Source organism: Anabrus simplex, chromosome 4 (assembly GCF_040414725.1).
Source record: "Anabrus simplex isolate iqAnaSimp1 chromosome 4, ASM4041472v1, whole genome shotgun sequence".
Taxonomy (NCBI): Eukaryota; Metazoa; Arthropoda; class Insecta; order Orthoptera; family Tettigoniidae; genus Anabrus; species Anabrus simplex.
In genome coordinates this window covers 407,192,186-407,336,364 of record NC_090268.1, presented here as the reverse complement: position 1 = coordinate 407,336,364, position 144,179 = coordinate 407,192,186, and the positions used below count along the sequence as shown (strand labels likewise).

Below are 144,179 nucleotides of genomic sequence, written 5' to 3'. Positions count from 1 at the left end.
GTACAGTATTTCACGGGCGAAATATTTAACAGTCGTGTTCTTATTGATTATTGTCGCTCTTCGTATTCAAATATTGGCATTGTTGGCTACAGTCGTGAGCAAAGGGTGTATTGTATCGAGAAAATATAAATAAAATCAGCTGATTCTTGTATTCGTATCATTTGTAGTTCTGAGTTGGCAGTTAAAGTATCCGTAATTTATATTTCAGACCCTCGAACCTTAAGTAGTTATGAGCCTTTAGCTAATAATCAAGTTCCTACATGCCAATAATTGCAATTCAAGTCCCTGGCGTAGTTTAGACAGAAATACTTTTGAAAAATTATTGTAAACAATCTTGAATTTTTCAGCATTTAGGGATTTTTTATTCTCCGTCCCGCGGAGTAGGGAAAATAATAGTAATCTACCATCTGTAATAATCACATAACCACATTTCAATTGAGAATTATAGTGTACATACGGTATATTAGATAGTATGATGCCTGTTCTATTCGCGTTTATTTTTGTGCAAACGGCAGGTTTAATTTCTATTACAGCGTAGTAGGAAAAAGTAGTACTAATATTAATTTGTCCACGTGTTTAACATTGTTTAACTTGCTAATATCTAACTTTAGGCCTAATTGAAATTTTCATTTCTATTTGAGCTTAGTAATAACCTATTGTAATCAGGATGCATCTGTACGTAGTTTAAAAGTTATTGTAGTGCAGTAACTTATTGGAAATTAGAGTGCCTATTCTATTATTTTCAGTAGTTTTGCGAATTTCGAACTTAAATTGTAAGTTCCTTTCTGTTTGTCCTTGGTAATAACCAACTGTAATTAGAATTCGTCTGAACGTAGTTTAAAATTATTGTAGTGTATTGCAGTATCTGAACATAGTCTGAACGTAGTTTTAAATTATTGTAGTGCATTATAGTATCTTATTAGAAAATAGTGTGTTTATCCTATTACTGTGAAGTATTTGTGTATGATAGTATCTGTGTTATATGTGAAACTCTCTTACTAGATTTCTGTTGTAATTAGGATAGACTTAATTGCAGTTAAGAATTGTGTAATTCTTGTGTATTATTCTCGGTTTCCATTATATAACAGAAAATTTCGTCATGTTAGGGTGTTGTAGGAATAAAAAATCGTACAATTAAGTAGTAGTGTAGTAGCCTATATTACTTATTGTCGTGTGATCTCCGTGAACTACCCTAGACAATATTTATTTCCTTTCATTGTTATTTTGCACAGAATAAGTGATCATATTTTTCCTTTTCTTTCCATTATTCAATAAAGAATGGCTAAACAGTGAAAGCGTAGGAACTGTGGGTGTAGCCAGGCATTAAGGAGTATGAAGGAGGAGCGAGAGTTTGAGGGAGATAATCAGGATTCTCTCAGAGGATAGGAAGGAATGTAGGCCTCCCTCAAACAATGTACAGGATAGAGTAGGTGTAAAAGAGCGATGGGAAGGAAAGGGGGAATTGTAGAAGACAGGCGGCCTAATGTTTAAAGGGGAAGGAGATTGCAGGCTAAGGGTTCCATTCAGGATCAGAATTCAGGACGGGTGACTGAGAAATCGGTACGAGTCACTGCAGGTAGAAGAACCGTGGGAAAATTAGGAAGGGGACTTCTGTTGAGAAAGGTGGAAGTAGAAGGGGAAAAGGTAGGAAAGGTAAATGTGGAGTAGTGGGTAGGAGAAGATAGGTGTACTGTAAAGAAAGGAATAGAATTAACTAATTTAATAGATATATACTTACCAGATACTGTAATAGGAGTTGAATCATTGCTGAGAAATGATATAATGGATGCAGAAATTTACTCACGGAAGTGGAGCGTGTATCGTAGAGATAGGATAGGAATGGTAGGAGGGGGAGTAGTCATTCTGGTGAAAGAAGAATTTGTAAGCTATGAAAAATTTAATGACAAACATGAACTTTTAGGTGTAAGGCTCATCTCTAAAGATAATAGGCAACTTGTTGTCTTTGGAGTGTACAGACCGGGAAAGAGTAGCGCAGACGGTCATTCAGAACTATTTGATAAGATAATCAGCTATGTGGGAAACGATAAGGAAAGGAACGTGATCATAGCGGGTGATCTCAGTTTACCAAATGTCAATTGGGAGGGTAATGCGAACGACAGGAAGCATGATCAACAAATGGCAATTAAGTTAATATGGGAGGGGCATCTAATTCAGAAAGCGATGGATCCAACTAGAAGGAAGAATATTGTAATGGTTATAGCGTCCGCCATTCCAACTTGCTACGGGCCGGGGTTGTCACCGTATTCGGCCCACCCCCTTACTCTCGACCGCGCCAATCACGAGCAATACTTCAGTGCTAGGCCGGCCCTCTCGCCTCCGTCTGCCGTCCCACAACAGAGGACTATGGAAATTACTCGAAGATTAATCTGGAGTCTTCCATCTCGCGAGGTTCCTGGATACATCTAGCATCCGGACTGTTCTAGCAGAGTCGCCGTAGGTATATAAGAGAGGAATTACTTGCCTGAGTTAGTGAGAGTGAGAGTGAGATTGAGTTTGCTGGTGTGAGTTAGCGAAGAGTGCAGCCTGGGCTGAGGTGTCAGTCTGATGGAGTATCTGTGTGTTAGGGCCGAGAACTCGTTCCTGTTTCCCTGACGTCGTGTGTGTGATTCTCTTGGGGCCGGCTGCTGGAGAAGAACCTTGGGTGTTCTGGAGCAGCGCGAAGGGAACACTGGGTGCCGAAGTGTGTAGACTGCGAACGGAGTTCGACGGATTGAGTGCAGCGGATACTATCCCGAGCTGCGAGACTGACGATTAGGCTGTGGTCCGTGACAGCGTTAACGATTATGATTGAGTGAGTGCAGTGAAAATTATCGAAGACTCTCTGTGTGTAGACGGAACATGAGATACAAAGAGAGAGCGCGCGAACCGTGTAAGTGTGTACCCATGTACTTGTGTAAGTTGCAAACTCGGAAATCGTGAGTAAGTGTAAATGGTAATTGTAGTGCTTAGTTAATAAATCTTAGAAATAGGACGCTACCAGCTTCTGTACTCATTTATTTACGCCGCTAACACGTTACAACCGGCGTCAGAAGTGGGATGGACAAGTGTGATAAACTAGTGGATAACCCCTTACGTTAAAAATGGTGTCAGACTCGAGTACCTGGTAGCGTATTTTGTAGTCGACAGAAATTTCTACTAGTGAAATGAATTCCGAACAGTTCCAGATTTTTCTAAGCAAGTTTAGTGAGCTTGAACATAAAATCTTATCTACCTATGGTGAACTCGTTAGTGAACTGAGATCTGAACGGACATCTAACCCGGACCAACTGAAAACAGTCTTAAGTGAACGGAAGAGCGAGCAGGCAAGGGTGAAGACGAAGTGCGCTCTCTCGAAACCGAGATTGACAATGACGACGTGAAGGACGACATCGAACTGGACGAGAAGCGGTCCGAAGAGATACTCACGGTTGTGGAGTCCGGAGTTCGAGGACCAGAGGTGGAAATGAGTGCCCTGTGTGCGAAAACTATGGCTGTGGCGACGCGAATGAACCCTGCTAGCAGCGATGGCGGCTCTACCATCGTGAAGTTGGAAATCCCCGGGACGACGGGAGTACTTCCAAGAGAACATGACAGACCCGGTTCGAGACCGGATCGACGTCCAAGAAGAGTGCCGAATATCCGATCGCCGGACTACGTGTACAGAAGACGACAGTACAACGCAGCCCCCGGCCAAGTTCGACCTACGAGGAGGTTGTGGGAGTGCTCGACGTGCGCTGCGGTGTCCAGCAACCGAGAGCCACCTACCGAGTCCAGTTGCAGGAGAGGACTCTGCGCACCGATATAACGCCGCGGGAATTCGACGCCGAGATCGAGCGACCAGGAGACGTGATTATGGACGAGTTACCCCGAGGTGACACCAAGCTCGAGACGGCTGACGCCTGTGATAAACTACGTGGCGCTGAGATCCGTCCAGAGAGGACGATCGACGGGAAACAGTACTACGAAAAGGCTCTGACGATGAGGCAGCGACTGCAACGGCACGGCTGGCAGGACCCCTACTAGGAGAAGGAGCACAAATGGAAGATGAACCGATGACCAACGAACGAGGATGCCACCTGACCAGGCCATTTGTTACGGCACGAAGCAGCGTGCCGGTACGAAGATCAAATTCCGCACCCCGGAAGAAAAGGAAGTTCAGCAGAGCTAAATCTGGGGCGAGCAAACCAGTCCCGGGCATCACACCAGAGGACTACGAAGGCACTAAATCACTGAAAGTAGACGCGGGTGTGGACGAAAGGACAACCACCGAAGTTCCGGCTGCCACGCGAGTTCGTGCTGATCGTTATCAACGGGAACGAGGACAACGTCGACCGGACCCAGCGGATCCCACATGGGAAGGTGGTGGCCAACCAGACAAACCGTATTGCAGAGTTTCGTGGAGCAGCTCGAGACGAGCAGCCTTAAGGAGGGGGCAATGTAATGGTTATGGCGTCCGCCATGCCAACTTGCTATGGGCCGGGGTTGTCACCGTATTTGGCCCACCCCCTTACTCTCGACCGCGCCAATCACGAGCAACACTTAAGTGGTAGGCCGGCCCTCTCGCCTCCGTCTGCGATCCCACAACAGAAGACTATGGAAATTACTCGAAGATTAATCTGGAGTCTTCCATCTCGCGAGGTTTCTGGATACATCTAGCATCCGGACTTTCTAGAAGAGTCGCCGCAGCTATATAAGAGAGGAGTTACTTGCCTGAGTTAGTGAGAGTGAGATTGAGTTTGCTAGTGTGAGAGTGCAGCCTGGGCTGAGGTGTCAGTCTGATGGAGTATCTGTCTGTTGGAGCCGAGAACTCGTTCCTGTTCTGGAGCAGCGCTAAGGGAACACTGGGTGCAACGTGTGCAGACTGCGAACGGAATTCGACGGATTGAATGCTGCGGATACTATCCCGAGGTGCAAGACTGACGATTAGGCTGTTGTCCGTGACAGCGCTAACGATTATGATTGAGTGAGTGCAGTGAAAATAATCGAAGACTCTCTGTGTGTAGATGGAACATGAGATACTAAGAGAGAGCGCGCGAACCGTGTAAGTGTGTATCCGTGTACTTGTGTAAGTTGCAAACTCGGAAATCGTGAGTAAGAGTAAATGTGTAATTGTAGTGCTTATTTAATAAATCTTAGAAATAGGACGCTACCATGTTCTGTACTCATTTATTTACTTATTTACGCCGCCAACACGTTACAATATTCTGGATGTGGTGCTGGTAAAATCAGATGAGCTCTATAGGGAAAGTGAAGTAATTGATGGTATTAGTGATCACGAAGCTGTTTTTGTGGTAGTTAAAATACATATGAAAGAAAAGAAGAGATTAAAATTAGGACTGTTAGGCAGTACCATATGTCTGATAAAACAGTCATGAGGGAGTTTTTAAAAGTCACTATGATCAGTGGAAAACGGTAAATAAAGATGTTAACAGAATCTGGGATGGGTTTAAAGCAATTGTTGAGGAATGTGAAAATAGGTTTGTACCTTTGAAGGGTAAAGGAATGGTAAAGATCCACTATATTATAACAGAGAAGTAAAGAGACTAAAAAGGCGGTGCAGGTTGGAAAGATATAGAGTTAGAAATGGCTGTGGAAGTAAGGAGAAATAGGAGGAACTTTTTAGGAAATTAAATCTAGCAAAGAAGTCAGCTAAGTATAATATGATGGCAAACATAATTGGCGGCCATACAAATTTTAGTGAAGAATGGAAGAGTATGTATAGGTACTATACCCTTTAAGGGCTTAAATGTATGGAGAAATTAAGTAGACATGGGAGGGTTCGATAACGTTCCTGCTTACCTGTCCAGAATGCACCGAGCTATCAGCCGTAGAGCGCGTGTCTGGTCGTGTGGCGAGAGGTTAACTAAAATTAACCTAAAGGTCTAACTGGACAGAAGTTCTTACGTATTACATGCGCAAATGACGAACAACTTACAATTCAAACAATTTAATGAACGAAAGCATAGTCAACTGCTATATCAAAATAAATATCTTACAAATATAATGCACTAGACTGGTGCGAAAATTGCCAAGAAGTGGCTGGATTTACAAATCTTGAGATAGGTGACGGTGTTTCTTTATTTGATGCTTGAGCTCCAAGTGAAGCAATCCTCAGTGTACAACACCCTTGAGTCTATGAAGAAAATTGTAGTGTTAGGATTAGTAACGTTTCGCAGAATAACAAAATTAACCCTAGAAAATTCCCTTGCGTACGGGACATATTTACCACAATACAAAAACATAGAACTAAATTATACCCCTTCAAAAGGCACAGAATTTACTGGGGACGCGGTTCCGCCAACCCAGATGAGTAATTGAACTCACGACCCCCTGGTAATCATACGGTTACCTGACTCTCTAACAACAAGCATCAGCCTCCGCAACTAGCCCAAATCACAGGAAAACATGCAAATCAACCATGCGTGTGTCTCATGCAAGTTCTACAATAACCTAACTATATCTTGTCATATATCCTACGATTAAGCAGTTATCAGATATCCCCTTTATGCTTTTTCTATAAACTATACTTTATTATTCCGTCCCATACTATGTGAACAGATCTTCAAAAATATACAGGTTTTTATTATAAAGGAGATTACACACACAAGCAACAAAAAGCGAAGACACTCGTTCCTACCAAAGAGATCCAAAGAGTACAATTAAAGTTCTGTGATTCACGCTGGTGCTGCCAGATCCTCCCACCTAATTTTCTGAAATGAAAATTACTAAACATAGTGACACCGCCGTCTCGATCCTCCTATACTGCCTGCTCTATGCGAGCCTTTTTGCGACTACGCTGCGACAAAATTTCTCCGCTAGATGGCAGACATAGACGCACAATGTTCCAAACGTATTCTAATGACGACAGCCTACAAAACAGTATGCAGTATGGTCATATGTTCACTGAAGCTCATAAATTACATCAGTAATATTAAATATCGGCAATATTACGTGTATGAAGTCGCAGTTGGCCTCTTCATGCACAATTTAAAGATTTTCCTGGACGAAGGCTTGGAGAGGTACTGCACTTATTGTGTTCTTGCCGACGCAATATCAAATAAGAGATCTTACGAACTTGGTTAGGATAATATCACTAACAGTTTGCTGATGTTCTTTGACCTCACACTGTAACAAAACACATTCTCAAATGTTTTTATTTGCTATTTGTTTTACGTCGCACCGTCACAGATAGGTCTTATGGCGACGATGGGATAGGAAAGGCCTAGGAATTGTGAAGGAAGCGGCCGTAGTCTTTTGTGAAAATGGGAAACCACGGAAAACCATCTTCAGGGCCGCCGCCAGTGGGGTTCGAACCCACTATCTCCCGGATGCAAGCTCACAGCTGCGCGCTCCTAACCACACGGCCAAATCACCCGGTATTCTGAAAGGGAAGACGTCGCAAGTCCTCGTATTACGCTCGTACGTTTGAAGGACTTCGACAGTGAAGCACAGCAGCTTAAACGAACTCCTGCAGAAGCTTCATCAAAGAAACAAAACAGGGTTTTGGGTATCGAACTCCTCCTCTGTCCTGATGCAAAATCAGTTCCATTTAGCGGTGTCGAAGTCCTAGCCAGTGAGATGTTGCTGACACAAATGTCACACTCCATCCTCTCTTCACCAACACGAGCCTAGTACCCTCAAATTAGGTTTCGATTTCCTGTTTCTAGTTTGATTGGAATATTATCGTCTGGATATCTGAGGTTGTCCAAAATGTCTAAACATGAAGACGTTTGTTTTGTGATTGTCCGTCACAATTCTTATCACAAGGAATCCACTATCCTCCACGGCTTTAATCACCTTCTGGAAAAAAATCCGCAGCCTGTTTCCAGTCAGGAATAGAATGAATGAAGCCCCCATCTAGCCGCGAGAATAGGAATTGTGCCGGCTGCCGCCTGTCGCACTCCTCCGGGGCAATGATTAATGGATGACAGGCGAAATAAAATGATATTCGAGAGTGTTGCTGGAATGAAATATGGCAGGGAAAACCGGAGTATCCAGAGAAAAACCTGTCCCGCCTCCGCTTTGTCCAGCACAAATCTCACATGGAGTGCCCGGGATTTGAACCACAGAACCCAGCGGTGAGAGGCCGGCGCGCTGCCGCCTGAGCCGCGGAGGCTGCATCACTTTCTGAAATAAAGTGTAAAGGCGCAGATGCGAGAATAATCTGAGGATATCCGAGTACTTCCTTTATTAGGTCCTTGCCTAGTTAAAGCCGGCAGCCGCTTTTCTCTTAATTCCCTTCTAGACGGTATTTCACAGTGATCTTTTCTGGTTGCGAACCACTTTGTCGAGATTGGCAAAATGTTATACAACAGTTGAATATTTCGGGGAAAGAATCTGAAGTTTCAGTTCTACGAAAAATATACCTTGCACGAACGGAAAGAAACAAGTACCAACACCTTAAAATCACTTTTCAAATATCTGTAAGCATAACATGATTAATTGATTTCACAGTTCTATACAAAATATATCTTGTACGAACGGAAGTGACCAGACACATTTACTCATTGTACGAAATAACTTAGGTTTTCACACACATTCATATACCAATAACACAGTGTAACACCCACACGGACAGCGAAGATTCAAGGTCTGTCTAGACAGACCTTGCGAAGATTGTGCGTCTACTGCTGCACTCTTATGGCGACTTGGAGAAATATTGGTAGTCGCGCCTTCCTGTGTTAAACTAGTGGCATAGAGCAGGCAGTATAAGAGGATCGAGACGGCGGTGCATAGTGACAAGGTATCTTCCTTTTCTGCAAGTCTAAACGATGCGGCGCTTTCACCAGTCTTCCAGATCGAGTAACTTGAGGGTCAATACTAAGACCTGGCGGTATCTAAACGACACTGGTGACTCAGTATGATCACAAGAATCTGAACTAGAAGCCGCAACAGGATACAACACCTCTTCACTATCCTTGTTAGACTGGCCTTCTTCCTCAACGTATGTACAAGATGCCAGAGGCCAAGAATCGTGATGTTGTCTCAACCATGGGGGCCAATCCCACCAATGTGAAGCGACGAGATGCTCAATTGTACATCCTCTAGAAGGGAGATCAGCGGGATCCAAAGGTCCAGGAATGTAGTTCCACTCAACCTCCTGAGTTAATTTTCGTATCTCCTTAACGCGATTCCTGACAACGTCTGGCCACTCTTCTTCTCTTCGGATCCAGGCAAGCACCGTGTTCGAATCACTCCATGCATGAATAGGGGTGTGTGTGCTATGGGTTTTACGTCGCACCGACACAGATAGGTCTTATGGCGACGATGGGATAGGAAAGGCCTAGGAGTTGGAAGGAAGCGGCCGTGGCCTTAATTAAGGTACAGCCCCAGCATTTGCCTGGTGTGAAAATGGGAAACCACGGAAAACCATTTTCAGGGCTGCCGATAGTGGGATTCGAACCTACTATCTCCCGGATGCAAGCTCACAGCCGCGCGCCTCTACGCGCACGGCCAACTCGCGCGGTGCATGAATAGGTTCGGTGGTCCAACCAATGGCATCTCGAACAGAATTCAGCAATCTCGCCCCGATGGTAGCTGCCATCAACTCTAATCGTGGCATCGTAAGTTTCAAGGATGGCGCAACCTTCGACTGAGAAGTCCCAATATTTCGAGGGATGTTTATTTCTTTGAGTAGAGGAACTCGTTGAAGCCAAGCTTTAAAAATATTTTCGTTTTCATCATCTATAGGGTCATCCCTGTCCAATTTCTTCTCCCATAGGTTCTGTAATATCAGATTCAAACTCAAAGTTGCAGGTCCACTAAAGCCAATTGGGTCGAATATTCTCTGTGTCGTAGAGATAACGTTCTTCTCTGTAAGACAGCCCATCAGAGTAGCTTTCTCCCACCAACTGATGTTTAGACTGAGCTTGTCACTCTTACGATCCCATTTCAGTCCTAGTATAGGAGCCGACTCTTCAGAAGAGTCACCTAAGAGCTCCCACCCTCTGAGATTAAATCCTGCTTTAGCCATAACACATGTAGCAAGAGTCGGCAGATATTCAGCCTCTGAACGACTGTCTACACTCATAGCTAAGTTATCGACATAGAATCTGGTCTTCATCTTGTTCAATACTGCACCATCTTCTACAGGATAACTCTCAACACATTTACTGAGATGGTGATCAAGAACTGCGGCTAAGATGAAAGGGCTACAGGTCACCCCGAAAACCACGCGGGAGTGTTTCAATGTCATTAACCTGCTGTCACTGTCCCACCACAGGAACTTGAGATAGTCTCTATCATCAGGATGAATCGCAATCTCTAGAAAGTCTTTCTCTAGGTCCGCTGAGACACCCACGGTTTTCTTTCGAAATCTCATCAAAATGTCGGGTAACAGTTCAGTGAGATTCGGTCCTTGTTCCAAGTATTCATTAAGAGAAGGAAAACCAGCAATTGTTGCAGAGGCGTCAAAGACGGGGCGCACCTTTGTGGTATCGCTGGTCTCTTTTATCACTGGACGATGGGGCAAGTAGTGTCCATTACCATCCTCCTTCGCCTTTTCAAAGTTGTTAAGCTTCAACATTTCACAAAATAATGAATCGTAATCTTCAAATAAATTGTTGAACGGCGCATCTTTCTTGTTGTTCTCACCAGCCGACCCTCTGCCACTTCAAGATTAGAGGGCAATTCTGAAACAAGGGACCACGGAAGTCGAACCTGGTATCGACCGTCCACATATTCAACAGTACTCTTAAAATGTTCCAAAACAGTTAATCGCTTAGCTTTTCGATCTTGCTTCTTAGCTGGGTCACAGATACCAATGGCCTCAAGTTTCCACGGATCAGCAATGTCCCCATCAACAACAGTTGGCATAGTGTAGGTTGTGGCAAGATTGGTACAGCAGCTGGCAATGGGTGTCTTCTTCTCACTGCCCATTAGAGTCCAACCAAATAAAGTTTCAACAGCCACAACACCAGAAGAAAGAATTACTCTGTTGCCTGACCAGATCTTGCCCGCTATATCAGCTCCTATCAGTACAACTATGGGCCCAGGCATGTCTTCAATGAGCTTGAAACCTAATTGTTGAAGCTCTTCCTTCATTTCCGTGCTTGGACTGGCCAACGGGATAAACGAAGCGATGCTGGCTTGGTCCAGTACTGAAAACCTACAGGCGAAGTCTCTATCTAACCCTCGTAGATGAGCTTTATAACATCGGTGCCTCACCAAACCGAGGTTACAGCCTCCAAACAGAGAATGAATCAGACTTTCTTCACCAATGACATTATACTTCATTTCTCTCGCCAAGCTACTTATGATATAGGAGCGTTGTGATCCACTGTCTAATAAAACACGAACCCTTCGCTGCATATCACCATTGTACAGAATAGCAGCGAAGGACTGCAAGAACACTTCATTTGAGACAACAAACATCAAGTTATGATTAGTAGCAAGAAGATTTAATTCCGAAGAAGGACGTGCCACAACGTTTCCCTTTTCTACCTCTGAACTGGCCGTGACTTTGCTATACATCACCAGAATGTGTCGGCCTCTACAAGAACTACACCTCGCCCGACTTCGATTTGCAAGATGGCCCTTCTTGGTGCAGGCGAAACAACAACCAGCCTGAACCAGAACCTTCCTTTTCTCATCAATAGACATGGTCACGGCCTTCTGACAGTCAGTGGTACTGTGTTTGCCTTCACAATATAGGCACTGATTCGTAAGACTGAGATTGGCTAAGTCAGCTGTGGTATCACATAGCTGAGTCTCACAAGAAGAAGAATTTCCTCTATCCATCGGTTGCGAATTAGAAGTACCGAAACGAGTATTAGCAAGGGCCACACGCTCTTCCGCCTGTACTTCTCTCTTGACAAAAGTAATTAAATTATCCATCTGTTGCTCTAAGGTCCTATCACAATCTCCATTGGTACGCTCCCACTGCTTCAACGTTTCTAGTGGCAAACATGACTCGACTAACGGGAAGAGAATGGCAGCGTAATTATCGGATTTTATCTGCAACGATTCTAATACACGTAATTGTGTTTCTAATCTGTCATAAAGTACTGACAGTTTCATGTTCCTATGATCAGTAACTAGTTTTAACAATTCCCTAATGTAATGTTGTACCAAGATATCCTTACGACCGAACCTCTCCTTCAGTGATTGAATCGCTTTCTCATAATTCTCGCCTGAAGGCGGAAAACTTTCTACAATGGACCTGGCCCTAGATTTAGGTACTGTAGCCTGCAACAGGTATTGGAATTTTTCCTCGTTACTAAGTTCCGGGTCGCTATCAATATGGGAAAACTGTGCCCAGAATCTAATCCACAGGGAGATCTCGCCACCGTATCTAGCCAATTCCAACTTCGGTAACCTAAGCCGATTTCTTCCCGAATCACATGACTCGGAAAGAGATCGTGCCACATTTACTTGGGACTTCTTCAGTTCATCAACCTTGCCTTTCAGTGTACAATACTTCTCTTTGTACTCATCAACTGTCTCAAACTCTTGTAAGATTTCCTCGTCGGTACACTCACTTAAATAAAGTAAATCCTGTATATCATTATCGAGGGCCACAATATCGTCATACCTGATCTCAAGTACAGAAAACTTAGAGACAACTTCGTCTACAGCGACTTTCTTACTAATCATTTCTATGACGGCGTTCGTGAATACTGACCTTAAAATTCTACGCTTCTTCAAGGCCGATTTCCAAATGTCTTCTTTTTCCACAGTCGTCATCGCGATGGTCGCAAAATAAAATAAAAACTACTCCGGAAGAATAGACGATATTCAATAACAACCAAACCTGATAGCACAAGCAAGGTTCAGTGAAACATCAACTCCAATACAACAGACAGGTCCTGCCACGGTCGCCAAATGTCATATATCCTACGATTAAGCAGTTATCAGATATCCCCTTTATGCTTTTGCTATAAACTATACTTATTATTCCGTCCCATACTATGTGAACAGATCTTCAAAAATATACAGGTTTTTATTATAAAGGAGATTACACACACACAAGCAACAAAAAAGAAAAAGACACTCGTTCCTATCAAAGAGATCCAAAGAGTACAATTAAAGTTCTGTGATTCACGCTGGTGCTGCCACAATCTTACTATATTCCCCGATGTCTGAGAATAACAAACTTTCCTTTTGATGATACTTACCTTCCAACGATGTACATTATTATGCATAAGGAATACACTGAACTACCTCTAGAAACAATTCTACGTCACTCCTAACTCCCGCATTACCCGTAAAATAGAATTAACTATACAAATGACCCATGCAATAATCCTATGAGAATTACCTGCTTGCCTTAGGGGATTTACTAATGTCATAATTATATTATAAGATAGCTGCCTCTGTGGATCAGCGGTAGAGTGTCGGCCTCCGGATCCCAAGATAGCGGGTTCAAACCCGGCAGAGGTAGTCGGATTTTTGAAGGGCGGAAAAAAGTCCATTCGACACTCCATGTCGTACGATGTTGGCATGTAAAAGATCTCTGGTGACACATTTGGTGTTTACCCGACAAAATTAATTAAATCTCAGCCGTAGACGCCCAAGAGAGTTTCGGTTTACTCGGCCTGCCATCTAGTGGGGGCCTACAGTAAAACGGAACGTCGAAATTGACGAGCAGACAGCCAGATGGCGTCAAATTGAAATGTCTGCACACGGTAGCTGAGGCCATACGATTATTATTATTATTATTATAAGATTGCCTGATGGGCTTATACAACATTAACAATTCAATAGCTTGAGGGGCCTAAGTCGCATCTCACCTATATGAAATACTTGACAAAGAGGCTTAAGTAAATCCTATTTACATGACTAAACAATAACTCTCTCCGAGGTCGTTACTATACCTAACATATGTTAACAATCTTTGTTCACTTAGCTCATTGTAGGCGACCTCTCTGCTTCCTATATCGAGACCTGGCTGCACGATTTTAGCCATACATCTTGAAGATGTCGTCCTGGAACGATCCTCTTGTTCCGATCTCATAGGCAGCTCCATCATGAGGTCGCCTTCCCAAGGTTCAGCTTGAAGTTCTCGTGCATTCCGTCTCGAACTCGTTATGTCACTTACTGGAATGAAATGTTTAGTTATTGATCCGCACAACACCACCGTCACTCCCACTCAGTTTCATAGGCGTAAAATAAATTACTGGCGTTTCATTAAGTTAACATCATTGTCGTGGGAACATACGAAATCACGCACGAATATGTGTGTAGGCCTACTTTAATGGAATATATAATTTGTAGCCTTATCCGTTGAACTACATTGTCACTTCCATTAGCTCAACCCCACCACACATGTGCGTCCCATAAACACCACCTAAATAATTTTAGTTAGTGGCTCTAATCCTGTTCAATCAATCAATCAATCAATCAATACTGATCTGCATTTAGGGCAGTCGCCCAGGTGGCAGATTCCCTATCTGTTGCTTTCCTAGCCCTTTCCGAAATGATTTCAAAGAAATTGGAAATTTATTGAACATCTCCCTTGGTAAGTTATTCCAATCCCTAACTCCCCTTCCTATAAATGAATATTTGCCCCAGTTTGTCTTCTTGAATTCCAACTTTATCTCCATATTGTGATCTTTCCTACTTTTATAAACGCCATTCAAACCTATTCGATACTAATGTCATTCCACGCCATCTCTCCGCTGACAGCTCGGAACATACCACTTAGTCGAGCAGCTCTTCTTCTTTCTCTCAATTCTTCCCAACCCAAACATTGCAACATTTTTGTAACGCTACTCTTTTGTCGGAAATCACCCAGAACAAATCGAGCTGCTTTTCTTTGGATTTTTTCCAGTTCTTGAATCAGGTAATCCTGGTGAGGGTCCCATACACTGGAACCATACTCTAGTTGGGGTCTTACCAGAGACTTATATGCACTCTCCTTTACATCCTTACTACAACCCCTGAACACCCTCATAACCATGTGCAGAGATCGGTACCCTTTATTTACAATCCCATTTATGTGATTACCCCAGTGAAGATCTTTCCTTATATTAACACCTAGATACTTACAATGATCCCCAAAAAGAACTTTCACCCCATCAATGCAGTAATTAAAACTGAGAGGACTTTTCCTATTTGTGAAACTTACAACCTGACTTTTAGCCCCGTTTATCAACATACCATTGTCTGCTGTCCATCTCACAACATTTTCGAGGTCACGTTGCAGTTGCTCACAATCTTGTAACTTATTTATCACTCTATAGAGAATAACATCATCCGCAAAAAGCCTTACCTCCGATTCCACTCCTTTACTCATATCATTTATATATATATAAGAAAACATAAAGGTCCGATAACACTGCCCTGAGGAACTCCCCTCTCAACTATTACAGGGTCAGACAAAGCTTCACCTACTCTAACTCTCTGAGATCTATATTCTAGAAATATAGCAACCCATTCAGTCACTCTTTTGTCTAGTCCAATTGCACTCATTTTTACCAGTAGTCTCCCATGATCCACCCTATCAAATGCTTTAGACATGTCAATCGCGATACAGTCCATTTGACCTCCAGAATCCAAGATATCTGCTATATCTTGCTGGAATCCTACAAGTTGAGCTTCAGTGGAATAACCTTTCCTAAAACCGAATTGCCTTCTATCGAACCAGTTATTAATTTCACAAACATGTCTAATATAATCAGAAAGAATGCCTTCCCAAAGCTTACATACAATGCATGTCAAACTTACTGGCCTGTAATTTTCAGCTTTATGTCTATCACCCTTTCCTTTATACACAGGGGCTACTATAGCAACTCTCCATTCATCTGGTATAGCTCCTCCGACCAAACAATAATCAAATAAGTACTTCAGATATGGTACTATATTCCAACCCATTGTCTTTAGTATATCCCCAGAAATCTGATCAATTCCAGCCGTTTTTCTAGTTTTCAACTTTTGTATCTTATTGTAAATGTCATTGTTATCATATGTAAATTTTATTACTTCTTTGGCCTTAGTCTCTTCCTCTATCTCGACATTATCCTTGTAACCAACAATCTTTAGATACTGCTGACTGAATACTTCCGCCTTTTGAAGATCCTCACATACGCACTCCCCTTGTTCATTAATTATTCCTGGAATGTCCTTCGTGGAACCTGTTTCTGCCTTAAAATACCTATACATACCCTTCCATTTTTCACTAAAATTTGTATGACTGCCAATTATGCTTGCCATCATGTTATCCTTGGCTGCCTTCTTTGCTAGATTCAATTTTCTAGTAAGTTCCTTCAATTTCTCCTTACTTCCACAGCCATTTCTAACTCTATTTCTTTCCAGTCTGCACCTCCTTCTTAGTCTCTTTATATCTCTATTATAATAAGGTGGGTCTTTACCATTCCTTACCACCCTTAAAGGTACAAACCTGTTTTCGCATTCCTCAACTATTTCTTTAAACCCATCCCAGAGTCTGTTTACATTTTTATTTTCCGTTTTCCACCGATCATAGTTACTTTTTAGAAACTGCCTCATACCTGCTTTATCAGCCATATGGTACTGCCTAACAGTCCTACTTTTAAGACCTTCCTTTCTATCGCATTTATTTTGAACTACCACAAAAACAGCTTCATGATCACTAATACCATCTATTACTTCAGTTTCCCTATAGAGCTCATCTGGTTTTATCAGCACCACATCCAGAATATTTTTCCCTCTGGTTGGTTCCATCACTTTCTGAATCAGCTGTCCTTCCCATATTAACTTATTTGCCATTTGTTGGTCATGCTTCCTGTCGTTCGCATTTCCTTCCCAATTTACATCTGGCAAATTCAGATCTCCCGCTACAATCACATTTCTTTCCATGTCGTTTCCCACATAGCTGACTATCCTATCAAATAATTCCGAATCCGCATCAGTGCTACCCTTTCCCAATCTGTACACTCCAAATGTATCAAGTTGCCTATTATCTTTAGAAATGAGCCTTACACCTAGAATTTCATGTGTCTCATCTTTAACTTTTTCGTAGCTTACAAATTCTTCTTTCACCAGAATGAAAACTCCCCCTCCCACCTTTCCTATCCTATCTCTACGATACACACTCCAGTGCCGTGGGAAAATTTCTGCATCCATTATATCATTTCTCAGCCATGATTCAACTCCTATTACAATATCTGGTAAATATATATCTATTAAATTACTTAATTCTATTCCTTTCTTTACAATACTTCTACAGTTCAACACTAACAATTTTATGTCATCCCTACTTGATTTCCAGTTCCCTGTTCCCTTATCACCGCTCCCTAGGCCATCCCGTTTCCCTGAATGTACCTCCCTATTACCCTTCCAAACAAATTTCCTAACTTATACGTACCACTGCGGTTTAAATGAAGGCCATCCGAGCGCAGATCCCTATCTCCTACCCACCCATTAGGATCTAGAAATTTCACTCCCAGTTTCCCACATACCCACTCCATAGTCTCATTTAAATCCCCAATCACCCTCCAGTCAGTATCCCTCCTACACAGTATTCCACTAATAACAATCTCCGCTTTCTTAAACTTCACCCGTGCTGCATTTACCAGATCCCACACATCTCCAAATATTTTGGTACTTATATCAGCTTGCCTTACGTTGTTGGTACCAACATGAAACACTACCACCTTCTCCTTCCCCTCCTCCCTCTCTTCTACTTTCCTCAACATCTGCCTCAACCTAATTCCTGGATAACATTCTACCCTGGTTCCCTTTCCTCCACACACTTTCCCCACGTGTCTAACGATGGAATCCCCCATGACCAGAGCCTCAACCCTACCCACCTCATTTGATCCCCTCCCCTCCTGGTCAGCCCTATCTTTCCTGATAGCTGCAGAAGCTACTTCCTCCTCCCTTTTCTCCTTCCCATGACCCTGTTCCACCTGTCTTTTCCTATCCTCTACTCTACATTTCCCTTTCCTACCTTTTCCCTTCCTCCTACTTCCATGCATCTCAGCAACAGTTCCCTGTCCCTCATCTTCCCTCTGTTGTTCTACCTGGAGTGACTCGTACCGATTTCGCACAGACACCTGTCCTGAATTCTGATCCTGAGTAGAGCCCTTGGCCTGCAATCTCCTTCCCCTTAGAACATTAGACCACCTGTCTTCTACAACTCCTCCCTTTCCTTCCCCTCCCTCTTGTACACCTACTGTAACCTGTACATTTTTTGAGGGAGTCCTGTCTTCCTTCCTGTCTTCTGTGAGAATCCTAATTATCTCCCTCAAACTTTCCAACTCCTCCCTCATACCCCTCAATGCCTCACCACACCCACAATAAGTATACTCGCGCTCCTTAGCCATTCTTTACGGGGAAAAAAATTTTAAATTAAAAAATAAAGTAACTTATTTGCAAAAAAATAAATGAACGGAGGGATATATTGTCTGGGATACTACACAACAATAAGGTAATTAATATACGACTACACTACAATACTACTTAGTCGTGCTCTATTTTTTTTAATCCTACAACTCCTAACAGGGGTTGCCGATTAGCATTATTAATACACTTGTCCACGCCACTTCTGCGAAGAAATCTATACATTCGCCAATGTCTCTGATCGGATACTTGCAGATTCGCGACCGCACAGCGAAAAATCTAAATATAGCCACATATTTAAATAATTATTGAACAGGCTTACAAAACACTTAGCGCGACCATGCTGGAGTAATTAGAGTTTTTGTTCAAACAAAGGTTTATGGCGCGATAATGAAGACAGACAGCCAGACGTACACGCGAGACACACTGACATCGACCTTACTGCAGAGTGAGCAGCCTCCCTCCAAGTCTCCCAGTTCGTATAGGGAGCAAAAAATGAACCGACGCCAGGAGAGTAACCGCGATACACACTTAACTCTGGTATGCAGATGCTTGACTGCTTCCCACGGTGTGCACACTAATGCAGATTTATTGAATTAATTACACGTTATTGGCATTAGACACACCATAATTTTTCTTAAAATTCTAGAGATCATTGCCATCCTTTCATCTCCCCAAATATTCCTCAGGGGGACGAGATATCGCCCGATTCCCGCGACGTGGTAAGCCTGTCTCTTCCCGCTTTAAATTTTGTTAAAGTGGCAGAGTACTACCCCAAATAAAATTCGCACATCTCTGTCCTGCTTCTGACAGATCTTCTATCAAAGATACACACTGCCACACCCTTCAGTTCGGCTTCGCGCCCATATATTTGACATCCTATTACGTAACATTACAATTGCGTCACAAATAGCATATCTGGACATGAACATTACGGTTCAGTACTTTAAGGCAGAAACAGATTCTAAGAAGGATATTCCAGGAATCATTAATGAACAAGGGGAGTGTGTTTGCGACGATCTTCAAAAGGCAGAAGTATTCAGTCAGCAGCATGTACAGATTATTGGTTACAAGGATAATGTCCAGATGGAGGAGGTGACTAATGCTAAAGAAGTATTAAAATTTACCTATGACAAGAATGACACTTAGAGAGTAAGATACAAAAGTTAAAAACTAGAAAAGCAGCTGGAATTGATAAGGTTTCGGGGGATAAACAAAAGCCAACTGGTTGGTATATAGTACCATATCTGATAAATTTATTTGATTAATGTTTGCATGAAAGAGGTATACGGAATGAATGGAGAGTTGCTATAGTAGCCCCTGTGTATAAATCAAAGGGTGATAGACATAAAGCTGAAAATTACAGGCCAGTCAGTTTGACATGTATTGCATGTAACCTTTGGGAAAGCATTCTTTCTGATTATATAAGACATGTTTGCGAATTTAATAACTGGTTTGATAAAATGCAGTCTGGGTTTAGGAAAGGTTATTCCAATGGAGCTCAACTTGTAGGATTCCAGCAAGATATAGCAGATATCCTGGATTCAGGACGTCAATGGACTGAATCGCGATTGACTTATCTAAGGTATTTTTAGGGTAAATCATGGGAGATTACTGACAAAAATTAGTGCAGTTGGACTTGACAAAAGAGTGACTGAATGGGTAGCTACGTTTCTAAAAAAACTGAACTCAGAAAATTAGAGTAGGCGAAGTTTTATCTGTCCCTGTAACAATTAAGAGGGGAATTCCTCAAGGCAGTATTATTGGACCTTTATGTTTTCTTAGGTATTTATATATATAAATTATATGTGTAAAGAAATGGAATCAGAGATAAGGATTTTTGCAAAATGGTGTTATTCTGTATAGAGTAATAAATAAGTTACAAGATTATGAGCAACTGCAAAATGACCCCGATAATGTTGTGAGATGGACATAGGCAATGGTATGATGACAAACGGGGTTAAAAGTCAGGTTGTGAGTTTCGCAAATAGGAAAAGTCCTCTCAGTTTTAATTACTGCGTAGATGGGGTGAAAGTTCCCTTTGGGGATCATTGTAAATACCTAGGTCTTAATAGAAGGAGAGATCTTCATTGGGGTAATCACATAAATATGATTGTAAATAAAGGGTAGAGATCTCTGCACATGGTATGAGGGTATTTTGGAGTTGTTGTAAGTATGTTAGTATCTAAAAGAGAGGGCATATACATTTGTGGTAAGACCTCCAACTAGAGTATGGTTCCATTGTATGGGACCCTCACCAGGATTACTTGATTAAAGAACTGTAAAAATCCAAACAAAAGCAGCTCGATTTGTTATGGGCGATTTCAGACAAAAGAGTAGCGTTACAAAAATGTTGCAAATTTTGGGCTGGGAAGACTTTGGAGAAAGGAGACGAGCTGCTCTATTAAGTGGTATGTTCCAAGCTGTCAGTGAAGAGATGGCGTGGAAGGACGTCAGTAGACGAATAAGTTTGATTGGTGTCTTGAAAAGTAGGAAAGATCACAATATGAAGATAAAGCTGGAATGCAAGAGGACAAATTGGGGTAAATATTCGTTTATAGGAAGGGGAGTTAGGAATTGGAATAACTTACCACAGGAGATGTTCAATAAATTTCCAATTTCTTTGCAATCATTTAAGAAAGGACTAGTAATACAACAGCTAGGAAATCTGCCACCTGGGCGACTGCCCTAAGTGCAGATCAGTAGTAATTGATGAGTGAGTGTAGCAATCTGTATACTTTCCCAAGAATTTCATCAACATGTCCCTTCCAGTGCAAATGATTTTTAAATCTCACACTTAGTATTTGCACATGCCATCTTTTGGGACAATTACCTCGTCCAAAGTATATTTAAATTCAGTTTTTAGCTCCTGTTTGTAAATTTTGTGACAGTCGATTTGCCTCATTTATCCTTCTTAGTTATTCTCTTCAGCCCATTGTTGGATACTGTTAAAGTCTCTCTCAAATTCTGTACAGTCCTCCTTGTTATTCATTTCCCTACGAACAATTATGTCATCTGCATACAATCTTATTTTTGATGTTATACTGTTCTCTAAATTATTTGAATATATTAAGATATGTAGAGAACCGATTACAGTACCCTGTGGATTTCCCTTCCAAATGTTCTCTTCCTGTGATAGGTACATGATTTCCAACTTTGACTTTCTGAACCCTTGAATTTAGAAAATTAGGTATAACCCTTATGTCAGTCCTATTTCCTACAATTGCTTTAATAATATTCCATGTTCCACTCTTACATATCCTTTATAAATCCTATGCATTCCAACTGGCCTCCTGAATCCAACTGATCAGACATGTCCTGCTGGATTCCCATCATTTGTGCCTCACTAGAAGAATACTTTCTAAATCCATACTGGCTTCCCATGAACAAATTTTTATCTTCACATACCCTTCTAATATACTTTGCTATTAAACTCTCCAGTATTTTACAAACTACACTAGTCACGCTGACTGGTCTGTAGTTCTCAGGATTTCTTTTATTACCCATTCCTTTATAACTTTGTATTGTTATGGACTCCTCTCATTCCTTTGGTATTACACCATTATTTATAACATAGTCAAAGATAAATTGAAAATAAGGCACTATGTGCCATCCCATTGTCTTTAATACCTCCCCAGTAATTTGATCAATCTCTGCTGCTCTTCCTTGTTAAAGCTGTTGGATTTCTCTGAAAATATCCTCATTTGCGAATGAGAAGTTTCTTGTTTCCTTATATATCTCTTCCTCTCTATCTTCTGCTTCGGTTTCCAATTCCTGACAATCTTCCACTGAAAATATGAATTCCCTACAAAAAAGATGTGCTTTCTCAATATCTGTTAAAAAGTGCTCTCCCACCATTTTAGGAATTTGTTTCCATTTCCCTCTGTGACCATTACCCTCATAAAGTATGCCATTCATGTAATTCTCTTTTGCTTCCTTTTTCACTCTATTAAGTTCCCTTATTAGCTATTTTCTAGTTACTCCATTTTTCCTACACTCTTTGACTTTCCTGTTTACCATTCTACATTGTCCTTTTAAATATTTTATTTCCCTTGTTTAATAAACGGGGTCTGCGGTCATCTTACCCTTCTTAAAAGTATACATATCTTCTCTCCTTCCCAAATGATTCCTTTAAAATTTGCCCAAAGTGTTTCCACATTACTGCCTTCACTTACCAACAACTGAATTGTGGTTTAAGGTAAGTCCCGAATTCATCAACTTTAGTTTTTCGGTACAATTTCTTGTCTTGTGTGACTCTCTTACTAAGCCTTTTTGGTACCAGTCCTACATCCATTATTACAGCCTTACGATAACTCAACAATTTTCCTTGGTTTAGCCTAGAATACATCTAGTAAGTTATTGAGACGAGTTGGTGCTTGCACTTCTTGTGAAAATCATCCCTCCCAAATTAAATTATTTTCCAGTTTCTGTTCATAGGATTCACTTCGAGTTCAATTCCTTTCAACTTCAGGCAAGTTTAATTTTCCTGAATTATTATCATGCCAGTAATATTGTTTTTATGAATATAGTCTATTATTTTCTCAAATACACTAGTGTCCAAAAGTTAAATATAATCAATGAACGAGGCCATACCGCCTGACAAGAATGTCAGACGGATTGCTGAACAAACGGAAGCTGACTCACACACCATATATCATAAAACTTGTCCAAAAAATGTCAGAAAGGTTCTGATAGCTAAGGTACAATTTCGACAACAACTAACAAAACTTGGCAATTTCTTCCACAACAGAATAAGGTTACCCCTAACGGCCACCACATGCTTCGCAGCGACGTAGGATACTCTTTATCTGATGGCCGGGCATTATTGTCCATTAAGAGGAAATGTGGACCAACCGCACTTCTTAAGAGTCGAGCATGTGGTCTCAGTACCTCATCCCTGTATCTCCGAGCATTAACGGTGTTCCTCGGACCACTTATGAAGATGTGCAGGTCCGTACGGACATTGAACATGATGCCGCTCCAAATCATGACTCCACCACCACCATACTGGTCCCGTTCAACGATGTTCCTGAGGTTGTATCGGCTACCCGCTTCTCTCCAGACTAATGTGCGACGGGAATCGTTCTGCAAACTGAAGCGGGATTCATCTGTGAAGTGCACATGCCTCCATCCATTCATGGACCAGTTTCGAGGTTGACGTCTCCACAGTAAACGGGCAAGACTCTGTGCTGGAGTGAGCGGGACGCACACCGCTGGACGTCGGGCAAACAGCTCTACTGTTCTGAGCCTCCGCTACACAGTTTGCCGGAAAACCGCAACCCCTAAGACGGCTGCAAGCCCCGACGACAATTGTCTTGCAAGTGCACTCCGATTTCGTCGGGCGGTTAAAGCCAGATATCGGTCCTGTTGTGGGGTGGTTACCCTTGGTCGACGTGGTACTGCCCTACGACTAACATCTCCTGTGTGTCAAAATCGGTCTCCAAAGCCTGGAAATGACACTTTTCGGCACATTCAAGGATACGGCGACTTCGGTCTATATCTGGCCTGCTTCCAGTCGGCCGAGTATTCTATCCTGCAAAACGAGGTCCAAATGGCGTCCTTGTTCCATTATGTTGTCACATTCACATCGAGGCTACACTCCACACACTATAACAGGGCAAACATGACTGAGGGAATATGAGGCGCAGGCACTGGCTGTGCTTACCTTGCGGTTACCCCGCTAGTCAAGCAGGGAACACTCCTTTCCTGTACAGAGCGAACACGTAATGTTGGCAGGTGCATATTGTGCCCTACAAAGATCTGGTCGCAATCAAGCAAATGCTGAGAACCGACCACATTCCTTATAAGGGAAAAACTTACTCACCATACGCTGGGTAACCCTGGCACATAGCTTACCTGAATCAAGTAACTCGTCTTCTACAGCACTCGTTATCTCAGTAGTATTAAAACGCGTGGGCAAAATAGGTCAGCGAAGAAATAAATAGAAGAGGAAAGGATAGATCAAGTTAAAACTACCTCAAACAAAATTTAAAAGAAATAAGATACGTGAGTTGCAACCACATCAAAAAGCAAATAACAAAATTTATTACAAATGAGAGATTTGATTCCACATATATAAATTAGCGAAAAATTTATATAACTTTAATTTATATCAAAACAATAATAACGCCCAGAAGTGGGATCCTCGATCCTTGTCAGAGATACGGACGGAAACCCTACATCTTCTTCTGTCGATTTGTTTGCAGTCCGGAGTATGTTACCACTTTACACGTTTGGTACAGACAAATTCTAACCTCCAACTTAACTCTAACCTCAAACAGAAATAAAACAAAAAATGAATCAGAGGGAAATTACTTCGTACACACAAATGGCATTTAATCATTATACCTAATCGTATTATGTTGCATGACTTTAAAGTTATAAACACACGAACTTAACACTAGACATGCAACACCTGATGTGTGACATCCGGGACACAAACACATGACCTTCTGGAAAGCATGCAATACCTTAAATTACAACAGAACATAAGAACAATCTAATCATAAGGCGCAGAATAATATGGGATCTCCAGATGCCTGTAATAAAGATAAAAAACCTTATGCATATTTCACTTTTAAAAGCCGGTGGATAGAAGGTTAAAACTTCGTAATGCGAACAATAACCCCCATTGTCTTCAACACAGTAAAAGGGAAGAGTCTGCCCCAGCCAAAGTGACGTCAGACTACTTTTATTTTTTCTGCTAGACCGAGCCACAGACAAGAGTCGGCCCGCCATCATGAATTCCTTAAGTGATTTACAACCAGCTCGTGAATTGTAACAGGCAAACGACTAGACTCATTCATAAAAATACTAGCCCTGGTGAAGGGACTGAATTACTATGCCTTCACATTAACATAAACGGAAGTGAAACTATCACACTTATTCTTATACCACATGGTGCGAATCCCAGCACCACAATTGATTCATAAACAGAGCTCGACTCAGAGCTTACACGCCCTTATGACCCGTGCATTTTCCTGCATGCACATATACTCATTAACATTGCTGATTACCAGCAATTATATCATATTTCCCCTCATTCTTGTGTTAAAGGCACCAACTTATTCCAGGTTCATCATATTATCATTGGACTATTAAATAAATACTTCCCGCCTGTAATTCATTTTCTACCTGAGTGCATGGTGGTTCAACACTTGTGCTTATCCAGAGATGCATTAAAGGAAATATAGCGATGATCTTATAGCTTTATATCTCTCAACACTTATATCTAAACATGCCTCATGCATTTCTAACTACGCCCTAAGACACAAGCTCTACTTATAAACTTTCTTAGACTGCGCACGTCTTGTGATTGATGAGATAATAACAACCCTTTCTACCAATAAATGATAACCTTAAGTACGTCAAAAATAAGACACAGACGAAGCCGTAATGTAAGGATATAACACGCAAAAACTAAACTACATAACCATGCACGACTTGTCCTGAGCATAACTTATATACAGGTGCTAGAGCGGACAAAGTAATATTTACAAATTAGCCTGAGGGCGTTACATTTCACTGAATGGTGGCGAAGCTACCCTATCCCTGATTCATGCTTATAAGTTAGAATTTGTCTGACCTTCATCTGTGGTTACACTTAGCGGCTCTCCGTGACGGACATGAGTTTAGTGACTCATGTTAGTGCTGGTGGCAGAGTGCAGCGGTTCTGGGTTCGTGCTCGGCGACATCACGATGGTCTTCGTGCTTTGACTGGACCTCGTATCGATGACTAGATGGATTGTGCTAACCAAGCACGCTCGAACTTGATTGCCGTCTCCTCACTGCTTATGGCATCTTGAATGGACGTGATAACCACCGTCAGCGGGTCCTGGATCGTTGTCTCCCTGCGGCGAAAATGTCCCGTTGAGCTGCACGTGCTGCTGGCACCCTGCGTGATGAATCAGCACTGACAGGCGAATTCTTGATGTTAGACCATTGTAAGGAAATGCCACGTTATTATGTATCATTAGTTAGATGCATATATCTCTCTCTTGCATTCTAACGCACTCCCTGTAACAACCTTGCCTATCATTTGAACTCATGTTCGTGAAACAGTACACACGACTTTCATGTACACATAAACTTGTAGTTTGACATAGATTATTTTTAAAGCAATTGTAGTAGTACTGTCACTCGGAGCCCACGCTGACTTAGAACCAGTTAGAACTCTTCGTAGAGTAATAGTGGCAAAGAAAATGTTTCTAACTAAAATCATTTAAATCAGTTCACTGTTCAAAATTCAAATCTACTGTTTACAAGATTACTACTAACTTGTCACTCGGACAAAGAATTCTCTCTAACTGAAAAGCATTAAGATGAAAGTTGTCATCTATCGATGAGCTTCTGACACACGAATTACACCTTACAGGCGGCGTTCCTATAATTCCCACCTCCTCTATATTATCACAAACTAATTTTATTCCTAATACTTCATCCCTTTCATCGGTAAACCATCCATGTGAGCAATAAATTTTCTTCAAAAGAATAAACACCACCCCCTCCCATTTTATCCCCTCGGTCTCTGCGATAGACTGTATAACTTTATGGATATACTTCTCCATTATCCACCCTGTTGAACATAGGTACAGTGATTCTTGCTGGCTGTAGTGACCCGCGCGAACACCCAACCCCACAATGCCCACACTGGCAGCAACCAAACAATTACAGGAATGAAAGAAAAAAGTGGAAACTAATGCCACACTTAAAGAAAAACACAACACAAGGAAACATGCAGTACTTACCGCCGATAGACCAGATGACTACTACTCGTGGAAGGAAGGGAAATAAAACTCTCACTGTATGGATTTAAAATGTCAACAAGAAAGACACGCACAGGTAATTTGAAATAAATATGCATATTTAATAAAATACAAAAAACTCTGGACATCAAGAAAACGGAACATCAACAAGGATTAAAATTAAAATAGAAATTTAATAAAGAAAAATCAACAATCTACCCTACGGATCGATCAGACTACACTTACCAATTGGGACCCAATATTAATTACTTGACTAAGCTAACCTAGCTTCCTTTAATGGATTTCCCAAATAAATAATAACAATCTTTGATGCCTTTGGTTTTGATTAAGGTAAGGTAAGGGTTATTCTGCCCGAAGGCAGGTCCGAACCTCCGCAGAGGTGTTCCTGAGCCGGAGTTTACATGCGGTAGGGCGGCCAGTTCCTTTCCGCTCCTCCATTCCCTTACCCCCCACCAACAGCGCGTGGCAACCCATACAACTCCTGACCACGCCCAATGTTGCTTAAATTCGTAGATCTCACGGGATCCGGTGTTTCAACACGGTTACGGCCGTTGGCTTGGTTTTGATTAAAACTATACAAATCATCTGTTCATGTAATCTAATGCTTGAATTCATATATTAACCGATAATTTTCTTTTCTTGGGAAATACATCAGGTAGGTCTAAAATCTTCTTAAGGTACTCGGCGAGGAGTTCACACAAGGGTTTTCACACGTGCTTACAAAGAGAGAGAAACAAGGAAAATCCCGCAAATAAATCGGGTGAAAACCATAAAAATATTATCCAAGGGTTAAATAGAGGTATAGTGAAATTAACCAAATTGCAATCAAATTATCTGCCGAAAAACCTGGTCAAGCGAGATCAGCAATCAACATTACAGCATCCCACCAGAAACATCAAAATCATTCTCAGCCAACATTCAATACATAACTACCATGGCAACAACAACAATGCACGCTCATTCCTAGGAAGAGTAGAGCCAACCCCAATTAGGGACGCAACAATGCGAATTAGAGATCAAAAATCAGAATAGCAAGATCCCATAGGAGAAAAGAAACCAGGAAAGGAAACAGAATAAAACAGAACTGGAAAATAACCGCAAGGTAAAACCTTATGAATACTGCCTCGCATAGTATCCTTCGATTACCCTAATACAGCCCCTCCAGGAAAGGCATAAGGCATCACCAATTTTTTAAAAAGGAAAAATAATAATATTAATATTACAATTACAATAACATTTTGTTAAGGATTCCAATTTTGAAATGTTCATAACCAGGCAACAATATAAATCCATGGGAACTGATTTCCAACGTTAACATCTAATAATGGTTGAATTATTATTCATGAACTCAAGTCCAGAAAAATTTCGATTTTCTTGCTTCAGGCAAGATTTTCCATGTAACCAATTACACAACACAAGCACTTCGACGAAATCATAATAGGTATGTAGTAGAAAATGTTTTCGGACTTACGGTCTTGACGGTGTAGTTGAAATCTGAAGCCATACCTACGCCGACGAGGCAGAAAAGAAAATGACATTATTTAAAATATATACTACATCGGCGATGTTCCAAAAGTCCGTCCAGAGAAGAAAGGCACTTCAGTAGGGGAATGAATCCCCTAGTATTCACTAGATTAACCAGAATCCGTGTTAGAAACGTGTTTCATACCGAACCGTGAATTAGGCGTCCGTTCGCTCTCCATGTTCACAGCTGCTTCGGTACCAAGAAGTTGGCTAGTCACGCCTGGGGAAGGATGTGCCAAAGAGCTGCGCAATGGGTACAGCTAGGCAAGGAAACTCGATCTACCTCCAGTAGAGTATAGTAGCTGACAGAGACTTACCGACACAACATACCTTCAGGTAGGCGAATAAGTAAGTTTCAAATGAGTAGTAACTCATACTCATATGTAGGAAAAGGAAGCAGTTCATGATACTGAATCACTTTAAAGATGATATAAGTTCACATCTCGCAGGGAGATACCACGAATTCATTTCTACGGAGTTAAGTTTCAATGCGAAAATGTCAATCAAGGAGACTATTTTGTTAGCTCGGTCTCAGTCGTCAGGAATGTTTGCAGACATCTTTTCAGGAATAGCCAATGCTATGTTTTTATCAATATTGGTGAAATATGAGTTAAAAATATCATCTAGGCCTGCTCGTCTCCTCCGTATAACCCACTGCTTGCTTCTTGGTAATATCAATGAATACATAATTGTTAGCCCGACTGGTGACCACGATCGTTAAGTTGTAATAGTTTTCGTGTCTATATGGTTTGCCACCGTCGTTAGCCCGTTCGGATCCTGACGGGGTCGATGACCTAGATGTTAGGACCCTTTAAACAACAAGACTCAGCGAGACCCGTTGGTCGAAAAAATCATGACCAGGATGTTGGCCAGCAGGATAGGGGAAGTAGTGGTATAGAATTGCTAATCACTAGATTGAGTTCCAAAAGACCGGCTTCAATTACTAACATCTCCAGCTTGTTCATATGGAGTGAGGGTATATGACGCTCTTGATGGTGATTTGTCTGTCGGATGGGTGCGTTAAGCCTTGAGCAGCTCGCTTGGTGCTATGCGGCTGGAAAAGGCTATGTACCGGCACTGGGTTTCACCCTCTCCCATCATTTCCATCAGCCAATCGCCATGGCTGCGCTGTGGGATAGTACTGTACCGGGACCTAGGCTGTTCACCTGGCTTCTTTTATACTGAATCTGCAGTATGCGTCAGGGAGTTCAGCTATCACTTCAACGTCTAAAAACTCCGTTAGTCCTTCACCAAATTTCGTAAAACTTGATAGTTATGCAGGTTTTAATACTGTCTACACAGTGATGCAGTTGAAGCGATTGTACCATTGTATATTAAGCTAGTTAGTAACCGCACGAGGAATGGAATGTTCGAGTGACGTAGTTTTTCCTTAACCGACCAGCAGCGAGCTCACACCAAGCAAGACCGATTCCAATCATCAGACCGTAATATAAAAAACATGGCGGCCGAAGTAGCCGGATTGCTGGTATTGGCTAACATGAAAATAGCACGTACATATAATACCAACGGCGGTAATTTAACATTTAAATGCAACATCATAAGGAAAAATCACTTTTTCACATATGAAAACGCTTCGCCAACAAGTACGCACCACATATAATCAACTGGAAGCACACATATTCTACTAGAAAAGAGAACAACACGTTGATTATTTAGAAATTTCAATTAGTCATATAACGTTTTTTCTTAGATTTCACTTCGCTAGATAGATAAAAATACGTGATAAGACTATTCAAATGATATATATAACATCATTTTGAATGTTTAAAAATAAATTAAGGTGCGAAATTCCTCAATGTATTCGCTCTCATTAGAACTATGAAACATATTTTGTTGCCTTAGCTTTCAACTGGTGGAAAACTTCTTATATTTAGCACCCAATGAATGGGAAGTACACCCGAAATAATAATGTTATTGGCTTTACGTCCCACTAACTAATTTTTACGGTTTTCGAAGACGTCGTAGTGCCGGAATTTAGTCCCGCAGGAATTCTTTTACGTGCCAGTAGATCTACCGACACGAGGCTGACGTATTTGATCACCTTCAAATACCACCGAATTGGGCCAGGATCGAACCTGCCCACTTGGGGTCAGAAGGCCAGCGCCTTAACCGTCTGAGCCAATCAGCCCAACTACACCCGAAATGATTATATTAACCCAATGAACGGCCTTGGTAATGCTAACATAATATTGACAAATGGCATATTGAGGACATAATGATGGTAACCTTTGTAATGAAACATTCAGACACTAAAATGCAATAACCGGGCGAGTTGACCATGCGGTTAGGAGCGCGCAGCTGTAAGTACGCATCCCGTACATAGTGGGTTCGAACCCCACTGACGGCAGCCCTGAAGATGGTTTTCCGTGGTTTCCCATTTTCACACCAGGCAAATGCTTGGGCTGTACCTTAATTAAAGCTATGACCGTTTCCTTCCCATTTTTAGGCCGTCCCTGTCCCATCGTCGCCATAAGACCTATCTTTGTCGGTGCGACTTAAAACAAATAGCAAAAATTAATAGACATTTACCCATTAAAGGCCAACGGCCGTAGCCGTGTTGAAACACCGGATCCCGTGGGATCTCCGAAGTTAAGCAACATTGGGGCGTGGTCAAGAGTTGGATGGGTTGCCACGCGCTGTTGGTGGGGGAGTAAGCGAATGGAGGAGTGGAAAGGAACTGGTCACCCTACCGCACGTAAACTCCGGCTCAGGAACACCTCTGCGGAGGTTCGGACCTGCCTTCGGGCAGTATAACCCTTACCTTACCCATTAAAGATATAAGTTCAAAACTCTATTGAGTCTAAAAATTTATATTTTACCTTCCGAGAGAAAACCAACCCTGGAGGGTAAACAGATTAAGAAAGAAAGAAAGAAAGAAAGAAAGAAAGAAAGAAAGAAAGAAAGAAAGAAAGAAAATAGACAAATTTTCTTGGAGAACTAGAGTTCACAAAACGCGACAAATGTGAATATACATATGTGTGTGTGTGTTTATATGTTTTCGTCCTTCAGAGAACGCTTGTCGAGAAAGGCCTTTCATCTACGAACATGGACGAGCTTCAGTTCGGTGTAGTCTGCTTGATAACAGATAACCGTAGCATGAATCGGAAAATGTTGGTAGTGTAAAACCCAGCGTTGAGAACCCAGCTAATCGTTCCAATCCACTATTTCTTCTGTGTAACAGTTTACAGATTGCTCCATCTGTCATACTTACAGGGTTTTTAATGCTCCAAGATCCAGTCAAACATTTCCGCAGGCAAGCACAGATTGTTGTAAAATACACTTGCATCTAAATCACTCGACACTTTGAAGCACATGGACACTGACGGAATATCACAATATCAATCATAATCTGTCTAAATTAATATTTTTTAAGGAACACGAATTTGTTCACCGTTTGGAATTTAAGAAAAGTTTTCCCTAACCTCAGACTTATTCTCAAAATGTGTACACACTACAATTATGTCATCGACTTCAAAATAATCACGATGCATAGTCCTAATCCATTTCTCTCTGAATGTTCTCTTCCTTAGAAAACTTAAGAATAGTTGTATAAGAAGTATTGCCATAGTTAGACTCAAACCTGGTTCACCACACGATCGAAACGAACACTTTCTTACATTCCTGCGTATAACCACAGATTCTAAGTGTCCACTGACTCATATAAATACACTCGTAAACGTATATTCTAAACAGAAACTAACATTATGGTCAAATTTCATGAAATTACACCGACTACATACGATAACAACAAACCAAAACAAAAGCACATTTCCAACATGTCCGGCTAGTCGATTCGCCATCTTTGAACAATCGAGAGTAGCATTAAGGTCTGAGGATTAGAGTCGGTCTTGCACCAAGTACGCTAGCAGCGGTCAGCTCTCCTCGCACGCAGCGCGTAGGCATTTTAAATTCGATATAATTCAAGTACAGGCGCTAGACCAGCGTTCCTGATTCAATATATAAAGCAAATACTGCCTGTTACAGCCATTTTTCTTAAAATTATTGAATATCATTGATATGTGACATTGCATTATTTCACAGTTCGTTTCAAGTGTCCACATAGTGGCACCAGTATGTGTTTAAGTCGTTGCTGCAATTTATCACTCCTTTTTCCCCACCCGCTACTATCCTTGTAACCTATTTGATGGGGTAAGTGACTTCTGGCTGAAGATGGTTTTGAAATGATTCTCCACGCGTCCATTAGTATCGTTGAAATGAGATGATTCCTGCTCCACTTCAGGACTATAAACGGACCTGTATTCACTTCTGCTGGTTTTTCTGCATATCCAACTTATCTAAGAAATAAAGTATCGCTAGGGTTGATATGTATTCCATACAACGAGTTAGAATAATATAGAGGGCGGAAGGGCTACCTGGGTGAATGTAATAAAACGAACGACCATAAAATACCTTGGAATATTCGAAGAGTGCAGCTGCCCATTCTTATCACGGAGCGTAAGTTAATGTGCTCGTCTATGCAGGAGGAAGAGATGAATAGTTGTGGAACGTAAAGTGACATAATATATAAGTAGTTTTTCGTGAAAAATAACCAGAAAATGAATAAATGTTCTCCTATATGCTTCAAAATGGGTTTCTTCTTATTTTTCGAAATAAAATAAATAAAATGTATCTTTTCCAACTTTTGCAACCGTTAGTTAGTGAACGTTCCCTATTCCATTAATTTCTGAGATATTAGATGCCCTAGGGAAGGCAAAGTACTTTACCACTATGGATCTAACTAGTGGGTACCATCACGTGCTATTAAAACCTGAGGATAGAAAGAATACGGCATTCTCTGCCTTAGGTATGCATTACCAGTACAAAAGGATGCCCCTGGGTTTGCGGGACGCCCCGGCAACTTTCACGCGCTTGATGAAGATGGCATAAACAGGGTTAGAAGTATTACATGCCTGGCATATATGAATAATTTGATTGTGTATGCCAGCACTGTACAGGACCATAACCAGAAACTGCGTGATGTTTTACAAAGACTGAGGGAAGTAAATCTCAAATTAGGCCCAGACAAACGTGAATTTCTAAGAATTAAGTGGCTTTCTTAAGTCATGTAATTACTAAGGACGGTGTTCAGCCCGATGACCGGAAGGTTCAGGCAGTAAGAACATTTCCTCAGCCTACCACTACGAAACAGCTGAAAGGATTTCTAGGCCTGTCAGGCTATTATCGTAGATTTATTCCAATCTACATTAAGATAGCGAACCCACTGTACGAGCTACTTAAGAAAGAAGTACCATACGTGTGGACGGAAAGTCAGGAGCACGTTTTTCAAATTTTAAAGAATAAGTTAACAGAGAAACCGATACGCAACACCCAGATTTTGAGAAACCTTTATATTAACGACAAACCCCAGTAACGAGGCGTTGGAAGCTGTGTCATCACAAGGACAGATAGGTAAAAATTTACCAATAGCTTACGCTAGTAGGACCTTAAATAAGCCCAAAAAGGAATTATTCAGTGAAGGAAAAAGAATTACTAGCGATTATTTGGAGTGTGAAGTATTTCAGGCCGTATCTGTTCGGGGGGCATTTCGCGGTGGTAACTGACACGACTCTAACAATTTTTCATGATATTTTCTTTTCGTAAATTGTTTTTCTTCTCAAGAAATATTCTCGGCGATACTCATCTGAAATGAAGAAATCCACAGCTGAATTGAACTCCTAGGGGTAAAAGGTGAACATTTATTATTTTATATTTCATTCTGCTCAATAGCGTATAGGAAGTATAGTGGAGAGGTAAATTTGTGCTGGTTTTAACTCCCGTTAGCAATGCTAGTGAGTGCTGATGTGAGGTGGTTTACCAGCGCTGCAGTTCAAGAAGTAAGTATAAATAACCACCTAATCGATACTTTATTAATGCCTCAGGCAAAATTGAATAAAATTAAAACTTACAGGACATGTTTCGACCAAGAAATATACCACTAAGTGGTCGAAACATGTCCTGTAAGTTTTAATTTTATTCAATTTTGCCTGAGGCATTAATAAAGTATCGATTAGGTGGTTATTTATACTTACTTCTTGATTAAACATCGATACGGTCATGAAATGGACAACTTGTAATAAGCGCTGCAGTTGTCAAAACGCGCACTGGCAGGCGGATACTGTTTCTGAAGAGAACACTATGAGTGAGCAGACTTTGAATTCTTTGTAGACTAGCTCGTTGATGACATAATAAAGATGTTGAATTTCTTCTACATATCGTCAGTGCTGCCAGCTCAACGGATTTTCCTCCAAATTTGGCGGATTTTTAAATGAAACAGCGGATACATTATCCATTTAGTGATCACCTTCCATCACCAGGAGACAGTCCGCCTCCATGGCTAAATCGTTAGCGTGCTGGCCTTTGGTCACAGGGTCCCGGTTTAGTTTCCCGGCAGGGTCGGGAATTATAACCATCATTGGTTAATTTCGCTGGCACGGGGCTGGCTGTATGTGTCGTTATCATCATCATTTCATCCGCGTCACGACGCGCAGGTCGCTTACGGGTGTCAAGTCAAAAGACCTGCACCTGGCGAGCCGAACATGTCCTTGGACACTGCCGGCACTAAAAGCCATACGCCATTCATTTACCAGGGGACAAAATATTATAAAACTTACTACGGTATAGTAGTCTACTTATTCCCGTTGTATCGAACTTATTCTGCATACTACCACTCTTTTTCTAGACCAGCTCTGGCCCACAGCCTCGGTCAGAATTTGTTACAATCGTTACTGTACTCTTGACGAGCCGGGTAGTGTCGTGTTTGATAACGTGTTTCTTTCAACATCAGGCTCCTTTTTTGGTACATCAATATGTCCAAAGAAAAGGTTAGAAAGTATTAAGATATTTCGCAAAGAGTGATTAAATAATTAAACTTTAAAAGACTAGTTGGTTGAGTTTCCTACTTCCCAGTGATCCCTAAAGGCCGGAATCCACTGATTAACATTCAACACCAACATGTTAAATTTAACATGTTACAATTGACATGCATATTGTGATTGTGTCCTCCAATTGACTTTATATGTTAACTTAGAATGTTGAGGTTAACACTTTTAGCATGTTGGCGTGTTTTCCGCTCCAAGTGGAAAACATGTCAAGTCAATTCGTTGTTCGTGAGATGTTGGCACAGCTTCGGCAACTTCCTTTCCTTTCCATGTCAACAGATAGCCAAACGATGCGAACGACGTGCTTCTCGTAAAGTAGGATTATAGTTACAACACTCCGCAACACTCATTCTATTTGTTATAAGCTACAGATAAAGTACTGGTACCTGTACCGATACGCGCACGTGTGTCTTTCTCTCCACTATACTAAAATTTTAGTCATAAATAGAGTTAATAATATAATAGAAAGCCCTTGTTTGTGGGATGTCTCATCAAAGGAATGCAGGGATAAAGCGAAGAAAGCCGACATTTTTCAGGAACTCTAAATTATCTATAATTGTTCCCGCAAGTGCATCGAAAAAACCTAGCGTCCCTCCGCTCCCAGTACAGTCGAGTATTGCAAAAATCAGAAAAGTCGGGGGTGGGAGCGGAAAAAAATCATACTTCAAAGTGGTTTACTTTTGAAGCAATGAGCACGATGAGGGGAGAAAATGTGTCTAATAAAACTGCACTTCTAAATCATAACAAGAAGCAACAATGGCAACAACAAAGGACAAATCCTCTTCATCTGAGTCCATTGTCCTTGTTTGAAAATACCAGACACCACCTAAATATGTTACCTCAAATTGATATGATATATAAACAAAGAAAGTCAAGTTTAACATGTTTATTAAGTGGTGACACGATGTTAAATGAAACAGTGTTCAATGTTTAATATTTAACATGTTGTTGGTGTCACCAGTTAACATTTAACACTTTTAACATTTAACATGTTGTTGCATAGCCGACTACAGTTACAAGCCGCAGTATGTAAATTTGGCAACGTCCACTGGAGGCCGAGGTGAAAGCGCGGGATCTATCCGTGCATGTTGATGTCTAGTGAACTTCGTCTCGTGATTCGTTTAATTTTTCACGGATAGGTTGGAGTATATATAACAAGAAAAGTGGTAGAATAAGCACGCGTAGAGCCTATTATCGTAATAATGTGAAGACTAAGCAGGGCTGAGTAGCTTGGACTTTAGAGCTGGCTTTCTAAGTCCAGTTCAGTCCGGTGGTATTCGAAGATGCTCAAATACGTCAGCCTTGTGTCAGTAGATTTACTGGCACGTTACAGAACTTCTCCGGGACAAAATCCCGGGATCTCGGCGTCTCCTAAAAACCGTAAAAGTAGTCAGTGGGACGTAAAGAGTATTATTATTATTATTATTATTATTATTATTATTATTATTATTATTATTATTATTATTATTATTATTTGCACTAATCTGCCTCTGTGGTGTAGTGGTTAGTGTGATTAGCTGTCACCCTCGGAGACCCGGGTTCGATTCCCGGCTTTGCCACGAAATTTGAAAAGTGGCACGAGGGCTGGAACGGGGTCTACTCAGCCTCGAAAGTGAAAATAACTTTCGAAATAGATTGAAAATTTCCGTATGTGCTGTCCTGCTGTGGGCTGCCAGTATATATTTTGAAAAAGAATGGTACCATGAAACCACAGGACCTCAACCCCTCATATCTGCTTCAGAGCATATAGTGCGGAGAGGAGAATACGATGAACTCCTGTTCTGAAACTGGTGAGTCTTGAGTTAATCTCTTTTGTTAAATGGGTTCGATTCCCACCTCAGCCATCCTGGAAGTGGTTTTCCGTGGTTTCTCACTTCTCCTCCAGGCAAATGCCGGGATGGTACCTAACTTTAGGCCACGGCCGCTTCCTTCCCTCTTCCTTGTCTATCCCTTCCAATACTGCCATCCCCACCAAGGCCCCTGTTCAGCATAGGAGGTGAGGCCGCCTGGGCGAGGTACTGGTCATCCTCCCCAGTTGTTTCCCCCGACCCAGAGTCTGAAGCTCCAGAACACTGCCCTTGAGGCGGTAGAGATGGGATCCCTCGCTGAGTCCGAGGTAAAAGCCAACCCTGGAGGGTAAGCACATTAATAAAGAAGAATTATTTGCACTAAATGGGAGAAGAGTTAGGCCCTACTCAAAAAGTTTCGTTTGGAACTGTGAAAGCAAATTATTTACTGTCAAGAAAGTTTCAAATTGATAACTTAGAAAGAAGGTTTAGTCGGTACGTATAGCTTATAGGTTGTAACTACAATGTTACTACACTTCTAGGGTTGCGGTGGTGGTGGTGAAAATATGGAAAAGCGGGGTTTTACTGTAGCCAATTAAAAATGTCTTATTCCATCAAGACAGATGTTATTGGGCTCAATAGGGAAGTAATAAACAAGTTACATAGACTCACTTTTATCATGTGATATTTTTGGTGGGCATTTTGATATGTCAAGGGTAATATGCTGTACATTTATGGGTATACACTAAGGACAATATTCAAGAAGGATAGGCTGTGACACTTGTTTAGTTCTCCTGCAGAGTAATGAAACAGGTGATTCCTATTTTGAAGAACTTCAGAGAGGTGGGTTAGTGGTGACATCACATTGTGTTGTGTGTGTCTGCAGAACAGTGGTATACGAAGACTACCTGGATTGTGAAAATATAACTAATTTCTGTTCTCTCTATCCTGAGTTGCTTTAGGAAGAGATGACAATCAACAGTTCTGGTTTGAACGACGTCATTGTGGGCGTGACAATAATGGTTGATGATGATGCTTGTTGTTTAAAGGGGCCTAACATCTGAGGTCATCGGCCCGACAATAATGGTGAGATAGGTTGTTTATTGTCTACATTTTCCAATGTCATGTTAAATAAGTGCCGACAGCAGATGAAGAACACGAGTTATGCCAGCAGTGAGGATAAAAACACTAAGCGGAAGAAGCTGTCAACGCTCCACAATAAATGAGCTTGTGAGTACCGTTCTTAAAGTGTTTTGTTTTTATTCATGTAAAATGTGTATTTCTAACTTCAATGAATGCATTTACTGATGTGTGTGTTTCTTAGTACCATTTTACGAAGAATGTGTATTTATCATAATCATCGTGTTGGTCTAAATGTAGTGAATATGGGTGAAGTCATTTAAAATCGTACACGTCCCCTTTTCTCTCGTCCTCCGACTGACAGATAGATACAGCGTTGCCAAGCGTACCTTCCGGCTTTAACTGTATATGATTCTGTGTTGTTAAATGTTAATTAGTGGAGACCGGCCTTTACATGGACTATGCATCTATTGGCAGTGCAATATAAATGGAAATTGACATTATTTCCTTCCGTACTTATCAAAAACACTGAAAATAGTAACGAAAGTGAAAATAACTTTCGAAATAGATTGAAAATTTCCGTATGTGCTGTCCTGCTGTGGGCTGCCAGTATATATTTTGAAAAAGAATGGTACCATGAAACCACAGGACCTCAACCCCTCACATCTGCTTCAGAGCATATAGTGCGGAGAGGAGAATACGATGAACTCCTGTTCTGAAACTGGTGAGTGTTGAGTTAATCTCTTTTGTTAAAACAGCTGGTCCATGCTACTTTGCTTCAATTTGAAATGAGCGGAATTTAGCGCATTTACAGCTAAAATTTATCAGAGAAAAAGTTTTGCGTTGGCGATACTGCACATCCTATATAAACTCCTTGGTTTGGTTTGTGGAATCTGCTCCAAAGAGGATAGATTTGGGATAGATGGTCTGTTCCAGTCTGCCCATTCTGACAGTGTTTCTTAGGTTATGCGTGTGTTAACGTGACGTTTAGAATTCACAGTGTGTGAAATTTGATGTGAGTTGACGTGAAAATGTTTTGCCGCGTATTTATTACGTGGTTTGGTGTATATCTTTTGGGTTGTGTAATTGTTTTCGACATATTTCGAAAAGTATGTTTTGTGATTCGTTGTTTGTAGGTTAGGACTTCCTTATACATATTGAATAATGTCTCGGTAGTGCGAAATTTCGGGAGAACAAAATTTAAATATTTTTAAAATGATTGGTTATATAACTGTAATACGATAAAGGACTTTAACGAAATGTATTAAATTAGCACATTGGGGTTTTAATAATAATCATTCATTCACTATATAAACGAATATTTGCCCCAATTTTTCTTTGGAATTCCAGCTTTATCTTCGTATTATGATCTTTCCTTTGTTTAAATATTGGTCTGTTAATATCATTCCGCGCCATTTCTTCGTTGACAGCTCGGAGCATACCTGTTAGTCGAGCAGCTCGTTTCCTTATTCCTAAGACTTCCCTGCGCCAAGTTTGTAACATTTCCGTGTTATTGTAACACTGAACCTGTGATCGGGAATCACCGAGAACAAATCTTGTTGCTTTCCCTTGTATGTTCTCCAGCTCTCGAATCAAGTACTGTACATTAATCCTAATGAGAGTCCCATACACTGGATTCATATTATACTTGGGATCTGACCAGTGACTTATACACCGTCTCCTTAATATTCTTACTTTAACCCCTAAATACCCACATAATCATATGAAGAGTTCTGTAACCTTTATTTACAATTCCATAATTTCTTAGATATTAACATCCACATAGGCCCTAATCCCCATGAGGAATGTTCACTCGTCAACACACTAATTAAAACTGAGGGGACTTTTCCTCATTGTGAAACATACAACCTGGTGTTACATTCAATTTACCTTCATATCATTGTCTGCTGTCAATCTCACAACATTGTCAAGATCTTTTTGCCATTGTTAATATTCATCTTTATTTTTTTTGTACAATATAACTCCCCACAAAGCCTTATCTGTGATTCTAGTTCTTTAGTCATATCATTATATACTGGTAATAAGAAAACAAAGATCCAATAATAAATCTGTGCAAAACCCCTCTCTTAAAAACTACAGGATCAAATAATACTTCAATTATTGTCACAGTATTGCCTAGTTCAATTAGCCCTCATTTTCGTCAGTAATCTGCCACGATCTACCTTATCAGAATTCCTAGGTAGATAATTAGTGATGCAGTTCATTTTTTTAATGATGAATTAAACACACTGTGTACTTTTAACAAATAGTGGTTATAAGGTCCCTTGAAAGTTATCATCGTTTGCATAGAAGTTCAGGGAATTTATCCTCTCCTTACAATCGATCAAGTGGTACTGAGGGCAATACAAGCCGCAGAGCGTACAGGAACACTGGGTTGAAGCATGATGGTAACCTCGTTGGTGACAAATTCTGTGATGAAAGCCATGCGCTGCAGTCAGCGTGAAGACATGTCGGAGTTCAAAGTTGGACTCTTTCCATACATCTGTGTTCATTGCTGGAGTTTCATAGAAGTCTGGATCTATTGCTGCAAGCTTTTGCTGTCTTCGCTCGATGTGGGCTTCATATGCTGGGGTGGATTCTAGATTATTGCTTATCATTATCTCCCTTATGAAAAAGTCCGTGTCTACCAGTTTGTACACTAACCGTGTCCGAACTGTTCTGTGTAGTCGTAGTGCTCTTTTCAAGTAGGTGGCTTTCACAGCTTCCAGTCTCCCCAGGTTGGCCATAGTGAGGTGCTTCCATATTTTGCTGATGGCATAGCAGGCTATTGGAGCTATCTTAATGTTAAAGAGAATGAGGGCGGATCTTACTGATAGTTTCTCAATGCTTTTTATTTCATATATGGATTTGATCGCTGCGGTGCAACGTTCCTCTATGTGTTTAGTAAACGTCTTCCCAGTTACTTGCAAAGTTAAGCCTAGATAACGGTACGAGTTTACCAGCTCTATTTTGTTATTGCTGCACTCAAAGACATCTTCTGTGGAGATATTTCCTTCTCGCCTAAATTTCATAACTTTTGTTTTGCTGGTATTTATCTCTAGATCATTTCTCAGTGACCATTCGTTTAGCTTATTGAGTCCTTGCTGCAGGGATTTTCTGTTTTTTGATAGCAATATCATGTCATCAGCATACATGACCATTGCAGTATCTTCCAAGGCCACCTCACTGATGACATCGTGAGTCAGCAGAGTAAAAAGCATTGGGCTGAGAGGGTCCCCCTGGAGTACGCCATTAGTCTGGGCTATAAGTCCAGACCGGCCTACTTTATCACTAACTATAAGCCAGTTAGAACTTAGTATATCTTCCAATAAGTGCAATAGTGGATTCCCTGGTCCTAAGATAAAAGATAGTTTCCTAAGTAGAATGGTTCTGTTAACTCCATCGAACGCTTTAGTGTAGTCCACAAAGATAGCGTAGACGAAGCCTCCAGTTATGCTTGTAGCATCCCATATAATGCTAAGTACCCTCTCAATTGCTTGGATTGTTTATCTACCGGCAGTAAATCCATACTGTTCTTCTGGTATGTACATCATGGCTTGTGGTAGGATGCGGTCTAATATTAACTTGAAGGAGCACATTCGAGGGCTATCCCACGATAGGAATCTGGAGAGTCCTTTGGCCCTTTTCCTTTATATAGCATCTGGATAGTAGATTCCCTCCACCTCCTAGGGATTTTCCTCTGTACGATGCATTCATTGAATATTGCTGTCCATATAACTACAGTTAGAGGAACTGATTCTTTTAGAAGCTCGTTTGTGAGGTTGTCCGGACCTGGCGCTTTTCCTTGTTTACATCTTTGAAATATGCAGTTCATTTGACCTCCAGAATCTAAAATATCTTGCTCGAAACCTGTAGGTTGAGCCTTACTGGAATGACCTTTCCTCCACCCGAACTCCCAGTTAGTAATTTTGCAAATGTGTCTAATATCAGAAAGAATGCTTTTCCAGAGCTCGAATGCAGCATATCACAAGCAGACTGACCTGTAATTATCTGCTTTACATTTATCACTCTTTCCTTTGTACTTGAGCTACTATAACAACTCTTCATTCATTTGATGTAGGCTAGTTTCTAAATTCAGCAAGATATCCATAGGTTGTTTACAACGCTTAATGTGTCCGACATCACAAATTGTTTTTATTACATGTAACCAATCTCATGATTAGACCCATATTGATTTTGCTATAATATGCTTACAATATTGTGATTTTTTTATATCCCACCTTTTCAATACATGTGATTTTTTTATATCCCACTTGTAAGCATATCACAAATTGTTACGATAAATTTGCAATGACTGCTGAATAAAGGAACACTGGGTGGTTTCCAGCTAGTGACATGGCGTTTCCCCGTGGGTCGGGGCGGTAGAATAACACCCACGGTATCCCCTGCATTTCATAACAGGCGACTAAAAGGGGCCCCAGGGGCTCTCAACTTTGAAGTGTGGGTTTGTGACCATGGGGCCCTTAGCTGAGTAGATAGCATTGCTTCCACTTACAGTACTTGTGCCAGGCTCTTCACTTTCATCTTCCTATCCGACCTTCCTTGGTCAACTCTTGCTCTTTTCCGACCCCATTGGCAATAGAGCACTCAATCCCTAGGGAATCTTTCATTTTCATGCCCTTCATGGCCCTTGCTTTTCTTTATTGGGCGATACCTACATTTTTCAAAGTGTCAGGTCCCTTCCAGTTTTTCTCTATTATTATTATTATTATTATTATTTATTATTATTATTATTATTATTATTATTATTATTATTATTATTATTATTATTATTATTATTATTATTATTATTATTATTTATTTTCCACGAATTGTGGATAACAATTCAAGAATGGTGAATGGAGAAAGGGCATAGCCCCACATACACGAATGTGTTTCCATCCCCATTTAAAATTACAATATTAAAATGTACAATTATATTCTACACTAGTGTCCAAAAGTTAAGCATAATCACTAAATGAGGCCATACCGCTTGATAGGAATGTCAGACGGATTGCTGAACAAATGGAAGCTGAATCATACACCGTATGTTACACAACTTGTCCAGAAAAAGTGTCAGAAAGGTTCTGATAGCTGCTTTGCTATTGAGAACAACTAACAAAAGTTGGCAATGTCTTCCACAACAAAATATGCTGTTAATATGGTGTACGGTTACCCCTAATGGCCACATATGCTTCGCAGTGAAGCGGCGTGCTATTTATCGGATGGTCCAAGAGCTCTTGTGGCTGTCGATCCCATTCCTCTGAAAGGGCAATGCGAAGGTCTTGGAGGGTCCTTGATGGAGGCGGATGGGATGCAATTTGCCTCCCCAGTGCATCCAAGGCATGTTCTATAGGATTCGGATCCGCAGACCACGTTGGCCAGTCCATGCGATGAATCTTCCCCAGCCAGAAATTCATCCACTAGAGCAGCACGGTGCAGTCGGGCATTTTCGTCCTTTAAGAGGAAATCTGGACCAGTCGCACTTCTTAAGAGTCGAATATGTGGTCTCAGTACCTCATCCCTGTATCTTTGAGCGTTTACCTGGTTCTCTCCAGATTAATGTGCGATGGGAATCATTCGGCAAACTGAAGCGGGATTCATCTGTGAAGATCACATGCCTCCATCCAATCATGGTCCAGTTTCGATGTTGACGGCTCCACGGTGAACTTTGTGCTGGAGTGTGCGGGACGCATACTACTGGACGTCGGGCTAACAGCCCTGCTGTTCTGAGCCTCTGGTACACAGTTTGCTGAGAAACGGCAACCCCTGAGACGGCTACAAGCTCCGCCGACAATTGTCTTGCATTTGCACTTAAATTTTGTCGGGCAGTTAAGGCCAAATATTGGTCTTGCTGTAGGGTGGTTACTCTTGGCTGACCTGGTACTGACCTGTGTTGTAGATGACAATTGTAGATGTTTGGAGGCTGATAATCGCTTACGATACCCGACAGAACCTCTTCTTTCCGGTGTTGCACCGTGACTTCGTCCAGAGCATTCGAGTCACCGCTAATTGTGCTCCCTGTGATTCCATGACAATATTTAAATCTTTGCAGCCTTCCTGATGAAGCCTTGAAATCAGCAGTGATTCTCGTAATTTTAGCTAAATTGCCTTCAGCATTTCACCACTAATTGTTAGAGCTGCATCCCACTTTTGCTGGAACCATGTGAAAAGTGCTTTCTCAAAATCTACACATCTTCCTTCTTGCTGATGGCTGTGCTTTGCTGATTTTGAACCCGGTTTTAAGAACTCATCCAAAATAGCGTTTCTTTTACTGATGACTGAACATAGCATGGTATAAGCAATTCCTTAGTCTGAAGCAATTTCAGTTTTTGTTTTGTGTGGATTAGCATCCACTTCTCATATAAATTTTCATCTAGGGTATAACTTTTCCTTTTTCTGTTCTCCATGGCAAATCAAAAGCAACTGAATGACAAAACTACTGTTCAACAGTAAACACCAGATGGCGGCACCGTGGACATTTTTACTTCTTTGTTGTTCCCACAAAAGAAATTCTCATATTCAAACATATTTACTGTATTTTCTTTTGTTTTCGCACCAAAACCGCCCACTTTGCTTGTAATGTAACTTAATCTTTGGCGGCATTGTGAAGGTCAAAAACGACAAAGATAGAGGAGGAACGAGATAGAGAGCGAAGGGGACTCGCTCGGTTGGCCTTTGTTAAGTCGCCAGTAAGTAAGGGTCAACAATGTCACTCTGCGAAACTCTGTTCTGTTTCAGCACCAAAACCCGACCGCTCTACTTCCACCTACGCCAACAAAGAGGAAACTTTGTCAATACAGTAGTTTCTTTTAAGAAAGCATGTGCTCATTACAATTACGCAAAGCTCAGTTATAAGTGATAAAAATCATTGTTATCCGTATTGAAGATACTGAATGTAGGATGTTAAAAGGTTTGTTTTTTTCACCTATTCAATACATATAAATTTTATAATTTAGGAATTTATTGTAGATTCCACTTGAGACATGTTTCGCCCTTCATTGAGGGCATCATCAGTCAAAATATCACCTCAAGGTAAAAAATCAGGTAACTGGTTAGTAGTAGACATGTACAAATTAATACATATTATTAACAACATACAAAAATTAAGTATGGGAAATAGTTGCACAAAAGTGATGGTTGAACATGTAGGTTTATAGATGAAAGGTCAGCACCAATGCCTAAAATTAACATAGTAGAGTTCTGCAGTGGTGCTCTGGAGAAACAGTTGACGCAATTATATGATAATAAAAAGTTAAAAATATTTACATTATAACAATTAAGGGAGAAAAGGTGGAGTGTTTGGCGTCAATGTTTTTAACCTACAATTGATGTCAAAGGTTGGTAACTATACAGTATTTACATTGTTCTATTGAACAGTTGAGAAAAAGTTTTAAAAAATATTTACATTTAACATTCAGCGTAAATGTTTGTAAATAAAAACTAATGTCAATGGTTGGTAACTATATAGTGATTACATTATCTAATTGAATAGTTGAGAATTTACAATTAAATACACATTTACACAAGAGCAGTTGGTGCGCAAGGATAAAAAAATTTTAGTACCAAGTGCGTCCTGATGTTTTAGAGGTTGGAAGAAGGAAATAGCATTGACATTTCAGAAATATGTAGAGCAGTTTATTTTAGTTAAAAATCACCGGGGGTAGGGAAAATTTCATAGCCGTATGAGGTTTTTTAGGCATCAAACTGAAAGTTTTCCAGTTGCAGCGCCGAGATCGGGATGGAGACTGGTCAGTGTGGCTGGAGATTCATGGGTAATCCGTGCGTTTGAACGGCAACAATGGTGACAATTAGTGGGTAATTGCTAATTAGGAAAAATGTTGCGGGTTGAGACTTCCGCTTAATCTTTTAGTTGACTTCTGTAGCATCGGTTGTGATGTGAAGACATCGGTGTGAAATGCCGGTGAGACAAAATGATATTGTTCCGTGGAATAAAGTAAGGCGGACTACTGGATGAAGTTGTTGTTCTTTACTGGTCTGGTGAGATAGAATAGAGTTGCTTGTGTTGTGGACTGCTGCGGAGAATTAGAATGTATACGGCAACTGCAGAGTCAGAGCGTTAAAGCTGGGGTGAGGCACCTTCTTATTCTGACTGCGAAGAGGAGCCGTAGTGGCACGCCATATTTGTGCCGATGTGCGCTGGGTTCCGGCGAGTTGTTGAAAGTTGTATTGTATGAAGTGGAAGCTATCTGTAATTGAGATGTTAATAGTATTAGTTGGTGTGTAAGAAAGGTTTATGGTAAGTAATGAAGAGTGAATGTTATGTTACGTACTTGTTGTGTCGCTGAGAGGTAATTGTTGATGAGAATTGGTGGACTATGAATGAGGCTTAGTCGGTAATACGCACATACGGTTAGCAATGGCGGCGGGAGGAGTGGAGAGCTTTGGGGGGGAGGGGCATGGGCGGAGTCATGCGCAAAGGTGAGCTGTCAGAATGGAGGAAGGTAGAGTGGAGGGGCGAGCTTGTTGTGTATAGGGAGTGCAGGTTGATGATGTGTTGGTTATAAAAAGAGGGGGGGGGGGGGATAAGGAACCGAAAGTTACGCGGATAATATTGATGCCATTTGTTAATGTGGTGAATGTTATTTGCTTGTGCTGGGTGTTGTACTGTTTTTGAAGGTCGAGTGGTTCTTATTTCTCGTGTTGTATCGGTGGGGTCGTGGTGGAGGGGGAGGTGCTTGGGTGGGAGGACGTGTGGGCTTGCTGTCGTTGTGTGTGGGGGAATTGGTCGGAAAGGGGGAGGTGGGGGGTAGGGGGGTAATTGTCGACATGCTGGGGAGTTAGTTAATGTGGTATTGAGGATTTTAGACACGTTGTTGCCTTGAAAATTTATTTTTTGTAGTAAGGTGGGAATTTGTTCATAAAGGGGGTTTTTTAAATCTATTATCTCGTTGAGGTTTTTATCCTTGTTGAAGTGTTGGTCTAGATAGATGTATAGGTTCTCAAACTCAGTCATTAGTTTGCCTTTTTCGACTTTTTTTAGGATTGTTAAGTCTTGTTCTATTGTGGTGAAGTGGTGGCCAGTGTCCCTCATGTGGGTGCTCATTGCGGAAAATTTATTATGTTTTTGGGCATTGCAGTGTTCTAAATAACGGGTTTGGAAGCTTCGGCCAGTTTGTCCGATGTACGAGGAGTTACATTGTGAACAGGTGAGTCTGTAAATACCTGAGCCCGCGTAGAGGTTTGTTCTTGGGTTGACAGAGTTCTGGTTGAAAAATATGTTCTGGTTCGTGTTCTGCGTTTTGAAGGCAATGTTGATTTCGTGCTTTTTTAGGGGGTTGGCTATCTGGTGGATGACTGGATTAGTGTATGTGAAAGTTGCGTATTTGTGTTTATTGGGTTTTATTGGGGAAAGATTTGTTGTTAATTTTAGTTTTACCTTATTGATGATCTTGTTGATCATGTTGGTGTTGAAGCCATTGAACTTGGCAATATCTGTTATGTAATCAAGTTCTTTTTTCAGATTGGTAGGTGAAAGGGGGATTTTTAAAGCTCTGTATATTAAGCTGTAGTAAGGGGCTTGTTTATGGGAGTTTGGGTGTAAGGAATTATTGTTTATTGTTAGTGGGGTGAAGGAGGGTTTTCTGTGTATTCGAAACTCAAAAGCGTTGTCCATTCGTGTGATGTTGATGTCTAAAAAATTGATGGAGCCGTTGTCCTCATCTTCTTTTGTGAATTTTATGTTGTTGTCTAAAGTGTTTAGGAATGTGAGGATGTTGTCGCTGTTGTTGCACTGTTTATCGATGATTACTAGTGTGTCGTCGACATAGCGGAGCCAAAGATGAATACCATTGATGGAATTTATAATTTTATTGTGTTCTAAGTTGTCCATATAGATGTTCGCTAGAATGCCAGAAATGGTAAATCTTGTTGTTGAACGTGAAGTAATTATTGTTCAATACAAAGGTTAATATTTTAATGAACTCATCAATTTCTATTTTGCTTAGTCCACTGTGTTTGGAGAGGTTGTTTTTTATGATGTTGATGGTTCGAGAACTGGGATGTTCGGAAACATGTTAGTGATGTCAAAGGAACATAGAATGTGGTTTGGTTGCAGTGTAAATTTATTCAGGGTTTGACAGAGGTCAATTGAGTTCTTAATGGGGTATTTGTTGTTGAATTTGTAGTATTTTTTGAGAAAGTAGTGTAGAAATCTTGAAGTTTTGTATGTTGGACTGCCTCTACTGTTGATAATTGGTCGGATGGGGATGTCTTTTTTGTGGGTTTTGGGTAAGGACTTGGCTGTGGGTAAAGTTGGATTCATGTTGACTAGTTTAAAGATTTCTTGGTCATTTAAGAGGAAAGTTGAATTTTTGAGAAGGGTTTTCAAGTTGCGTTGTACTTTTGGTATAGGATCCTTGTTGATGGTGGTGTAGGTTGTATCGGAAAAGAATTCTTCAGTTTTTTTGATGTAGTCCTGTTTGTTCATGAGTACAGTTGTGTTACCTTTGTCGGCTTTTGTTACTATAACGTTATTGGTGTTTATTTTGGTCTTTAAGGCATGGATTTGTTTTGAGAGGGTACTGTTTTTGTTGGATTTTAACTCATTAACTAGGGAGGGCAGTTTCTTTTTTATTTCGTGTCTGATGTCATTTTGTTTCTCTGTGGTGATCTGTTTACTAATGTTGGATTCTACTTCTGCAATAGTGGTGGTTAGGTCATCGATAGTATTGGGGTTAGGCCAATTGTGTTTTAGGCCTCTGTTTAGGACTGTTTACAGACTGTTTACAGACTCACCTGTTCACAATGTAACTCCTCGTACATCGGACAAACTGGCCGAAGCTTCCAAACCCGTTATTTAGAACACTACAATGCCCAAAAACATAATAAATTTTCCGCAATGAGCACCCACATGAGGGACACTGGCCACCACTTCACCACAATAGAACAAGACTTAACAATCCTAAAAAAAGTCGAAAAAGGCAAACTAATGACTGAGTTTGAGAACCTATACATCTATCTAGACCAACACTTCAACAAGGATAAAAACCTCAACGAGATAATAGATTTAAAAAACCCCCTTTATGAACAAATTCCCACCTTACTACAAAAAATAAATTTTCAAGGCAACAACGTGTCTAAAATCCTCAATACCACATTAACTAACTCGCCCAGCACGTCGACAATTACCCCCCTACCCCCCACCTCCCCCTTTCCGACCAATTCCCCCACACACAACGACAGCAAGCCCACACGTCCTCCCACCCAAGCACCTCCCCCTCCACCACGACCCCACCGATACAACACGAGAAATAAGAACCACTCGACCTTCAAAAACAGTACAACACCCAGCACAAGCAAATAACATTCACCACATTAACAAATGGCATCAATATTATCCGTGTAACTTTCGGTTCCTTATCCCCCCCCTCTTTTTATAACCAACACATCATCAACCTGCACTCCCTATACACAACAAGCTCGCCCCTCCACTCTACCTTCCTCCATTCTGACAGCTCACCTTTGCGCATGACTCCGCCCATGCCCCTCCCCCCCAAAGCTCTCCACTCCTCCCGCCGCCATTGCTAACCGTATGTGCGTATTACCGACTAAGCCTCATTCATAGTCCACCAATTCTCATCAACAATTACCTCTCAGCGACACAACAAGTACGTAACATAACATTCACTCTTCATTACTTACCATAAACCTTTCTTACACACCAACTAATACTATTAACATCTCAATTACAGATAGCTTCCACTTCATACAATACAACTTTCAACAACTCGCCGGAACCCAGCGCACATCGGCACAAATATGGCGTGCCACTACGGCTCCTCTTCGCAGTCAGAATAAGAAGATGCCTCACCCCAGCTTTAACGCTCTGACTCTGCAGTTGCCGTATACATTCTAATTCTCCGCAGCAGTCCACAACACAAGCAACTCTATTCTATCTCACCAGACCAGTAAAGAACAACAACTTCATCCCGTAGTCCGCCTTACTTTATTCCACGGAACAATATCATTTTGTCTCACCGGCATTTCACACCGATGTCTTCACATCACAACCGATGCTACAGAAGTCAACTAAAAGATTAAGCGGAAGTCTCAACCCGCAACATTTTTCCTAATTAGCAATTACCCACTAACTGTCACCATTGTTGCCGTTCAAACGCACAGATTACCCATGAATCTCCAGCCACACTGACCAGTCTCCATCCCGATCTCGGCGCTGCAACTGGAAAACTTTCAGTTTGATGCCTAAAAAACCTCATACGGCTATGAAATTTTCCCTACCCCCGGTGATTTTTAACTAAAATAAACTGCTCTACATATTTCTGAAATGTCAATGCTATTTCCTTCTTCCAACCTCTAAAACATCAGGACGCACTTGGTACTAAAATTTTTTTATCCTTGCGCACCAACTGCTCTTGTGTAAATGTGTATTTAATTGTAAATTCTCAACTATTCAATTAGATAATGTAATCACTATATAGTTACCAACCATTGACATTAGTTTTTATTTACAAACATTTACGCTGAATGTTAAATGTAAATATTTTTTAAAACTTTTTCTCAACTGTTCAATAGAACAATGTAAATACTGTATAGTTACCAACCTTTGACATCAATTGTAGGTTAAAAACATTGACGCCAAACACTCCACCTTTTCTCCCTTAATTGTTATAATGTAAATATTTTTAACTTTTTATTATCATATAATTGCGTCAACTGTTTCTCCAGAGCACCACTGCAGAACTCTACTATGTTAATTTTAGGCATTGGTGCTGACCTTTCATCTATAAACCTACATGTTCAACCATCACTTTTGTGCAACTATTTCCCATACTTAATTTTTGTATGTTGTTAATAATATGTATTAATTTGTACATGTCTACTACTAACCAGTTACCTGATTTTTTACCTTGAGGTGATATTTTGACTGATGATGCCCTCAATGAAGGGCGAAACATGTCTCAAGTGGAATCTACAATAAATTCCTAAATTATAAAATTTATATGTATTGAATAGGTGAAAAAAACAAACCTTTTAACATCCTAAGCTCAGTTATTTCGCTGACACTTAATACGTATAACAGCGAATTACGTATAAACAGATTACATGTAAATGAGGTTTAATTAACATGCTTTTAAATTACATTTTGCCGGGACCTAAAGGAAATTGCGCACAGTTACAAATTACACAAAACAGAGTTACGTATAAAGCAGGTCCAACTGTATATACATTCTTTTTACCTCTTTACAAATTTTTCTGCAGGTTCTTTTGTCTGTGGTGAGAGTTCATTCCACAGCTGAGCAGAACGAATAAAGAAGCCACTTTAGTATGATACTGTTCTTGCAAATGGAGGGAAAAGGGACACACCTCGATCTCTTTGAGTGGAACGGTAGTTCAGCTGTAAGTGGTTGAAAGGGTTTATGTGAATGTTACCGGCGAGGGGTTTTCTCAGAAAAGCAATATCTATTTGTTTACAGAGAGGTGTTATGGAGGGGGGGGGGGAAGGGGGGGAGTGACTTGGCTGTATTTAATTGACTATTAATTTGCATGGTACTGTCAGCCATTAAACAAACAAACAAAACAAAAAAAAGTCAAAATATACAGCACTATACGTATAGATTTTTTCATAAAAGTTAATTCACAAAGACATGTCACACAAGAAGGGCTGCAGACAATAAGCACATCATTAAGAAAATGCATCCCTAACAAAACACAATTTGAACAACAACAAAAGACAACGATAACCCCACAAAATATCATAGCATAAAGATTCCCAAGAAAAATAGGGTATTTTTTTCAAAGTTTTCTAAATGGTTAGGAACAACGTTCTACACATTGCTTATTCTTAGATCACACTCTCTCCATGCAATCTTCATACTGTTATTCATTGGTACCTGATTAGTACTACAGTGGAATCTTGTTAGTACATTCCTCAGTAACACATTTTCCTGTTAATCACGTCAAATTATTAAAAAGTCCCGGTCTCAAAGCACTAAATTTTATCTAAATTATTGCTTTAGCACGTTTTCACGCTCCTGTTCACTACGTTCAAATTGTGACGTTCTACATTCAATATTTTGGCCAGTCCTTGTGCATTTGTCAGTCCAGTTGGACATGTAGCCACTGACATGCGCACATGTTAGTGATGTGATGTGTTTTAGAGGTTATCTTCACTTCTAATATCATACAGACATTGGTTTTGCTCATTAAGTACTATTAGTTTGATTTCTGTTCCACTCCAATACTATGAATCTTCCTGTAACTGCCACCAACCTCATTGAGGTGGCGTCAGTGCAGATCGTAACACTTTGGCCAAGGTTAAGTGATTGACTTAGATTGGCATGGTAGCATTCGAGAGCTCAGCTCAGTTTAGCAGCTAGTGTGCTCCCTCTAGTGTCATCTATTCATTCACTGACAATATCTTGCCATATAGTGATGTAGTGTTCTTGGCTATTTTTATCTGGGCATTATTTACGTGTTTGCAATGGAGAAGAAGAAATTGAGGCAAGTAACAAACAGTGAGAAACTACGAGTCCTTCAGGAAGAGGATTGCAGTCCAAATATGGAGCGTTTGAATGTAGAACGGAAGTTAAACCTTCCTCTGTCAACTTTAAATACAATTGTTAGCAAACATAAACTGATTGAAACTGTTTTTGAAGAGGGCGAAAGTCCTAAAAGAAAACGTAATCGCCACAGTCAGTTTCCAAATTAGCTGTTCTAAAGTGGTTTGTGCAAGCGCGAGCTTCAAACTTACCGGTAGACTGTACTGTGGTTCGAGTTTAGGCAACACTTCTTGGACAGAAGATGGGACTTGATGATTTTAAAGTATCTAATGGCTGGATTGACAGATTCAAGGATCGATACAAGCTAGTTTATAGATGTGTGCGAGGCGAAGCTGCTGCCCTGGATAATGACACTGCACTGTGTGAAACTGCTGAAAGATGGAAAACTGCAACTCTTCCTGCAATTTTGAAAGACTATACTCCTGATGATATTTTTAATGCAGATGAAACGGGGCTGTTTATTTCATCTTCTTCCTGATATAACCCTAGGTTTTAAGGGCACAAAGTGGCTTGGTAACAAACTTAAGAAAGATGGGCTTTCAGATTTCCTGTGCTGTAATAAAAGTGGAACCGAGAAGTTGGTACCACTGGTTATGGGAAAAGCATGCAATCTGCAATGTTTTAAGAATGTGCGATCTTTTCCATGCAAGTACATTTCCGACATGAAAGCGTGAAGAACTTCCGCAGTATTTGGACATTTCTTGCGCACAGCGGATACAAGGCTTGGTGTAAGAAACAGGAAAACTGGATTCTTTATTGATCGGTGCCCCGTTCGTCCCCCAAATGTTTCTAATTTGAGAAACATAAAGATAATTTTCCTCCCAGCAAACTACACGAGTAAGCTACAGTCGTTAGACCAAGTCATAATATGGAGCATGAAGCATAAGTATCATAAGAGGCCGGTACAGGGAAGAATGGCTGCAGTGGAATCAACGACAAGAAAAATCACTGTCTTAGATGCCGTGCATTTCTTTAAGGCTGCCTGGGATTCTGTAGAATAAAATGCTATTCAGAACTCTTTCAATGCAGCTGGCTGTTGTTGTGTTCACGCTGCTGACGTCACGCTAGATGGTTTTTCTGAGAGTGAAGAATGGTGCCAAATAGCAGGAGAGGTCACTTTTGAAGCATGCGTCAACTTTGATGACGATGTTCCAGTGTTTGAAACTATGACAATAGATGAAATACTTGAACAGAAGGTGAAAAAAGCATCAGTGCAGGATGAAAGTGATGACGACCCAGATCCTGAGCCAGTTCCCACTGTGTCAAACGTGATTGAGGCAATGGACATAGTGAAGCGATACACGTGTATAGTTTCAAAGTTGATGACAAAGTAAATACTTGATTAAACAGGATGGGCAGTATGTGTACAATTTTAACATTAAAACCAAGAAAGCAATCAACTATACAAATGTATTTCAAACCTATGTAAATATTCATGACCGACTGTGAAGTAAATTAAAATTAAATTAGAATTAAATTCATTTTTACATTGGTATTTATTCCCCCTGTAAGTTACTGACAAACCTATGTTTGTGTTCTGACTGTGGTAGTGCATGTAACTAATTCTAATGGTCAGCAATTTCACGAGCATATCAATGACTCCTTTTAAAATTTACTTTTACACGTTGTAAATACATTATAGCGTTTTAGGTAGCATGTTTCCTCGATTTTGACGTCCAGTTTTTTCAGTCCCTTCAAAAACATACTTCCACTGTATCTATGTCTTTAATGGATACGATTCCCAGGAAGCATAGTGCAGTTGTAGCATTATCTCAGAATACTTTGTTGACACAAAGAGAATTAGCTACTAAATTTGGTGTCATTGTAGGCGCTGTAAATATAATTATTCAGTGGCACAAACAGACTGGCTCAATTTCACTGAACATAAAGGGAAACAGTGGGGGGGAAGAAAAACAACTTCAACTGATAGATGTTTTCTCCTCAGAAGAAGCAGATCAAACCCCAGGCTCACTTCTGGGGACTTGGCTCACAAATTTGGGAAAGAGGAGTAAATCTATTCATTTCTTATGTTCATCGTTGACTTCTGGCTGCTGGACGGAAAATCCACAAACCTGTAAAGAAACACCTTCTAACAGGAGAAATATGCAGGAAATGCCTCTTGGGGGAACATAGTCATAGTTCTTTTATCTGGTGAGAGTTACTTTGAAGTGTGAGGCAGAGGGTTCAATGTCTGCAGTGAGCAAACAATGAGCTATTAACTTCAGCACATTTGCAACAGACCGTAAAATATTCCATGTAGCTGTTTTGGGGGTGTTTAACGTGTGAAGGACTGGAACTCTTAGTACCAGTCAATGGGAAGATGAAATCTGATCCTTACATCAGAATACTGGAAAGGAGAGTTGTTGGTGAGCTGCTTAAGGGTTTCCAGATAGTGACTGAATTTCACAGCAAGATTTGGTTCCTTGCCATACTTCAAAGAAAGTGAAGAAATGTTTTAGTGACAACAGTATTCATGTGTTAGAGTGACCAGGGAACTCCCCTGATAATCTAATAGAAAACATGTGAGCTATTTTGGTAGTTTCTCTAGTTGGAGTGTAGTTTCATCTTGATGGAACTTAAAAATATGTGCTCAAAGCTTGTGGTATCTGTGCCAAATCATGTAAGGGAATTTATAAAACAGAAAAGACATATTAGCTATTAGTAAAGATTAAAGGTATAGATGAGGTGAATAAGAAAGAAAAAAAAAAGTATGTGTCTGCCATGTTCCGATTAATTCATACAGTACTGTATATCCTTCCTCCTCCATGAATGTTTGAATTGTCCTGCTTTTATGGTCGTGTTTATCAAACCTGCAGATCATGTCTCCTGCCCCTATGACATTTGTAGCATTCTCTGTGTAGCTTGTCACTATCTCTACAGTGTCCTCAGTAGATGTTTGGAGTTTTATGTAGAGACCTATTGATGTGTAGACATTGGATTTATATGCTGTGTAAATTACCAGTATAAATATGCAACTGTGCTGCAAAAAGTGGTAAAATATGCATTTAAGTATGCTGCACGTATTTTCATGATATTTAACACATGTATGAAATGCAAACCTAACATTCCTTGCTAGACACATGGTTCACCCAAACCAACACATAAAATCATGGCCATGAATAAAGAACAGAATGAAAAACAAAATCAAAAATCACACTACTTATTATAGGTGTGGTTGTTCCACAAGCACAATTTACCGGGCGAGCTGGCCGTGCGGTTAGGGGCGCATAGCTGTGAGCTTGCATCCGGGAGATAGTGGGTTCGAATCTCACTGTCAGCAACCCTGAAGATGGTTTCCCATTTTCACACCACGCAAATGCTGGGGCTGTACCTTAATTAAGGCCATGGCAGCTTCCTTCCAACTCCTAGCCCTTTCTTATCCCATCGTTGCCATAAGACCTATCTGTGTCGGTGCGACGTAAAGCCACTAGCAAAAAAAAAAATACTAGCACAGACAATCATTGCATACGAAGGTCGATCAAATATAAACTGGTTTTTTGTTCCTGAACATCAACAGTTGGTAGGACTGGCCGCACGCTTCTGCTATGCTTAGGCAGGACCAGTAGGAGAGAGGAGAGCATGCTGTTAGATATTTCCCGCCGTTTTGTCAATAGCACTCACGATGTCAGAGCAACAGGTGCACCCCTCCACTGCGCAGTCCATAGGCCTAATTATAACATTTCTTGCTCGTGAAGGAGTTACAGCGGCAGAAATTTGCCGGAGATTGACTGCACAGTTCAGTGATCAAACATTGTGTCGGATCGTCACCTGCGATGAAACATGGGTCCACCATTACACTCCTGAATCCAAACAAGCCAGTAAGGAGTGATGGAGGAAAGGGGAGGCAGCACCAGTGAAAGCCAAGACTCTACTGTCAGCTGGCAAAGTTCTTGCAACCGGTTTTTTCGATCGGCGAAGCATTTTGCGGATTGATTTTTTGCATGAGCGACGCACAATCAATGCTGCTTACTACTGCGAGCTGACATAAAAAGTTCATGGAAGGATGAGAACGTGTAGAAAATCGGCAACACTATCGCCGTCCTCGGATCAGCATTAGAGACGAAAACATAAGTGTGGTTAAAGACATTATTGATGACGATCGACAGGCGACAGTATCAGAAATTGCAGAACAAGTCAGAATCAGTTATGGGAGCTGTCAAGCAATCATCGCAGACCTACAGTTCCATAAAATGTGTTCCAGATGGGTCCCTCGCTTTTTGACTGAAAATCTGAAGTTGAGATGTTTGGAGGTCTGTCAGAGGCTTACAGCAAGGTTTGCGGAAGAAGGTGATGCATTTTTGAGTCAGATCGTCACCTGCGACAAAACATGGGTCCACCACTACACTTCCAAATCCAAACAAGCCAGTTAGGAGTGGTGGAGGAAAGAGGAGGCAGTACCACTGAAAGCCAAGACTCTACTGTCAGCTGGCAAGATTCTTGCAACAGTTTTTTTATTGATCGGCGAGGCATGTTGCTGATAGTTTTTTTGCTGGAGCGACACAATCAGTGCTGCCTACTACTGTGAGCTGTTGAACAAGGCGATGGTTGCATATCACTGCAAGAGACAATACCAACCGATTCGACAGGTCATCCTCCTCCACGACAATGCGCGGCCCCATACTGCAGCTCTGTCTCCGAGCTACAGAAAATGCACTGGACTACACTGGATCATCCTCCTTATAGCTCGGACTTACCACATTGTGATTTCCATTTGTTTGGACCGCTTAAAGAAGCTCTAGGAGGGCAACGATTTGAAGATGACGAGTGTGGAAGACTTTGTGCGCAACTGGCTGGTGACACGACCCTGTTTTTTTTAATGATGAGTGTGGAAGACTTTGTGCGCAACTGGCTGGTGACACGACCCTGTTTTTTTATGATGAGGGCATCAAAAGGCTTGGAAAAATGCATTTCCAGAGCAGAAAACTATCTGGAAAAATAAATTGTAATTGCTGTGTGTTATTCAATAAATGAATTTAAATAAAGAATAAAATCCTGTTTATATTTGATGCCCTCGTAGTTTGAGGCATATCAATCTATCAGTGTCCACTGTTAAAACAATATGCACACTTCTCCTACATAAGACTCTTAAGTGTTAATCAATACACATGATAAATCAGTTGGTAAGGTTTTAAGAAAACCATGTAAAAACTCACAAACATCAAGAAATGCACTTAAAAACACATTCCTCTTTCATTTTTCACTGCACACCATATTTGTCCTGTTTGTAATTCACTTCGCAGTACACTAAAACTGTCTTCTCCAAGTTCTCGGGTTTCAATTTCTGGCCTTTGTCTGTTAAAACTAGCTTGAATGCGGAGAATAATCTTTCTACATCTACGGGTGTGACAGGACAGTACTTTAATTTTGGAGTGAATGTAGGTGTTACATTGTGTTAGATCCACATTATCAGTACCAGCCAAATATTTGTTTATAGCTATCATGATTTCAAAGCCCAGATTTTCTTTAAGGACATTACATTATTTTGTTTGTAGACTGAGTCTGAGGTTTCCTAGGAAACTTCCATTTCACGCTTCATGTTCTCCATAATGTTCACCGAATCTCCAAGATGCAATCCATGTGTTTCTAGCTTCTTGATTGATTCTGGTATGATTTGGAAGTATATGTTTATAAATGCCAGTTCCCTTTGAACAGTTTCATTGCCGAAAGTGTTCACAGCATTAATTACTTTACATTTTGTTGAAGACTGCTTGTAAAACATGTTAAAAACATGCATAATAAAAGTCAAAAACATGCTCAATAAATCCAAAATTTGAAATGTATGCACTAAACTCAAATATATGCATTATTAAATGTAGTAATTTGTCCAATTTCTCCTTCAAACACACTTCCTCATCTGTTTTGGTGATGTACATATTGGCAATCAAAATAGGCTATGCATTTGCATACAAATCCAATGTATAGTGATGACAATAACCATGGTTTCTTTTGTAAGAATCTTCTTTATTTTTCCTGTGTTGGTTTTGACTGGGCAAAGGTATCTCCCTGCGGTCTTCCTTAACTATTTTTTGAGTTACTCTGAGTGATTTCATGAAGAATGTTTTGATTAAGATGATTACATCTTCTCTGAAGGGGGAGTGTTCTGGAACTAGACGTATTGTGCTTTTCATACCTTCCGTATTCCATAGTGGGATGGTGAATTTGCTTAAGAACTTGTGTTGAGTGGAACTCGCTCTGGTTATTTACTGTGAGAGCAGAGTGATATTTTGAGACCAGAATTCAGGATTGCTTGACTTTTTTTTTTTTTACCTCAAAACTGATTTCTGCTCTTCAGGATTTGTTGTCAGTTTTTTGGCATTCAACATGCCCCTCTATTCTGCCTTCCTTCATGTGCTTGGTGACCTTCGGCTGTTGAGGATTTGTGTAGTTTTCCCATGTATGACCAGGACTTGCATTTATCTGTCCACCTTTTTGAGACAATTATTACGGAGTTACCTCTCCAGATTATTTTTGTCAATCTCTCCTCTTTTTCTTCAGTAGTGCTCAAAGCTTGACACCTTGTGAGGGGTGCAGATTCCGTTCCTCTCTAGCATTCTCCTTGGGAGATTACTTTTATCTTTTTCTGCTGTAAGTATACTATTTTTCTTTTACTGTGTAAAGGTTTTTGTGGATTTCTTATGGGTTCTGGGGATTTGTTGACTGGAGGAACCAAAACTGTTTATTACCATTGGACTGGACAGCTGCCTTAGTTCTTTGTTAATGACAGTATGTATTTCCTTTATTTCCTTCCATTTGTTTTACTGGACTGGCATATTTTGAGATACCTATGATGACATAAAAGATGTTGTACAGAAGTTTTCTGAGTGTATGCTGCAGGACAGAAGAGTGTATAATGAAAATGTAATGTTCTTGGTTAAGAAAACTTGAGAAAGGAACTAAAATGATCTCTTTCGTTTTCCAAATCATTTATAAACCCAAATGGATGAAAAATGTTTTGAATATCGATATGTATTGAAGTAGCCTACAGAACTCCAAATTAATTACTTATGTGTCTGACTAAAAAAATAAGTTGAAGTTTATTAACACTCTGGTTTCACTTCTCGACCTTATGTAACTTAGTTGAATAAACATTTAAGGATGTCACTTGAAACATGACTTGTTTGAGAATGAGTGTATTGTTTAAAAACTAACACTCTCTCAGGCTTTTTATCTTGGGCTATAACCGATATGTGTTATACTGTATTATCATTCATGGTTACATATATTGAAGGAATATTTTTCATTTCAGCTTTGTAATGCCTAAAAAGTTTGCTGGAGAGAACAGCAAAGCTGTTGCTGCTCGAGCTCGTAAAGCAGCTCAGAAAGAGGAGGAGCATGCTAAGAAACAGCAACAACTTGAGGATGAGATGTGGCGAGATGATGACAAGCATATAGTTAAAAAACAACAGAGGAAAGTAAGTATATTGTCCTAGTACCATTGTATATGGTTCTCAGTGATTATCATTGTTTAGACACCAGAAAATTTAGCAGCTATGTATTAAAATGAAAATTAAATTTATTTCACATTAATTGCTACTGGGCATTCAAATACACAAGAAAATCACTGTTCATCACTGTTCAGTGCTTATAAAGAAATTTACTGTTAAAATTAAAGCATCATTATAGCTCGGGACACATCATTGCAGGCCTGAAAGTCAGTCGCCTCACCTCTCCGCTCTCCACCCCTCACCCGGCAATGTTGCCATACTATTACACCGCACCTTCAGTCGCCTACTTTATCTAGCTGCGAGAACGTGCAGTTGCTTGACAGCATTGATCTTATTTAGTTTGTTTTCTACTATATGTAATTCTGATGGTAATAGTGAGAATGTTCCTCATATGCCACTGCTGGGAAGGCCAAGAAAATGACTCTGCAAGAAAGACTTCAATCAACAGTGTAATTAGGTATTGTATATATGTACAGATTTTTCCAGATTTTGAATGAAATTCCTGACATTTTAAGAAGTGCAAATTTCAAGCAAGTTCAAAAGGTGTCTGGATACGCATGAGGAGTAGGTAAAAACGACTTTTCATAACATTAAGAGGGCTATAGATAAGGAAATGAACCCCACTTTAATATGCTGTAGAAGCACTTAAAAAGAGTAAAAATAATAACTGGATTAGATGATTTCTGTAAGGATGTAGTGTGAAAATGTCTTGATTTTTTATCATCATGGAGAGTATCCAATGGCAGAGGAGGTCAGACTCGATTTAGTTTTAGAAAATAACCTTCAGGGTTCAAAGTAGTCTGTTTTACTTATCTTAAAAAGTATGGGTTTTAGGTATAGAAAGTACAATGACGGACAAATGTTTTTGATAGAAAGAAGAGAGATAGCTTGTGCACGTGCAATATTCTTCTGTAAAATGAATTATGTAAAGAATGATGCTCTTGGTAGACTTATATTTAATTTAGATGAAACATTTGTGAACCAAAATCACACCAGGAAAATAATTTGGCAACATTCGTGCGAACAAGGTGGACTAAAGGTGCCAGTGGGAAGAGGAGATAGAATCAACGTACTTCATGTTGAATCAGCTGAAACAGGATTTCTGAAGGAGTGCACATTGGTATTTTGCTCCAAGAAACACTCTCTAAATTTGGATTGTTGTTGTTTGAGTCATCAGTCCATAGACTGGTTTGATACAGGTCTCCATGCCACCCTATCTTGTGGTAACCTTTTTATTTCTACAAAACTACTACATCGTATATTTGCTCTAATCTGCTTGTCATATTCGTACCTTGGTCCACCCCTACCATTCTTAACACCTACACTTCCCTCAAAAACCAGCTGTACGAGACCTGGGTGCCTTAAGATGTGCCCTATCATTCTATCTCTTCTTCTGGTCAAATGTAGCCAAATCGATCTCCTCTCACCAATTCGTTTCATTAACTCTTCATTCTTGATTCTATCTACCCATCTCACCCCCAGCATTCTTCAGTAACACCACATTTAGACAGCTTCTGTTCTTTTTCTTTCTGAGCTAGTTATCGTCCATGTTTCATTTTCATACAATGCCACACTCGAGACAAGTCTTCAAAAACATCTTTCTAATTCTTATATCACTGTTTGAGGTGAACAAATTTCTTTTCTTAAGAAAGACCTTCCTTGCTTGTGTTAGTCTGCATTTTATGTCCTCCTTACTTCTGCCATCATTAGTTATTTTACTACCCAAGTAACAATAGTCATCTACTTCATTTAAGACTTTATTTCTTAATCTGATATTTCCTGCATCACCTGACTTTGTTCGACTGCACTCCATTACTTTTGTTTTGGACTTACTTATTTTCATCTTGTATTCCTTCTCAAAGACTCCATCCATACCATTCAGCAATTTGTCTTGATCTTCTGCAGACTCAGATAAAATAACAGTATCATCGGCAAATCTCAGGGTTTTGATTTCCTCTCCTTGGATTGTGTGAAAAGGAGAGGGGACAAACTACAGCCTTGCCTCACTCCTTTCTGGATTGCTGTCTCTTTTTCAGAGCCCTCGATTCATCACTGCAGACTGATTTTTGTATAGACTGTCGATAATTCTCCTTTATCGGTATCTGATTCCGATCACCTTCAGAATTCCAGACAGCTTGGTCCAATCAACATTATCAAATGTCTTTTCTAGATCTATGAATGCCATGTACGTGGGCTTCTCTATCTTAATTCAATCCTCTAAGATCAGGCGTAAAGTCAGGATTGCTTCACGTTGTAACTGTTCCCTCCTCTTCAAAACACTTGGGGAGATGAAAGTTATTATCTTGGGACACATGAACATCAAATAAACTATTTGTGGCTTGCCCGCAAATTGCCACGCAAATAGAAACAATTAACATTCCATGGTTCCCCATTTCTCTATGTAATGTTTGGGCGCCATGGTTACAGTTTTAAATAAAACTGTAAACCAAAATTTATATTTACTAGCATAGAGACTTATACTTAAATCACAGGGGTAGGATTTTAAATAATTAACCATTAAGTATCGCTTAAGAAAGAAAATTAACGCAATATAAAATACAAAAAAAAAAAAAAAAAAAAGGAGATGAATCGGAAAAGTTTCCTTAAAGCGTGGAGGAATTTATAATTTACTGAATTTACTATTGCTTGCTTTATCTAATTGAAGCTCACCAATTGCAGCTTTCGTTGACGTCATCTGGTTTCCATGGTTACTCGTTCTCTTCTTCTCGATGTAGACTTTGCACCATGGACATCCTTCCTTCCTTCTCTGATATGGTACGGGCTATCTGGACTAGCACTCCCTGCTTGCCTAGTCTTTAAATTAGACATTGGCCCTATACTTGTAAAAACTGATCAGCGTTGATCGTATGAGGAGAAAATTCAGAGATATGAATTTTTCCATATTAGTAGAAATCTCAATCCAACTGAGCTACACTATTTATACGGTACAGACTTGTGCCAAAATTACGTAGACTTGAACTAAACATAGTTCTTCGTCCACAATATTTACTGAAAACAACACAAGCCGTAAGCTTGTTTCGTTTCACGTAGATCCGATAACATTACCCCATCTAAGTACTGTATCGAAGCGACAACCATAACTATGTCGCGGAGCAACCACACACTGTTTCAAAAATCAAATCACGTCGTTCAAAGTAGATGTTCACAGTTGAAGTAGTAGTGATGGAGTTCACGTAGTTAGGTTGTAAGGTCTTAAGGTTGTTAGGTCCCGTTCTCGTGTTGAGAATCAGTATATCTCCGGGCTCCCCCCACTCTTGGTAACAGTTCAATCTCAAAACTCATATACAACGAAGTATCTGATTCGATAGATCGAAGCATCAACTCCCTTTCTCTTCTTCCTCGACAAGTCCAGAAGGCGTGGCGATGATATAGCTGACCAGCTTGCAAGCCTCGCGCACGGGTCGCTGTTTACTAGCCTTGGTCATAAAATAAACCCATGACTCACGCAAAATCCCAAGCTTCAAGAATAACCCTCCGTATACACAAACATGAGATGAGATGAAAACAACTATGTCTCAACATATTGACCGTATTTACAACATAATGAATTCTTATCCTACATAATATAATAATTTAAATAATAAAACTATGTTATTATATATACAATATGATTCCAAAATGCCTTGATTACAAATGATTGACGTTGAATAAATATGTTATTACAAATAATTGCCGATGGCGGATAAACTTGATATCAAATGATATCGCGTAAAATGATATTATATTAAATTAGTAGGGCTGGAGAAGCCTGGACGGTTACATACGCCCTCCTGTTATTTACAGATATAACATATATGAAAATAACACACTACAACAAAATGGCTGATATACACATCATTACATCTGACAAACACTTAATAAGAAAACCATACATAATTAAATCTTGTATCTCACTGTAGAGTGTCTGTTTCAACAATACCAGATAACATTAGTAATAATTCCTGCCGATTTTCTTGCGAAAGTTTGTCAGCAATGCTCATAATATTTACAACAGGTAAATAACACTATCTTTGCATTTCACCATCAAAGTGTTCGGCAGTTTCAGGTTATTATAATATATACACCACACACACACACATGTAATCACACGTGGATTACCTCCCTTAGATGGCCGCAAGCAATTTCTTGTTTTCATTGCAAAAAATATTACTACTTAGAAAATTATTGCATTAATTTCCTTCTGCAGTTGAAAAAAAAAATCCCAAGTTACTCATGGCTTCTACAATGGTGTCAGGTCTAGGTTCACAACCTATACATGAATTCACGTTTTCCAACTCAAGTACATTTAATGTTGTCAAAACAACATCGGGGAGACATTACACTTAATTCGCAGAAATATATCATCTCAGAGAGCGAATATTATAAGTGCCCAACATGACATGATTACCATCTTTCAATCTGTATGCACAAGGACCAACCCGACAATGAATCTGGAATGGACCCTGATACAACAAAAAGAATTTCTTCGTCACCTTCTCTTCACTGGACGAGAACATGGGAACACGTAACAGAACAGAATCTCCTACCTGAAATTCGTCTAACACCTGACGTTTCTGCTGTCTGCTACGCTTCACAGCCGCTTTAATCAAATTCTCTCTCGCTAGTCTGACATATATCTGAGAGTCCCGCTGAGGTTCCTGTGTAATACCTAGTACTTTTGTCAGCTCATTCCTTGGATTGCTGCCAAAATGAACCTCTAATGGGGTGAATTTTGTACTATCATGCTGTACCATATTAATCCATTTCTCAATCAACGCTAAAGAACCAACCCACGCAGTGTGCTTGTCATGAACTAAAGATCGAATCATCCTACCTAATTCCTTCATCGTGCGTTCACACATATTCCCTTGCGGATTCCTAATTGAGGAAAAAACATGTGTGATACCTAACTCTGTCATCACAGCCTTCCACTTCTTCGAGGTAAATTGAGATCCGCTATCAGATAATAACCTACTAGGCGTACCTAATTCCTGAACATACTTGTCACTAATAATCTTACTGCAACTAAGACCTGTCGCTTTACTCAATAAAAGATTGACACACTCACTACTCGAAACTTCAATAATACCATCCTCTAACTTAGCTTCAATTTGATTGTCTACCGCTTTAGCATATTTATGTGGTATCGGATATCTCGGTCCAGCGAATATACTTTTATCCAGCACTGAAAATGAGTGTTCATACACATGTGTTTTGCCAGGTTTCGATGAAAATACTTCTTTGTGTTCTCTCAACACATACAAGAATCGGTCCCTCTGACCTCCTTCCAAATTGCTACTATCTACCGCTTCTCTCAAAGCATCATCGTGGTTCTCCTCTAACCACACTTCACACAACTTAAAATCCGCTCTCTCTTCTTCATCTTTTGAAACCTCATTAACACACCACTTGTTACAAACCTCCACTTTCGTCTGAACTTCGGCATCCCACGTGACTTTAACATCCTCATTATCCCACCTTAAATATACTATCGCCTCATTGTAATTTAACCGAGCTGAGTATAAACTTAGCCAGTCAGATCCCAAGATAACATCAAATATAAGATTCGGAATAACAAGACAGATCTGAATTTTCGACTTCCCGTTAATACAAATAGGTATGGCAACTTGTTTACATATTTGCATGGATCTTTTACCTACAGCAGTGACGATATATGTGGATTTCACAGGCATTTCTTCAATCTCAATATTCTTCTTTCTGTCCTCATACCACTTCAAACTTACACATGATCTTTGACTGCCTGAATCCAATAAAGCCTGATACTGCGCCCTCCATATAACGATCGTAACAACGGGGTTCTCACTTTTACTACCAACTTCGACTTGATTCACTTCAACCTCCCGTAATAACTCATCTCTAACATCGAGATCATAATCCATGTGCGTCATTACACAATTTCTCGCAACATGTTCTGAAGACTGATAATCTGATCTCTCATTACCGTCTACTATCGGTTTAAATTACTGTGTCTCCTTGTATCCTGATTTCGGCTTGTACTTTCCTCTACATTTCGTTCCCTCCGAACATTCCTATTTTGCTGGTGTGACTGATTACCTACAGGTTGTTGTCTCGGTTGAAACTGACCACGGTGATTGTGTTCTTATCTTCTGGGTGGTGGTTGATAGTTTGTGTGCTCTCGTGTACTACTACTACTTCCTAACGCATCAAAACTTGCTAGCAATCTTTCCATTCCCTGAATAGACTCTATCTGTTGCATACAGCTAGCTTCGCGGATTTTGTTGGGAAAATGCCTGAGTAATAATTTCACAATATCTCTCTCCGCTGACATCCCATCTACGTTTTTACAAATCATAACGTGGGCTAAAAAATGTTGTCATAGAAACTCCCTCGTGTGGCCTAAATTTCCCAAAGACAATGCGTTCTCTTTCCCTGCTTTGTATAGCTTCACTCCAAAATTTTTCCGTGAAATATTTCTGGAATTCCACCATACTGGTCATGCTGCTCTTATATACCGCAAACCATGATTTCGTTTCCCCAATAAAAGCTTTACCAATTATCTCTAACGCTTCTTCCCATTCAATGATTCCTTCTTCGATTCGCTTTTCAAACCGTTTCTTAACAGTGTTTAAAAAATCTAAAGGGTTTGTCTGCCTCCCATTGAATTTAGGTAGTTCAGTTTCATATATGAAATTTGTACCATGGCACTGACTTCCTATATTACCTTGCTTTTCTCTGATTTCTTTACGTATTTGTGCCTCCGACCTAGCAATACGTTCATTAATTATTTTCTCTCTAGTTTCTACGTCATTCACCAACATTTCCTTACATATCTTAGCATTAGTCTCTACCTTACCACACAGATCATCGTATTATTGTTGTTGTACTTGTTCTCTAACTTTAGTAACTTCTCCTACTTGTTCCTGCATTTTACGGTTAATTCCTGTGATCTGCTGGTCTACTTCGCTCCTAACTTTACAATTTTCTTTCTCTACCAACTCCATGACTTCGCTTCTATGTTCAGTTAACTTTCTTTCTACCACCTCATGTTGGCTACGTCTCATCTCCTGTTCCGCTAACTGATTCTCAAAAAGTTTCTGCTGCTCTAGTGCTTCATCTAATCTATGATCTAAAGCATCCATCCTAGCATTAACTTCTCTGCTAATTTCGGTTTTAGTCTGTTCTATTTCTCTGCTAATTTCGGTTTTAGTCTGTTCTATTTCTCTGCTAATTTCAGTTTTTGTTCTCTCTACTTCCTTCTTAATTTCATCTATCCCTTTCGTTTGCTCTAATATCCCCTGCATCATCACAAACAGTTGTTGAATATTCTTATCACTATTCGTATTACTTTCTTTCTCGCCCTCCATCCTAGCTACATCAGATTCTGTGCTATTTTCCATGCTCCCACCACTCTCTACCGTTTTATCTACTTCAATGCTTTCATCTACAACATTCCCAGAATTCAGCGGCTCGCCTCCCTTTACTAAGTTTCCGCTATGTAATTTCATGTCCTTTTCACCTTGTGCAGCCATGATTCCCCCAAAATCACACATACAAATTATATGGACACTCACTTAACCCCCACAAACACAGACTCTACTTTACTGCTTTCCTTCCACGAATACTTAATGGTTTTCGAGCCCCACGTTGGGCGCCAAAATGTAACTGTTCCCTCCTCTTCAAAACACTTGGGGAGATGAAAGTTATTATCTTGGGACACATGAACATCAAATAAACTATTTGTGGCTTGCCCGCAAATTGCCACGCAAATAGAAACAATTAACATTCCATGGTTCCCCATTTCTCTATGTAATGTTTGGGCGCCATGGTTACAGTTTTAAATAAAACTGTAAACCAAAATTTATATTTACTAGCGTAGAGACTTATACTTAAATCACAGGGGTAGGATTTTAAATAATTAACCATTAAGTATCGCTTAAGAAAGAAAATTAACGCAATATAAAATACAAATGAATTTATTATACAAAAAATAAAAATGAGATGAATCGGAAAAGTTTCCTTAAAGCGTGGAGGAATTTATAATTTACTGAATTTACTATTGCTTGCTTTATCTAATTGAAGCTCACCAATTGCAGCTTTCGTTGACGTCATCTGGTTTCCGTGGTTACTCGTTCTCTTCTTCACGATGTAGACTTTGCTCCATGGACATCTTTCCTTCCTTCTCTGATATGGTACGGGCTATCTGGACTAGCACTCCCTGCTTGCCTAGTCTTTAAATTAGACATTGGCCCTATACTTGTAAAAACTGATCAGCGTTGATCGTATGAGGAGAAAATTCAGAGATATGAATTTTTCCATATTAGTAGAAATCTCAGTCCAACTGAGCTACACTATTTATACGGTACAGACTTGTGCCAAAATTACGTAGACTTGAACTAAACATAGTTCTTCGTCCACAATATTTACTGAAAATAACACAAGCTGTAAGCTTGTTTCGTTTCACGTAGATCCGATAACATTACCGCATCTAAGTACTGTATCGAAGCGACAACCATAACTATGCAAGTGATAAAAATCATTGTTATCCGTATTGAAGATACTGAATGTAGGATGTTAAAAGGTTTGTTTTTTTCACCTATTCAATACATATAAATTTTATAATTTAGGAATTTATTGTAGATTCCACTTGAGACATGTTTCGCCCTTCATTGAGGGCATCATCAGTCAAAATATCACCTCAAGGTAAAAAATCAAGTAACTGGTTAGTAATAGACGTGTACAAATTAATACATATTACATATTACATAATTCATATTATTAACATACTTAATTTTTGTATGTTGTTAATAATATGTATTAATTTGTACATGTCTACTACTAACCAGTTACTTGATTTTTTACCTTGAGGTGATATTTTGACTGATGATGCCCTCAATGAAGGGCGAAACATGTCTCAAGTGGAATCTACAATAAATTCCTAAATTATAAAATTTATATGTATTGAATAGGTGAAAAAAAACAAACCTTTTAACATCCTACATTCAAAAACCATAACTATGTCGCGGAGCGACCACACACTGTTTCAAAAATCAAATCACGTCGTTCAAAGTAGATGTTCACAGTTGAAGTAGTAGTGATGGAGTTTCACGTAGTTAGGTTGTAAGGTCTTACGGTTGTTAGGTCCCGTTCTCGTGTTGAGAATCAGTATATCTCCGGGCTCCCCCCACTCTTGGTAACAGTTCAATCTCAAAACTCATATACAACGAAGTATCTGATTCGATAGATCGAAGCATCAACTCCCTTTCTCTTCTTCCTCGACAAGTCCAGAAGGCGTGGCGATGATATAGCTGACCAGCTTGCAAGCTTCGCGCACGGATCGCTGTTTACTAGCCTTGGTCATAAAATAAACCCATGACTCACGCAAAATCCCAAGCTTCAAGAATAACCCTCCGTATACACAAACATGAGATGAGATGAAAACAACTGTGTCTCAACATATTGACCGTATTTACAACATAATGAATTCTTATCCTACATAATATAATAATTTAAATAATAAAACTATGTTATTATATATACAATATGATTCCAAAATGCCTTGATATCAAATGATTGACGTTGAATAAATGTTATTACAAATAATTGCCGATGGCGGATAAACTTGATATCAAATGATATCGCGTAAAATGATATTATATTAAATTAGTAGGGCTGGAGAAGCCTGGACGGTTACAACGTGTTCCCACATTTCTTCTGAAGCCAAATTGATCTTCTCCCAACTTATTTTCAACTTGTCTTTCCATTCTTCTATAAATAGTACGTGTTTAAATTTTGCAGGCGTGAGATACTAAACTAATGGTGCGGTAGTTTTCACACTTGTCAGCACCGGCCTTCTTGGGAATAGGTATAACAACATTTTGCCAAAAATCAGATGGCACTTCTCCTGTATCATACATCTTACACACTAAACAGAATAATCTCTCCATGCTGGTTTCTCCTAAGGCAGTCAGTAATTCTGAGGGTATGTCATCAATTCCTACTTAGGTCTCTCAAAGCTCTGTCGAATTCTGACCTAAAAATTGGGTGTCTCATGTCATCAGCATCAACAGGCTCTTCTTGTTCTTGAACACTATAATCTACTTCTTTACCTTGATACAACTGTTGGATATGTTCCTGTCATCTTTCTGACTTGTCTTCTTTCACTAGAAATGATTTTCCATCTGAGGTTTTAATATTTATACACTTACTTTTCCTCTCTCCAAAGGTTTCATTGATTTTTCCTGTATGCAGCATCTATCTTTCCTAGGGTCATACAATCTTCAACATCCTTGCACATCTCTTTCAGCCATTCTTCCTTAGCTGTCCTACACTTTCTGTCTACTTCATTCTTTATTCGCCTGTATTCTTTTCTGCCCTCCTCATTTTTTGCGTTCTTGTATTTTTGTCGTTCGTCAGTCAAGTTTAGTATATCCCGAGTTATCCATTGATTCTTAGTTGATCTTTCCTTCCTTCCTAACATTTCTTCAGCAGCCCTACTGACCTCACTTTTCACGACTGTCCATTCTTCCTCTATTGTGTTTCATTCAGCCTTTTCATTTAGTCCTTGTGCAACATATTCCTTGAAACAATCCCTCACACTCTTTTCTTTCAACTTGTCTAGATCCCATCTCCTTACATTCCTTCCTTTCTTCAATTTCTTCACCTTTAGATGGCATTTCATGACAGCAGGTTGTGGTCAGAGTCCATGTCTGCTCCTGGGAAAGTCTTGCAATCCAACATCTGGTTTTTGAATCTCTGCCTAATCATAATGAAGTCTATTTGATACCTTCCAGTGGCTCCAGATCTCGTCCATGTATACAGTCGTCATTTGTGATGTTTGAACCAAGTGTTAGCCAGGACTAAAATGTAAACAGTGTAGAATTCAACCAGACGGCTTCCTCTTTCATTCCTTTGTCCCAGTCTGAATTCTCCTACTGAATTATCTTCTCTTCCTTGGCCTACCACTGCTTTCCAGTCTCCCATCACAATGAGATTCTAATCACCTTTTACATACTGTATTAAATCTTCTATCTCTTCATATATTCTTTCGATTTCTTCATCATCCGCTGAACTAGTAGGCATATAGACCTGTACTATTGTAGTGGGCATTGGCTTGGTGTCTATCTTGACCACAAGTAATCCTTTCACTATGCTGGTCATAGTAGCTTACCCACTGCCCTATTTTCTTATTCATTATAAACCTTCTCCTGTATTTCCCCTGTTTGATTTTGTGTTGATAATTCTGTAATCGCCTGACCAAAAATCCTGCTCTTCCTGCCAACGTACTTCACTTATACCAACTACATCTAACTTTAGTCTATCCATCTCCCTTTTAAGATTCTCTAACCTACCACAGCGATTCAAACTTCTAACATTTCACGCTCCGACTCGCAGAACATCAGTTTCCTTCTTCCCGATGATTGCCCCCTCTCATGTAGTCCCCACCTGGAGATCCAGTTGGGGGACTATTTTACCTCCAGAATATTACACCCGCGAGGAAGCCATCATCAGTACATCATTTATACAGAGAGAGCTGCATGTCCTCGGGATTTAGTTACGGCTGTAGTTTCCCGTTGCTTTCAGCCATGTTGCAGTATCTAACCGTTCACCACCCTCTAGGTCCCCGGTACGACCTAGGGCTGATGAGGTCAATAACCTTACCCACCAGGGTGAGAGTAGAAGAGAGAGGAAAAAGGACAGAGAGAGAGAGAGACCCTGGTGAGAAGGTTGCTAGCGTGTCCGCCCCAAAATAGGAGTTATAGCGAACACGAGGGAGAAAGATGGGCACAAGAAAAACGACAACAAAGGTCCAAGCCCAATAAACAACAAGAAACCATAGAAATTACCAAAGGATAAAGTTTCCACACTTACCGGAAGCAGCGGAGGAAGACGACTTAAGGCCGTGGAAGCTAATACACAAGAAAATCGGTGACAGTGCTCCACCGAACGTGGCGAATGAAAACCAACACTTGAATACAATTAAAGAACTTTAATTGAAAGGTAAATTGGAGGTAACAAATTAACTCGTTAAGTTGATAAGACCTATGTTTATTTTAAGAAGTAAAACCAAAATCAATAAATAAATTCAACGTAAGGTTGAAAAAGGGGAAAAGTAAATAACAATTAATAAAATTAATCAGACATTACCAGGTATAGTTTAAAAGAAAAATTAATTCATTAGTGATTAACAATTAAGGTAAATAAATATTCTTTAGCAGATAATAAATTATAATATTATGAAAACAACAAATAAAAGAAAAGGATGACCTCCGTACCTAATAAAATGTGATCTGAAAACAACGGAAAACCAATTGACTTCCTTACATAAATACTACCTTGAAAAAAAAATGTGATCGATCACGGATAGTTAATTAATTTTAAAAAATACCATACTCGGTTAACAAGGTTTTCAATTAAATGGATTTTCAACGCGGCCGCTTCTCATGATTACCAAAATTAAAACGTTCAGTTTCCACCAAGGACAGTTTCCAAGACCTATAGAATTTTACGTAGAAATACACAATCACCCGGGGCAAGAAAGGTAACACAACTTTAAAGGGTGGTCAAAATTAATTAATTAATTAATTAACATTTAAAACAGTAAACAATACACTCAGCTCGGTAATATATAATCCAAGATCCACACAGGCTCCATGCGCCAGACTACCTCAAACCCGCCAACAAACCACACAACAACCGTTGTCAAGGTAACCACCAAACAAAAGCAAAGCCTCCAAAAAACAAGGAGGTAAACAGGCAAGAGAAATACTTAATTCACAAACAACCCCAGAAGGGGGAGGGGAGAAGAAAACATACGAAACGAAAGGGAAAACAAAACACAGGAAAGCAAACAGAAACCCGAAGAAAGTTAAGCCCGCTATCTTGGAGACTGTACCTTGGTTCACAAGGAAAGTTACAATTTAAAGTGCCAAAAATCTCATTTTAATTTTAAATTAAATATTCCAATTCAGTTCACTGTGGACCTTCCACATTACTGTGATTAGTTGCCGAAACTGTTTTTCAGATTTTCATAACCGCACACGCTAATAGGTACCAATTTAACGACAAAGTTTAAATCATTCTTATTATTATTATTATTATTATTTTTCCCAGGTTTCCTGAAATCTTCGAAAATATCAAAATCCTCTTCTGGACGACGCTTAAAATGTTTCAAACACTGGTACATACCTTTGGTGATGAAGAAATTGTGAGTAATTCAAACCTGGCCATTGTTAAAGAAGAATGCAGTCACGCGTCCAGTAACAAGACCTCGTTAACCAGTATCCAGGAGAAATATAGTCGAACAAATATGATCAGAGGAAATGGCAGGAGGTCTCCAACTAGTTTTAACGGGGAACATCCCCGTTAATGGAGTTATTACGGCGGTCTGAAGGAAATCCACCACCACATAGCGTAGCACGCAGTCACACACACGCTCATGATGGCTGCCTCAAGCGAACTGGCTCTCGCGTCAGAAGCGAGGAGAAAGCAAGTCTCTTGGTAGCCGGCGGGCGCATGCGCAGTTACGCGCAACCACACGGAGCCAGGACAATGGCGCGCAGCATACACTAGCTTAAAACAGTATATTGGCGAACAGCCGGTTGACACAGATATTCCAGGGCACAAGGCCAGTCCAAAAAGGTTATAAAGGGAGGCTCACACTAATATTGTCTCAGCCCTCCCGCCCCGAAACGACGACAAAATCTCGTGCATATGCCATCAGTGATGTGGTGGTCACACATATACTAAATTTGGGTAAAGAAGTCCAACAGAAACGACCACCAGGACAAACTAGTTTTAGTTAGGAGTTCACATGACCAGGTTAATAGTTTAAGACACAGTTCCATATCACGTTGTTTTTAGAAATAATTGGCGGGGTGCGATCAACATCAGTGTCCAGAAACGTTAACCGAGCACTCAGAAAATCACCAGAATAATGTTTTTCATCAAATAGAGAGCACAATAACCAGAGTTCACCAAATATTCAGGTCCACCCCATATACTTTGGTTCAATGCATCACACGATGATATGGTTTTTGACACATGACGTAGTTCACCTTGAGGTTTGGCAACTCTTACACAAATCACAGATATACTGACCAAAATCAAACGAAAACCACATGATTATTAGTCCACGCATCCGGGTTACTTTCTAAAGCACGGTGGTAAATTAATTTTAATGCACAAATACCTTTACAAGTCTCCTTTGATTTTAAGGAAATGCATGATCTCGTGTTGCAAAAAGGTGACAACAGGGGAATGAAACGCGCCGGAAGACCCGGATGGGGCAAAACCACAAGAAGAGGGAGAAAAAAAAAGGCAAACCAGGAAATTTAAAGTAGGTGAGTATTCAGTTACAGGATCCATAGATCCGCCAACTAACTTCACATTATGCTAGTCACCAATAAACTAGCTGAAGCCCAGAGCTTTCCACTTGGTCCGATTTGACACCGAAGGAAAAGAAGGGTCCATTCAACGACAATTAAGAAATCAATGGGGAACTACATAAAATATACAATGTTACTCTACCACGAAGGACACTTAGCCGTGACACGTAGAGAAACAGTAAACAAGAACACATAGAAACATAGGGTACAAACCAACACTTAATACCAACCAGGACTAAGACAGATATCCCGAATAGATCATGAACCCAACAGAAGGGAAAGCAGTAATATACTCAAGCACAAATCACCCCATGAAAAATATATAAATAAAGGTACAGGACCACTCCCAAGAATAGACAGCTTAGGAACATATGGTTTAGAATAGCAGGAGTTAAACTAAGAGGACACATGAATGACCTATCAAATTACACTTTTAGATACAGGAGTGACACACACACAACCACGGAGTGGCGAACTCGTCAATCGGTCCAAAGGTCAAGAACGAGGGGTTGAGCAAAATACAAACCACACTGGGATCGGCAACTTATCCTAGTTCACCAACAAACACAGGGAAGGACTCAAGCATAGAAAACTAATATTTGAACAGACCAACGGAAAACCATCAGAGAGAAAGGGACGCAGAGACCACTCGAGTTACTGAGAGGTAAGACAGGCAACAGTAGAATCGATGGGCAATCAGGAGACTCCTATAGGTTACCAGATGGAAAAAATCGCGATCAGTCAGTCATCCATGACGGCCACATCACAGTACAGCTACAAGAAATAAATGCACGGGGCAACGTGGTACAGAATAGTAACCACAAACCTAATTCTGCATGAGGAAGAACAAGTCGAAAATCCCAGAGCCAACAGAAAACTAATAATTGCCCACCCGAAGGTGTACCTCCTCGGAGTAGTGGATACAAAACCAACAACCAAATCTACCGTGACACAGAGGTAAATTAAAGGACAAATCACATCCCAACCAAGGTGTCTTGACAGCGAAACAACGTACTCCCAAACACGATTACATAAATAATGACAAGCTAGCAACACGGGTCACTCATAGAGAGATAAAGGATAGCTATCCTCAACATGTGCTCACAGACCACTAAACAAAACAGCACAATACAAAGCAGAAATTACAACAGCAAACCCGGTACAGATTAAGGACTAGGTCCATCCCACAGAAGCACAAAGGAGAAATATCCTCAGGAAGGAAGTCCGACAGTACCACCGAAAACTCCACACGCCAACCGGTAGATAAGGAAAATTACACTACGTTACTAACGGTCCACGTTTCAAAAGAATCCTAACAACTTACAACAACATTACCAAGTTACAACACAGGAGATACAACCACAATGCTGGCAGGAGTGCACAAACCGAACGCCCACAGAAAAATCGGAGACAGATTTTCTACATAACCCCAAAACGACCCCCAAAATCAAAGGTTAGGAAGATAAATTCAGCCCAAAACCCATTACAGGAAAAATAATATAGAGGGTTCACGCATAGAATACCACTTTCAGAACACCCGCAAAGAGTACCCAAAGGAGGAGTGTCAGATCACTCAATCATGGATGAATACAGACACCAGTATCCGGAAAAGAAACACCTTTAAGACACGCGGTCCATGCAGAAGGCAAGCAGGGAACTTTTCCGACACCAATAGATCGTAACACACCACAATCAGAAATCGTACAACACTAAATGGCACAAATAGCAACCCAATCATGACTAAGCACCACACATCCTCAGACACACGCACACAATGAAAGGATGACAAAATGGTAAACACTCAGGCACCGGACACACTCCCTTACATTCCATCCCAAGCACACCATAGCTCAGCAATGATTAAGTCACAAGATGATGGAAGGGTTCAGCGGAAGGAATCCGATGCGGAGCCACAGAAGAAATAAGTCTTTGAAATTACATACTAAACGCCTAGAGAAAACAGAGGGACCAACAAAACACAATTTAAGTTAGATGTCATCAGATTTCCCCAATGGAACTTCGGTAGCGCACCACATAAGCATACGGTTAGATAACGAGGACATCTAACCTAAGGTATTAATACCACCATCACAAGACCAATTAAGGAAAGACAATTTCTAACTACAAGGATCCACGCCGAGAAACCGTAATATAGCAGGGGCACTAAATTAGAATTACCAACACAAGGCACAGAAAGGACCAGATTGACTCGCTCGCCATCCCACAGCATGTGTGCAAAATTCACTAATGATACAGGTCAGTTACCAAAGGTGCATCCATCCAGCGGAAGACGCGGTACAATTTGCCAGATCAACCGGGTTTAATTTGAGAAACATGAACGCGCCTAATTCGTTTTGCTACAGGGTCACTTACCAAAATAGAAACGGGAGACAAGAACTCCAACACAGTCCACGGGCCTTGGTACCTAGGGGCAAGTTTTGCCGAAAACTTATTCACGGCCTTACTCATTGGGTAGCACTTAACATACACCAGATCACCAACATTGAATTTTGACGGTTTCCTACCTTTATCGTACTGCCTTTTAACCTTTTCGTATGACACAGCTAGATTCCTTTTTGCTTCGTTCCAGATCTTTTGAACATCATTAGGCCTAGATAGGTCTGGGAGAAGATCTTCAATACATAGAAGGTTAGACATAGGGGAGTACGGGGTATAGCCAAACATTAAAGACATAGGCGTCTTACCATGGGACTCATGAGTAGCGGAATTAAAAGCATGGGCCAACCAATGCAGACAGGAGTCCCACTTGGACTGGTTGTCATGATGATACGCTATCAACGCAGACTTTAAGTTCCGATTCAACCTCTCTGCATAAGAAGGATTTGGGTAGTAAGGAATAGTGGTGACATGAGAGATGCCCAACTTAAACAGATACCTTTTGAAAGAGTTACTGGTGAAAGAACTAGCGTTGTCAGATACTAAGAACTTGGGTGGGCCAAATGATGCGAAAATGGAATTTAGACAGGAGATAGAGGTACGTGAATTAGTGGACCTGGTGGGGAAGATCCAACAGAACCGGGAGAAGGCATCTATACAGACAAAAATGTGGGTGTTTCCCAAGGAAGATCGGGGGAGGGGACCTACGAAATCGATGAACAGTCGCTCCATGGGGCGCGAAGCTTGTGATGAAGACAATAATCCCACCCGATTATTCAAATTAGGTTTGCTGATGGCGCAAGATTTACAAGATTTGACCATGTTCCTGATATCCCTATCCATTTTCTTCCAAACAAATAATTGCCTGATTTTCAGACGAGTTTTGAAATTTCCTAGATGACCGCCAAGGGGTGAACAGTGGTAATATTTGAAAATGACAGGTATCAGAACCTTTGGAACGACAATTTTGGAATTATGGTCCTTGCGACCCTTACAACAGAGAACACCCTTAGATAAGGAGTAAGGTTTTACTTCGATCCCATTACTGATTGTGTCAATGATCCTTTTCAGATCCGGATCAGATTTTTGATGATCTCCAATTTCTTGATACAGCAACGGGGAATCGGTGAGGATGGCACTAACTCCAACGGTATTGACAGCAAGCTCATCGACACACGGGTTGGCTTCCGCACAAGGATTACCTTCAAACATCCTGCTCAAGCCATCGGCAATGACGTTCTCTGACCCACGAATGTGGCGAACATTGAAATTAAAGGATGAGATCCGTAATGCCCATCTAGTTATCCTACCGGTCCTTTTTGGTCGGTTCAACACCCAAGAAAGAGCCTGATTATCGGTTTCCAGATCAAAGTTGACGTGTTCAATGAATGATTGAAATTTTTCCAGTGCAAACAGTACAGCTAGACACTCTAGTTCATAAATGGAGTACTTAGACTCCAGATCATTGAGGCCCCTGGATACGTAGGCCACCGGCCTACGCCCATCTTCATGTTCTTGTAACAGAACGCCAGCAATAGCACGCCCGGAGGCATCAGTTTGGACAATGAAACGTTTCTCAAAATCAGGAATAGCTAACAAAGGTGCATTAGTCAATGCGACCTTCAGTGAATTGAAAGCTTCCTCCTGGGCTTTACCCCAAGTAAATTTGACATTCTTTCTCCTAAGGTCGTTCAATGGGGCAGCCACTTCAGCAAAGTTAGGGATGAATTTTCTAAAGAAATTGACCATACCAATGAATCGAGCAATGCCCTTGACATCTTTGGGAGGTGGAAAATCCCTAATGGCTTGAGTTCTGGAATGATCAATGGAAACGCCCTCAGAAGAAACTATATGTCCCAAGAAAGACATGCTGGGTCTGGCGAAAGCTACCTTTGATAACTTCACTGTAAGGCCGGCTTTCCTTAACCGTAGCAATACTTCCCTAACGTGCACCATATGTTCCTCGAAGGTATTCGAATAAATTACCAAATCGTCCAGGTAATTAAAGACATAGCTGAACTTTATGTCAGAGAGAATGGAATTTAACAACCTCGACAACACGGCTGCTCCACAACTGAGCACGAACGGAAGCCTGAGGAACTCATACAAGTTCCAGTCGGTGATGAAGGCAGTGAGGGGAATTGATCTCTTTGATAAAGGCACTTGGTAATATGCCTGGTTCAAATCCAGGACAGTGAAAAATTTCGCACCTGAGAACCATCCAAAACAAGTATGAAGGTCGGGTAGAGGAATAGATTGGAGTACAATCTTACTATTTAGGGCCCTATAGTCAATCACAGCACGATAACCACCAGAAGGTTTGGGTACCAAGAACACAGGGGACGCATACGGGGAAGTTGAAGGTCTGATCACTCCGTCTCTCTCCATTTGCTCAATGATTTTCTTTAGTTCCAACATACGGGGTGGGGAAAGGCGATAAGGAGGGTATCGAACAGGCTGCAGGTCAGACAACTCAATATCATACTCGAGTACGTCGGTCAAGCCTAACTTGCTAGTGAACACATCGGGAAATTCCTTGCAAAGATCACGAACTTGACGTGCTTCGCCATCACCTAAATGATTCAGGTCAAGCCGATCAATGTCACTAGACTCATCTGACTCAGGGTAACCCGCACACAAAACTTTAGGCATTTTCAAGGGAACGTTAATCAATTCAAATTTCAGGTCAGGAGAAAATTTAAAAAAGAAATTTCGACACTGAGGATCCAAAACAACACCGGCCCAAGATAGAAAATTGGTACCCAGAATAATGTTACATGATAAATTGGATGTCACCAAGCACTTGATCTTCCAAGTGAAATTCCCAATCCTCAACTTGACCTTCACCGTACCCAAAATATTTAAAAACTGATAATTAGCCGAAACACATCTTAGATTAGTGGGTTTTATTTCCGGAAGTTTACACAAGGATTTCTTTTGACAATACCAGGCATAATTCATCAAGCATACTACGCTTCCAGTATCAAGAAGAGCATCTACGGGTTCATTGTTGACCTCGACAAATGTGCACGTGCCAGAGGAGGGGGCATGAGCAGAAATACTATTGCACATTGGGGGACACACCGGTTTTTTACGAGATTCAGGGTTTACAAACTTAGTATGGGCAGACCTTGCCCTTTCCCTTTCTAGTCATTGAGAACCATTTCTGCCTACCAAGGGGCAATTTCTTTTAACATGCTGTCTAGAGCCACAGGAATAGCAAGCGCCTGGACCACGTTTAACGTCAGGACAGGAGTTTCTAAGATGATTTCGGGACCCACAGTTGTAACATTTACGGGCATTCACTACTTTAGGTGTTGACGGAAGGACGGGACAATTGGTAGTAGTAGGGGGAGGGAAATTCACAGGTCTGGAGGCATCCCCATGTTTGACATCTTCGGCAAAGGAACAGGCCTCTTCCAATTCTTGAAAGGTAGTAGGGCAACGGGTTAAGGAAAGATAGGAGCGATACGCAGGAGATACTCCTTTTAAAATTCTAGAGACCATTTCACTTTCGGGCACAGAAATTCTAAAAACCTTGCAAAAGAATCGCAGATCTAGTACATAAGTTAACAGGTTCTCGTGCAGGAACTGGGTTCGGAAACAGTGTTGGGGCACAAGACTTTGGAGAGCAAGAGAGGGAATAAATTTGGAAAGGACAAGTTCATGAAAGGTGCTAATCGATAAATTTTTAGAGATAGCTTCAGAAATTTCTCTCTTTAGGATCCCTTCACAATGAGGGAAGAGGGCGCGGAAAATCCCCAAATCATCAACTGAGTACACATTACCAGTCTCAGTCAACTCCACCAGAAACCGTAGGAATCGAATACACTCATCGATAGAATTTACAGAAAAGGACTTCACTCCGCGAAAAACTTCCTTTAAACAGTTAGGCGATGATGCCGAATTTAGCTTAGAGACTAAGGTTTCCAGTAAAGGAGCAGTCACACAACACGGACCTTGGGCATGGGACGAGGACGCAATTTGGTGGGAAGGGACATTCAGGGTAGATACAGTAGGATTAAGTCCAGTAGAAATAGAACAATTCTCCATATCTCTGTTAATTAACAGCAAATCTAAATCAGAGGTGATGCCAGAAACCACCGTTAACAATCTAGCACATTCTGACACAAAAACAGAATCAGGCTTAATGGATAATATATCCTGAATTCGGGCCGAGTAGTGGTCAGCTCTGGCCCTCAGCCGGTTTACTTGGGCTTTGGACGGAGGCAATTCAATAAATTCTTCACGAATAATGTTAATTTCGTTAAGATTGTCACAGATTAAGTTAAGGTACTCACCCACTCGACTCCTGTCAATAGAAAATACGTTAATGGGAACCTGGGAGTTGGCTGATAGCAAGGCAGCGCACTCAGCAACAGTACGGGCAGGTTCAAGGCCACGAATGGATAACTTGTACTCCAATTCGGCACGACGCAGGAAGGAGGGGTTCGTAATGGCACGCGCCATGGTAGCAAACATGGAACAAAATAATTTAAAAAATTACACAAGATCCTTGCACTCCCTTTCACAATAGTTATTGACAACAACACTTTTAGTTTCTTAGTTTTTTATTTCCATCCACCAACATTCGCCACAGCACTGCACCAAGCAAGGGTAGGAGGGGAGGAAAGTTAGGCTGCACAAGGCAGAATCAATCAATCAATACTGATCTGCATTTAGGGCAGTCGCCCAGGTGGCAGATTCCCTATCTGTTGCTTTCCTAGCCTTTTCCGAAATGATTTCAAAGAAATTGGAAATTTATTGAACATCTCCCTTGGTAAGTTATTCCAATCCCTAACTCCCCTTCCTATAAATGAATTTTTGCCCCTGTTATTCCTCTTGAATTCCAACTTTATCTTCATATTGTGATCTTTCCTACTTTTATAGACGCCATTCAAACCTATTCGTCTACTAATGTCATTCCAGGCCATCTCTCCGCTGACAGCTCGGAACATACCACTTAGTCGAGCAGCTCTTCTTCTTTCTCTCAATTCTTCCCAACCCAAACATTGCAACATTTTTGTAACGCTACTCTTTTGTCGGAAATCACCCAGAACAAATCGAGCTGCTTTTCTTTGGATTTTTTCCAGTTCTTGAATCAGGTAATCCTGGTGAGGGTCCCATACACTGGAACCATACTCTAGTTGGGGTCTTACCAGAGACTTATATGCACTCTCCTTTACATCCTTACTACAACCCCTAAACACCCTCATAACCACGTGCAGAGATCGGTACCCTTTATTTACAATCCCATTCATGTGATTACCCCAGTGAAGATCTTTCCTTATATTAACACCTAGATACTTACAATGATCCCCAAAAGGAACTTTCACCCCATCAACGCAGTAATTAAAACTGAGAGGACTTTTCCTATTTGTAAAACTCACAACCTGACTTTTAGCCCCATTTATCAACATACCATTGCCTGCTGTCCATCTCACAATATTTTCGAGGTCACGTTGCAGTTGCTCACAATCTTGTAACTTATTTATCACTCTATAGAGAATAACATCATCCGCAAAAAGCCTTAGCTCCGATTCCACTCCTTTACTCATATCATTTATATATATAAGAAAACATAAAGGTCCGATAACACTGCCCTGAGGAACTCCCCTCTCAACTATTACAGGGTCAGACAAAGCTTCACCTACTCTAACTCTCTGAGATCTATTTTCTAGAAATATAGCAACCCATTCAGTCACTCTTTTGTCTAGTCCAATTGCACTCATTTTTACCAGTAGTCTCCCATGATCCACCCTATCAAATGCTTTAGACATGTCAATCGCGATACAGTCCATTTGACCTCCAGAATCCAAGATATCTGCTATATCTTGCTGGAATCCTACAAGTTGAGCTTCAGTGGAATAACCTTTCCTAAAACCGAATTGCCTTCTATCGAACCAGTTATTAATTTCACAAACATGTCTAATATAATCAGAAAGAATGCCTTCCCAAAGCTTACATACAATGCATGTCAAACTTACTGGCCTGTAATTTTCAGCTTTATGTCTATCACCCTTTCCTTTATACACAGGGGCTACTATAGCAACTCTCCATTCATCTGGTATAGCTCCTTCGGCCAAACAATAATCAAATAAGTACTTCAGATATGGTACTATATCCCAACCAATTGTCTTTAGTATATCCCCAGAAATCTGATCAATTCCAGCCGCTTTTCTAGTTTTCAACTTTTGTATCTTATTGTAAATGTCATTGTTATCATACGTAAATTTTATTACTTCTTTGGCCTTAGTCTCTTCCTCTATCTCGACATTATCCTTGTAACCAACAATCTTTACATACTGCTGACTGAATACTTCTACCTTTTGAAGATCCTCACATACACACTCCCCTTGTTCATTAATTATTCCTGGAATGTCCTTCTTGGAACCTGTTTCTGCCTTAAAATACCTATACATACCCTTCCATTTTTCACTAAAATTTGTATGACTGCCAATTATGCTTGCCATCATGTTATCCTTAGCTGCCTTCTTTGCTAGATTCAATTTTCTAGTAAGTTCCTTCAATTTCTCCTTACTTCCACAGCCATTTCTAACTCTATTTCTTTCCAGTCTGCACCTCCTTCTTAGTCTCTTTATTTCTCTATTATAATAAGGTGGGTCTTTACCATTCCTTACCACCCTTAAAGGTACAAACCTGTTTTCGCATTCCTCAACAATTTCTTTAAACCCATCCCAGAGTCTGTTTACATTTTTATTTTACGTTTTCCACCGATCATAGTTACTTTTTAGAAACTGCCTCATACCTGCTTTATCAGCCATATGGTACTGCCTAACAGTCCTACTTTTAAGACCTTCCTTTCTATCACATTTATTTTTAACTACCACAAAAACAGCTTCATGATCACTAATACCATCTATTACTTCAGTTTCCCTATAGAGCTCATCTGGTTTTATCAGCACCACATCCAAAATATTTTTCCCTCTGGTTGGTTCCATCACTTTCTGAATCAGCTGTCCTTCCCATATTAACTTATTTGCCATTTGTTGGTGATGCTTCCTGTCGTTCGCATTTCCTTCCCAATTTACATCTGGCAAATTCAGATCTCCCGCTACAATCACATTTCTTTCCATGTCGTTTCCCACATAGCTGACTATCCTATCAAATAATTCCGAATCCGCATCAGTGCTACCCTTTCCCGATCTGTACACTCCAAATATATCAAGTTGCCTATTATCTTTAGAAATGAGCCTTACGCCTAGAATTTCATGTGTCTCATCTTTAACTTTTTCGTAGCTTACAAATTCTTCTTTCACCAGAATGAAAACTCCCCCTCCCACCTTTCCTATCCTATCTCTACGATACACACTCCAGTGCCGTGAGAAAATTTCTGCATCCATTATATCATTTCTCAGCCATGATTCAACTCCTATTACAATATCTGGTAAATATATATCTATTAAATTACTTAATTCTATTCCTTTCTTTACAATACTTCTACAGTTCAACACTAACAATTTTATGTCATCCCTACTTGATTTCCAGTTCCCTGTTCCCTTATCACCGCTCCCTACGCCATCCCGTTTCCCTGAATGTACCTCCCTATTACCCTTCCAAACAAATTTCCTAACTTATACGTACCACTGCGGTTTAAATGAAGGCCATCCGAGCGCAGATCCCTTTCTCCTACCCACCCATTAGGATCTAGAGAGAGAGATTAGACAGAGATTAGGCAGCAGAGCAACAACAACAACAACAACAGGTCTGCTACCACTCTCACCGGGTTCAGAACAACAGTGGAACAACAAAACAACCACCGCTCTGATACCACTCTAACCGATCACCACCCTCTAGGACCCCGGTACGACCTAGGGATGATGAGGTCAATAACCTTACCCACCAGGGTGAGAGTAGAAGAGAGAGGAAAAAGGACAGAGAGAGAGAGAGAGAGAGAGAGAGAGATAGATAGAGACCCTGGTGAGAAGGTTGCTAGCGTGTCCGCCCCAAAATAGGAGTTATAGCGAACACGAGGGAGGAAGATGGGCACAAGAAAAATGACAACAAAGGTCCAAGCCCAATAAACAACAAGAAACCATAGAAATTACCAAAGGATAAAGTTTCCACACTTACCGGAAGCAGCGGAGGAAGACGACTTAAGGCCGTGGAAGCTAATGCACAAGAAAATCGGTGACAGTGCTCCACCAAACGTGGCGAATGAAAACCAACACTTGAATAAAATTAAAGAACTTTAATTGAAAGGTAAATTGGAGGTAACAAATTAACTCGTTAAGTTGATAAAACCTATGTTTATTTTAAGAAGTAAAACCAAAATCAATAAATAAATTCAACGTAAGGTTGAAAAAGGGGAAAAGTAAATAACAATTAATAAAATTAATCAGACATTACCAGGTATAGTTTAAAAGAAAAATTAATTCATTAGTGATTAACAATTAAGGTAAATAAATATTCTTTAGCAGATAATAAATTATAATATTATGAAAACAACAAATAAAAGAAAAGGATGACCTCCGTACCTAATAAAATGTGATCTGAAAACAACGGAAAACCAATTGACTTCCTTACATAAATACTACCTTGAAAAAAAAATGTGATCCATCACGGATAGTTAATTAATTTAAAAAAATACCATACTCAGTTCACAAGGTTTTCAATTAAAAGGATTTTCAACGCGGCCGCTTCTCATGATTACCAAAATTAAAACGTTCAGTTTCCACCAAGGACAGTTTCCAAGACTTATAGAATTTTACGTAGAAATACACAATCACCCGGGGCAAGAAAGGTAACACAACTTTAAAGGGTGGTCAAAATTAATTAATTAACATTTAAAACAGCAAACGATACACTCAACTCGGTAATATATAATCCAAGATCCACACAGGCTCCATGCGCCAGACTACCTCAAACCCGCCAACAAACCACACAACAACCGTTGTCAAGGTAACCACCAAACAAAAGCAAAGCCTCCAAAAAACAAGGAGGTAAACACGCAAGAGAAATACTTAATTCACAAACAACCCCAGAAGGGGGAGGGGAGAAGAAAACATACGAAACGAAAGGGAAAACAAAACACAGGAAAGCAAACAGAAACCCAAAGAAAGTTAAGCCCGCTATCTTGGAGACTGTACCTTGGTTCACAAGGAAAGTTACAATTTAAAGTGCCAAAAAACTCATTTTAATTTTAAATTAAATATTCCAATTCAGTTCACTGTGGACCTTCCACATTATTGTGATTAGTTGCCGAAACTGTTTTTCAGATTTTCATAACCGCACACGCTAATAGGTACCAATTTAACGAAGAAGTTTAAATCATTCTTCTTCTTCTTCTTATTATTATTATTTTTCCCAGGTTTCCTGAAATCTTCGAAAATATCAAAATCCTCTTCTGGACGACGCTTAAAATGTTTCAAACACTGGTACATACCTTTGGTGATGAAGAAATTGTGAGTAATTCAAACCTGGCCATTGTTAAAGAAGAATGCAGTCACGCGTCCAGTAACAAGACCTCGTTAACAAGTATCCAGGAGAAATATAGTCGAACAAATATGATCAGAGGAAATGGCAGGAGGTCTCCAACTAGTTTTAACGGGGAACATCCCCGTTAATGGAGTTATTACGGCGGTCTGAAGGAAATCCACCACCACATAGCGTAGCACGCAGTCACACACACGCTCATGATGGCGCCTCAAGCGAACTGGCTCTCGCGTCAGAAGCGAGGAGAAAGTAAGTCTCTTGGTAGCCGGCGGGCGCATGCGCAGTTACGCGCAACCACACGGAGCCAGGACAATGGCGCACAGCATACACTAGCTTAAAACGGTATATTGGCGAACAGCCGATTGACACAGATATTCCAGGGCATAAGGCCAGTCCAAAAAGGTTATAAAGGGAGGCTCACACTAATATTGTCTCAAGTATCAACACAGCTAAGCCGTGTTAAGTATTATTACAAGACCACATCAGTCGATCAGATGATCTAGACTGCTGCCCTTGCAACTTCCGAAATGCTGCTACCCCCCCCCCCCCCCTTCAATGAACCATTAATTAGTCTGGTCTCTCGACTGATACCCATCCAATATGGTTGTACCTACGGCTCAGCTACCTGGTTCATTGGGACACGCAAGCCTCCCCACAACGGCAAGATCACATGGTTCACAGGGGAGGAAATTTAGATTATCACACTGGAATGAACACAACTATATTCAATGAGTGGTTCATTGACTTCATAATGTTACTGGAAAAGAAAGCTCCATTATTGTAATGGATAATACAAGTTATCACTCAGTTCATGGAAACAGAATCCCACGTTCAAACTGGAAGAAGGCAGACATTCAAGAGTGACTCAGAAAACATGATGTAACATTCACAGCAGAAAAAACCAGGGATGAGTTGTTAAACCAGAAATCAAGAACACACTGAATATATATGAATCTGACACAATAACACAAGGAATGGGTCATGTGTAGGGAGCGGATTTTTATGTAATTACATATTTTTCTTGCGTAAGTTTTAACGCAAGTTACGAAGTTCATTATTCCTATTGTAGATCCCCAACTGAATCTTATTTCACATAAAAACACATATTTTCACAATTTTTTTTATGTAAATACATATTTTTAAAAATCTATAATAAGCACATAAATCGCCAATATTTGTTGATCAATAAAATTTAAAATTCTTCTGTGTTATAAAACTGCTCATATTTTCATTTTACGATTACGGTATTGTTTTTAACAGTGTATTTAACATAATGAAATCCACTAACCTGTTGTCCGAAACAGTGAAGGAAGTGCGCGCTGTTGAAAATAAATTAGATTCACTCCCGGTTTCACAGATACAGGGACTGTTAAAGGTCAAATATCAATTTGTTCAGGAAAAACAGAGGATTTCAAACAATGTGCCAAATTTCTAATGTATTAGAGGGTGCTCATGTTGGCGAAATTGATGGCGTTATTGTTGGTGACATTCCTCTCTTTAACTATGCTCGTCTGATTTCCTGTGATGTGGAGCAATCGTTTTCGCAGTATAAGGCGTTCTTTAGAGATAATCGGCATGCATTTGTGATGGACAATTTGGAGATGACCTTTGTTGTTCACTGCAATTCTGAGACTACTTCCAGCAACTAATATTCCAGCGTGTGATGGGTGAGTACGAACTGGTACTATTTTTTCAAAGATGATAGGTTGCTTTTGCCATATTTAAGCAAATCATTACCTTTAAAAAATAACCATTCATAATATCTACTCCGGAATATCAAAAATTAATATACCATACAGCACGTTTCCATACACAGACATCATTTTGCCTTAAGGAGCACGTTTGGTAGCACCATATTCTAATACAAAACATTATACTTATTTACTTCTTGAGCGCGAGTAGTTATGTGATATTTAAAGGAAAATAATTTCAATTTTTTATCACATATTTTAAAGTTTTTCAGCACATAAAAAAAAATATTTTTCACATTTTTAGCACATAAAAATCCGCTCCCTAGTCATGAGGTTATTTGTTTCCTCCATACCATGCTCAGTACATCCCAATGGAACTGATCTGAGCGCAAATTATCAAATTCTAGTATATTTGAAAATGCTTGAGAAAGATCACGAAAAAAGAATTGAAATTTCTCCACCTACAGATAGCCCTACAACTTATTCCTCCTCATTTGAAGCTATAGGTGACATCAAGGAGGTTCTTGACACACTTATATCCCCCGCTCCTCCACCTCCTCAGGTGCAAGAGCAAGGAAGAACGCATCATCAATATTACACTAGACACAAGACTGTGAAAGTGACAGGAGTTACTCTTCCAAAGGTAAGCAGACTTAATAAGAATTGACAACTAGGAATTAGTAATATTTTCATCTGCATTAATAATAAGAGCCACATTGTGATAACTGGATTTCTTCATTTCAACAATTACTTATAAATTGTATAATTTTTAATTTATAAATTGATCTTTTTTCATGAATTATTCATAAGGACATATTCTCTATGGAATATTGTACAAGTGTTTTCTTGATGACTGCTTTCACTTGTAGAAATAATTTATATATTTTCTCTTGAGATTTTTGTTCGTTTTAATGTTGTCAATCTTATGATAATTTTAAGGACACTTCCTCTAAAGCATTACTTTGTCAATTTATGTATTTTTCATCTAAACAGTGTTATGTGGCTGAAGATGTTGATAATATACGAAACATGTACCACTTTTAACCATTAAATTGCCTTAGGCAATCATTGTATCGACTAGGTGGAAAATAAATAAATACTTAGTTGTGAATCTATTGAAGTGCGATACGGACCATGAAGCTAATTTTATGTAATTCCCGAGTATACTCGGGTTTTTATTTTATATAAATATATAAAATCTTGAGTATACTCGGGCTTTTATGCTAAGAGGTAAGAGTGGTCATTGGAAAATTCTCTTTACTGATGAAAAGCTTTTCACAGTATGAGGAGCATTTTAGATGCCAAACTTTGTTCATGGGATGGAATTGAAGTTTCAACAGGATTTTGCTCAAGCACACATGGCCAAGACCATTCCAGAATGCTTGCAAGCAGATGTTCCTGATTTAAGTTCTGTTGCTTATTGGGCATCTAGCAGTTCAGATCTCAATCCTTTGGATTAGAATTTGTGTTTAGTGCTTGAAGAAAGGGTTTTGCAAGAAGATACATTCTAATATTGATAGCATAAAGTGAGCTTTGAAGACTGCTTTGGCCGATTTAACATCCTAATATTGATAACCTAAAATGAGCTTTGAAGACTGCTTTGGCCAATTTTCCCATGAACATTGAATATTTGAATAGTATACCTAAAATTACTATTATAAGTACATATACTTTCACACTTAAAAATAGTCTTCTTGCCAGACAAGGGTATAAAGCCGAATAATTATTCAGGGTCCACAATGTCAACAACATTGCAAACTGTAGTTAAAGAAAGCATAACATCATTAATTTTTTTTTTTTTTTGCCTTCACAACCTGGTTTGAAATTACATTTTTGAGAGAACTGTTCATTCAGACCAGACTTGACATGGAAAGTCACAGACACCAAGTAGCTCGTCAGTCTCATCTGCTTGTTTCATTATTATGAGGGTTGGGACAAAAGTCATGGCAACTTTTTTTTTCTTTTTTTTTTCTTGAAAATACCAGTCCGGTTGGAAAATGTGACATATACAGACGAAAGGGCAAGGTGTTAACTACATATGTGGACAATGAATAGCACTGAAATATCGTAACACACTAATTTATTACGGTAGTATACAGGGCAATATGGCCTTCCCGGTGCAAAAGAATGACAACACAGTGCACATAAAGTTGACTTGACAAACCTGGTCCTAAAGACCCTCAAAGTAGTCCCCTGCTACTGACACCACATGCTTCCAGCGATGTGGGAGGCGCTGAATACTATCTACCTCAGCATTTGCCGCACCATGTGTGAATCGGGTCACCTGTTGGCGCACAGCATTAGCAATGTCCTCTCGTGTTGCAAACCGCCTACCACGTAGTGGTTCCTTAATCTTTCGAATGAGATCAAAGTCACAGGGTGAAATGTCGGGAGAGTACGGTGGGTGCTCCAATTCTTCCCATCCCCAACATCGCAGTAGCTGCCCTACACACTCTGCTTTATGTGGTTTTGCATTGTCGTGCAGGATTATTGCACTGTCCGCAAGATCAGGATGTTTCTCCTGAACGCCACGTCGTACCTGTCGCACCAGGAAGTCCCTGAAGTACTGGGCGGTCACTGTTCTGCCATGTGGAACAAAGTGGCAAACAATGACACCCCTAACGTAATACGTGACGATCACCATCAATTTGACTGGGGAAGGATTCTAACGGACCTTCTGCCTCCGTGGTGATCCAGCATGTCGCCACTCCGTGGACTGATGTTTCAGTTCTGGTTTGTATGCCCTGGCCCAAAATTCATCGATGGCGATTATTCGTGACAAGAATTGATCGCCGTCCTGTTGCCAGCGTGCAAGGTGGTCGGAGCATATTGCATAGCACACCCACCTTTGAACTTCCGTCAGTGCATGCGGTACCCACCGCGATGCGATTTTGCGCAGTTGCAGCTCATTACACAATATCCTGTGGACAGTGCGTTTCTCAATGCCACTTGTCCTCTTTAACTCCAGTAGCATCCATCGTCTGTCTTCATCTAGAGGCCGCTCGATGACGGCACGTGCCACGTCGGTCCGCACACTGACAGGTTGTCCCGAACGTTGCTTATCACTGGTTGACACACGTCCTTGCTGAAACTTTCCTACCCACCATGCTACTGTACGGGATGGTAGGGCATTATTCCCAAGGGTTTCCACTAATTCACTGTGACATTCCATCGCATTTCTCCCTTGGAGAATGGCTATTTTGATGTAAGCACGCTGCTCGACATGGGTTACTTCCAACTCGCACGACACTCGCCAACTGACTGATTTCACAGCCCTCGCTGCGCTACTACCATCTATCACAGAGCCATCTGTTGTTCTGCATACACACTATGCCTGCAGAACTTCCATACGACACATATACATTTGTGATCCGTTCACATATCTACAAGAAAAATAATAGCTGCCATTACTTTTGCCCCAATCCTCGTATTTAAGATGGTGTATTTTAGTATGGAAAGCTTGAGGTATTCTGATGCAGATCTTATGATTTGAATCTATTTCTTTCATAGTGGTTAGCTTACTCCTTGCAGAATGAGATATTTTGATAAAAACATGTTTAGCCTATATGCAGTTTGTTGTAAAGGAGTGATCTTAGACAATGATGCATTATAATTTGTTACATAACATTGCCCTTCACAATTCACTACGTCTGGAGGAAGTATATTGTTACATGCCAGCCCTGTGGAAACCTCATTCAGTACTTTCTGGAATGGCCTAGTGAGTTAGCTGGGAGCTCCCACTCTTAGGGCATGGCCAGCCTTCCTGTGCCCACATGCTTTCTGGGTGATGCAGCGAGAATATCCCATCTCTAGTCACATTGTGAATATTATGGTACACATTACCCGAGCTATAAAAAAGAGACACCGAGCTTGGTAGCTGCAGTCGCTTAAGTGCGGCCAGTATCCAGTATTCGGGAGATAGTAGGTTCGAACCCCACTGTCGGCAGCCCTGAAAATGGTTTTCCATAGTTTCCCATTTTCACACCAGGCAAATGCTGGGGCTGTACCTTAATTAAGGCCACGGCTGCTTCCTTCCCACTCCTAGCCCTTTCCTGCCCCATCGTCGCCATAAGACCTATCTGTGTCGGTGCGACGTAAAGCAACTAGCAAAAACAAATAAAAATAAAAAGGAGACTAGCCGCGAAGAGTCAGTTAGTGTTGGAGTCAGACTTGATGTGTTGGGGTTTGGTGGCTGGGCTGAGAGTGACAGCAGTGTCGGCTGTCACTGTTGTCCAGTCGTTGTCTGAATGAGGAGTTGTTGTTGCGTCGAAGTGTTGAGTGAGTAGTTAGACTGGGATGGCTGTTGGCTGCCTTCATTGTCCCACTGGAGTCTAAGTATCATTGCGAATTGAATGGAAGATTGTGTGTGTGTGCGCGCGCGCGCCCCCGAGTGCGCACGCTTCTGTACACTGAGCACTGTTGTAGAGTCAAATGATTTGGGCAGCTATTGTAAGTGTAATTGGAACAATGTTAATGGTTGTTGTAGCGAGGAGTATTGTCCTGCTGGTTAGCACTATTGAACTGTTGCTGTAAAGTTGTCGGTGTTTAGTTGTTCACTGTATTTGAGTGTATGAATTACTGGACTGTCTCTGGAGTCGAAGCAAGGAACAGTCATCATGTGTTGTGTGGCCAGTAGCCCTGTGTTCAAACCTAGCTGTCTGCTCGCAGCGGCTGTACGGGGTGACTGGACTTAAAGAAGTGAAAGTAAGGCGAGCCTGTGAATAGGATTATAGCCCTCTTAAATAATTCCAATGAGCCAGGACTCCATGCTTTGAGAAAAAGGCAATTTTTTTTAAAATTGGGTTATCCTGAGTAATTAAACAGGCAGTGTTTTATTCAAACAGTATTTTTGTACTATTTCGGAAATATGGGTATCCTCAGTCAATTTGCTATTCAATTCTGTTATGACAGAGTCTTCCTATGAAGTATAAATTCTCGGTATGAACAAAACAAAATGTGAGCATGTTTGTCATATAAAAGCAATTCTATAGGTTTGTATAACATTAACATTATTATTTGGGCGTGAAAATTTGGTAGGCTCTTTCTTGAATACTAATCAGTGTACTATGTATAGCCAGGCTGAGTGGCTCAGACGGTTGAGGCGCTGGCCTTCTGACCCCAACTTGGCAGGTTCGATCCTGGCTCAGTCTGGTGGTATTTGAAGGTGCTCAAATACGTCAGCCTCGTGTCGGTAGATTTACTGGCACGTAAAAGAACTCCTGCGGGACAAAATTCTGGCACCTCGGCGTCTCCGAAAACCGTAAAAGAGTAGTTAGTGGGACGTAAAGCAAATAATATTATTATTGTTATTATAATAATAGTACTATGTATATATGAAATTCTTTTGCAGGAAGAGCAAGCCCGCAAGAAACAAATTCTTCTTGAAAAGAAGGCAGAGTCTAAAGCACTGTTAGAACAGGAAATGGTGTCCATCCAACCAACTGCCAAACAACCTCTCTCCAAGATTACACGAGCACAAATAGAGGTAAGACATTGTAATTTAGACTCATCAAGGTGTTGAAAATTATAGGCTGTACTGCATATGTATTTTTTCCCATACAAATAAAATTATAATTTTGTCTGTGCCTCATAGTTCGTGTCTATCAAACTAGTTACACAAAAGACTAAAGTAGGTTCCGATTCATTTTTGTTCGTCTGTCTGTTTATGAAATAGATTTTCTCAAAACTTTGTATTAAGTTTGTGCATAGCCAGGTTGTGCACTAAGCTATTTATTATGTGCATGTAGGCCAATCTTTGACTGTTGAGATTACTGTGAAAGGTAACTGAAAATTAAAAAATAAACATGTTAATGTGTTTCAACCTTCCAAATGGTCCCATATTCTGCTCTGCATGGAAGCTGTAATTTACAGTTATGTGATAAGAATTTAATTCAAGTTACATGTATTTCTTTGCCGCATGAGCCATGAAGAATGGAGCACCGTAGGTCTAATTATAATTCTTTCTGAAGTGATGCAACAGCGGATGGTAGTACTAGTTTCGTGCAATAGCTTGAGGTTGAGAAGGATAGACATAGCACCATGTCATTCCATCCTATGAGGGGTGACATACAATATTTTGAATATTCTTAAGGCAAGAAATAAAGTATCGATTAGGTGGTGTTTTGAATTAATTTGTTTAATAATTTGTTGATTGAATTCATCGATACGGTCATGAAGTGGACAGCTTGCAATATGTCTGTCACCCGATGAGGGGTGACATTATCCTCAACATGTTAAGTGTACTGAGTCCATCTACGTCTTTCAACACTGGGATATTTTTAGTTAAAACATACAGTAGTATCTTTCATTTTTAGTTGGCCCTCATGGAGTCAGCCATATCCATTTTTTTTAAAAATCTTTTTCTGAAATAGGAATTGGTAGTTTTCAGTCTTTGTTCAAAAGCAAAATCGAGAAGTGAGTCTCCCAGATCATCCTCAGTTCATATCCATATTTTCCTGTAACAGTTTCCTCACTGTCTACTCCATGTCTGACTTTACTGTTAAAGTCTCCAGTCACAGAATTCATCTGTGATTTGTGACTGTCTAATGTGTCATCTGAGAGGTTATAGAATGCTTTTAGTCAGGTGTTGTGTCAGTTGGAGCGTATAACTGGATCAGAGTCAAAGATGTACCACTAATTTTAAATTTCATCATAGCAATTCTCTCTGATACCCTTTCAGTTTCGATATTCCCTCCCCTGTTTTGGTGACCAGAAAGCCAACTCCATAGAACCCTTTTGTCTGGTCATTGTGGCAGAAAAGGGATCCATCCTCTCTTTCTAGAATGGGTTCTCCTTATTGTTTCACTTCTGATAAGCCAGTTATGACCTGTTTGATTTTATCAAGTGCTGATTCTCATTCTGTTCCGTAGTTTCCTACTTTTCAAATCAAGGCCACAGTCGCTTCCTTCCTACTCCTAGCCCGTTTCTATCCGAACATCACCGTAAGACCTATCTGTGTTGGTGCGATGTAAAGCAAATTGTAAAAAACACATTCTGTTAATTTTGCTTCTCGTAGAAGAGTTTGTACTTTAAGGGTTGCTATTCTAACTGTTTTAACCATATTTTAACATGGACCCTGGCAGTGAACTGGGTCTTTTTCCTGAATTTTAATACACAACAGGGAAACATAGTACATACCTGATTTTGTATCATATGAAGGTGTCAGCCATCCAAAATGAAAATGTTTATCAGGAAGTACATATCTAAAGTAATTTAATTATACTAGTCTTATGAAAAAATAAAAAGAATGTATAAGAAAAAACTTTTACATTCAAGTTTTACCAATGAGTCTGCTCAAACAATAAAAATGAATTAGTTAATGTGTCTACTTAAGCCACAAAAACACAATTGCATTTGAACCACAAAATTTACCTATTTAGGAATACTGTAGTTTGTTTTGGTACTGTAGCCCTGAAAACATTGGACTATGCACAGTCCCACCTTGCACTCCTTGCACCGTCATCTTTCTTTTCACAGTAGAGGTGAATCATCATCCTGCATCCCTTCATCTAAACGAAAAAATAAACTCAAATTTCTGAAGAGTTGAAGAATATCTGTCATTTGTTTTCGGAGTAAAATAATACAGTTAAAATGAACTTGCACTCGAAAGTGGCATAACAAATAAAAATCTTCCCCAAACTGTCATCTATTTTTGAACCCGCTTCTCCAGATAAAATATCCAGGATATCACTATAATTGAGCCAGCATGAGGACATGTTTGTACGGTAACACAGCTGACAGATTTGGCACGCTCAGCATACGGCATATCGAGTGCTTCGGTAGAGGTCACGGCAAGAAGAAACTACCCTTTTTGTTGTTGCAGTTTGAACTTTCCTATAACTGCTGAATTCTAGTAGACACTAGATAAACTACTACCTCCAAGCAAAGTACGAGAACCGTATGGGATATGTGTAGCTGTTTATAAGCTGGCGCAAAAGTCACGTCCATATGGTATACGGGTGCAGTCCACAACCAGGAAAGCAGTGCACCCATATCCCGTATGAACGTGGTGTTGAAAGTGCTAGTAAACAGTGTCTCGCATAGCTGCAGATTATTTGAAAGTGATTGCAGAATATACGGAAAAATCCATTGTAGTCTAAAGGTAAGTTGTTAAAAACTGATTTAAATGTGTTACATAAGTAATGGAAAGGAAGCCGGGCTGAGTGGCTCAGGCGGTTAAGGCGCTGGCCTTCTAACCCCAACTTGGCAGGTTCGATCCTGGCTCAGTCCGGTGGTATTTGAAGGTGCTCAAATACGACACCCCCGTGTCGGTAGATTTACTGGCACGTAAAAGAACTCCTGCGGGACTAAATTCTGGCACCTCGGTGTCTCCGAAGACCTTAAAAAGTAGTTAGTGGGACGTAAAACAAATAACATTATTATTATTATTAATGGAAAGGAACAAACAAGTGCAAATCAAGCCATATGTAGAAAGACGGGAACATCGAAGGGGATACATAAACAGGCCAGTGTGAGAAGAGGGAGAGTTAAAATGCAGACATTAAAAAAGATAAGGGCATCTTCATGCAGGGCCATCTTCAAATCTCACTTCTTCTACATAAGTTTCTTCTCAGTCTGCTGGCAAGCTCATTTCTGCTTTCCAGCTTCATCAGGAGGGTCTGTCTTGACAGATTTTTATTTTTGATGCAGGAAGTACAGGATAAATACTCAAAAATATACTTTCATAAGTATAGGGAGAAAGGAAAAACAAGGTAGCTTTCAGAACTGTATTGGCTCATAGGTCATAGGGTGATGTGTAAAAGTCTAAGTTCCAAAGACCAAACCCCCACATCACTTAACGCTCTTGAAAGGGCCTTGGCCTGCCCTGCGACTGCTGCTCGGCCCGAAGGCCTGCAGATTACGAGGGGTCGTGTGGTCAGCACGACGCATCCTCTCGGCTGTTATTCTGGGCTTTCGAGACCAGGGCCGCCATCTCACCGTCAGATAGCTCCTCAGTTCTAATCACATAGGCTGAGTGGACCTCAAACCAGCCCTCAGGTCGAGAGAAAAATCCCTGACTTGGTCAGGAATCAAACCCAGGGCCTCTGGGTGAGAGGCATTCATGCTACCCCTACACCATAGGGGCCAGCCTCAGAGTTCACATGAAAAAAACTAACTAAAGTGGGATTTTTCATGTTACAATAATTGAAATTAATAGGAGTCCTCCTATTCAATAGAAAGACATTTATTAATGTGAATTAATCACATGTCATTCACATAAGGTACTAGTTTCGGCACTAAACTTCTGCCATCATCAGCCAACGAGTCAAATCAGGCAAACACAATGTAACTTTAAAACAAACTGTAACACCTGCATAGATGAATATTAAATAAAATATGGTACTTGATGATATTGCACTTCAGTATAAAATCCTTTTAAAATGATGATGACTCCGTTGTTGTATACACACGGTGGTGTGTCCAGCTTGTATATATCTTAGTTCTTTGATCTTGTTAAAATTATGCTGCAGAGTTTAATGTCATGTGAAATTAACACTTATAGTTGATCTGTGGTTTGGTTCCGAATAATAAACGTGCATGTGATGAACTTGGTTAGACCCAAGGAATTAATTCACACTTCAAAATGGAGTTTTAGAACCTGGAGAAGAAATTAAAAGCCAAATTAAGCAAAAGATAGGAAGGAAAGACTAAAAAGAAATGTCTAGAAATGACGAGAAACAGAGACAAACTCGCCTTGAGCAGCCTGTTTGATCAGCGGACAGAGCTGGACTGATGGATGCAATCATGAGGTTAAGTGGCGGAGCATAATTATGAAAGTGTTATCACTATGGCTTGGAAGTTGAAGACCTATAAAAAGCCCTAAAAAATCTAAAAAAGGACCTAAAGACTGGCAAAATGGATGTAAAAATGTGATCCAAATTAATTCATAATTTTAGTTTTAATGACGTACAGTATTTAACCCTGTGTTTTCGACCGGGTTCAGAGATAAATGTTTATAGTTCTTAACGAGTAGGCCACTAGCTTCCATCCCCTCAGCACCTTACATTGGACTCGTCCACTATCAGTGTGCGTAAACAATTCACCCCTCATGCTCCTCAGTTTCAGCCTAAGTACATTGCTTGACGGAGCCGGTCTAAAAATCCTGGTGCAACCGCTGGCCAGTGACTTTGCTTTTTACTATCTGGAACATTACTCGAATTAATTTGTATATTATTTCAAGCATGCGAAAGGTAACTTTAACATTCCAAGGCATAATTATTTGAAACAACTAAATCAACAGCTATGCATGAGATATTTTGCAAGAATGGTATTCAAACTCTCCCAACGGTGCTAAAAAAAAAAAGGAACATTCGCTATATGTTAGGATTGTCTGAAGAAGAGCAGCCCTCTGCAGCTCTACAAGAACTAGAAGGGCCTGGAAGATGCAGCTACTGCAACAGGAGAAAAAAAAAAAAAAATGCCACGGTGCAGTACGGAAAGTCAAGAATCTAGTGATGACGCAGAATGAACGTCAATCGTTTAACATCCGATTTTTCTATTGTCAAAATACTTTTGAACATTATTTAAAAGTTTGTGCAAAATTATTTACTAGTGCTGTAACATTAAAAATAGTTTTTGCTTAATTTGTGCTATTTTTTCATGACCCGGTCTAAAACACCATTACAGGGTTCTTTTTATGCGCCCTCTCCAGGGTTAATAAAAGAATATAATGTTTAAAAAGGCAAAATCCTGCTGGTATGCAACGTACAGTGCAGAAATATATGAGTGAAATAGGTACTTCTTCCTTCAGTCATATATATTTTTAGACTAACATACTATAATTAAAATAGTAACTCCATGTTTGTTTGAACTTGCAGAATTTAGAAAAAAACTGGGGTTTTTTTTCACCTAGAATGAATTAAGCAAACCCACAAAGGACATCCCAGAGAAAAAAAATTGAAGTATAACTGGAATCTTATTTGGCTTGACCACACTAGGGTTACAGAAATTAGAATGCGGAAACCTTACCTCAGTTGGTTGTGCAGTGTATCACGATAATCATCTCCACTTCTTACATGTAAAACATTGTCGGTTTTCAGACAGTACCTTGCAAAACATCCAGAAACTTCTCTCCACTTGAAGCAAGTGAGATCTTCCTCTTCAAAAACACTCACATCAAAATTTTCCCCTTTTAATATTTGACTTTTCTTGCACATGATTTGATACCTCTGGTTTTTTCAAGCACTAGTTTCTTTCTTTCATTTCATTTTCTCTCTTGTCAGATATGGTTTAAATATATGTATTTACTGGAGAAATAATATTAAAGAGGTAATGGATGAACTAATGATGATTTGAATCGAGAATGGGCAGTAAAAATGTAGTTGAAAGTAGGTTAAGTTGCAAAAAAAGGCATTGTGACCTCAAAATGCTAAAAAAAGGACAAATCTCTCCCCCGCCCCTCTTTCCTAAATGACCCAGAATGAACATGTATTATGTTGGTCCTCGTCTTCAGACACTCGAGAAAAGAAAGGATTTTTGCTCAACTTCTGAGCCCTAGTTATTACAGTTGCATTTTGTGGTAAGGGTGCTAAATGGCAGTAGTGCCATGGCAAAGGTTATCTATCAATAGGGGTGCCAAATTTTTGCAACGTGATATTATGCAAAATGCTTATAAAGGCTTTTACTTTTGCATTTTTCAATTTTTACGGGCTTTAAATCACTTTTTTGTGTATTTTGAAAATGGTATAAAATGCAAAATTTACTCCAAAATGTTATATTAATGCTGAACCAATGGTTTTTTTTTTTCAAATAAAGATTTGTTTTTTATTATTCATCCAGAATGTTAAACGAGGAGTTGGTGCATCCTTGGAGTGTCTTCAAATACTGTTGGCTGTTAAGTTCAGATACCCAGAGTATACCCAGGCAGCTTTGCAGTGCATGTAGGGTCCTACCAAGATTGTAGATACCAAAAAATGTTTCAGTAAATACAGTTTAATTTTAAGTGGTAGCAGAACATGAATGATAGAATAGTGTTCGGGTATGTTCTATGCTTTTTTTCTGCTGTAGCACTGTTTATGAACATGGCGTAAGTTAGTTTTGTGTGCTAGATTAAACCCGGTCCAATTCACTGCAGATTCTGATAGAACACACTACACAGTATGTCTCTGCAAAAAAAATCATCAATAAAAGTCTTATTTTTTTAATGTAGTAACAAACTGCATAGAGGGATTCTGCATTACAATCTATAACTATTCCTGACTCCGTGCTAAACAGAACTTCAAGGGATGACTGGGTTGGGTTTGAGAAACTGCATGCCTGTCTATTCACAAAAATAACAGGACATGAACAATTGGCCAAGCTATTGTGTATACAGGGTGTTTAACATGACCCTCCCTCATCCCCTTCAACACCTAAAACTTGTTGGACTGAGCCCATGTTTACAAAATAAGTGACTGTGTTAGTTATGAGCCTTAAACGCTAGCCCTCCCCAGCAAAGGCAGAATGGTTTTCTTATAAAAATATATATTCCAGTTATATGCACTTGGTAACCAATACATTCACATTCAGTTTTGGGTTGATTAAAATATCATGTTTGAAGCCTGTAATCCTACTTCATTGAAGTTTTTAAATGTTTTCCTTATTGTGCAGTATATTTTTGTATATCATAAGGAGATATCTGACCGGGCGAGTTGGCCGTGCTGTTAGAGGTGCGCGGCTGTGAGCTTGCATCCGGGAGATAGTGGGTTAGACTCTCACTATCGGCAGCCCTGAAGATGGTTTTCTGTGGTTTCCCATTTTCACACCAGGCAAATGCTGGGGCTGTACCTTAATTCAGGCCACAGCCGCTTCCTTCCAACTCCTAGCCCGTTTCTATCCCATCGTCCCCATAAGACCTATCTGTGTCGGTGCAACATAGGAGATATCTGGTTTTATTTATTTATTTATTTATTTATTTATTTATTTATTTATTACCGGGCAAGTTGGCCATACGGTTAGAGGTGCGGGGCTGTGAGCTTGCATCCGGGAGATAGTGGGTTCGAATCATAATGTTGGTAGCTCTGAAGATGGTTTTCCACGGTTTCCCATTTTCACACCAGGCAAATGCTGGGGCTGTACCTTAATTAAACCCATGGCTGCTTGCTTCCAACTCCTAGGACTTTCCTATCCCATCGTCATCATGAGACCTATCTGTGTCGGTGCGATGTAAAGCCACTAGCAAAAAAAAAAAATTATTCATTCATTACTACCTCCAAACAAGGGACGAGAACCATATGGGATACATGTAGCTGTTTATAAACAAGCACAAAAGTCGCGCCCGTATGGTATATGAGTGCAGTCCATTTTTTGTAAAAAAAAATATAACTAAAAACAGACTTCTTAAATAGTGACAAAAATGTAATATTCTTTAACTCAATTGGCAGTTTATGTGATGCTGCGGCAGAATATGCTGTACTTTTTATTCCATACCTTGAAGAGGATACATGGCCAATGTATATCTGATCTATTGACCTAGTTCGGTAGTTATGAACAGGGCCCGGATTTTGTTGACCTAAAAATGCTAAAAAAAATTACCTTCAAATTATCAAATAATGTCCTAAAAACGAACAAAAAACTAAAAATCCCAAGTATTTTTTGTTTGAAACTAAATTATATACGTTTCTAGATATGAACAATATTGATAATTGATATTTTCTCTAATTTTTACCTACCAATATGCCAGTTCTTTGTTTCAGAATCTCGGTTTTCCTTAGAAACAAAATGTACCGGCATGAAGATCTTCTGACACCAGGTACTCCATAAAGAGAAATGATCTGAACAGGAAATCAACGTTCCTATAAAGATAATCGTAATCTCTGTCGGTTGCAGATTTACCCGTAAAGCTATATATAATGCAATATTATGTAGGTTTTAATATTTACCTCAGACCGTGTTGCAGTGGATAACTTAACCGTCTGTAGATTCTTGAAGGTAAAAGAACGTAGATTGTCAGCCAAAACGTTCTTGCACATCGAAAAGCTTCTTTCAACGTCCACAGATGCGAGGGGTGCGTACTTGAAGTGCCCTAAATCACTTGGTGACAGCTGTTCTTCAATATCCACTACACTGAAATCTTCCCCAGCAACTACCCGGACGACTGAGCACAAAACCTTGTATCCCGTGTTTTTGTCAAAAACAGATTTTAGTTTCTGAAATACTGACTCGCCAACTTCACCATGCACATTTTCCAAACTCTCATGCGTTGCTCTCACCAAAGCTGTCGCTTGTTCGATTGTCACACCTCTCTCCTGAAGTCGTGTAATAGCTGACGGTAGGGAGCTAAAATTTGCCTTAATGTATGCCAACTTACCCTGCATATCGTCAGCTGAAAACATCTCTTGGGCGATTTCGATAGCCCTGGCGTCTTGGGCTTCTAGAGAGTTTATCACTCGCTTCCCTGCTAAAAGTTGTCGCTGTAGTACTCGCATGCATTGATCCACATACCCCAACGTGTGACTACGGGCTGCGGAGGTAGTGGGATATCGGGAGCTTAGTGACTTAAAGAGTTTCCTGTACGATGGCACCTTGATAAATACCTTTTTTTACCTGTGACACAAGTCTATCAATGTCAGGAAAATTCTCCCCGACATCTTCTGCCACTCGTGGAAAACATGAGCTAGACAAGTTACATGCACCATTCTTGAATAAAAAGCTTTGATAGCTTTACCAGCTTGAACTATGTAAGGCGCGGCATCAGTCATGAAAAGTAAAACGTCATCGTACCTCACACTGTCAGGCCACAGCAGAACCATAGCCCTGTCAAACATTCGACATATTGTAGAATGATTGTCAGATTCCAGGACTTCAGAAGTTAGCAAAAATATATCTCCGGGATTATCTATTTCCAGGGTTCCTACAATTACATTAGCTACGTAACGACCTTCAACATCAGTAGTTTCGTCTGAGACAAAAATCTTTTTTCCGCTTGTTCTTTCCCGTATTCTCTGAAGTGTTTTTTCAAAGCAGAGCGGTATGTAATTTTTCCTTAGCATAGATTCATCCGGAATGGAATGACCTGTATACCGTGCTAGGAACTGCCTTAATTTAGGAATAGTTAGTTTATGAAGAGGAATATTTGCTGTGACAAAAACCTCACACTGTTCATTAAAAACAACTGAGGTTGTACCTCTGCTTGATGATGCGTTTTGCATGAGTAACTGTTGAGTACTTTTCTTTCTGCTGATATTCTGAATACCGCACACATCGACGTGCTGTTGAACAGTGAATCTTTTTGCTGCTGCCACTTTCACTTCACACACTTTACAGAATATTATTTCACCATCGGTAGAAAAGGTATCCTCCCCGAATTCAGAAACAATTTGTCTCAAATGACCTGCCTTGTATGGTTTTACCTTTGGCATTTTAACACGCACTCAAAATGGTTACACACAACTGACACCTACAAACTTTACAAATAAAACTGACCTGAAGGAACAAGGAAATAGAGTACACTGGCAGAATTACCTCACTGCTGACGTCACACTGTGAACACACTTTTCTGGTGAACTGATAAAGGCTTAGCCCTAGTCTGAAGGTCACCCAAGAATAGCTTAGCTCTCACCTCCCGTTAAGACACAAAGGTGAGGGATGTACAAAGCTACGCACTCAGCTCACAACTGAGTGCAGAAACTTTCGAAGATGAACCTTCACATAATCCTTCAAGTACGTCAAGATATAGGAACTGGTTGGTCGATGATGTAAAACGTAGATTCTTATTTAAAAATAACCAATAAGAAAAATAAAATAATTGAATATGACAAAATAATGACGCAAAAAACGAAAAAAATACCTACAAATCAAATACTTCAAAAAATGAGGAGAAAATGACCTAATAAATACAATTTCTGTAATCTGGGGGCCATAAACAGGATTTGTATATAACTTAGCAACTTCTATGACGCACCAATTAAAAGATATGTTACTGAAATCCTGGCCTTGGTTATGAATACCTTTCCTGTACCTAATTTCTGTGTTTTAAGGAGATTATACCATTTTTGAATTTGTACATGTGCTTCAGAGTATGTCTTATGCATCCTGACACGTAAGATGTTTGTGTCCCTGTATATCTCAATCGAACGTTTCATAAAGTTATTTTTATAAGTTAATCTTACGGCCCTTTTTAAAAATATAAGTATTTCAAGATCATTTATTTCTTCTCTATTGCACGGACCCCAAATTACTTGTGAGTGAATAAGCGAGAAATAAAGGCTTCTTAAGCTGCTGTGTAGTTAATGTTATGTCCTGTAATCTTTTCATCACTCCTATAATAGCAGTGATCTTGGCTTCTGTATGGGATGTTCTTTCCAGCATAAAGTTGTGTTCAGAATAAGACCTAAGTATGTAAATATACTGACTCTTTCCACAATTTGAGTGTTCATTTTTACTCTGTTTAAAGAGATTGTTGTATAAGCTGGCTTGTTGAAAAACATACATTTGGTTTTAGAAGTACTTGAAATGAAATTGTTTTCAGCAACCCATTGTAGGAAAGTATCTAAATCTCATTGTATGTGCTCTTCAGTGTCATCTTCATAGAAAAGGAAATCTGCAAATAACAGCAATTTACCAATATAGTGCCAGTTTTCTTACATTGTCTGTGACTTTTGCAGGAGGAAAATGAAAAACGAAGACTAGCCGCTGTGAAAAGCAAACCTGAAGTTGAAACTCATCTTTCTAAGCCTCTAGAGGAGAATATCAACAGGGTGATGGTGGATGGAGAGGAGGCTCGGACTGTAGAGGAAGCCATTGCTGTTCTCAGGTGAGTGAAATGGTGTCCATCTATGACACCTGCGCTACCACATTAATTTGTATTTGTAAGTCATCTGATGAACATTTGCATTTGGTCAAATGCGTTGAATCCAGAGAACAGAGGGTTGATTATGACTTCCACACTGTTGTTGATGTGGTGATTTCTGTAGTAAATGGTACAGCTACCCATGCAGGTTATGTAATTATAGGAAAACCTCAAAACTCACAGCATACCTATAATGAAGCACACTTTAAGTGATAAAGACCGAGTAGTTTGTTATTGTTTTCCATACTTAGAAGAACTTGTAGAGATACTCTATTCCTCTTAATGCCAAGTTTTCAAATAGTGGAAGCCATTATCTAAAAGATGGCAGTAGTTTTACCTGTAACATCCTAAGTGCTCCGTATTTTCTTGTTGTTTATAGCCATTAAATGTGTCACATATGAAAGTAACGAGGTGATCTTCAGTGATGGGGTGGTCAGTGAGTGTTCCAATAGTTTGACTCTCCACAAGAATTTACTAATTGTCAATTGTAAAATATCGTGTTTAACATGGTGTGCCAGTGAAAATGTGCACATGATCGCAGGTAATGGCAGTGCACTTCAAGTGAGATGCAGGGTTGCCATACCTCCCTCCTCAACAACATTTCAGCTCTTTTTCCTGACCATAGCCGTTTGTTGAGAAAGGTCCTTGCATAAGACCTGCATGAAAATCTGCAGCTGATTACAAAAAAATTAAACATGGCTTGTTGTCTTGGCAGTGCTGGAAGTGTTGTCTCTCGGTTCTTTGAAGTGCCAAACATAGGAAATAATGTAAACAACTCTGTAATAGTAATGACTTGGTTACCAGTGTACAGGCTTCCCGAAATGTCCCCATCCTGTCGTTTAATGCCCGTAGTATAAAGTAATGTAGGAGACAACAGGAGATAAAGAGGATCTCTGGCCAGTATCTGTCAGCCGTGAGTGAGATGTGGCTGTGCAGTGCTACTTATGACAGTGGAAAATTTCCCCAACCATACGTGTCTTCAGAACCTGGACGTCTGGAAGTGGTGTTCTCCTGGCTATAAGACCGGAACTACAACCAGTCTGACTAGGATACTTGGAGACTGACAGTGAAGATTTATGGATGGAGGTGACATGTAGGGGCAACAAATTCTTTATAGGTAGCATATACTGGGCATCAAAATCCAAACCCTGTATAAACGAAGGATTGCTGGAATCTCTAAGACGAGTGTAATTTATTCAGTACAAGTACAGTGTCATCTACCTCACAGAGGACTTTAACCCGGATATCATATGGACATTTGATTCTGCTCCAATTCCTGGAAATCCATTGGCAGACACATTTCTAACAGCATTCTATGAACTCTTTCTAGAACAGCTTATTCTAGAAGCAACTCATCTCACCAAAATATCTTGCTTCATGTAAGGCCTATTTCTCACCAATCATACCTCCTCAATAACCAAGGTTGAAGCCATACCCAGCTTCAGTGTTCATCGACCCATTCAAGCGACTCTAGCTACCTGTCAAACATAAATCCAGCTCTCAATATAATTTCAAGAGAGCTGACTGGAAATCCCTCTCCACCTTACTACTGAACCACCTATCCACTCGAACCTCCTTATCAACCTGTAATGTAGGCTCTTTGTGGCTTACCTGGAAAAATCCCTTTTTCTGGTGCGTTGACCAAATTGTACCGAAATGCACTTTAAAAAGAGAGAAGGAAGTTCAGTGGATAAAGAATTAACTCTTGAAGTTAATAAGGAAATGGAAAGAATCTGTACAATAAGTGGAAACAATGCCTAAAATAACAAGTGTGGGAAAAGTACAAAGCTGTATAGAAAGACACTAAGAATAGAATCCGGGAGGCTCATAGTGAGTACATTCACAAGGCTTGTTCTGATACCAAAGAACTGTGGAAACTACTATAAAGAAACCGTGGCAGCTCTGCACCAAGCTCTTTTCAGGCTAATCGGAAATCCATCTCCATGCCCACAGACATTGCCTCACCCTTCAGTGACAAATTAAAGAGAATTTCTCCCAGGTACAGTCAGCTGGGGATATATATATATATACAGGGTGGCCCACTTAAACCTTTGACCGCAGATATATCTGGAACAACAAGAGGTATTGGAAAATGACTTTCACGGGCATGAAAGCAGGGAAGGGGCTAATGAAAGTTAATACTATGAGCCAGTCAAAAACGTAGGAAAATAGTATTTTCAACATCAACTTACGTTTTTTTAAATGGACATCCTGTATTATTTCGTGCGCAATCGTTAACATGAAATATTACATAAGTAATGGCGTTTGTTTCATCGCAATAGGTCAATTGCATCCTGAGATATTGCATTGTGAAGTTGACGCTTGAGATAGATGAAACGCGCAGCAGTTGCACATCCCGAGATTCCAGCACGAACCTCACGGTCCTCTTACTCGCGATATGATTGCCGTACTGCAGTGCGACAGGTGTTGTACTTAATGCTATTTGCACTGTTATCAAGAGGGATGAAAATAAGAGAATTTTGTTACAGTAACTTTGCTGTACGAATTATGTACATCCTGAAGTAGTACAATACAGAGTACTGCACTGTGCTGTGTAGGTAAATAAAACACGCAAGAGAGAAACCTTTATTTACATATCCTTTTGCTGTGGCAGGAAACCCTTCTCTTATTTTCATCCCTCTTGATAACAGTGCAAATAGCATTAAGTACAGCACCTGTCGCATCGTAGTACGGCAATCATATCGTGAGTAAGAGGACCGTGAGGTTCGCGCTTAACTCTCGGGATGTGCAACTGCTGGGCGTTTCGTTTATCTCAACTTCACGTTGCAATATCTTGGGATGTAATTGACCTATTGCAATGAAACAAACGCCATTATTTATGTGATTTTTCATGTTAATGATTGCGCACAAAATAATAAAGGGGTCTATTTAAAAAAACATAAGTTGATGTTGAAAGTACTATTTTCCTAAGTTTTTGACTGGCTCATATTTACTTTAATTAGCCCCTTCCCTGCCTTCATGCCCGTGAGAGTCATTTTTCAATATCTCTTGTTGTTCCAGATATATCTGCGGTGAAAGGTTTAAGTGGGCCACCCTGTATATATAGCCAACACACCCATACTGCTGTACCTCTCGCCAGCCTGTACTTCTTGGAAGCTGAGGTACTAGCAAGTTTCAAGAAGATTTGATCCCATGCGGCCAGCCCTGATAAAGTACCCAGCCGTATACTCTGTGACTGTGTTGAGTCAGTAGCGCTATTTCTCTACGAACTGTTCACCCTGTTGCTTTACTATGGATCACTTCCTCAAGATTGGAAGTGCACTGATGTAGTTCTGATTTTCAAGAAGGGGACAAATCGCTCATTGACAACTATCACCCACTTTCTTCTCGCATCCCAAGTATATAAATGTATGGAACGACTGGTAGCCTCTAATATATGGGAATACTTCCAAGAAGGTAATCTACTAAGTGAAAGCCAGCACAGAGGAAGATCCTGCAATACTTTATTAACAAAGGTTATTGATGAGTGGCAGTTCTTCTTGCAGAAATCTAAGATTGTTCTGGTGGACTGCATGGCTTTGGACTGGGCTAAAGCTTTTGATCAAATCCTTTTGTTAAAATTAAGACATATGAATATTAGGGAAAGTGTACTGGCATGGCTGTGGCCATTTCTCGAGGGTCGAACTCAGCGTGTTGTGTTTGATGAAACTCGATCTTCGGCCGTTAAAGTAACCTCAGGAATATGCCAAGGCACTCCCTTGGGACCTTTATTATTTAATGCATTTATCTCTGATTTACCTTAGTCATGGTGCAATAAGCTGATGACTTAGTAATATAAGTACAGGGACATACAATGTGCAGATGATTGTCTGAGGTTACAGTTGGACTGAAAATGAGATTGCGTATGGCTTTTAGTGCCGAGAGTGTCCGAGGACATGTTTGGCTTGCAAAGTGCAGGTCTTTTGAATTGACGCCCGTAGGTAACCTGTACGCCGTGATGAGGATGAAATGATGATGATCATGATGACACATATATCCAGCCCCCATGCCAGCTAAATTAACCAATGATGGTTAAAATTCCCTACCCTGCCGGGAATCAAACCCGGGACTCCTGTGACCAAAGGCCAGCACGGTAAACCTTTAGCCATGGAGCCGGACAACAGTCGGAATTGGACACTAGCGGTGTGGTGTTACCTTACTGGTCTAAACATTAATGCTGATAAATGTAAATACAGTACATAGATTAAGTAGATCTGTATAAAATTAGTAATGTACATACTGAGCAAGTTAAAATCATACAGTTGCTAGGAATAACCATTTCTGACAAACTAAAATCTTTCAGATCTTTTTTAACTACCATAACCTGTAAATAGTGTGTTTTAGTTTTGCTGATTATTTCAACAGGTCAGGGGGCACTACATGTAGGGGGCCTGTGCTTTTCCCCTCCCCTTTCATAGACTCTGTAAAGGCCAGTTTAAGTGGGTCAAACGGTTGAGGCGCTGGCCTTCTGACCCCAAGTTGGCAGTTTCGATACTGGCTCAGTCCGGTGGTATTCAAAGATGCTCAAATACGTCAGCCTCATGTCAGTAGATTTGCTGGCACGTAAAAGAACTCCTACAGGACTAAATTCCGGCATCTCGGCATCTCCGAAAAAATCGTAAAGGTAGTTAGTGGGACGTAAAGCCAATATTATTATTATTATTATTATTATTATTATCGTTATACTGTACAAGGCAGATAATTCTAACTCTTGTCTTGAACCATGCTATAATGATGCAGGTTCCAGGGTTCCAGTCTAGAAGGTTTTTTGGTGCCTCTCTTGTCAGTAACAATCCCACTCTGTCTTGATGGTCATCATCCTCCTTTTCTGTATATATCAGTGTTTTACCATCTCTCAGCTGGTATTTGTCAGATCGTGTTTTAACAGTTTCTAGGGACCCCTTATTTTTGCAGATGAGCTGTAATATGTCATAAATTTTAATAATTTTACATTTCATGTTTCACTCAGTCCAAGTGGACAATTTCCTTTGTTACTTTGGAATCTCTCTCCTCCAACTCACCACCACCACCTCACATTGTCCTTACGTACCCTGTGAGTGGGGGCGGTAGAATAACACCCATATATTCTGTGCCTGTCGTAAGATGCGGCTAATAAGGGCGCCAGGGGCTCTGAACTTGGGAGCTTGGGTTGGCGTTGCTTCCACTCACTTGTGCCAGGCTCCTCACTTTCATCCATCCTATCCGTCCTCCTTTGGTAAACTCTTGTTCTTTTCTGGCCCTGGTGGTGTTACGTTACGAGGCCTAGAGTCTTTCATTTTCATGCCCTTTGTGGCCCTTTTCTTCCTTTGGCCGATACCTTCATTTTTCTAAGTGTTGGATCCCTTCCATTATTCTCTCTGATTAGTGTTGTATAGAGGATGGTTGCCTAGTTGTACTTCCTCTTAAAACAATCACCACAACCACCACCTTTTTCTCTCTGATTGGTGTTGTATAAAGGATGGTTGCCCAGTTGTACTTTCTCTTAAAACAATAATTATCACCACCTCCCAAAAAGCACTTCATGTCTGTGTTTTCATCCCAAAAGTTGTTGTTGAGATATTCATCTGGTTTGCTTCTGTATGTTTGTCTGTAATGTTTCATTCTCAGGTATGTAAGTTATTAGACCACATCACCCAAAGAGGCTGCCTCTTAAAACATCTAGGCTTGCCACAGGCGCTCTCCTACTTTGAAATATTGACCATCTCCCACAACATAGACGAGGGGTTGACATGTAGGTCTTTACTAGTTTTTCTTAAGTTGATATATGTGCACTGGGGAGTTGGCCTTGTTCCTTAACCTGTCAAGCGGTACATTTCTTTCGAGGAGCTACTAACACAGTGGCACATTTTCCATAAGGTACTGGGAAGTAACATATAGTGTGATACTCTTGTGTAGTATAGTACTGTTATCAGGTTCAAAAGTACAGAATATGTATTAAGCTGTCAAAAATGATCATAGTACAAAGGGCAAGGCGTCTGGCTCACTGAGGAAAGCAACGGGAACTTACCGTGAGATACTTTTAATTGGTCAGGTACTTTCATCAGGTTTAAAAACCAGTCGCACTTTCAAGCTGTTAACATGATTACAGTGCCAAGGGCAAGGAAAGATAATCTGGCTTAGTGAGGAAAGCAACAGGAAACCTACAATAACATACTGTTGTGTAGTCAAGTATTTTATCAGATTTTAAGAATACGCACTTATTATCAACTTACCAAAAATGATTGCAGTTCCAAGGAAGCTTCCGTAGTACAGTTCAGTCAGGGCATTACATTACTAACTCCTCTTCAAATAACATAATTACTAACAGGATAAAAGAAATTGTCTTAGGTATTATGATCACAACCCTTATTCTCTGCTTTACAATACTCTATTCGTATTCATCAATCTTGAAACACTGCTTCCACTTCTGTAAAAATAGTCCTCAGAAGTCCACAACTGTGTGGTAGCGCTGGTAGCAAGGTGCGGCGCACAGGGCTACTTTGCAATCTTCGCACTCATACCTAAATTCTCGTCTCTGTCCCATTCGGTAACACACTACACACCGCCGAGTAGGGTTTTCGTTGCGTGCTGTTGCATCAATGTATGAGGGATAGTGAGGGGCATTGATTTCTTGTTGGGGGAGGCGTCTTCGAAGGTCTGCCTGGCTGCAGTCTTTCATGCTTATTGTATTTTAATATGATTTTCTCAATAAGTCTCATCTGGAATTCTAATTGGGTATCCTGACCTCCTGACTTCTTGTTCAACAAGTAGGCATTTAGGCAGCATAGGTCCAACATATGGCGGAAGTGCTTCTGGTAGTACTTCGATAGCTCATGAGATACGCATCACTCAGGTCAACTCTGCCGATCTGACAGTTGTAGTCAATAGCTAACTTTGGTTTTGTTGTTTCTTTCCCTCTCTCCCTACATGACACCATGGTATCGTCATGCGTAGTGCTTATGAGGCACACATCCTTTTTATCCTTCCACTTCATTATCATGAGTTTCCTGTTATAAACTGCCACTTTTTCTCCCTTCCTGAGTGTGCTGTTTTTTTATTTCTGACAGAAGGCCCTGTCGATTTTGTTGCAACGTACCCATTGCATCTGTCTCCTTATCACACAGCTTGTTGTACAAATCTGGGCTCGAGAACCAGTTGTCCATTGTTACGCGATACCCTTTGTTTAGAAGTGGTGTCATGAGTTGCAAAACAACTTTCAAACCATATGGTTCATTTTTCAGAGACGCGTCGAACTGGGTGTCTTTTCCTATATACACCAAGAAATTCCACACGTAACCAGGCTTAGATTCACACAGTTCAAATGATTTGATACCGAATCGTGAGTACTTAGACGGTATGAAAACTTTCCACGACAAACGTCCCTTCCACAACATAAGAGACTCATCTACGGACACATCGCTTTCAGGTGTGTACACACTTCGGAATCTGCTGTTCAAGTGGTCCAGAATAGGTTTTAGTTTGTAGAGTTTCTTCGGACCACATTTGGCTTCACCGTATGCTTCGTTATCGAGAAAGTGTAAGAATTTGAGAAGGAGATGAAATCTTCTTTCAGAGAACGGGCTCAAAAATATTGGGTCTCTAATATCTGTCTACGAGAAAAGTACCTCTTGTTGTCAGATCGCTAATGAATGCCTTGCAAGAGGAAGAATGCAAATAGTCATAATTTCATCTTTATTTGTGTCAGTCCACTGATTCACTCTAGAATATAGTTTCAAGGTTGGTGTGCATTCTAAGAACTGTTCAGCATACCAGTTGGCTTTCCCACTTATTAGTTCCGCTAATTCAGGCGTGGTAAACAATTTAAAATATTCTAGCGGATTATTTACGTCTTCAATTTGTACATTCAGTCCAGGTGCCCGTAAATGTAAATCTCGGCCGTTCAGATTCTGTCTTCGTCCATACATCAAGCAGAATATCACCGCTAGTACTACCGTCACGTTCACTTTCCACTTATTAGTTCCGCTAATTCAGGCGTGGTAAACAATTTAAAATATTCTAGCGGATTATTTACGTCTTCAATTTGTACATTCAGTCCAGGTGCCCGTAAATGTAAATCTCGGCCGTTCAGATTCTGTCTTCGTCCATACATCAAGCAGAATATCACTGCTAGTACTACCGTCACGTTCACTTGAGTCGCTTTCACCATTGCACTCACTATGTCCTGACATTTCAACATTAGTCTCACTATCAGATGACACGTCACTCTCCGAATTGTCACAGTGTAATAAATCAAACAGTTCTTCTCGCAGAAGTTTCCGATCTCCGCTCGCACCTGCCATAATGCGCTACCTACCACTTTCAGCAGCCTGGCGGCTGGTACTGGCTGGCCGCCAGCTGCGCGTGGAACAAAAGCATTTCGCCCAATCACGTGGTTTTAGGAGAGTGCTGATGCTGTAGACAAAGCTCGAAACTAACATGCATAAAGGAAAGCGATCTCGGATCATACGACGGAATAAGTCGTCATACCCATCGCCGAAAGACATTTACAGTGTGATGACGAAATATTCCGTCATGGCCACTTAGGAAGCCATGCGGCTATGACGATTTATTCCGTCATTACCACTTGAAAGGTCGCTTCCTTCTCACTCCTAGGCCTTTCCTATCCCATCATCACCGTAAGACCTATTTGTATCGGTGCGACGTAAAGCAAGTTGTAAAGAACAATGTGGTGTGTTTACATATCAGAGATTGTTTTTCATGAAATGCTATTTAACCATAACTATACCCAATTTGTATTTCATAGTGAAGATGTCTTGTCTATATTTGTCTGACGTACCTGAACAGTTTCAATTCATTTCTTCTGCAGTTAGCGGTTATCAGGTAGGATGTATATTTATCAAGAAGACTGTAAATTTCAGTAGAATTTATATTGGCTTTATATCCCCCTAACTACTGTTACATTTTTCGGTGACTTAAATTTCAAGTATGTAATCCAAGTAAACAGCAGGGATCTCAATAAATTATTTTTCATATGAAAGCCTATGCCTTAATGCTAATACTCTTTAGATTGATGTCTTCACTGACAAGATTAATAGGCATTATAACCCCCTGTGGGTAAGGGACGCATACGAAGAATACACCCACGGTATCCCCTGCCTGTCGTAAGAGGCGACTAAAAGGAGCGACCAAGGGGTGATCAAATTAGAACCATGATACTACTTGTAATTAGTACCACCACGCAGGGAACACCATGGGTCGCTTTTACTTGCACGTAGTACCACTATCTTAGATACACAATAGGTTTATGATTAGTAGCAACAGTGTGTGCTCAGGATGCATTTTACAGTACCTGTGATTCATACCCCTATATGCGCGACACCATGGTTCTGCCTTGCCTGGGTGAGGAACACCACAGGATAGTGGGAGTCCCTGTGGTTAATTCACTTATGTGAAGAACACCATAGGTTTGCGTTGCATGTAAATAGCGACACAGTGTGGAAAACATCATATGTCTGTGTTACATGTGCGCATTACATTACCTGTGAGTAGTACCATAATGTGTGGAATACCGCGAGTCTATGCTATTTTTGATTAGTACCGCAACATGACAAATACCTTGCTTCTACTTTCCTAGCGATAAGTACCATTATGAGGGGCCGATGACCTGGATTTTGGACCCATTTAGACTACATGTCTGTGTTTTCATCCAAAAAGTTGGATGTGGCAGAAGTAATGGAGCAGAAAAACTGGAAGGACAAAAAGGAGTGGAGGAGGCTTGTTAACCACACCTGGGCGACTGGAGTGGGACAATGATGATGATGATGATGATGATTTAGACTACAAGCATCATCGATTCAGTATTGTGCTTTAGAAGCAGTCCCTTGGTCAGTAATACTATTGTTTAACACTAGTTTCTGGGACTGTGGGGCATTGTGGGTCGGATCCACGTCCTCACGTTTCAAATTCTGGTCAGTGGAAGATTATGGATTTTTAATTTGTCCTTACATTTCGGCTCATTTCATGCCATTAGGGGCCGATGACCTAGATGTTAGGCCCCTTTAAACAACAAGCATCATCATCATCAATAGACATATCTTTTGGGTATTTTGTGAAACTTAAACGTTCCTACAGTTTGCCTCATTTACATGGCAGAAACCTAAAAGAGATTATGTCTACTAATCTTTTTCTGCTCAAGCTTTTGACAATTTAAGCAAATGTCTGAACACCACTGTTTTAGAAGTATTTTGTAACTTGTTTCATGATAAAATATCAACTTTTCAAGATGTTTAATTGAATATTATTTTATTTGCAGTGTGAAATCTTCTGATGTGGACAAACATCCTGAGAAGCGCTTGAAAGCTGCTTTCACAGCATTTGAAGAAGCAAATCTTCCACGTATTAAAAGCGAGAACCCGACTTTGAGGTTGTCACAGTTAAAACAGATTCTTCGTAAAGAATGGATGAGATCTCCTGACAATCCATTGAATCAGAGACTGTCGTCTTAAACCTGGGTCCTTGCTTGGTATTTCACGTGAATTGCTGACTTGTGACTGTAACCGAATATATTTTTATCCTTCAGTGTGAGATGAACTTCCATTCCTCTTATTGTAAATAGAAAGTGTTTAATATGAAATTATGGTGCTTTTCATTTACCATGCAGATATTTACTCTGAGAACAGTATTATATTTTTCTTTCTAGTAATACCAACCCCCTTCCTATGTGGTCTCCCCACCCCCACCAACACACTTTTTTATGCAAGAAATGATTTCTATAATAAATTTTTTAACTTTACACCTACATCACAATATGTAATCAGTTTTTCTTAATATGAATTTTATGTTGCATCTTTCAACAAATTTGGTAAATTTTTGCTCAGATTGAGATGACTGTCAGGTTGTCTCCTGAATTGAGCTCCATTACAGATAATAATTCTGTCATTTAACACAGGTTAAAAGTTAATTGATCTGTGTTTCTAACATCTATTAGGTTAGGATGATTGATATTGCCTCTTTTTACTAATGTGAAGCATGTAGTGTGTTTGGGGAGAAGAGACTTTCTGCTGTTCTTTTCAAATGGTTGTTGCATGGCAGGTGTGGGCTGGGAGGGAACAGAAAACTGTACTTCCAAAATTTGGGAGCCATTTATATGGCTCAAATGCTGCTAACTTGCAAGAAGGTTTCAGTGAAAGCGCAAGACGTTAAGCACACTATAATTGAATTCTTAGCCGGGATGAGTGGCTCAGACAGTTGAGGTGTTGGCCTTCTGACCCCAGCTTGGCAGGTTTGATCCTGGCTCAGTCCGGTGGTATTTGAAAGTGCTCAAATATGTAAGCCTCGTGTCTGTAGATGTACATAAAATAACTCCTGTGGGACTAATTTCCGGAACCTTGGTATCTCTGAAAATTGTAAAAATATTTAATGGGTCATAATAACCAATAACCTTGTTATTGTATTCTTAATCCTCTCTCTCTGAAGTCAATGTAAGTTTATTACCGACTCTTGTTTTCTAGCTGCAGTAAGTTGCTCTAATGGAAGAGCGCTGGCCTTCTGCATTCAACTTGGCAGGTTCGATTCTTGCTCAGTCCGGTGGTATTAAAAGGTGCTCAAATTCATCAGCGTTGTGTCGGTAGATTTACTGGCACATTAAAGAACTCCTGGGAGACATGATTCTGGCACATCAGCATCTCCGAAAACCATAAAAGTAGTTAGTTGAACGTAAAATCAATAGCATTATTATTATATTTTGTTTTCTGGAATTAATTGTTTACTTTTACTGCCCTTTTTACTCCGTCCTTTTTAAAAAACAGAATATTATTTTTATTGTGGCATTTGTTCATTTGTTTTTCTTTTCATACAGATTACTACTGTATTATTTCTTCCATGTAGTATGAGCATGCGTGCAAACACACACCTGTTTTACACAATAGCTTTAAAAACAGCAAAGAATATTTTACAGTTTGTCAAGAATCACCATAACTACCAATACACATTAAATTAGCCATCAAGCCTTGAATGTATTTTGTTACACTGGGATATTTCAATCTAACATACAATTTATGGGATGAAACCTGTGTGTTTTATTATCTCTCACAGTACAGTAATCTCAACTTTATGGCTATAAATGTACAAAATGTTGCTATAGATTGTACATAAAGGATGTTATTTGATTATCATATTGTTACATCTTTGTTTTTTATAAAATCCTTTATTACTTTACCCTTACTTAATGTTGATTTAATTTTACATGTTTTTTTTTTTTTTTTTTTTTTTTTTTAAATCTTGGTTTTCCATATAAACCTAGCAGACTTTTTCTATTTTGCACCAAATGTAGGGATGGGAATTCTTGCTCAATGAGTCTCAAGACAGACAGTCGAAATCTTGAAAATCTCTTAAACCTCTCTCGTTAAAATGAATATTAGTGCATTCTTTGTATGTGCATGTGCGAATCACAACGTGCTGTACCAGTTACACTCTTGAGGCGTGGGACTCGGGCTGTTTTAAAGAACCGTATTAGGGTATATGTTAATTTGTCACAACGCAGGTGGAACATCGTTTTAGAATTCCATGCCTTCAGAGTACTGTATATTTGATCTTCTTTGTTAATGTTAACTACTTGTTTGCAAAGGAAAAATGGAACAGAACAAAATCCAGTTTAGGAACTCTTCAGAAACAAACCTAATATTTTTAGCAGTTAAAAATTGAGTGGGAAAATTAGTTTGTTCCATGCAACCATGAAAATATTCACCTGATGATGATGATGATGATGCACACCTGCTATAGAGCCAAGGTCATGTGTGTTGCCAAGAACGCTGAAGTGAAGATTACAACAATTTGGCTGTACTGTTTACAGTAAAATACCAGTATAACAAAATTTTGGGGATTCTGAAATTAATTTGTTATACTGAAATAAGTCAATTCTTAAGAACTCGCCTAGTATTATATCTGTTATTGTTATTTTTAGGGGTGGAACTATGAGATTGTCGTGACACAGGCTTTGCCACGACGAGAATGATAAATAATCAGATTGACTTCCTCCGAGCGGTAATGAGGGATTGTTCAATGGGCCTGGGAGATTTGCTACGTGTGAAGAGACGAAGTCCTCTATTTCCCAAAACCTTCCTTTATTAGCAGACTGATGAGTATGTATAATTATATACAGTATTTACAATCTCCTTCCTAGCTTCCAATGACGCTGACATAGAAGACTTGGCGTGGTCGAAGTATTGAAGTGAATACTCTAAGTCCACACTTGGACCTTATTATTATTATCGGAGACCTGACTGACAGGGCTTCCGCCCGCACTTCTAGCCGACTTGTTCCAAAAAGCCTCGATCAGGGTGTGTACTCCTGTTTTATACCTTCACTAACTTTCGCCTCCCTTCGAGAAGGCCATCGAAGTTTCCATCCTATGGAGAATGTCCTCAGACACACGAAAACGGAATTGCCTCTTCCGTTCACTCGCTACCCACCTTTTCTGAAGATATACTACGCACCTTTAGCAGGGTGCAGCTTATGATTCACCTACTTCGACCAAGCCTTACTTCTAATTACACAACTTGTGGCTCACAGCTTTTGGTGTGCCTTCAACTCTTAAATCTTGTATGATTCTTAAATTACTTATATCAGCATTATAATTATGATTCCTTGGCCTTGTTGCCATTACATAGTCATTACTATTAACTTATAATTTCCCTTATAATATTAACGTATATCTCAGCGACACCATTCCTCCTACGTCCCGGTCATGGGTTCGATCCTCGGAAGAATGAGTCCTGAGCTCCAATCTGGGGCTGACACGACACTTCCCCCCTTTGGGGAAAAATGAATGCAATACCTCTGCATTCATTTTTTACTCTTACTCTTACATCCTGTTAGAGTCTCCATGCTCTTGTTCGTGGGTGCGCTGTGCCAAGTTATCTCTGATACTTGCTCTACCTGTAGTAGGGCGTTCGTGTAACTCTAATCCCGACAGCGATCCTGAGTGGCTGAGGGCCCTTTCAGCCAGTCGAGGATGCTGAAAATGGACAGTAATGTCCTCATCAGAGACCTTAGCTCTGTGGTCATTAGCGATCACATTCTGAAAAATACATAAGTTGGGACAGCGCTCTCTACTATCTTCTATGCATTTACTTAAAGGTCTACACCTTCTACAGCAACCACAACAGTAACAACAACAGCAACAGACTATTATAAGTACTGCAAACAAAATAATACCAGTTACAATTTGATATACACTTGTATACTGTTGGGTCATTTGCATTTTAAATTCCTTTTCTTTCTGCATTACCAGTGCTTCTACATCTTCAGTCTTATGACTGGCTAACCTTAGGTCGCTTATATGATTCAGTAAGCTTCCTACTGTAACCCTATTTAATTCTGGTACATCCTCTAATTTGATCTCACTGTCTAATTGTTCACAACAATCATATATTAACATTACTTCTGGCACTAAGTCTTTCCTTGTTGTCGTATTCACTGAACCTGCACTCTGAATTTTACTTGTGGGACTGTAAACTGTACACAAGTCTGTGAATTGTATTATTCCCACACCATTTAAACTTATATCACTGGTAATATCCTGACAAACACTGGTGACCTTAGTTTCATGAGGCGATACAAAAATATACATGTTATCATCAATAGGTATCCATAAGAGTTCATAAATCGACATCACACTTTTCTTGCAGTCTTCTGGAATAAAGCTAACACCAGTTAACAACTTGACAATACAACTACCCTTTGACATTACATTATTAATAGGAAAAATTGCCTTGCATAATCTCTGTCCATTGTCAGTCCACTTGCATTGTTTCACTTGTTCATCACTTAATTCTACATATGTCTGTCTTTCTTGATCAACTAATACATACTGTTTTTCATTAGATATATACACAAAATGGTTTGGATTACTCTTCATGGGAGAGGGGAAAGGTATACAATGGTACAAATTGTACTTTATTTTGTTAGTAAGAGGGGTGCGTAAAATATACACCAAGGTATCTCGAGTTATATATACACTCACTGATGATATTTTTAGAATCAAGTACCCATAAGTGACTTGCAAATCATATGGCAGATCATAACCCTTAGGGAAATCTCTTTGGGCCTTCTTATATGCCCTTACTAGATCATCGGGACTTAACACTTGGACACTCACCGTGCCTGTCTGAGAACTTACAATACTATCTAATAAGATCTGATAATGCTCGTGCAATTGCATCAGAAATCCTTGCAATTCAATTAAGTGTTTATTTAATGATATTTGCATTTCTGATTGTCTAAAAGCCTCATTTATACCCGTTGTTTCATTCTGAATGTAACTCTTAAGTTGCTCAAAGTTTTCACTTAGCTTGAGTTCATTTGCTGTGATGTCATACAGGGTATTATTGACAGATTGCAAAGTTGACTTTACAACTAACATTTGACTTTTTGCTACTTGTATCATGGACAATTGTTCCTGTTCTAGTTCCTTAATTTTGCCCTCGTAATACATTGCATCACTGTCATCGAGCGTACCAAATAACGTCTTTGCGATGGTACCAATTGCATTTATTAACCCGCGCTTGCTTCGTTTCCCGTTGCCTTCCGGTGTTTCGATCCTAGTAATTTTCCTAATTAAATCTTTAATCCCTTGAATCCTTTGAAATTGTTGCTCTACTAACATTATCTCATGTTCGCACTTAATATGTACTTCCTTTTCTATCTGAATACAGAGGGTTTTAGTCTTCTGTAAATTTCTACGGGCTATCACAAATAGATCTGCCAAACGTGTAAGGTTAATATAAGTAACCAGTTTCCATTCTACAGTGTATAATTGTACTTCTCCTTGATAATCAAAATAGACTCCGGCTGTATTCTCGTACCGTTTCATCTTGAAATCCAATTGACTGGTGGGTATGGACACCCCTAGCAACATAACTGCGACGACCAGCATTCTCCAGGTCGTGCGGTCTGTCATCCCTTCCATTCCCCTCGTTCGTTCACCTCCCTGTAAGGTAAACAGCGACTTTCACTTTCTTGTCACTCTCCCTTACACACTATACTGTTAGGTGTTGTGGAACCTACCCTCAACTGTTTATCTGTACCTGAATACACACTTAATGTGACTGACTGTCTTACTGTAACGTTTGTCTTCTCATAATTATGCTCTGTACTAGTCTACTAGTATACTCGTGAGCAATTTAAATAAATCTACGAATTCTTTTTCGTAACTGATATCTCTGTAAAACTTCACTCTTGGGCAGCTCTAACAAAATTTTAGAGCCATCATTAGCCCATTCAAAAATTCTCTCCTTGTTTGACGTACCTGCGTTACTCCTCCTTATCCTTACGGACAGATGAAAGGCATCATTGGCAATTAAGAATTTGAATAGCGTCTGTTAAAGACTGCAGAGGATTTACCTCCAGGAATGGTTACAGAAGTTAAAGTTAAATACAGGTATGAATCTACCGAAGTGATCTTTTTGGATTGTACTCCGTACCCTTGGAGTCACATCTCACGGGATGGTTCTCAACGTGGTGAGAAAATTCCCTTCAGTGGATTCTGTTCCCACGAGAATCACACTGTTGTGGAAAATCACCGGCCTAATGGTGATATTTCCCAGGCAGGACCCGCCTCACTGGGTTCCATGCCTCACTCAGGACGCCCGTATTCGTGCATAAAGGACTAAATACAAGGCCATTCCCTAAGTGGAACCTTTAGTCGCCTCCTACGACAGACAGGTTCGAGTCGTGGTGTTATTCTGGCTGTGTAACTGTATGGGAAGAAGAGTACCAAAGTGTAGACTGTTGTTTGCGTAAATCCCCGACACCACACGGGGTTATCCTCATGATAACGACCTTCAATTAGATATCATATGGATTACATAAAACATTTATCTGTGAAATTTTTCTGTACCATGAATGAATTTCGTTTCAGTGGAACTAAGCTTGGCTTCACGCCCTTTCTGATTTTAATAATTACAAGCAGATCTCATTTATTTTACATACGACGCTACCTAATTTACTCATTTAATTTCTAGTGACAGTAAGTGAAGGCTTTTCAGAACGTGCATATAGCAAGTGTAGATAATTTTAATCCTCATTAAGAACTCAAATTCTCTCCATATTCAGTTTGAACCCTGCGGTTCATTTTGACGAGTTGATATCTGGACATACAGTCTCGTCACCTGTAGTCTTTCTGACGGGTACTTAGGACGTACTCACCATGGTACTCCCGTACCAAAATTCCTAGGTTCCTCTCTTACATAGGTTAAAATTTCTAGTACTTTCCTGATTTTGACGCGACCTGACAGAGTATTTCAACTAACTCTATCAGCGGTACACGATAATCCACAATGCCGTTGGAGTGAGGGAAGTGTAACTCACTGCGACCTAAATAGGAACCATTACCTTACATTCTTCTCTAATTAATGTACATTTTTAATCTATTCTGGTGCACGATAATTTGTCTACCACGCTTGTTTACCTGTAACGTGCAATTCACTCCCGATACCTTAGTAATCTTATAAGGACCTTGATACGGTGGAGAAAGTTTCTTTGAACGTCCCCTTCGTAGGGCATCGTTACGTAACAACACGAGATCTCCTACTTTGAATGAAACTTCATTCTTAGCCTTATCATAGTATTCCTTATCTCGTTCTTTGGTTTTAATTAACGTCTTTCTAGCTATTTCATGGCTCTCTTGCAGTTGTCTGGTTAACTGCTCCAAGACATTCTGGCATTCATTATAATTTGGCTCTGGTTTCCTTTGAAGAACACCAGGGATATTTGCCTTTCGCCCAAATATTAACTCAAATGGTGTATAACTTGTGCTAGTGTGCTTGGTCGTATTATACACAAACATTGCCATAGGAAGATAACTATCCCAGTCATCTTGTGAACTGCATACATAATGTCTTAAATATTCTGAGAGCACCCTATGAGAGCGTTCCAAACTACCGTTAGATTGCGGTCGAAATGCCGCTGTATGGACCTTCTTGATTCGCAATATTCTACATAACTTCTTAAAAACATCTGACATAAAATTTGCACCTTGATCTGTCAGTATAATATTTGGTATACCGAATATACTAATTACTCTATTAATCAGAGTTCGTGCTATGGTTTCTGCACTTTGGTCCGGCATAGCACTCGCAATTAAATACTTAGACAGCTGGTCTTGACAGGTGAGTATGTACCTGTTTCCTGCTTCCGTTACATTTAAAGGTCCTACCACATCTAGTGCTATTTTCTCAAAGACTGCTTTCGGAGTATCTGTGATCTCCATCTTTGCCCTTACTTCAGGCCCGGTAATCTTATTCTTTTGACACGATGGGCATGAGCGTATATACCTTTCTACATCCTTTTGCATCCCTTCCCATTGATAGTGGTCTTTTATCCGGGCATACGTTCTGGATATGCCCTGATGGCCTGATACTAATGACTCATGACATTCCTTAATAATCTCTAATTTCTCTTGTTCTGTTAGCTCCGGGCTAGCGTTCCTAGCCTCTTTGGTTACATCCTCACTATCACTACCTTCTTCGCTTCCACTCTCAGGCTCTGTCACCTCTGCCGTGGCGTCCTCGGATTCAGAGCTGAGTCTCCGTGGTTGCACATTATTATCTGAGCTAGCAGATGCTCCTAAGGGGTCATTAGCTTCACGCTCCTCATTACTAGTCTCTTGGTTATTATCACTAGATTTAACTACTCGCACTTTCTGATCAGGCTCTTCGTTTCTAACTGGAATTCTACTTAAGGCATCTGCGTTGCAGTTACGCTTGCCTTCCTTGTACACTATCTCAAAGTCGTACTCTGCTAATTTCAATCGGAATTTAATTAATCTAGAGGATGGGTCTTGGACATTAAATACCCATTTCAAAGGCTTATGATCTGTTACTACCGTAAAATGCCTGCCGAACAAATACGGCCTAAAATACTTCACACTCCAAACAATTGCTAGTAATTCTTTCTCTGTCACAGAATAATTCTTCTCGGCCTTATTTAAAGTCCTGCTAGCGTAAGCTATCGGCAAATCCTTACCTATCTGTCCTTGTGACAGCACTGCTCCTAAGGCCTCATTACTAGCGTCTGTGGTCAATATGAAGGGTTTCTCAAAGTCTGGGTACTGCAATATTGGTTTCTCTGTTAACTTTTTCTTTAAGATCTGGAATGCCTGCTCTTGCTTATCCGTCCATTCGTACGGTACTTCCTTCTTAAGCAGCTCGTACAGTGGTTTCGCTATCTTACTATAGTTCGGAATAAACCTACGATAATAGCCTGACAAGCCTAGAAATCCTTTCAGCTGTTTCGTAGTGGTAGGCTGAGGATATTCTCTTACTGCTTGAACCTTTCGATCATCAGGTTGAACACCGCCCTTAGTAATTACATGTCCTAAGAAAGCTACCTCCGTTCTTAGAAATTCGCATTTATCTGGACCTAATTTGAGATTTACCTCTCTCAATCTCTGAAAAACATCACGTAATCTCTGATTGTGGTCCTCTACAGAGCTAGCATACACAATCAAATCATCCATATACGCCAAACATTTAATGCCTTCTAAGCCTGCTAGTGCTGTTTTCATCAAACGCGTAAAAGTTGCTGGCGCGTCTCGAAGTCCCATAGCTAATCTCTTGTATTCATAGTGCCTCCCTAAGGCAGAAAATGCTGTCTTTTCTCTGTCCTCAGGCTTCAGCAATACCTGATGGTATCCACTGGCCAGATCCATAGTGGAAAAATACTTCGCTTTTCCTAGGGCATCTAATATTTCAGAAATTAATGGAATAGGATACGTAGTTCCTATGGTGACGTCGTTCAAAAGTCTGTAGTCCACTACGACCCTCCACTTCTGCTTACCAGAAGCATCTAATTTCTTTGGGACTAAAAGGATGGGACTAGACCATGGGGAAGTCGAAGGAGTAATAATATCATCCTGTAACATCTGATTTATCTGACGACCTATCTCTTCTTTCTGAGCCTCGGGTAACCTATATTGCCTCACATGAATTGGAGGTTGATCTACGCGTGTGGGGATAGCATGTTGAAGTATATTCGTATGCGTTAATTTATCCCCTTCTAAGTGAAAAATATCCTGATAAGCCATGCAGATAGCGTAAATTTTCTCCCTGTCTTGGGGAGCTAAGTGATCTACTCTAAGCAGCTCCCGTATTCGCTGCGTTCGAGATTTACCTTCCTGATTATGATTATTATTATCATCCCTCTGCGCGATCGGCCTCTTGGCCTGACTATCGCCCTTTACAGCTATGGTTTCTTCAACCTTGTGTACCTCCGCTGTATTTTCGCTTTCTACATCCAGTAACTTAACTACTGGGCTTTTTAATCGCCACTCCCTGTCAGTAGTGTTCAACATACTAACGAGTGCGACATAATCCTTGGCTTTCGTTAAACACTCAGCTAGGTATACACCTGGCTTTACTTCCTGCCGCTCTATCAAGCCTTCGGCTGACGGTTTGTCTACTTCTATGGCTACGATTTTCTCCACTCTTGGTTCGAGCACCACCCACATATCCTCTTTCGCCCCTAGTGGGTATCTTTTTCCTGCTATCACAGCATAGCCTTCCTTATAATTTAAGACGCTGTCTCTTAACACGTCCTTTCCAATTATACCGTCTTGTTTCAAATTAAAGTCGTTGTCCACTACATGGAAGTCTGGACATCTACCACCAACGGGAATTCGAACTTTTCCTTTGGTTTGCTTCGAACCTTTCGTTATGCCTCTTAACTTCAGAATTTCCTTGCGGTTAACCCAAGCACCGTAAGGAACACTACCTTCCTTAATAAGAGAGACATCACTTCCTGTGTCGATTAAAAATCTTAAGGCATCCTTACGCCCGGTTACCGTTATTAATACGGTACCCTCTTCATGCTGTCCGACCTTACTGGGACTAATGGTCTTATGGGAGATCTCAAGCGTCCCTGACTTGTCTCCCTTATCTAGTTTAAAGCCTCTCTCTCGGTTTTAAACCAGCATTCTTTAGCTGAATGCGACCATCGCCTACAAATTCTACATCGCGTCTTTTCGCGTGTTCTATCACGGGAATTATTATTATTATTACCGTTACAACTCTGAACATTCCTAGTCTGTCTTCTAGGCAAGAACTCTGTTCTACCTTTGGGCTCGCTATCGCATCTGGTGCGACACTGCCACTGTAGGTGGCCAACCTTGCCGCAAGCGTAACAACGCCTGAATTCCGGCTTCGAATTTCTACGTGGGCACTCTGCCTTTTTGTGCCCTCTTTCATTACACTTAAAGCATTTCGGTCCCACCTTATTCGCGCTCTGTTGGTAACCAGAGGTGCGCACTATGTTCACCTCGTTACCGGTCTTACCGGTCTCTCTATTTCTGTTTTGGTTAGCTAATTTCTTTCTACACTGCCGTGCCCAATGGCCTGGCTTTCCGCAATAATTACATTTTATCTCTCCTGCGGCGTTTCTTCGAGGAGTAAGGGATTCCTTTGTCTTAGAACTCTGATTCTTCTGCTTACAATCTCTAGCTATATGTCCCTCCTTATTACAATTAAAGCATATTAGCAGCACCTTGTTATAATGGGGAGATTTACTAGGTTTTTGCGCCCCTTGCGTGGCCTTGCCTTGCCACCGACCCTTCGTGTAGCTTACCGGCTGGGTGTGCGCGCCTTCTTTTCTAGAAGCCGTACTATTCCTGAGGAGTGCCTCTCTCTCCTTCTGGGAATTAATCATGGCTTCTTCTTGTCTAGCAATAGCTACAGCCGCCTCAAAAGTTTGAGGGCTACGATCCTGTAGCTTACCCTGTATTCGCGCTGTATGAATCCCCTGAGTGAAAGCCGCTATCGCGATTTTCACTAGCATTCTGCGCTGCCCTGTACGATATTCTATTGGTTCATTCTCCAGGATAGCGTTTCGAAACATCAACGCCATTTCTTCAATTCTATGGGCCCACTCGGCCACGGTTTCTTTCGGTCCCTGGCTTTTTTGGAACAATTGACACAAATACAAGTCAAAAGTGCCCTGTTTTCCATAATATTCCCAAAGAGCTTCCTTAGCTCTTTCCCAGTTGATTATGTCACATCTAGATAATAACTTTTCGCGAGCAGAACCCGTAATCTTTGTCAAAATATATTTAAAGAATAACGGTTGGTCCCTATCCTTGATCATACTCTGTGCGGCATCCACATTAGCAATAAACTCACGCAATTGCTCTGGTTTGGCACCACTAAATTCATGACCTATTAACCGATATCCCTCAGTAACTGACACGTATAAATGTCCATCCTGTGCATCCCCAGCACTATCATAGTCAGAAACATTATCTGGCACATCATTGGGTACATTGGAATCTGCCATATTTACAACACTTGTGGATACTTACCACTGCCCGAATATCTGCTGTCTTCTCTCGGTGTCTTGGCGTTGAGCTCCTCCAGGTGCCTCCTGCTGCTCTCCTGTCCTGATGTCCGCTTCCTTCTGCGTAGGCTGGTACGGTAGGCCTCTCGTCTGCTGCTCTGGACCGGATCTGCGAATCTTCTTGCTTGAGCTAGCCTCTTCTGCGTGGCTCTTAAAAATCTGTCTCTTCACTGAGGCGGAATCGAACCCAGTACCCCGCAGCTGCACACCAGTTTAGTTTTTCCTGTCGTGACACAGGCTTTGCCACGACGAGAATGATAAATAATCAGATTGACTTCCTCCGAGCGGTAATGAGGGATTGTTCAATGGGCCTGGGAGATTTGCTACGTGTGAAGAGACGAAGTCCTCTATTTCCCAAAACCTTCCTTTATTAGCAGACTGATGAGTATGTATAATTATATACAGTATTTACAATCTCCTTCCTAGCTTCCAATGACGCTGACATAGAAGACTTGGCGTGGTCGAAGTATTGAAGTGAATACTCTAAGTCCACACTTGGACCTTATTATTATTATCGGAGACCTGACTGACAGGGCTTCCGCCCGCACTTCTAGCCGACTTGTTCCAAAAAGCCTCGATCAGGGTGTGTACTCCTGTTTTATACCTTCACTAACTTTCGCCTCCCTTCGAGAAGGCCATCGAAGTTTCCATCCTATGGAGAATGTCCTCAGACACACGAAAACGGAATTGCCTCTTCCGTTCACTCGCTACCCACCTTTTCTGAAGATATACTACGCACCTTTAGCAGGGTGCAGCTTATGATTCACCTACTTCGACCAAGCCTTACTTCTAATTACACAACTTGTGGCTCACAGCTTTTGGTGTGCCTTCAACTCTTAAATCTTGTATGATTCTTAAATTACTTATATCAGCATTATAATTATGATTCCTTGGCCTTGTTGCCATTACATAGTCATTACTATTAACTTATAATTTCCCTTATAATATTAACGTATATCTCAGCGACACCATTCCTCCTACGTCCCGGTCATGGGTTCGATCCTCGGAAGAATGAGTCCTGAGCTCCAATCTGGGGCTGACACGACAAGATCATCTGCCCTGTTATATCTCTTGCAGGATCTATATAACTTCAAAATACCATTATGAGTTAGAATGTTGACAGATGTTTTCAGAAAATCTATTTTTACATTGTACCAGCAAGTCTACACATTGTTCCAGAACCTCATGTTGTGAAAAAGTATGTGATTTTCTTCTGAACAGATCCAGACACAAAATATCGTTCGAAATAGTTACCAACCACTGCACATGAATTTAAAACAGATTCTGGCACATATCTTCGTAACACAAGAAAATCTTGAAGGCTACGTGCCATGTTCGTTGCCTGGTGAAGAGTCAAGCTCTGTCGATCACAATCATTTTGGGGGTTGTCTTCCTATTCCTCCTCATCACATTCATAATGTCCTCCACAATTTCCTCACTGATTATTTCTTTGTGGGCTATTTCATCACTATCTACATTGATGTAGTCGGTAAGACTTACTGTAGATGGCACATTCAACATTGTACACAAACGCTTCCAATTCTCCTCCACTTCCCATCCGTCAGGCACCGACCACCATACTCCGTTCGAACGGTGTCAGCTCACGACGACGTTCCATGTTACACCTGTCACATACACAGCCACTGCTCACAAGGTCTCCTATACACTGCCGCTGGCACAGGGGGCGCGCGGTGCGCAGACAACACACCTGCGCATCAGTGCTCCGCTATCCCATGACATTTGCTCAGTCAGTGTACAGTGATATAGTCGGTAAGACTTACCGTAGGTGGCACATCCAATGTTGTACACAAACGCTTCCAATTCTCCTTGGTTTCCACATCATCCCGTAAAAACTACTCCAGCTTTTCTAAAGCAGTTTGTGATGATGTCTGCATTCAGGGATTTCCATGTAGCATTAAACATCTGCATTGCTCCCAATATGTTAATGTTAATGTCTCTATTCGTGGCAACATTGCACAGCATTCGACGGACCACACAAGCTCGGTAATGCTGCTTTACTGCATGAATTATTGATCCAGCGGCTGCAGAATTGAAGTTATATTTGGAGGCAAAAATAAAACTTTTACACACTCCAAATAGCGAGGCACACAATTATGAGAAGAGCAGTTGTCGAATAATAGAAGAATTCTCCTCTTTTCGGCCTTCATCTGACGTTCCAAGTCCAACAACCACTCTTGGAATAGCACAGATGTCATCCATGCCTTAGAGTTGTGCCTGGTTCACAGGGAAGATGTTGCACTCCCTTGAGGCACCTTGGCTTCCCAAACTTCCCAAGTATGAGAGGCTTCAGTTTCAGCACACAAGTATGAAAGATGAGTTCTCCACCTAATCAATACTATATTTCACATAGTGTCAATATTATTTACATAAAAGGACAGTACCAGTTTTGACCTGTAAACTGGTCATCTTCAGCTGTCGAAGAACATCGCGGTCCTACTCAGCCAATAGTGTGATGTCTTACATTGGTTCATGGGCAAAACGTATTGGTTACACAAAGTGTAGCATTCATTGGTGGATTGCAAACTTGGCGCTCCTACTCAGCTAATACAGTGAAACCTCGATTCTCCGTTTTTCGAGGGACTATGAAAATAAAACGTACAATACGGGAAAACGGAAAATCCGGGAATGAATGAAAACCATCAACAATTTGGCTAAACATCACAAAAATGAAATATGTATAATTATAATCTTACAAAACTCCTAAACCAAACCAAACTACAGCTCCAGTGGGACTTTGCCTGCCAAGCGACCGCTGCTCAGCTCGAAGGACTCCAGATTACGAGGTGCGCATGGTCAGTGCGACGAATCCTCTCGGCCGATATTCCTGGCTCTGTAGATCGGGGTCGCCATCTCACCATTAGATAGCTCCACAATTAAAGGTAATCACGTAGGCTGAGTGGACCTGGAACCAGACTTATATCCAGGTAAAATTGTCTGACCTGGTCGCAATCGAACCCGGGCCTCTGGATGAGAGGCGGGCATGTTAGACTACGAAACCGCATTAATTACCGGTACGCGAGTTCAAAATCTCGTTACTTTATATTCAGTTTTACAGGGGAATCTTCATCAGTTTCCCGTGAAAACTTCTTTCAGTTCAGCGACTTTGATTAGGCGAGCCAAACTCTTCAAAAAATCTAATAACGCCAAGCCAAACGACAAAAGTTCTCAAATGCATTATATTCAGTTCTGCGCGTCACAAATCCAATCAAATTGGAAAGATAAAAGAAATATCAAAACTTCAGAAATTACGGTTATTCGTGACCTTGAGGTCATCTGGAAAGCGCGCTCGCTGCTCATGTCGGTACAAGTTTGAAGTTATACCAACCATTTAAAATATAACGTGCGCAAATAAAACGACTGCGGTTTTTGGTATTTTAACACGAAAACGTAAAATTCCCAGTCTTAGGTTAGGAACTAAACAGTAATAGGCAATTCCAAGACCTCCCGTGGCTTTCTTTTTTTTTTTTTTTTTTTTTTTTTTTTACATTTAGGTTCAACATGTGTTTTGGTCTCGCTAACATAATCATGTACGATAATATCAAAAATACTGAATTTGTGTTAAGAAGCAGTTTCGATTCCTGCCTGAAAGCCCAGTTACTCTGCAGTGCCCTGAGCAAAGTGCCAAAAACCTCTTCGGCAGTACGATCGAAAAAAGTATAAATATAAACATCTAACCCTGGACATAATATGGACGTTTTATAAGTGCGAACATTTGACGAAACTCGTTCCGTCTTCAAGCAGAGCTGTCGAAATGCGCCGTGTCTCCTTGCAATTGTTGTCGACACTCTCTGCTTTATGATTTTCCGAGATTCTCTAAACAATACCACCCGAATGCGATGCTAAGATGGTCCCTTATGCAAGTTCACCGCCGATCGCTTTTCCAGTACCGGTACAGTACTTGCTTTAATTATCGCAGTGACGGGGCGTTAACGCCAAGATCCATAAATATGCCGTAGCCGTCCTTTTGTGAGATACAGTTTATTAAAAAATGATTGATCGAGGATTTAGCGTTGATGGGACTGGAATTTCTGGACGGTTGATCCGGGAAATCGTTTCTTCGAGGAACGGATAATGCGGGACTTTTACAATGTGATTTAATTACGATGCTCGCGGGACCACGTAATTTGAACGCATATTCCGGGAAAACATATTTTCCGGGAACGGATAATCGAGGTTCCACTGTAGTGACGACTTACATTGGATGACGGGTGAAGCAGATTGGTTACACAAATCTTGTCATATTAAACGATTAAACTATAGAGACATGTTTTGCCCATTCTATGGGCATCATCAGCCTCAATCTCATACCTGTCAGACTAACATCAGGATCCTGATTTGCTTTGACCAGGGTATTAAACAGAGAAATGTATATTTTAAAGTTGAGGACACTTATTGTAGGTTCTCATTTGACGGTTTACAGATTAAAATCGTCTGAAATATGATTATGAAAGATGATTGTTGTTGGTGCACTCTTACATTAAAATCTTTAAAAAATTATACTAGCCAAAATGTCCTTATTTACAAGATCTATAAGAATGTACATGGCTAAAATTGTGGCCTCATGTTATATGTTAAAAGTTCTACTACCGGGCGAGTTGGCCGTGCGCGTAGAGGCGCGCGGCTGTGAGCTTGCATCCGGGAGGTAGGTGGGTTCGAATCCCACTGTCGGCAGCCCTGAAGATGGTTTTCTGTGGTTTCCCATTTTCACACCAGGCAGATGCTGGGGCTGTACCTTAAGGCCACGGCCGCTTCCTTCCAACTCCTAGACCTATCCTATCCCATCGTCGCCATAAGACCTATCTGTGTCGGTGCGACGTAAAGCTCCTAGCAAAAAAAAAAGTTCTACTTAAACATGTTTATGTTTTAAGTGCGTTAAATGTGACCTAGTTGAAGGCACCCTATCTAGTTGAGGTCGTAAAATACATATGATTAGAACTTGAACAGCTTAATTATAGGGTCATGACGTGGTTTGTCTTAATTGATCGCTTGTAATGGGAGTTTAACCTACAGTGTTAAGCTGTTTAACTAGTGAAATAATTACTGTATTATTATCTCTTATTTAAGAGCCTCCGTGGCTCAGAGGGCAGCGTGTCGGCCTCTCACCGCTGGATACCGTGGTTCAAATCCCGGTCACTCCATGTGAGATTTGTGCTGGACAAAGCAGAGGTGGGACAGGTTTTTCTCCGGGTACTCCGTTTTCCCTGTCGTCTTTCATTCCAGCAACACTCTTCATTCTCATTTCATAGCATCTATCAGTCATTAATAAATCAGTTTGGGAGTGGCAACCTCATCATACTAATAGCCTATATATGCTTCATTCATTACATCCCTGACCTGGTCAATGACTGGAAGACAGGTTGTAGGTTTTCATTCATACTGGACCTGATTGATGAATGACAAAAGTACCAGAATGCAACAGATGAAGAGGGCAGGAAAGAATACAGGCGATTAAAGAATGAAGTGGTTAGAAAGTCCAGAACACCTAAGGAGGAATGGCTGAAGGAGAAGTGCAAGGATGTTGAAGGTTGTATGGTCGTAGAAAAGGTAGATGCTGCATACAGGAAAATCAAGGAAACCTTTGGAGAAAGGAAATCTAGGTGTATGAATATTAAGAGCTCAGATGAGAAACCACTTCTAGGGAAAGAAGACAAGGCTGAATGATGGCAGGAACATATCCAACAGTTGTATCCCACTATCGGCAGCCCTGAAGATGGTTTTCCGTGGTTTCCCATTTTCACACCAGGCAAATGCTGGGGCTCTACCTTAATTAAGGCCACGGCCGCTTCCTTCTAACTCCTAGGCCTTTCCTATCCCATCGTCGCCATAAGACCTATCTGTGTCGGTGCGACGTAAAGCCCCTAGCAAAAAAAAAAAAAAAAAAAAAGTTGTATCAAGGTAATGACGTAGATATGGCTCTGGAACAAGAAGAGTCTGTTGATGCTGGTGAAATGGGAGACCCAGTTTTGAGGTCAGAATTCAACAGAGCTTTAGGAGACCTAAATAGGAACAAGGCACCTGGTATTGATAACATTCCCTCTGAATTACTGTGTGCCTTGGGGAGAAACCAGCATGGCGAGGTTATTCCATTTAGTGTGTAAGATGTATGAGAGAGGAAGTGCCAACCAATTTTTGGCAGAATGTCATACCTATACCTAAGAAAGCCGGTGCTGACAAGTGTGAAAACTACCGCACCATTAGTTAAGTATCATGCCTGCAAAATTTTAACATGTGTTATTTACAGAAGAATGGAAAACAAGTTGAAACTGAGTTGGGAGAAGAGCAGTTTGGCTTCAGAAGAAATGTAGGGACACGTGAAGCAATCTTGACTTTATGTCTGATCTTAGGGAAGATCGAATAAAGAAAGACAAGCCCACGTACATGCCGTTCGTAGATCTAGAAAATGCATTTGATAATGTTGATTGGACCAAGGTATTTGAGATTCTGAAGGTGATAGGGATCAGATACAGAGGACGAAGAATTATCTACAATCTGTATAAAAATGGATCGACAGTGATAAATATCGAGGGCTTTGAAAAAGAAGCAGCAATCCCGAAAGGAGTAAGGTAAGGTTGCAGTTTGTCCCTCCTCCTTTTCATTTTTTTTGCTAGGGGCTTTGCGTCGCACCGACACAGATAGGTCTTATGGCGACGATGGATATGAGACTGTAGAAGATCTGGAAAAATTGCTGAATGGAATGCTTAGAGTCTTGGGTAAGGAGTACAATATGAAAATAAATAAGTCCAAAACAAAAGTAATGGAGTGCAGTCGAACGAAATCAGGTGATGCAGGAAATGAAATCTTAAAGGAGGTAGATGAGTATTGTTACTTGGGTAGCAAAATAACTAGTGATGACAGAAGCAAGGATATAAAATGCTGACTAGCACAAGCAAGGAAGGCCTTTCTTAAGAAAATAAATTTACTCACTTTGAACATTGATATACGAATTAAAAAGATGTTTTTGAAGACTTTTGTCTGGAATGTGGCATTGTGTGGAAGTGAAACATATACACTAACTAGCTCAGAAAGAAAGAGGATAGCAGCTTTTGAAATGTGGTGTTACAGAATAATGCTAAATGGATGGATCAGATCACGAATGAAGAGATACTGAATCGAATTGGTGAGAGATTGATTTGGCTAAATTTGACCAGAAGAAGAGATGGACTGATAGGACACATCTTAAGACACCCAGGACTTGTGCTGTTGGTTTTTGAGGGAAGTGTAGGTGGTAAGAATGGTAGGGGTAGACCGAGGTATGAATATGACAGGCAGATTAGAGATGTAGGATGCAGTAGTTATGTAGAAATGAAAAGGATAGGGTGGCATGGAGTGCTGCATCAAAACAGTCTAAGGACTGATGACTCAAACAACAACATATATTATACCCATCTTAGATTCTGCCTCCGCTCTGCTCCATTGGTAGATAAGACTACTTACCTCAGGTGTTCAGGTGATTGAATGGGTTAGCACGTACACTTGAAACTGGTTAAGACATCCCTCTCTAGTGTATTTATCTGGTTATTATGCCATTATTGCAAATGCTAGTCGATATCCTATTAAATACATGCTAAAGAAATCTTGTCAGTCTTTAATACGTTTGTAACTCCCGCCATAAGGAATTTAAATTAGCGTTCCTGGCCACGTTAACAACTGGTCAGGATATAGATTTGGTAGAGCGAATACAGCATTTAATGTTACAATTTTTATACAACTACTACCCCATGTACCCATGCTTCGCTACAGAATTGTACGTTGCATACAAAATTCTAGGTAAAATACTATACACGTAAGATTTAATTAGTTTGCATTCCTCTCAGCAATACCCTAGAAATACGACTAGGAGGTCGCAATACATCGTTTCTCATGTAAAGTCCAAGTTGAGGTTTTAATACAAAGGCAGGCCCCATTTCCTGCTAGTCACAGTCGAGTTTGGAAGTTAAGATGATTATGGTAGGCCTTCTTGTCTACTGCCAGTTACAAGCAATCTGGGGAGTTTTCCCTATTTCCGCTCACATTCAAGGCAGGGTGTTTTCATTATAATGGCAGTCCCCCTTGTCTACTGCCAGTCACAATCAAGTTGGCGTGTTTTCATTCTAATGGGTGGCCCCCTTGCCTAGTGCCAGTCACACTCAGCCTTGGAAGTTATTATTATAGTAGGAGGCCTCCTTGCCTTCTGCATGTCACATTCAACTTTGGAAGTTCTCATTATAATGGTATTGTCCCTTGCCTACTGATGCTTAAATTATATTGTCCAGGTTTATTGTTGAAGTCACGTTCCAGTTAAATACTGATTAAGGAGACTGTGATGGAGTAAGTTTTAGTTTTCTTGACTCTCTTTTCATGATTCGGTAAGCGTAAAAATCTGAAGCAGAAAACTTTTTTTTGTTTGTTTGTTGCTATTTGCTTAACTCTCGTCGCACCGACACAGATAGGTCTTATGGCAACGATGAGAAGGAAGCAGCCGTGGCCTCAATTAAGGTACAGCCCCAGCATTTGCCTGGTGTGAAAATGGGAAACCACGGGAAAACCATCTTCAGGGCTGCCGACAGTGGGGTTCCAACCCACTATCTTCTGGATGCGAGAAAAACGTTTTCTTAAGAGGGGCTTTAGAATTTGGATCAAGTTGTGAGATGCTAATGAAGTATTCATCTTTTCCGTGATGGAATTTAAGTGGGTACTGAAGAGTCATAAGCACGGCGAGTTTCATTGTTCCACACCAACTTCGTGTGTCTGCTGTGAAGAACAAAGTCCCGCTTTTCAAACTCGTGCCCTACCATCATCAAAGCCACCTCGTCGGTGCGTTATATCGATCCCTATGTTCAGCTGGTTGTTGTCGATCTGCACGAATCACAACTTTAAACTTGACCTACTGAGGCATTCTCCAACACTGTTTTAAAATCTCACATATAAGGACTGTGGTTAAGTTGTAAAATTAACCAAGGCTTCACAACAGGAAAGATATTGGACTGAATTTCCGACTTTCATCGCCAACAAAGTATATTTGTAAAAACAAGTGTTTTTCTTGTAATTTTAATTATCGTATGGGTTTTTTAGTGCCAGGAGTGTCTGAGGCCATGTTTAACTCGCCTGGTACAGGTTTCTCTATTTGACGCCCACGGATGACCTGTGTGTCTGGATATGGTATGATGATGACGACAGTGATCAGGTAGGGAGGGGTTAAACCCGGTGCCGGCATATAGCCTATTCTGTCAAATAACACCAAGGAGTCTGCTTAAAGCTTTACATCTCCTTCCGACGGATGAATCACCATCAACAGCATCATATGCCCTCATTCCACATGAGCACTACGGAGAGGTTTGGAATTGAATCCAGGCTTTTGGCACGCAGTCTAGTGATTAGAAAGTGTATGTCACCAGCTCTCCCATCCTGCCAGCAAACATTCTGATGGTAACATATTTTTGACCAACAGGGCTCGAACCAGCTAACCACGATGTCAACCATATAGACTTGACGTCTTAACAATCTTGGCCACCAGGCAGACTTTGTGATGAAGGTAACAAACTTCCTATTCTGTGGTAAACTTGGCCTTGAACTTCACAAGTTTGTATAAAATTTTCCTCATGCACCTCCAAAAGATGTCATTTGAAAATATCCATTATACTTTCTAATGTTCCTCAACAAATGCTCAGATTCAGGATGATCGTTAGTAATGAGGTTGTGTAGAGGATAAGGAGGCTTTCCAAAAGTAGGGAGATGAACCATTCTGTTCCTAAAACACAGGCTGGGGCTTTTTTTTTTTTTTCCATTCTTTGACACCACTTGCAATTGATTTTCTGGCCAATAGGAACAACCATGTCATTACTGTAATATGCATTACAGTCTTACTTGAATCCTGATAAAGATTTATTTTTTTCCAGGGATCTATTGTTTCTTTTCATTATATCTCCTAACAGCTTTTTAATTGACTTCAGGATTTTTCTTTGTATATTTCCTAGCAACTTCCCTATTAACATACATTTTCTTTCAGTAATTTTTTTTTTACACACTCCCTATGGATTTTTTTTCTTAATGCTATCACTGAATCTAGCATGACGCTTGTTTCCTCTTTGGTTTTCAATGGATGATGGAATTTTTGAACCGTTTTTTTGAGTTCGAGGGAGAATTTAGAACATTAGGCACTGCAGAAAGACAGTTGCTTTTAGGGAGAGGATGATAATCAGTGAAAGGAAATTCATTGTAGATTTTGTCATTGGCAGAGCAATGGACAAACAAACAGCTTGCAGGGCTGCGCTGCTTACATTAAGTGATATAAGGACAGGGATAGCGATAGCAGGTGGTTGTTGATGAGGAGGGACATATTGATGTATGAGTGGTTCAAAATGTGATGACTTTACGGGACGAAAACGGTTAAAATGTAATATATTCCTTCCCTCAACAGGCTCTTCAGGCTGTATTATTACATTCCCTTCCCAATACACCACCAGATGGTAAGAGTATATTTCACCAGCAGCCACAATTTTGCAGTAGATGGCTTATGAGGTGGTTAATAGAGCAAACACCTGAAAGCCATACATCTCATTTTTGATCTGATTTTGATATGCTCTATTAGCGGAAAAATACCCAATTCCCTCCATGGGAACTTTAGAATTTCCATTTGGAATTGCTAGGCAGGCATTAATTCCATTGTGGAGTTTTATCTCCCGTATGCAGTTATCAGACTGTGCCTCTTAAATAGGCTTCTTATAAGTTCACCTCCATACACCCCAGCATCAGTGCGTAGGGTCTGACACATCCCACTCTGATGAGTGTAGTGTCAGACTTAAGATGAAACGCTGGTTAATAGAGCAAACGCCTGAAAAGCCATACATCTAATTTTTGAAGGGACATATAAGCCTGGTACTCAACCATGGTTTTGGACATATTTCCACATAGCATCGTAGTAAACACTTGAAACCATTGCCAGTTGTTACAGATGTGCTGTACGACACTAACCCATACCTGAGGGCCCAGCGAGTCAGTACCCTACATTAAGATGGGGAATAGAAAAAACAGTACTCAGCTCCCTTCGTAGGTTCAATGTGAGGTACCATTACGCCATCAATAGCAATGAGTTCCATGAGTAAGGAATCTTATTATGGAAAAGAAAAGGAAAATAGAGTTAGCTATGAGAAACAGGAACTACAGTATATAGGAGCTGTGGTAAACAGAAAAAAGATCCAGGTAACAAATAAAATTTACTTTGGTGAGCTATATGAAACAATATGATAGAAAGCAAAAACACTTCTGATCGTATTGCTGTAAATGAGCCAGCTGCGTACAGAAGCTTTTGTCTGTGCTTTTCTAGGTATAAAGGATAGATACGGGAAATGAGTAACAGGAATTACAGTATACAGGAGCTCTAGAAATGCCTGGTAGAACAACTGTAGCATAGTGACCAAAATGAGTCAGAAAAGGTGGAAAATATTAAGAATAAAAGACAGAAGGCAGATATAACAGAAAAGACGTGTACGATGAATAAAAATTAGTTCAGTGAACAGTATAAAGCTGTCTAATAGAATGTAGAAGCACATCTGATCGTATTGCGTTAAACGAGAGAACTTGCAGTGAGCACAGCGAACTTCTCTCGCAATCTTTCTGCATGTTTTGTGCAATCTGCTGAAGCAAAAGTTGTATCACCTCTTTTGTGAGTTTGTCAACATGTGCTCTCCAGCTCTTGGACTGAAGAGTGGTGGCAGTGTGGTGCTAATATTTCAAAATAAACGGTTCATTTTAGAGCCTTAAAACGTGGTTTTCAATCCCAGGGACTTACCGAGATTTGTTCAAAAGTGCTTTTGTCTTGTCCTTGTACAACAAATTCAATTTTCATGTATCATATTGGTCTATGCTATTAGGCAAAGAGCCTAAATCTAGGACAGAAGTTGAATTTTGAAGTTCGTAATTTTAGCTTTCTAGTCTTTTAGAACTGGAGGTTTCTCGGTCAGTGAGCAGAAGGGGACCTAAATTGTTTTTTGAGAATTTTATGGTTCTATGATTGGCATTAAGACACTCAGCATTTAAAAAAAGTTCATACTTCTAGGTGCAATACATCAGAAGATATTAATTATTGACTGTTGGCTGTTAAGAAAACTGTATTTTGAGAAAAACACACTTGCAGCTTTCACTAATGTTCTTACCAATTGCACAAAGTTTTCATGACAATGAGTGACAATGACTGTTTGCGTCTGTAGTATTCCTTAAGCTACAAGTGTCTCCTGGGTGGTGCTAAAGAACAGTTACTGCAGGCACAAAGGAAGTGCTATCATTTGCTCCTAGAGGCACTCTGCATCATTGGTTATCCAGACCTGTCTCCTGACCTCCCGGATGAAGCGATACGCACACATTCAAAGTACAAAGAAAATTCAAAAACTGATGAAAGAAAACCACTGTGAACTTGGAATGAAGAATGGACTGCTAAGGCCTGCGATGAATGGAGATCGATCTTTGACCCTACACAGCCTACTAAACAGAGTGCGCACTAGACATGGAAGAAGCAGCTCTGCAATTCATTCTTGGGGCCTGCGACCATCTCCAAGCTGTGACTGTGATCAAGAACTCCAAGAACCTTCAAGGTGATGTGTCGCATTGTCTGGAGTTCTTGATCACACGACTTCCTGACAGCTTCAACAACAGCTATTTAGCGGCTGCAAAAACTGGGCATCCTAATTTAATTTTCATTCATTAATTTATGTATATACTTATATTTTATATCATTTTTGTAATTTTTTCTTTCTATTTTCCTGTATTGTTCATATCTCTCTCGATTTCTATTTTGTTTTACCTTGACTCTTTATATTTATTCCATTTTGTAAATTATTTGTTGCTTTCACATGTTACTCAATTTGTGCACGGCTTAACTTGTACCATAAGCTAAATAAATTACATTGAGTGGTGAAGCCTCGAACTGCTGTTGTCTAGCTTTTCTCCAAGCTTATTTTCGTACCATGATACTTAATATGTTTATCGTCGCCATAAGACCTATCTGTGTCGGTGCGACGTAAAGCCCCTAGCAAAAAAAAAAAAAAAAATTGGTTTACCTTCTACTTCCTCTCTATTTGCTCGGCACACCACAATTTCATATGCAAACGATGTCACTCCACCTCATAAAGGTATATGTATCAATAATGAAAATATATTTTCGTAAGTCAGTCATGAAACTGGTAGTCCGACTCTTTGGCTGAATGGTCAGCATACTACCCTTCGATCAAGGGTCTCGGGTTCAATTCCTAGCCGGGTTGGGGTTTTATTCACTTCTGATTAATTCTTCTGGTACCGGGCGAGTTGGTCTTGCGGTTAGGGGCGCGCAGCTGTGAGCTTGCATCCGGGTGATGGTGGGTTCAAACCCTGCTGTCAGCAGCCTTGAAGATGGTTTTCCGTGGTTTCCCATTTTCACACCAGGCAAATGCTGGGGCTGTACCTTAATGAAGGCCATAGCAGCTTCCCACTCCTGGGCCTCTTCTAACCCATCGTCGCCGTAAGACCTATCTGTGTCGGTGTGACATAAAGCAAATACAAAAAAAAATCTGGTTTGGGGACCGGATGATTTTTTACAATTGGTTTTAAGTAGCACCGACACAGATAGATCTTATGGCGATGATGTGATAGGAAGCAACTAGTAGTGGGAAGAAAGCAGCTGTGGCCTAGATAAAGGTAAAGCCCCAGCATTTGCATGGTGTGAAAATGAGGAAATCACGGAAAACTATCTTCAGGGCTGTTGACCATGTGGTTCGAACCCACTATCTCCTGAATGCAAGTACTGGGTGTTTGTATCAGTTCCAACACATTCATCTTCATATTCTGACAACACACCACACTACCAACCACTACACAAATACGCAATAGTGATTACGTCCCTCCGTGTAGGGTTGGCATCGGGAAGGGTGTGCCATAAAACAGGGCCAAATCCACACGCGACACATTTCGCACAGGTGTGGGATAAGCAGGAGAGGAAGGTCGTCAAACTGGTAACAATGGTAAAATTAAAGATCGAGATAAACAGAAGTCAATTGTACATTTAATAAAAATACACATCAAATAATGTTTAAATAATTGCAAGCATGTACATGTAAAACAGGAATGTAAATTACTAATAGAGGGTACAATCCATATTTAAAGGCACGATGGGGCACGTTTGAGATATATGACATAGTCTTGACCTCAGATGTGTAGTCATTCATAAAAAAAAGAATGAGTGCATGGTATTGTATGCTTCTCACATTTAATATTTTAACAGACTTAATTTTAATTATTATCAGAGTATAATTCACTTCACAAGAAGGTACATACTTTGTGGATACCCACAACAAACATTATAGATTAATTTGTTTCCAAGAAAGGTGTACCTGCAAGGAATTTCACAATACGTGTGCTCATTCTTTTTTCTGGGTGACAGTACATTCTTTTCTTTGGTCTTAGCACCCCTTTTCTATTTCCTAATGAATGCACAGGTTGCTGTCTTACTTAAAATAAAATACAAGGACTTTTGCCCCAAGGATACCATATTTGTAATTGTAACATTTACCAATGCGTAATGAGTCCATAAGTCAATCAAGTTACTTCAGGGTCATTATTCACAAGGCAAACCACTTTCTACTACCACATGTGACAAAGACACTGATGCTTTCACTCTGGGTTTCTGATGTCTGAATATCAACAAAAATTTGGAAATTTTGGAAATGAAAATATAAAACAAATGCCTCAAACTAATCTAACGGTAATTATGAACTTGTAATAGGAAGGAAACAACCAGTGTTTCCAAGATAAGAAGCTAAGAAAGAAGAGGGAGGTACATAAAGATGGGTTGGTGTGGGTAGGAACAAGAGGAAGGGGGCACGGGGGGCAAACATCAAAGTTAATTTTTTGAAGTGTTTTTGGTGAAAAGTTGTCCAAAATTTACACATTTCTGCATCAACTTCCATTACTGTGATCAACATAACTGCATGGTTGCAGTTATATTTATAGTCCCTAATCTTCTACTGTCACCCTTGTCCAGGGAGCTGCTGGGCCGAGCAGTGGATCATTGACCATTTCACCCTCTCCTTGTCTTGAGATCCACCTATTCATTTAAAGGAGAAGAAATGGAACATATCGGACAGAAAATATTAATTTCAGAGGCATATTACTAACAAATATAACAAAAGAGAAAACATATAGACATAATCCATGTATCCCCTACTATATTACTAACATGGAAAGTATCCAAACTTATGTTGGAAGCCACATCTCATATTGTTAGTTGATTCTGCACAATATAAGAAAACCACATGCGAAAAATGAACTACTCTTTTTCATTGCAAAATGCCAAAATCGAAGTTGGAATCCTTGATGTCACACAAGTAAAGTAGTGCAGCTGGACATCCCTGGAGTGAACAGGTACGCAGCAATCAGCTAAGCCGGAAGGCAAAGTCATTTGTCGTGTATGTTTTAAAGACTACTCTTTTCAGGGATGAAAGTAAAGTAAAAATAAGCAGTGATGGAATGTTCGAAACACACATCTTTTTGACATCATACATAGTGAATAAGCACTTTGTTGCCACACTGTTCCTCATATATTTTTTGTTTCCAGGCAGTATTTAACGGGCAGCACTGCAAGATCGGCAAGATACTCTGTTATGTACTGTATTTCCCAATAAACCAGGAATATTTAAACATATCCCAGAACCTTGGAGATGAGAACTGAAAATGAATGAAAGAATAGTGTGTCTATGATAAAGTTCAACATCAATGTCTTGATGAGACATAAGCTCCGACAATACGTGGTATAAAAATTTCCATTGTCAGAAGAACAACTTGTCCAGGGGTTGGATTTTTCCAGTGGTACGGGAAGGAATTCGAAGTAACTCAGTGGTCTTTCCTGGTTGAGCATGTCCTGAAGATAAACTGTATTAGTATACGTGGTCCAGGTGGCAAGAATCAGAGCATAACTGTCACCTGAATATGAAAAGAAGGGTTCTGTAAACCATCGTCTTAACTCTCCTGTTTCCCATTTTCCCCAATTTTGAAGCTGTTGCAATATTATCAGCTTTAAACATGTTTTTCAAAGCTATTGGCCTGAAGCTTCCTGCAGGCTCCTGCAACACAATCATTTTGGCAGCAGGTAAAACATCCATGCTGATCATAGGCATTATTATATACAAGTTAGTGCACTAATAGGTTGTGCTACAGCATGCATGTCTTTCACCAATAGGGTCCATTTAGACCGCATTTCTTGCTCAAATCCACTCTATTCCATGTGTAAATTGAGGAGGGCATGTAATTAATAAATTGCTCTTTGGTTACCTTCGCAAATTCTTCCACTGCTTTGTCAATTTCTGCATCATATACATGGGATCATAAAACAAATTTAGTAATTTCCCTGCTCATAATTTTGTATTTTTTCTTGAATCAGTCAATCTGCATATGATGCACAGAAATCACCCTTTTTAGGCGGAAGTTCTTGCAAAATTTCCACAGTCCATAGTCACAAGTCTTCATCACCAACATTTTTTACTTTTCCAGCCTCCTAAAAGTGAGAATAAAGCTCCTTACAATTTGATTTCCCAATCGATTTTCCACCTGCTTCTTCCACATGTAAAGTACACTTTCTGATGTAACTGTAAAAGTGCCTTTGGACGTTTGTAAATTATCGACACTTCTTGCCATCTTCATTAATCCAGAACTTCACAGATTTTTCCTTATAAGCACTGTTGATAGTGGGTCTTGTAGGTTTCCTTTCTGGACTAGGAATATAGCTGGAACTCTCCGATTTACAACGAAAAAGACTTGTTGCATTAGTAGATTCCGAGCATTCACATTGGAGTCTTGAACTTGGTCCTCTCTCATCACTTATGATTGGAGAACATTACCATCATAATCACTGA

The 144,179-nt window shown here is 40.2% G+C and overlaps 2 protein-coding genes across 3 annotated transcripts; one reads left to right on the top strand and one right to left on the bottom strand.

Annotated features, from left to right (window-relative positions):
* Nucleotides 1–39,215: 39,215 nt before the first annotated feature.
* On the top strand, nucleotides 39,216–116,378 carry LOC136872776 (coiled-coil domain-containing protein 124). 2 transcript variants are annotated; one of them, XM_067146612.2, is made up of 5 exons: nucleotides 39,216–39,331; nucleotides 60,106–60,271; nucleotides 93,565–93,699; nucleotides 104,798–104,946; nucleotides 115,235–116,376. In XM_067146612.2, the coding sequence occupies exons 2-5, from the start codon at nucleotides 60,113–60,115 to the stop codon at nucleotides 115,425–115,427; spliced, it is 636 nt and encodes a 211-aa protein (XP_067002713.1). In that variant the 5' UTR covers nucleotides 39,216–39,331; nucleotides 60,106–60,112; the 3' UTR covers nucleotides 115,428–116,376. The 2 variants fall into 2 exon arrangements, with proteins under 2 accessions (XP_067002713.1, XP_068083633.1); XM_068227532.1 differs by lacking the exon at nucleotides 39,216–39,331 and adding an exon at nucleotides 59,356–59,444 and having other exon boundaries at nucleotides 115,235–116,378.
* A 2,591-nt stretch (nucleotides 116,379–118,969) lies between these two features.
* Nucleotides 118,970–121,869, bottom strand: LOC137500592 (uncharacterized). Its single transcript, XM_068227531.1, has 2 exons — nucleotides 119,137–121,869; nucleotides 118,970–119,066 (listed from the first exon to the last, which is right to left on the bottom strand). Exons 1-2 carry the CDS (start codon nucleotides 120,887–120,889, stop codon nucleotides 119,053–119,055), a joined length of 1,767 nt encoding a protein of 588 aa, XP_068083632.1. The 5' UTR covers nucleotides 120,890–121,869; the 3' UTR covers nucleotides 118,970–119,052.
* Between the last annotated feature and the right edge of the window lie 22,310 nt (nucleotides 121,870–144,179).

Coding starts and splice junctions, on each gene's coding strand:
- LOC136872776 (XM_068227532.1), top strand. CDS start 60,113: ATGCCTAAAAAGTTTGCTGGAGAGAACAGCAAAGCTGTTGCTGCTCGA. Junction 60,272..93,564: donor TTAAAAAACAACAGAGGAAA/GTAAGTATATTG, acceptor ATTCTTTTGCAG/GAAGAGCAAGCCCGCAAGAA. Junction 104,947..115,234: donor GAAGCCATTGCTGTTCTCAG/GTGAGTGAAATG, acceptor TTTTATTTGCAG/TGTGAAATCTTCTGATGTGG.
- LOC137500592 (XM_068227531.1), bottom strand. CDS start 120,889: ATGGAAGGGATGACAGACCGCACGACCTGGAGAATGCTGGTCGTCGCA.